Source organism: Onychostruthus taczanowskii, unplaced genomic scaffold (assembly GCF_017590055.1).
Source record: "Onychostruthus taczanowskii isolate IOZ18803 unplaced genomic scaffold, ASM1759005v1 scaffold8, whole genome shotgun sequence".
NCBI lineage: Eukaryota > Metazoa > Chordata > Aves > Passeriformes > Passeridae > Onychostruthus > Onychostruthus taczanowskii.
In genome coordinates, this window is record NW_024505892.1 from 16,759,423 (window position 1) to 16,903,601 (window position 144,179).

The following is a 144,179-nucleotide window of genomic DNA, read 5'->3' on the forward strand; positions in this document are numbered from 1 at the left end:
GATGTCTAGATGTTACCCAGTGTATTAACTTGCTACTTTTGTAAAAAAAAATATGCTCTAAGGGTCAAATAAAGTGATTATTTTATTTTGTTTCCAGTAGAGATCTTACTGGGCAGGTTGAGACCACTCAGCCTTTCCTTCTTACGGGTGGGAGTGGCAGGACTGGTGCTGCTGGAGAGGTGCACAGAAGCAGGGGAGAGGTGCAGGACCTCCTTCGTGTGGAGCGTGGCACCACTGGGCCCATTGATGCCAGCGCCTCAGGTGTCACCAGCCCTGCGTCAGGGACACCATGCTCCTCTGTCATGCAGCACCGTGCTTTTTCTCCAGGTGACGATTTCTGGTGATGCTGTGGAAAGCAATCACTGTGAAAGCCTCAGAATTGTGCTAGACAGGCTGTACTTGTGTGGCTTCTTCTGTCTCTGAAATAATGTCCTCCAAACACTGAAGGGTTGTGCTAATGGATCTGCTGCTTTTTTTTTTTTTTTTCCTTTCATTGCATGACAGCAGCATTTTTTAGTTCCTGATAACCACAATGTTTTGCTGCTAGAAACCACTAGAAATCAGTATTTTATAGAAATATTTATGTTCTTCGTCATTAACAGAAGTGAAAAAGGGGTGAGTGTTGTTAAGAAAGTGTTTATAAACAAGTTAATTCCCATCAAGTTTATTTTTTTTTCTAAAACATAGGTGTACAGTCTTTCTGAAGAGCCTTAGGCCATACTAACATCTGAGAGTGTTGTCAACTGTGGGTTTTCCAAACTGGAAGAAAAAATGAGAGAAAAAGTGCCATGGAACTGAAAAACATACTGAGTTTTTAATGGTGCTGATTAAATTATTTGGTGTGTTGTTGGTACACAAGCAGGGAAATGTGTTTGTAGAAATATGTTTGAATTTGTCTGGTTTACCTGCAGTGGAAACAGACTTTGTGCAAAGCATTTTATAATCACAAACAGATACTCCAGATTACTAGTGGAACATAACACATGAAATTTAGTTTTGAATTCTACAGCTGTGGGTCAGTCTGTGGAGGCAGTTTTCCTTTCTGTGTTGTCTTTTAGATAACTGGCAGAAAATGAAAATTAAGCCAAAGGAGAAAGAAGTGAAAAATAGGAAATCAGAGAGGAGAAAGCAATTTTGTGAGAGGCTTATTTCTGGATGGGCATTTCTCTTACCTTTTTTCATCCTGATTTGTGATCTTTTTCACACTCCTTTCCTTTCAGGATACTTGATGGGGTGGGGCAGGAAGAGCATGGCTTTGCTTCCTGTGTTTTGTGCTTGGAAGGCCACTAAAGGAATTCAGTTCATTAGTGTTCAAAGAACTAAAAAAACCCATGCATTCAGTTCTCTTAGTTTGAACCTGGGGAAAAAAAAAACCAAAACCCCAAAACAAAACAAGAAGCCAAAACACTATAAAATAAAAGATAGACCTATGAAGGTGCTTGACATGACTGGAGAGAATTGCCTGTCCACGCTCTCTTGCTTTAAAGTATTTATTTTTGTCACAGATGGAAGTGTCTGAAAAGTTCTAAGGTAAGCATTCAAGAAAAAAAAAAAAAAAACAAAAAACCAAGAATAAGCATTCAAAAATAAAATAATGCTGACATTCTAGGGACAAGTGAATATAAAAGGGGCTGGATAAGATAATATGATATTAATGGCACAACTTGTTCAAAAGGATATTCATAGTGAGGTAGGGATTGACCTCTTCTCCCAGGTAAAAAATGTCAAGAAGAGAGGAAAAATTGCACCAGGGAAGGTTTAAATTGGATAGTAGGAAAAATTTGTTCACTAAAAAGTTATCAAACATTGAAACAGGCTACCCAGGAAAGTGGCCATGTCACCATCCCTGGAATTGTTAAAAAAATATGCAGATGTGTCATTTACATGGTTTAGCAGTGAACATGGCAATGCTGGGCTGGAAGCTTGGTGATCTTTGAGGCCTTTTCCAACCTCAGTGATTCTATGATTTGTTTCTATGAAATTCTGAGTGCTACACTTTTGATTGCTGCTTCTTCCTTAAACTTAATTTCTGACAGTAAGCTCTCATAGACAGGATAGTCCTGTGAATAATCAGAAGTAAAACCACTGATGGAGCCAAACTCACAGACAAGTTTGACTCTTTCATACCGTCAACAAACAAGAAAGACATTGGCATTTTTCTACCTTTTTAATGAAAAGCTCGTGAAAGTACATTTTCACTGCTGTCAGCCTAGTCATGTATCCCAGAGTCTTCAATGTGGTTTTGCTGTCTTCATCAACACCCAGGCATCTGCAGCATTGATTTATTAGCTGTGCCCATCCTTGCTAGCCATGCCATTGAGAATGGCAGGTTGTCTTTATTACAGAGGACACCTTCCTTAGGCTCCACACTCACATGCCCTTCCTGTTCTGCAGAAGACTGTTGTTACATTTCTCTTCATAGAGAAAAGCAAGGGACAATTCTTCCCAGGAATATTTCTGGGATTCACATTCTCTGAACATCAGAGAAAGAAACCACAATTCTTATCTTTCTTGCTGTGCCTGTGACAAAGTGGAATGCAATATGGAGATTATTTGCCCAAAGTGAGGATGTTTTGTTCCCTTGACCTATCAGGACCAAGAGTGTGTGTGTGGCAGACTGTCATGAGATAGTCACGAGAGAATCAGAGACGAGGGCAGTGCTGTGCAGTTGTGAGCAAGGGTGAGTGCAAGGCAGATTCAGTTTAGATGCAATGAATATAGTGTAGTATAATAAAGTCATTATTTAGCCTTCTAATAAGCTAGAGTCCTCCTTGTCATTTTCTCTCCCTCACCCACATCGGAGTCTCCTTGATTTACAAGAGAAGACCTCATTATCCAAGTGATGAATAGAACTGTTTTGTAATGAAAGTCATGGCATGACATGATTATTTACTAACAGACTGAAATTAAGAAACTTCATTATTAAAAATTCATAGCTGTTTCACTTATGACAGTTTTTGAGAGAGGAGTCAGTGAATAATTTATTTGCCATAAGCATTTAGCTTATCCTTATCTGATGTTTTTGTGCAATATTTGTTCTTGAAAATTTGTGAAAAAAAGCAACAAAAAACAACAACAGAAAAAACCCTCACACAAATAAAATTACTTTCCTAACCAGAATAAGACTGCCCACTCACTTTCTCCAGTTTTCACTACTGGAGCATATATAGTTCATGCCAGTGGAGTCTGTACTAGCAGAAGTAGTTGTGAGTCTGTATTTGGAGGCTTTGCTCCCATAAGAATGCAAGTAAAATCCCTAAAGCATGGATTAAGCAAAGAGTTTTATTTTGGGAATAGTTCTTTCTTGACCATTGTGATATTATTGAATTATCATAAAAATATACTGTCAGGGTTTGTTTGGTTTTCTTTTTTCAAAGTGTTTTCCACTTCAGTTGCATTTCTAAATTTCTAGTCAAGATACTTGTTACAGGTGAGGATCTCTCTGAAGTGAAATGTATGCACTGAAATGCTTATTCTGCCTTCCCTAGACCAAGGGTTATCTCGACTATTCTGTTTTGAAAAGCACATTTTGTCATTGGCAAGCACAAACCAATGAGTCATGAGTTAGTTTTAAGTCCAGCAAAGATCAGGTGCCAGATGCTCCATCTATGCAGAAGCATGCATCAGTTTTATGTAAGATGTTATTTTCTGAGGTCCCACAGTGGTTGCAAAGAGCTGTGTCATCTTTTCTTCCTTTGGCTAAAATGAGGCAGGCAGGATATTCCATTAATATGAAACTACTGAGGCATTATTGGAGATACGTGCTGAATACTTTCACTGGGTATCTAGAAGAACTATTTTGTATAAATTACCTGCGTTGTTTTCCATTAAATGTCTTTTGATCAAGAATCTGCCATGTGTGCAAGATGTGTATTTATCCTGGTCTGCAGAACAATGGACTCATGTCAGTGAGAGACTCTGTCAGCTCTCACGAGGAAGACAAGCACAGAGATTGCTCTCTAAGCTTGTGAAGCCCCCTTAATGAAAGGCCCTGTATTGTTCCGTGGTTTCCTACTAAATATAAACAGGGGTAGTGTATACATAATTAATCTCATCAGGCTTCCTTAGTATTTTCATAATAGAAAAATGAATTACAATTACCCTTCACATCAAGGTGAGTTCATAATTTGTATGTGTACTAGCAGATTTAAGATCTAAGCAAAAAAAAAAAAAAAAAAAAAAAAAACAAAAAAACAAAAAGAAAGAAAAAGAACCTTGTGGCTATAAAGTACAATGCCAATGTCACAGTAATTTCTGGATGCACATGAAATCTCATAATAAGAAATTTTCAAAGAAACAGACATCTGATTTAATATAATTTGGAAACAAGGAACAAACAATTTATACAATTTACTTTGGTGTAACTTTAGGGCATGGGAGCAGGAAAGGACACAGAGAAGTCATCTAATCCATTCTCTGCTCTAACCTTCATCATTCTGGACAGACATTTGTCTACCTTCTCAGTGTGTCCACTACTTCACTGCACTTTCAGCCTACACTTCACTTTTAAAGATTTCTTTTCTGATTTAATCTCACTTCAGTTTAAAATCACTACCACCAGTTCAGATCGGTGTAGGCATGAGGGGTCCCTATTTTACCGTGTTTGCAGTTACCCTTTATATAATTGAAAACTTAATGTCTCTCCTCAGTTTTTTTGTTTATGGTCCCAATTCCAGCATCTTTCTTTTAGATGGGGTGCTCTAAGTGTTCACCTTTCAGACCACTGCAGCTAAAACAATGGGAGATCTGCCCATTGCACCTATGGTTGCTCCTATTGCCAGGTACGAGTTCCTTTCAGGTCATGAGCTCTCTGCTCTGATGCACAAGGTGTTTGCCCAGAGGACCTGAAAGCTGCTCCGCAACCAGTAGCACTAACATCAGTGACAGGGTGGCTGCTGAGATGTGTGTAGCACAGCATGACGGGATCAGAGGCAGCTTCTAGGCGATGGAGACTTAATTTCAGAATTTCAGTATATTTGCTTAAGAAACATTCCTTTTTTTTTTTTTTTTTTTTTTTTTTTTTTTTTTTTTTTTTTTTTGGTGGGCCTTCTCTTTGGGGTGGAGATTTAAGAGTAGAGATGCCGGTTTTATTGAAACCTACTAGAGAAAATTAACACACAAGATCAGACAAATCTGTGTTGGAATGAGATAAGGGATACCAATTTCAGATGGAATAAAAAGCAGTTTACTAGAAGGAAGAATTTAAGTAATGGCAGTTTTTCTGTTAGTATGGATTTGAGCAAGTGTCTGTTTTAAATTGTCTTTAGCAACTCTAACAATCAGAAGCTATTTCTCTAAAGCAGGATTTGAGAATTGTCCAATAAATACTGCATGAAACACAATCACTCCCTATATTCTTGCAGAGAATAGCAATTCTCATCTAGTTATAGAAGCATATCAGTCTTGGTCACAAGAAATACCAGTCAAATTTTTTCTTAACTGTAACTAAGGTAACTAGGGAACAGTTTGGAATGATGAGCCCAGAGGCTGAGCATCAGGCCCTACCCAAGTGAAGGGTAAAGAAGAGATTGTGCTGAAGAACAGCATGACTCATTTCAGAACAGAGTAGATCTCTTAAGATCTCTTAAGGCAAAATATATTCAACTTGATATGACAATGTGTGAGTTTTCAAGCATATCCATACAGTTCCCCTGAAGTTAGTGGAATATACAGACACCAGAGGCAGAAGTGGTTTATCTTTGAACTTCAAACTTTTGCACCTTTCCAATTAGGTATGTTAGCTGGGGCTCTTGTATTTTTCCAGCTTTCCTTAAAAACAACACCATGTACCAAATATTAAGGAAGTAAAGAAAATGCAAGGGGGCATTAGAATATGGTACTTTCAAACACATCAGCAAATACGGGGAACTGTTCCCAGATATGGTCTGAGAACAAAAGTGGCTGATTTGATTTGGAGTTTTCCAAAATATCTGCTTCTTCAGTTTGATGATCCAAATGGAACGTTAGAAAAAGAATTATCTCAAATTTGTAGTTTAAGAAAATAACCCTGTTTTTCTAAATAAAAAAGGCATATTTTTTCCTTGTGGTAAGAGAAATATATGAGTGGGAACATCAGTTTTCATATGGACTGTTTGGTTACTGTGATTGTGTCACTGTTGACATAACACAGAATTCAACCGCCTTGCAGCTCTAAAGTGGCCTTTCTTCTGGAGTACAGTGAGGATTTATTTTTTTTTTCTGTTATTGTGTTGCTGTTTTTGTTGAGTTTTTTTTAAGGAACATGGGTAAAGCAGGACTGGCTGTTATTGACACCTCGTGACAGCTGTAGAAATCACCAAGTGCAAGCCTTTGGGTTTGTAAGTTACACCAAGGCTGCACCAGCTGCTACGACAGTTTCTTCCTTGCAGGTGTCAGCTATTCCACAGTACGGCATTTGTCTGTGGCTTGCCAACATAACTTGTGAGGCTGTCAGGATCTGTAGTAACCACCTTCTGTAACAAGAGCATCTATCAACTTGCTGAAAATGCTATCCTGTAAGAAAGAACTAAAGATGACATACATAATTTTCTGAAAGCTTATGCAGCACACTTGAACAAGCCTCACCCTGCCCTGGGGATGAAGCGGAAGGGATTATAATGCTGTTTTGAAACACAAACCAGGACTTTTTTGGTGCACTTGATTTTATTATTTTTTCCCCAACTCCTTTACACACTGCACCAAGTAAGTCAAATGGTTTATTATTTTAGACTTGGAAAAGAAGTCAACTGAGTAGTCTGGAATGTTGGGACCTTGCAGACCTTGGCAAGCAGCTTGCAGCAACAGAGTGAGTGTGCTCTTGCATGGAGGCTTCCTCACCCAGAACAATCAGGTTCCCTGGTTGCTGCTTGTGCTCATTGTCCAATTGTGATGAAAGACAGCCTTTATTCACAGTGCACATTTGAACCTTTGGGGACAGTTAGTGGAAATTTTGTAGAGGTTATATATTTATGTTTTCCTGAGAGTTGTTGTGATCATTCCAGAGCACTGCAGAATGATGTGATGTAAACACACACAGACTGAGCGACTCAGCTTGTCAAAAACTCATTTAAATATAAATGCATAAAATAGGGAAAAAAACCACCCAAACTGGAATATGTATGTGCTAAAAGCCCTTTTTGTGATTGCTGAATCTATAGCGTTATTGACATTTCACTGTAGCTGAGGGATTACAGAGGAAGAGCTTCCCAGCTTTCCTTAAGTTTAATCCTTGCATGACATGTTTGTTAACTAGAATCCTCATGTTACCAGTCTGGATTGGACTTGGTGCTATACTGTGTGTACACTTGCCACAGATGGAAGGTAGAGAATCCTAGGATGAGGTGAAGAGACGCAGTCCCTGTTACTTCAAGTTTCTTCCTTCATAAATTCATTGGTTTTGTGCCTCATTTGGAATCTTTTCACAAATTTTAAAGGCCATAGCAGTTCTACCTTTGTGCTGCATGCTTCAGCTAAGGTGCTTCTGTAGGAAGTTTATTTGGTGCTGCTGGTCTGCAGCATGCTCTCTTCGTAAGGAGGCACTGGGTCTGGAGAGAGCTCAGTGTGAGCCTCTTCCATGGAAGTCTTCATGGTGGCCTCCTCGTATGACGGAGGCAAACACACAGACAGGAATGTGGCATCGGGGAGCAGCGTTGAGTAGTGGAAGCTCTGTTCGCTGCTCCAGGGCAGCGCAGAAAGGAAATTGGACACATCGTGCTCAGGCAGGGCCTCAGGAAGGTCGATGCTGAAGATCTGCCCCTGCTGAGTGGGGCGCTGGCAACGGTGGTACAGGAAGAGCAGCAGGAATGCCAGGAAGAGCATCATGGTGGCAGGCAATATGATACACAGGAACGGTTCTATGTCATCTTTGGTTGAGCTTGGCTGTTGTCTGCTCTGTAACCAAAGCAAACAGGAAGGGTGTTGGATGCCTGGAGATCTCTTAATCAGTGAGAAAAACCACATTCCCTATATCTGCCTTGTGACATAGCAGTTGCTTTTCCAAATGTCTTTCTCTCTGCGCCAGTATAAATCAAGCAGTATATTTTGCAGACTCATTAATTCTATTTATGGCCAATTAAAGCAAATTACAGCCAGAGACAAAAATCCCCCGAGAAGTTGCAAATATGTTGGATTTTTAGAAAACCCTGTCTCCAGTGGGGAAAAAGCCCTAAAAGCCTGGAAGTATATGCAATTTTGTATGGCATTTTATTACTCTTGGGTTTTAGCAGGACCAGTCAACTTTGCAGGAGACTGGTCGAGCTTTTAAAATTTGGGAGAACATTGAATTGCAGATGAATAAGGCTGATGATCCATCATCTGGTGTTGCTTCTTTGTGTTTGGAAAACTGTTTAAAGAACAAATATTACAACTAGCCCTTTCAAACAGGGGCCATTGCCTACAATACGTGTTCTTTGGGTTGTTCTAACCTCACAGGCCAGTTCCAAATAAAACACAGTGTTTTTATTGGACAGGACAGCTTGGACTGGACCTCTTGAGCTTGCTCTGCCAGTGATCCAAGAATCATTTTTTCTTGTTTAGAACTATAGAAAAAGAACTTCTGGCGTAAGAGAAGTAACAGTTGTGACTGCTGTGTCAGCTTTGTTTTCTGCAAAATGTAGCACAAAAGACCTCTGTCCCACAGCTTTTGAATTGTGATGTAACTGGAGGCATAAGCTATAAGAAAAACAAACAAAGCCATTTGTGTTCTTGTGTTGTATCAGCTTTAGTTTTAAAATTCAGTATATCTTGTTTCCAGTCTGACTCCATCTTCTAATAATTGGGTCTCATTCAGAGTTTAGCCTAGGGCTAAATGCTACAATGATGTTTATCAAGTAATTTCCTTTGTAGGCTCTTGACTAATGCTGTGAGGTGGATTTTTCACATTTGCATGGTGAGACTAAACAGGTCAATGGACCAGATTTCCTTTATTTTGAGTGAAGGTGCCCATTCAGGCTAAGAGAACTTAAGTGATTCTTTCCTCAAAGGGTTTGGAAGCAGGGATGCAAACTGGCTGTTTGCAGCAATCACTTTGTGAAAAGGACAGTAACTCCAATGTCTCCTTTTTAGTCTACAAAAATTTTCTGTTCTTATTCTTCCAGGAATCACAGTCATTCTTCTAGCTACAAAATCACACTGTAATCTACATTCAACTGGTAATCTACCAGTCATTTGTAACCTCTTTGCTTTGTTGTCATATTATGAAATTATTATTATATGGTCATGCCTGAGAAAAATAAAGTAAATAGGCATTGACTCCTAACAAATGATGTAAGGGGAGGTTATGCTTTTCTATTTTTTTCCCTAAGGTATTGTGGGTCTGAAGCTAAATGCATTAAAATAATTTTAAAACACACTGAAATCTTTGCAGATTAGCTATTAAGCTATTTTCCCCAATGGACTTTTATCCCAAAAAATGCATGTTAAAGAACTATTTTATATTTATTGATACTTTTTATTAAAGAATTTCTGACTGTACAAACTGTTGTCGTATCTGACCATTCAATGAGTGACAAGAAAGAGCAGAATTGGAAGAAATTTTTTCAGCCATTCTTCCAATGCAGACATTAAATAATTTCTCTAAAATGAGGGAAATTTTTTTGGAAGTTTGTTAATGATTTTTAGTGTGTCTTATGAAGTGCATGAAACATTTCAAGAGAAAATGAAAAAAAAAGCATTCTGTAGTATTATGTTAGTGCTCTGTGTATGTGGGGACTCATTGATACTGATGTGTTACCGATACTCTTACAGTAAATATTGAGAAAAGCTGAGCTTATAATGGACAGCATTTCTCCTGGCCAGTGAAGAGCTTATTTTTAAAATCCAAGTCTAAGTTTTGGGTTTAATTTGTAGGGAGCAGGCTTTCATCCAGGTTAAGTGTTGGTCTTAGTATCTGAGTTGTGCAGTATTCTGGTGGTTTGTGAGGACAGAGTGTGAGATTGCCAGTGTTTCCTACATGAGATTAGTGTAAGGTATATAAAGCCCCAATGGTCATTTAAACTCAGTGCAGCTTCCCTATAAATTTCACTGCAGTGATATTTGCATGTTAAATGATGGCCAAGGACAGTGTATCCTTCCTGTGCTGGTGGAAGCACAGGCAAGAGTTAGGGCTGTAAGACAAGGCCTTGTACAAATACTGGACTCCAGAAGGGAAGGAAGGTTTAAGCTTGACGGAAGGAATTATCCAATGGTATTGGATCTCAGGGAAATATACTTTGCTCCAAAGCCTTGATTGGAACCCAGAGGTCTTGGGCCTTGCAGTGAAGTACCTATTAAGAGAAATGTGCAAAATGTATTATTGTTGGAGGGCACGGTTCGCATCTAATAGTAAAAAAATGGAAGGAGTGCAACTCTTTGTAGTATGAGCTAGCTCAGATGGCAACGGTCTGTGAAGCAGCCACAAAAGGACACCTTAGGGTATCAGTGGGTTGCTGGCCTGAAAAGTCTTCTTGTTTAAAGGCTCTCCAAGAGTAGCCTATAGCACTGCTTCTAAAATTGCAAAATCAAGCTCTCAAGCCTGAATGACTGCTAGCATTTTTGAAATCTGTAAAATCCTTAATTTGCTCTGCAACACATATAATTTTTAATTACATTATTGTGCACAAATTGCCTCCTCAGGGTCGTGATACATTGCTTAGGGAAGGAGATGAACACAATACCTCAGGGTGTTGCAGGGTGTGTAGAGTATGCAATGACTGAGTCAGAAGACTGTGGGAAGAGAGAGGACTGCCTGCTTGTGTGGTGAAGCAAATGGGGAGCTGTACTCCTCTCTGCTACCAAATGCTCTAGGAAAGAGGCAAGACAGATCAGTGCAGGTGTTTTGTGTGGGTTACTCGTGGTTTGAGTGCCTGGGTTGAGATCCTTGGGTATGGTCTGCAGAAGTTCTGCGTCTCTGTCACTGTCTCTGAAGGTGACAAGGCAGTGCCCTGAACCTGCAAGTACTTTATTGCACTGTGGGATCTGGTCAAAAATTGCAATGTTATTACAAAGCAGCCCATATTCTCTTGTGCTGCCTGAAGTGGTCAGGTGGTTGGACTAGATTTTCACTGCAGATCCCTTCCAACTGAACTACTCCTATTTTATCCTATTCTATTTCAAAATAACCACAGTAACCTGTGCCTGGTGGCTACCTATTCAGTAATGTGTGCAAAAGAAGACATAATAAATTCTTTTAGTTTGTTCTTTTGTTTCACAACTACTGTATAGTTGCTGAAGAACAGTAAATGTGTTTTACTATGATCTGCAAATTAGTGGCATGTAAAGCAGATAGGATTATGAATTAGGCAATATTATAGAATTATAAAATATGCTGAGTTAGAGGGAATTCATCAGGATCATTGAGTCCAACTCCTGGCCCTGTGCAGGACACCCCAAGAGCCACACCATGTGCCTTCGAGAATTGTCCAAATGATTTTTGAACTCTGTCAGGCTTGGTGCTGTGACCGCTGCCCAGAGAAGCCTGTTCCAGTGCCCAACCACCCTCTGAGTGAAAAATGTTTTCCTCATATCAAACCTAAACCTCCCCTGACTCAGCTTCATGCTTTTTCTGTGTGCTAACAGGTGTCAATAAAGACTGATTTTCCTCTGTGTTTCAGAGTGCTCATAGCTGTTTAAACACAGCTAATTTTAAGACTTTCCTATCTGGGTGAAGTAATTTGTAGGCTACTTAGAGTATTATTTGAGCTGAAATAGGTTTTTATAACTACTGCCCCACAGATGCCCTGAACCTGAACAGGGAGTTATGTATCCATTTTGATGCTGCCTCCTGCCAAACATTATATGGACTGGATTTACTTTGAGATGTAGTTCCAAAAGGATGATGATGGACTTCCTGTACGTATATCAGTATAAATATATCAAATTTATTAGGAGATAATCAATCAATCATAGTCCCTCTTTTTCTATTGTGGTTTTGTTTCCATTTCTGCAATGATTGCCTAAATGGTTACTGAAGAATGTTGCAAAGATCTTGACATAAATACTTGGAAAATCTAATAGGCATTAAAAAAATTACACTAAAAATAAGAATAATTTTAATACAATGAATCAAAGGTCACTTAAAAAAAATTCTGAAATTCTAAACTGAGACTAGTTTTAAACTGACCTAAAACTAACTTCTGCAGCTGAAGCTCTAAAACTAGAAAAGTAGCCACTGTGTACAGGTATGATGAATAACTGTCAGAACTGGAAAATAAAATTTTCTAGAAATCAACTCAATTTTCATTAATTGAAACTGATACAACTGCAGAACATATTTAAGGTAAAATACTCTACTTTTTACATGTGAAATGTTTTAAAGTATGCTTTATATCTGAAAGTTTCCACACCAGGCATATGCAGTGACTGATAGAATTATTACTTGACTGGTTTTGTTTGTTGCTGCTTTATTGGAGATCAGCATGCTCTGCCTGTGTCATCACAAGTGTCTAGTGTCAGGTTTGTAAGTGACAAAAATAAGGATCTGGCTTCCAGCATGAAATAAGTTACAGACACATAAATATGGGGAAATATCAATTTTAAAACAGAGAAAGGCAGAAAAGAGCATGGAAGTAAAAGGGATCATATTTCTAAAAAGTCCTGTTTTCCCAGGACTGATTCTTAGTAGGATAGTTTGGACATTGTTTATTCTCCTCCCTTCATTTATATATTTGTAGGGACTGAAGCAGAGGGTCAGTTTCCCCCAGCCACTGAGCACATACTGGAAGGAGTAAAGCCTTTCCTTCTGTCTGCCTATGTTTTTTTAACATGCTGAGCATGTACAGTTGCCAGCTTACAGATTATGTGACCCATATCAGTTAAGATGAGCTTTTACTCGTGCCCGTTGGTGAAGGAATGAAAGGCAGAGTGTGGCTGAGTTGTGTGGAATATCCACGATGAGTAAAGGAATGGGCTTGGAGCTGAGCTCTGTGTCCAGACAAACGAGGGGTAGTACCTGCCTTGGGAGGGAATTGCCTCACAAGGCAAAACATGAGGTTAAGGGAAGCTTTTGTGTGAGGATAGAAAAATGAAAGTTTATTTTGCTTTCTGAAATTCCCATTGAAGTGATTGAGTTTTGCTAAGATTTATTATGTTCTTAAAGATTTGCTAGCATACTTAGAACTCCATTAAAATTATTTTTGCTAATATAGTCAGTATTTATACTAATATCTTTTGAAGTTGAGTCAGGAAACCGATACTTCTGAAATGTTTTAAGTGGATTTGGAACAAAGTCTGCTTTGAAGTCATTAGGGTGTGGTCCCCCTATAGGTTATTTTCCAAGCTCTATCCTGCTTCTTGAAGATGATTCATTACTGCTTGTAAAAAGCAAAAACATGTAACTCTGGAAAACAGAAAAACATTTTTGTGTGGTTTTGTGTCCATTAGTAATGACACGCAATTAGAAGTGAGCCTGGATTTACACAGAATTTTCAAATACTTGTTGGAATGCGACTCTAGTGATGCTGTTTGTTTCTCACTGTCAGATAAAAGCAGTCTTGAGGTGTGAAGACATTGCCATTGCTATTCTAACTCTGGAAATGTTACCAGTGGGGCAGACTTTGTTAAAATTGTGGCAACATTTGAATACTACTTTTTGTCCTGTTTTGGCACTCACACACACTCTTACCCCCATTTATTTTGCAACAGTACACTTCATCTCTATCAGCTGAGTAGCATGGCCACTTCATTTGCTAACGCAACATGCTTCGGGCATTTACTGAGGAGCTACGTGCACCTTAAATTATTATTTTGGATCAGAGAAGCCCTTTCGCTGTATCCCAGACAAAGCCAGAAAGCAGGCTGTGTTTTCATCTCTGGGGGCGACTTCCCTCCCCCCGCCGGGCTGCGTGTGATCCTCTCTGGCAGAAGTAATCAGCGCACAGCTTAGGGAATGAGAGTTCATTGCTGCCCGCCGCTGACTCGCAACATCTGCAGAAAGGCTTCACGGGACAGCTGCAACGCGTAAACACGCTTTAACAGAAAGGAAATCAGCGATGCCTTATGCTTAAAAGAAGTAATTAAACTTCCTTACCTGCCACCCCAGCAAAATTTTTCCACCTAATGTTTTTCTCTTCCACAGATGTGTTTAAAAAGACTTAACAGCAATAAAGAAATGCTCAGACTCCATGTAATTGATCAGTACTGCTTTGATACGTCTCAATACCCAGGGATTTACTCTGTGCTGTACACTGAGGCATTACACAGACATACACACACATGCAAAGTCAAAGGACATGCCACAGAGATGAGCAGGGGGGTACAGACCTGAAGCTCTGTTTCCAGAAGTGGCCCACCTGGTTCACTGTTTAGCCAGTCATAGTTTCCCCTGTCAGCATGTCCAAAATTTTTCAAGCTGCTGCCCAAGAGCCACCTCATGGTTTCATTAACCTGGTCTTCTGTCTTCGTGCCTCCACCTTGCTTCGCTGCTTGCAACTGCGTCTCCGCCTCCCAGCCCTGACCCAGCAAGGCTGCTGGCAGCTAATGATCCCTCTCAAACGACATCCCTTCACAGCAGAAAAGAAAAAAAAGAAGTTAGACACCCCCTCGTCGTCAGGAAGCCAAGCAAATAGATCTCAGAGCCTCTCTTCCACTTCCAACTCAATCTCTCTGGATTTGCTTCGGTGGCCTACATTACCAGCAAAGCTGGCATCAGGTATCTGGGAGCTGGGGCTGATAGCGCTCTGATTGGAGCACTCCCTGCATTAGGATTATTAAAAGGAGAATTTGCATGTGAATCTAAGCCCACATGGTCATGACTCCATGTGGATAAATAACGCTCTATATTTAGTTATCTAATAAACCCTATTTCCAACAAAATAAAAGAAATAAACCCCATGCTTCTATGTTGAGAGTGAAAGGGTACCTGAGGTTCCCCCCTCAGTTACACAGCACAAGGTGGAACCACAATCCAGGCAGGTTTTTGTTCCCTGTTGCTGAAACATACAGAAAAGAAAAGAGTTTTCCGAGTAGAGAGGCAAGGACACAAGGCTAAATGCTGTACTGAATTATTTAGCAGTGTTAAGATGTAGATGTTAATGATAAATCCAGAGAGAGAGCTCTGCCAGGAAAGCTTTGGTCACTGTGGGAGTGTATGATTTCTTCTGGTAAGAACGAGTTGCCAGCTCAGTTAAATCAGGTTAACAGCTTTCTAGGCTACTCGTTAAATGGCACTTGTTTCCAGTGAGAAGACTCTTGTTTATCCACAAAAAGAAACATGAACTTATTCCATTGATGTGTGGTAACTTCTGAAGAGAGGGCTCTTTAACCTGAGTTAAACCTTGATTCAATCTGGAACTTGTGCTGCAAAGCTGCCGGTGTCTTTCACTGCCTTGCTGAGGACAGAGGGAAAGGCTAAATGTCCCTTTCAACACTGCAACTGTTCAACTGCGGTGCACTCTTTATGATTTCTCAAGGCTTATCTGTCCGAGCAAAAGTTTAGGACCATTGGTAGAAATTGGGGTTATAATTTTAACCTCTTATTTCCCGCTTGGACTTTTTTTCATCAACTCTTCTTTTAGTTCATGGCTCCCAGAAAACTGCAGGTGTAGGTGGCACTGGCAGGTCCTACTGCAGCTCCAGCAGTGGCAGCCAGCACTTGCCATTTCTGTCAGGAGAACCCTGCAAGAACCTGTTCCAAAACTGGCTGTGATCCCTGTGTCTGCAGCTTGCAGGAAGAGCCACGGCTGGGGGAAAGAGAGGAGGTAGCTTGATAAATCTAACCTGTTTTGTTACTGAATTTGCCAGGTGAGCAGTGCACAGGGAACAGCAATATTGCAGGAAGGGCTGGTCTTGCTGCTGGAGCAGCCACATCTCTGTTGGAAACTGAACTCTTGCTTCCGCTGAGGCGGTCCTGTGCGAAGCTGGAAATCTCACCTCAGCAAAGCCTTTGCATGCTTCTCCTTGAGGAAGGCTCCTCCTTTCCTCAATGCCTCACTCGCTGGAAAGCACTTTCAGAGGTGGTGAGTGTGTCCAGCTACCAGGACCAGGACAGTTACACTGTGACTTAAAATGTCCACTGAGAAGCCAGGTCCTAAACATGGATTAACGGGTCACAGGTCAAAATAGTAAAATATTTCTCTTGATGTCTCAACAGCTTGTAAAAAAGCAAGAATAATGACCATCTTTCCCAAACCACTGTTAATAAAATTAATTCCTTAAGGAGCCTTCAGACTGTGTAGATTAAATCTATAATCTCACATGCAAGCAGGAAACATTCATATACCATCTTAATTAGGGTCTTAGTGCAGCCCCTAAGATTATTAATGCTATTTTTAAATGCCTGCTATAAATTTGCCTTGGGACTGTGCATGAATAATGGGGAGAGGTAAAAAAATATGTCCCCTTACAGTATAAACACCTGTTTGGCATCCTTAGATTCTAATTGATGAATTTTAGCCAAGAAAAATAAGGTGTGTACTTTTATGACTCACTGACCTGATTTGTCAAGTGCTGCTTTGAATACTTGACCTCAGGAAAATGTATAAGAATGATTTAACTTTGTAGAGCTGAGGCCGAATGGGAATTTGGGGAAATGCAGTGCCTTTTGTCAGGCAGGTAATTAGAATATAAAGTAATGATTGTCCCTCTGGCTTTTTATATCATCAGTGGAGCCAGCAGCAAGATTAGTGAATGTGATTGGGATTGGATTCTGCTGCCAGGGGTCAGGTGTCCATTTGCTGCACTGCCTTTGTACAGCAGATCTGCTCTTGTGCAGACCTGAAACAGAGCCATTCAAGACTGGCTTTGTGATGGCAAACCTGTTGCAGATTTCTGCCAGCCCTGTGGGGCTCACAGACACTTATTTTTCCTTCTCACACGATGTTCATAAATACCATTGTAGCTTGAGGCATGCTGTAATGTGAAAGCTGGGGCAAATAAGCTCATCATTAATTCCAAGCCCTTGGCCAGGTGTCAGGCTTGCCACTTTGAAGTGTGGGTTGGATTCAGAGATCACCAGATCCTGACATGGAGAAAATGTCCTACACCCCTCCTCCACTGACTTTGTTCTTTGAAATAGTTTGATCTGGAAGTTGCCAGGTCAAACAATCTGGAGAAAATAGCTGACATGGAATTTTACCACTGACTTTGATTAAAGTTTGGTAAAGGCTTGTGAAACAATGGCAACATGATGTTTTTAAATGAGGTAATGGTGGTACTCTGATTTCCAGTTCCCCAGCAGAGAAGCAGGGAGAGACTTTCTGAAAAAGCCACTGCAGAAAATAGGCGCCCACTGTCCTCAGTTTGAAGCTCAAACTGCGTCACAAATTATTCATGTCTCTGATTTGCTGAGATGTTTGAGGCTTGCAGTGTAATTCTAGGCTATATTGCCACCAATATTGGCAGGAAACACGATATCCACAGTGCCTTAGACAACCTTTCAATTTTCTTGATATTTTCTTTCCCCAGTTTCTTTTACTGCTGCCCACAGGTGGTGGCGAAACTTCCCTGATTGTGACTGTGATGCTGTGAGGGATGGTATAAGGGTTAATCTGAACAATGAAAAATTAGAATTTTAGTGGGTGAGGTGTACCACTGTTAACAGTCCTGTGTTGGCAGGTGTAGATTCACCAGAGGAAATCTGGATTACTTTTGCCTATAACCAGCTGGCAGGTGCTTCTGTGTCCTTCAGGTGGGAGTGATGTTAGTTTCTGCCCATTCCCTTCTCACTAGGGTAATTAAGCAATTCTGTTTTGTACATTTTTTTGATAAATTTTCATTATATTGAGATTTTAGCTTTACTTTTTTTTTTTTTTTTTTTTTTTTTTTTTTATTATCAATACTTTTTTTCCCCTTTTTTTTCTGAAACAAAGCACCTTCTGGAGAGTGTTCTCCTCTCCCCACCAAACTAAACCCACTGTTACTTCAAAGGATAGACAGAAGCTGGCATAGCTCTGCCACAGTTCTGGAGAGCAGTGTTTGAGGACAGGGTGGACATACTCACAGTTTGTAAAAACAGGGGCAGGGAGACTATGCTGCAAAATGTTTGCACACTGTCACTGTCCCTCGGAGTAGGGAGGAGCAGGAGGTACTGCTGAGGTGTTGATCCAAGGTCCCCGTGCTGCAGATGGATGAAGGCTGCTCCTGCAGAATGTCCCTCGAAGTTCTGTGAGTGAGATAACACCTAAAAAGCTCTGTGGTCGAGATAACACCTGACAAGCTCTGTGGTCATGGCAGAATGTTGGTGGCTGAGCAGTATCCATCTGATGGATATATCTGATATATCTGATGGATAGCTCTGTCTAGAGCTATGGGGTTTTTTTAGGTACTTTTTTTATAATTTCTGTCAATCTAGGCTTGACCCCCTTCATTTACATTTCATCCTTAACCTGAATTCTTGTTTTCTCTTATTTAAGAGAAAAATCTGCCACTCTGTTTAAGAGTGCATATCTGCCAGCACACACTGTATGACCCTTCATTCCTATTTAGCCAAAATATAGCAACTGTCTGCTTTAGTGGGAAGGGAGTGGGGAGGGGTTGTTTTTGTGGTTGGGTTTTTGGTGATTTGGGCTTTTTTCAGCATTTCTGAAGGATCAGCTGACCACATTATGCTTTGGGTTGCATTTGCTTTTAGAAGTGTTGCCATAAGCTTAGTGAGAAATTAAGCATTTTGCTACTTTATAAGGATGATATTCTAAAAAGAAATAATTTGGTGTGGTGTGGCTGCAGTCAGGTCGAGCTCCACACTCTCCCTTTTGTACACTTTCATTATTAATATTGTCGATTTTCTTATCTCATTGCTGTTTCTAGTAAATAGTTCTTAAATAGTAAATAGTAAATCTCAAGCCATGATCTTTGCCTCCTGTGGCCCCAATTCTCCTCTCAAATCCTCTGAGAGGGACGAAGGGGAAAAGGGGGTGGGTCAGGAAATGGTGTGTAATTTGGAGTTTCAGTGGGAAACACTAAACTGGGGAGTACCATTCCTAAACCATTACAGCAATATAAGGAAATAAACTTTTAAGGAGAAATGTGAATGTGTGGTTAACCTTCAGGTGAGCTTTTAAAAGTAAACTTTTAAGATTTACCTCATTGTTCATTGTATTTGATGTTGACCTTGTGTAGTGCTGGGCAGGCCTTAGATATGGAACTCTCAACATATCTACTGCCTTGTGTTCAATTTTTGGTTCAAACTGATGCAATTTTCTGCTAGAATATTGTGAATGCCTGAATGAAGTCTCTTGAGACTGTATCCAAGTACAGTAGTCTCTGTGTCACTACTTGTTGCTAACACAGTAGATTTTATACAAAAGAACAATCATATCTTTATATAGCTTGATTTGGTTGGTATCATCTGCTGCCAAAAATCTCTTTTCTCTATATTTCAAAGGAATTATTCTTTCTGACATTGTTGCTTAGAACCCCTGTCAGGAGAGCACTGTTGGAGAAACTATAGATCTTCTAGCTTCTAAAACTAGCTCAGCTCTTCATCAGAGTGGAAAAAATTCAAATTAATTTATAAGTCCTTGGTCATCCCTTTAAATCCAGGTGGAGCTCCAGAGCAGAACTGGAGTTATCAACATACCCTCTTAATTAAGCTTATTGTCTCTGATTACAGGCTTGGAGAGGCCCTGATATTGCCCATCATTAACAAGGAATCTGTAACGGTTCATTTGCCATTATTAAAATGCTGGAGACTTTTGAAAAATCACAATGCACTTGTTCAGCGTTGTACTCAGTTGTTGAGGCCTTTGGCCTTCTGGATAGAGAAACTGTGTGGACTTCTGAACCCATATGAGCTGTATTGTTTAACAGAACATCAACTGAGAGGCTTTGAGTAATTTTGCACTGTTTTGCTTGAAATAAAAAACAGATTTTGTGTACAGTTCCAATTCAGACCTCACATCCTGAAGTTTAATCTCCTGATTTGATTCTAAAGATTTCTACTTCAAACTTATGGATAAGAGACAGCCTCCTGCAACCTGTAGAATAAAGTTTGCTGTAGAAATGAAAAGTGTTAAGAAAATCTTGTTTATAAAAAAGGCCCCAAATCTGCAGATGTGAGAACAACTTTATTTTCTCAAGTACACTTGTTAATGGTTCACCTGGCCAGCAAAATTGCAGTCAAGGCTAGGTTTTGGGGTATGAGCCTTGTTACACAAAGGCAGGTCAGTTAGCCTGAAATGCGTGACAATAAATGTTAATAATTGCTGCTAAAGCAGAGCTGATGGCATGCACAGACTGCAGCAGTACCTGAAGGGGCAGAGAAAAGGGAAAACTTCTCCCCACCGGCCAGGTGGGAAGTGAGGGGCTCCCAGGCAGGCGCCCTCCCCCTTGGGGTGTCCTGTTGGTGTGACACTGGCACTGCTGAGCGTGGCTCTGTGGCAGCTGCCCAAACTCCCCGCGGCTGGTTCAGCTTTATGGCACCGTCTGCATCAATGGCACCGCACTCGACGTGGTGCCTGTCCTGACAGGCTGCCGTGCCCTGTGCCTGTGTGTTAGTGGGAAATGTCTGCTGGATAAGTAAAAACCCATTGCTCTTGTAGGTGCTGAAGTTACCTGCTAAAAATGGTGAGGGGAAGGCTGAAGAGCTCCCTCAATGGAGCTATAGACTGGAAAATAAAATGTCAGGAGGCAGAGAGGGAAAGGGATGAGTTAAACACAACAGGCAGATGTTTCCAATGTAAAAGCATTTCAGAATTGACCAGTGCACGGCCTTAAGGATAAGAACACTTGTAACAGTGGGGTAAAGGCACTGTCACAGTTTTCTCAGGCTGGGGACATTAAAGCTTACATGGATGCAAGTGGAAAGTATGCCACAGGATTGGAAATGAAAGGGTCTTGGTATTAGAAAAGGCAAGGCACCACGCAATACCCTCCACAGCAAACCACAGATACAAAGGCAAAGGCTTTGAGTGTGGTTTCATAAAACAAGAGGCTTGGCCTGGCAGCAGGGAGTGGCATGGTGTTGTCTGAGGGATGTTTAGAGGGGAATATATGAGCAGTCCTTAATTCAGGAGACTATTATATTGTCATTTGAGAGAGTAGTGAGAAAATATCCACTGCAGTGACCCACTTCTGGATAGGGAATGGGAAGAGGGTGTCTGTCCCTTGGTGCATTCCAGGTCAGCCTGCATGGCTGCTGTGCAAAATGCTGTTCCTGTGTGACGCTTCAGGGTCAGCCAGAGCTGTACAGAGGGGAAAGCCTAAGGCCAGGCTGATTAAACGTGGATTTTCAATTTGGGTAAAAAGTAGATTTTGCTTGGGGCAGTGGTGGACAAAGGGAACCAGTTGTGAAAAGAACATCTGAAGCAGCTATTTCATTCTGCTACAAGATGGGGATCCTCTCACCCCTTTTCCAGGCATATCCTCTTCACACTCTCTGTCAAGTGAGTTGGTGCGTTAACAGCAGGAGGAGCCAGATGGCTGCTGAGGGGCAAGGGGGCCTGTAGGGGTGAGCATTTACAGTGTACATAGGTCATAGGGGCAGCTCTAGGCCTGACTGGTTAGAGGCATTTACATTCTGATGTTGCTCTTCAGGGTTTAGGGTTTTTTTAAAACTTTTTTTGACTCCAACCATTACTCTTTGCTATGTGCAGGGTGTAGCCTCCTTGAGAGGGATGCTTGTCTAGCCAGACTGGCTTGGTTTGGTGGCTCAGGCTCTAAAAGAGACACTTCAAGTGGTGCAGTTTGGCACTTGTGCCCTGCCCCAGGCTCGTCTTTCTCATCCTGTTTTTCTTCTGCAGTCACTGCAGATCTGTGATGTTGTCTAGAGCAACATGGCATACCCTATATATCCCACAATCCCAGCAGACCCTCAATAGTGGTCATCCTTCTTGCCCTAATCTCAGCACAACTCTACCTAAAAAACTGAAATTGTGTGAGAAAAAAATTAGCAAACTACATTAAAATATTTCCCTTTTTTTTTTTTAACCTTCATGCCTGGCTTTGCAAACGAATCATCTTTATTCTCTCGGGTTTGGGGCTGGTCACAAGAGCCAATATCATTGAGATATTCAATTATTTAGTGTCCTTTTAAAAGAAAAGGTAATGTATGCAAGAGAGATGTAAGATCTGCTCTGGTGATCATCCCCGCTGCTGGGATTTTAGAACATTTTTGTCAGGGCCCTTGTGCTTGTGGTGCCAGCATTGCAATTCTACCCAGAAGCCAATGCCTCTGTTTTCCCAAGGGACAATGAATTGTTTTTGCAAGTAAGCAAACCAACCAAGAGCCTTGTCACCTTCCTCTCCTCACCTGAGTTACTGCAATACCTTTTCAAAACCATTTTTCACTTTCTCATTATGTTTGACATTATTGTTTTTCAAGCTTGAAGATTTGTCTTTTTTGACCTCCTAGACAAAATTATTTACAGGGATAGATTTCAGTATAGCATCTTACCCAGTTTTATTTTGATCTCTTCCTCTCCTGTAATTTCTGGAACAAAGAACCTGATTTGAAGTACAAAGCGGTCTGCTGGGAATATAATGCAACATTAAAAAACATAGTAAATAATTTATAAATGTTATGCAGAAAAGTATTCCACATTATTTTAAGTAATTTTGTTTGACTGAGGTAGGGAATGAACATAATAAGAGATCAGAAGTGGTCACACTAACCACAGCGCAGAAAAATATTTCAGGTTGGCCATATTTTCTCAGAGCTGGCAAACTAGAAGTATTGTCTCTCCTTTATGGATATATATTTCCCAGCAATTACAGTGTAGACAAAGGTAAAACTCAAAACCAAAACAACAAACAAAGCAAAAAATCATCCAGATTTATTACTATGAATTTCTATCAGGAGTCATAAAATTGCACATGCAGCCTGGCTAATATGTTGGGTTTTGGTGTTTTGTAGTTTTTTTTTTTTCCCCTTCAGTAAAAGAGTAGGACTTAGCTGACCTGTGCTTACATCTAAATTGTCCTGATTTGTTTTGGATTCTGTTGAGTTTTGAAATCTGGATACTGACTGCACTCTTCTAGGACTCTGTGTCATGCATTTGGATAAAAGACTTCAATTTGTGTTTGTTTACAGTGATATTAGATGTTAAGAGGTTTATCCTGATGCTAGCTTCTTTGCCAGAAGCTCCAAAATCAGAGATCACCCTGCATTTCACATAGCTCTGTGGACAGAATCCTGGCCTCGTTCTACTTCTTCTTTCAACTTCTGTCTTAGCTTTGCTCAGTGAACCAAAAAGTTTCTTCATCTGGAAAACATGATCAGGAAGTATCTGTCCTGGAGAGAGCATGCTTCCAGCAGGCTTACTGAAAACACTGTCCCGTTTTTACCTGAGTGCTTGGGGGTATGGATGTGACAGTGGTCTCCTATGGAACCCTACTGTGCACTACCTGTTACATCCAAAGTGTGTTTCCCTTTTGTCTTGTACCTGAACTACCTGCTGCTGTCTCTAGTTGGACTTTCTGTATCCCTTCTATAAACAGTCTTTGCTGCTGTTTTTTTGTTCTGGGGTTTTTTGTTTTTTTTTTTCTTCTCTTGACAGATTATCTCACAGATCTACTACTTTGGGATAAGCAAGAGGCCAGAGCATATGTTTAGATACTTTGGACCATTTTGAGGTCAAGGACAAATTTTCTACTTGCTTGGTTGGTCATCCCACCTGACACTGGGCTCTCATTTGGCACCCTGTCAAAAAATAAAAATTAGTTATTAAGAAACAATTAGTCTGGCTTAGTGTCAGGGGAGCTTTTAACATTTATTTTAACACAGATTAACACTGTGTAGCCAGTGATAAACCTACAGTGTGAAAACATGAAAGAGTTTAGTGAATCCATTGAAGCAAAGAGGATGCCTGAGATTCAAAGGTGTGCCTGTTTAGTCCCTTTTAAAATTTTCTTTATTGTTTTTTGAAGTATTTGTTGACAGCTGTATTCTTTGGCAAGTGTTCTTAACACTCTGCTCCTCAACAGAAGAACAAGACCAAGTGTCTTCTAGGTAAGTCTAGCGGCAGCAGAAGCCATGCTAGCCTGACCCCAGCATTAGTGGGAAGGCAACTGGGAATTTGTGCATGTAAGGAGTGAGAGGAATAGTGAAGCATTACTTTCTGCATTTACTCTGCTGCTGTTTCACATTACTGAATGCTCTTTAGGAGGAAATGAAAATCTTTCTAAAGGGATCTAAACGAGATGTGTGGAGCAGCAGAAGGTAGCTCCCTGGAATGAAATTAGATCTGACGGCTGGGATTTAACACACTCTCTTTTGCCAGAAGTGTGTAAGATTATTAAAGCATCACAACCTCATTTGCTTGCTTTGTAATCTGTTCTTAACCTTCATGCTGATGAGGCTGTTATGTAACAACCAGTGAAGGCCAGACCTTATGTTGCTTCTGTGTATGGGAGCCTATGCCCAGAGACCCCTGTGTGGCCAGGGGGAAAGCTGGCTGCATTTTCCCTCTTGAGATTATGTGGAAAACTTGCTTTTGGGCTCTGGGTAGCATCCTTGACTGCAGAGAGGTGTATCCTAAGGTTTACTGTATCAGAAGGTTTATTGCTATGTCTTGTCACTGAAACACTCCTGCTTTCAGGAAGCCCATGGCAGTTCTTTTGAAAGGGACACTGGAAAACCCTTTCTCCTTCAGTACCTAAATTTTGGCTGCATACAGAAGTAGGGATAACTGCTGTAAAGAAGGTGTTTATTGTTTTCATTAAATTAAAGGTTTTTCTTCAACAGGAGCAATCTTTGGTTTGACTTTAATCAAAAGAGGGAGGTAGGTGACAGGAAGAACCCTCGCTGAGTTCTCATTTTAGCAGAATGAAACATTGCAGCATCCATGCATCTGTTTACTGGGAACACCTGAGGACTGCTATCTAAACTGTCTGTGGTCAGGGAATGCCTAGCTTAAAAACCCAACAAAAGCCTAGCTGAGAATGAGAGCTCTGAGCAACCCATCTCTAAATCAGAGCCAACAGTATTCTCCTCATTTAAGAGAGAAGGGAGAAATGTTTCACCTGTCTAGGTACATCAAAATTCTGCACAGCACCTTTAACTATCTTAGTAGCTTCATTCTCCTCCACCCCACAAACTCAGACTCTGGCTCGAAGTGCTGTAGGAGTCATTTGTCAGTGTTTAGATCTCAGTTCCCATCAAAAACACACAGCAGTTCAGAGTAACTAAATTCCCAAGGTCATCCATGAAAACTGCAGTTCCTGCTAGTACATACCAAGTATTTCAGGCCATTTCTCTGCTTCATCAGAAACTCTACAATAACTTTCATTAGACAAAACCAAAGCATAATTTATTTTCCATTTGCATCTTTATTCTACAACACAAGCAACATAAATAGTTTATACTTTTTGTTTTAAAATATTTCCATTTCAGAATTCAGTCAGAATAAAATATACACAAAATACAATTTGCAAGCCAGCTGACAGTGACTGCCCAACCACTGGACACCCAAGGACCATACAAAGCTAGCGGCACAACAGGACACGGTGGACATGGGGAAGTGTTCTTCTGAAGAAGAGCAGAAAGGTAGAGGGAGGAAACACAGATGAGACCAAGAAATTGCAGACAGGTATGAACTCAGCAGAAGGTAAACCCAATGTAAGTACTTGTTTGACAAGGTAATTTATAGTCTCTCTTTAAGAAGTACTGTTGGCTCCTCCTGAATATACAGCTAGAGAGATTAAGTCCTTGGAATCATGTTTTGTGGTAAAATGCTTCCTCTGGCAGCCATCATCAAGGAAATAAAATTTGTTTTTGTTTTTCTTTTTTAATTTTCAAACAGAAAAGACTTAGATCTTTGGCGAAATGGAGTGTCCACTCCCTTTGGCTTGCTTTCAGTTCTGGTTGAAGGGCCCATAGAAGTATGTTTGCAGTCTCACAAAAATGACAAAAAGGGGGAGAGGGGAAAGAGGCAGAGAAGAGGAAGCGGGGAGAACTGAAAGAAGGTTCTTGCTGTTGTCATTGTGCACCTTCAATCCCTTGCTCCCATCTGCTCTAGCAAACAGCGTGCACTACAGGGCTCTGTCACCACCATGTTTTGCCCTTCCTGCTGTTCTCCCTTTGGAATTGAGTCCTGTTTTCCTCTGCAGAGTGGGGGGCTCAGGTGTCACAGCCTGATTGTGGAGGAGATATTTGTCCCTTGCTTGATCCTGTGTACCTGTGCCTGTCTGCCAGCTCAGCTCTCTCACTGCAGCTTGCTGCTTGTGGAAGTGTGGCACTTCATCACAGCCCAGATGGACCAAATGCATGGACAGGAAACAGGGCCCTGATGCTCCACGGGAGTCAGACAAAATTTATCAAAGTACATAAACTACCTTTTGAAAAGTGGGATGTTGGGGTAAAAGGTTTCAACAGATCCTGTTGCCATGTTTCTTAACCAAAAATGCTTTCCATAAAATCAGCTCCCTGATTCAATGTGGCAGTGTAGACTATGCAAACATCAACTTGTGATTTTGCCAAAAATTGGAATTTGAGGGATCTGGTTCCACAGGCAAGCTCATTATTACATTAATCCAGGATCATACAGAATAGCTCCACTAATATCCACAGAATTAGGGCATTTCTTCTTCCCTCTGCTTTTAGTTTTCAGCTTGGAGACCTCTGAGCACTAAGTGATAAGACTGATGCACACTTAGGCCATGTGTGTTTTCTTTTTTCTTTTTAAAAAGCTTTTTAAATGTTTGGCCAAAACTATTTGTTTAGTACTGTATTAGTGTCACATATAAAATATGTTTTCTGAGGGGAATTAGTGGAAATGACTTCTTCCTTGCAGTTGTACCATTTCTGGAGTCCCAGGCATGTTGCTGGTGAGGTGAGCTGAGACCCTCTGGTGATATCCCTACAGAAGCTCCGCTCAAATTAGGGAGGCTCAGTGAAGAGGGATTGCTAGCTGCCATATGCTTTTATCTACATTGCATAAAATTCAACATTTGTGCTTCTGTGCAATGGTAAATTGGTCCTTTACACTAAAAGAAGAGAAACTTCTTCTGGTAAATTGATGGTATCATCTTACTTCTTTAACAATTGTGGAATGACCAGCAACTGAAAAAAACCTGTTTCATGTCATGTACCATGATGAGACCTGTACACAGGTTTTCCCATAAATTACTGTGAATGGAGTAATGAGTAAACAGCCTGCTTAGGTACCTTAGACATATCTTAGTATAGGGGGAAGGGGGGAAGGAAGCACTTCATTTCTTTTGTGAATTAAAAACAATTTAGCACTGAGAAATGGCATTTCTAGAATAGATTGCTGAAGGTGACAATAGCCAAATCACATGCACAATTTCTCAAGAGGAATCTATACAGATGAGCTAGGTGAAAAATAAATCACTTTGGCTTGCTGGATCTGTGCAAAAGTGAGAGTTCTAGTTCTGCAGTATGGGGTTGTGTGGGACTGTGTGCTGGTTCCCGTGGATTTTTCAAGCAGGAGGTGTATGGAGGATAGCAGCAGAGAGGGTGACACAAAAATCTTTACAGGACTCTCCGTTTCCTGAGAACTTGTGAACCCGTATGTAGGGACTGAAGAATTCAAGGACTGAGTCCTGAGTATTAAAGATCCCTAGCTACTTAACTTCCATTGAATTTGACAACTTCAGCACTTTGAGTGTGGGCCCAAGCTTGAAGAAAGGTACAAAGTGGAGGCAGAACATGGAGCTGGACTCTGCTTTCTAACTTGTTTGCCACTCAGTTTCATGCCAGTGCTGTGCTGGGCTCTGCAGTGCTGATACCAACACTGAGATGCTGCTATACAAAGTAGAGGTGAAGATTACACATAGTACTTAGAGGTGAGGGTTTTATCTTTGGTGAGTGAGGATTTGTCAGTGAATTTTACATAAAGGTTTAAATTTTAAACAAAACTTGAAGCTTAAACTGAAAGGGAAAACACCTTACAAGTCACAGGTGTAAACTGTCCTTGGCCTTGACATGAACAAGCCACAGTGTAGATGACAAATTTTTCATCTGTGATGAGGCAAAAGCTGTGTTGCCTGTGCTGGGATTTGTACAAGGAAAGTATTGCCCAGGTCTGTGCAAATATTTTTTCAAATATTATTTCTATATGGTAAATTAAGTCAATTATTCTCAAATGAGTGTTTATCCTAGGAAAGTATTACATCTCTATTTTAACATCATAAAGACATGAAGGCATCTCTTGTTAACCAAGAGATAGGGGTGGTCCTTCAGTGGCTGCTGAATGCTCAGAAAAGGTACCAGAATAACTGTGTGAACCATTGCTGGTATGACACAAATACATAACACAGCAGATAAGCATATTACTAATGTGGATAGCTCTCTGAAAATATGCTGAATGTCCAGAATATGGCAGTGATTGGAGCTACAGGTATCTGTACATATAGATGTCAATTATCTCATATGGCTGCATATGTTCACAGTGCAAAATAAAGTGCAAACATATGCAATGACCTGAGACTATGTAAGTTGGGGTCAGACCCTGCCCCTGTTCTGTAGGAAAAGGAAACTTTCCTATGAGTGCTCTGATCTTCTCAGCTTTAAATATTTGCACAGTGATGAGCTATTTCATGTGCTTAAAGGTAGCTGATGCTGGGAAGCAACAACTTTCCCTGTTAGCAACTGCCTACAAGATTTTAAAATGAGATGTCCTTGCCTCTGCTGGCTGCGGTGGCCCAGAGGAGGGCAGTGTGAATTAGGCAAAGGCAGCAGAGGTGCAGCTCTGGTACCTGAGAAGGATGTCAAGCTACCACATCTTCTTTTTTAAAGCATTTCAGTTGAGCAAAATTTACTGGGCAATCATTTTGAAAAACAATGGGCCAGTTCAATAAAAAACCAAACCAAACTCCTACACAAATTTATGTGACAAAAAAAGTAAGGGCAAGAAAAGAGAAGAATGTGGTCATTAACTAAGACAAAATAAAAGAGCAAGCTCTGTATTGCAGAGAGACTGGTTTGCTCAAGGTTCAAATGTTTGGTTCAACAGTAAAGCTGCCAATACTCTGCCAGGCATGAGGTTATAGAGCTAACAGTAAGGGTTTGAATGGGATACACGTGTGAATACACATGTGCATACAAGGACTACTACTGCTACTGACTGAGGTGCTTCCCCACTCACAAGCAGAAAGCAGAAAGGCCCCTGTAACATGGACATGTACCTGGACATGACTGGGGTGTGCAGTGTTGGGAATTCCCCTTCTGAAGCTTAGGACAGGCTGATGCCAGTCCACTTTTCCTGGGACTGTTCTGGCAGACTTCTCCTTTGGGCTAAAAGCTTGCTTTATGAGGCCTGAAGGTATCATGCTGGCAGTCATGAGCCATGAAACAGGCCACACAGGACCTATGAAATGGTGATGTCACACATTTATTATTCTACCTCTTTGGGGCTTACTGATGTCTATAGATAAACTAGTAGAAAAATTGCTGAGAGCTGTTTTTTTAATTTATGCTTTGAAGGTGTATCAGAAAGCTTTAGCTTCTACATCTTATGGTTGCTGTTACTGAAGTGGCCATGGGCCACTCCCCTCCCCTGGCTAGCATTTTATACATACAAGGAAAAGAAAGAGCAGCATATGCTGAACTTTGCTCTGTAAATTGCTCTGTAAATAACTGCTGCTTCAAATATTCCTTCTCCCCTCCTTCTAAATTACATTTCTGGAATTATTCAAAGTTACTTATGACCTTTTAGGGATGGGTCTTAATGAGCAGAGGCACTGAGGGTGACAATGGGCACTTAGTGCATAATTTGAAGGACAAAGCTCAAAGCAGGCCAACAGCAACATAGCAAATTTACTTGTTCTCATTTTCCAATGAGATATTTGTAGCGTAAATAGTTAAAATAAAATGACATTTTAGGTCAAGATGCTGGCTAATCAGGTAACACTAGGTTATACTGTGTTCATGAGCTTGAGGGAGGTGGTGGTAATGGTATTGGCACTCCTAAACCTTTTTTTGACTGATCTGCAGAAGGATTTTGTATTGCAACCACAATGCAACCATGGTGTTTCCTAGATTTTAGGATCTCTTCTGTAGTCCTGAATGATTTCACTGGTACTGCTATCAATTTTATTTCCCCTACATAATTTAGGGCTTTGCTTTAGTTTTAGATCAGTACAGCAAGGATCTGCATCCATTCAATGCATTTACAATTAAAACCATCAGAGTTGGCTGCTTCGAATACGGTTTATTATTCTGATCTTTGTCATTGTCTAATTAATGTACTGCTTTAAAAGCAGCTCTGTATAGATGCCAAATAAAAACTTTAACAAAAAATGTAACCACACTTTCACTCTACCTAAAGATGTATAAGAAAGACATGGCAACAGAAATCAAACTGTGCTACTACTCTCCCAGATACCAAAGCATAATCTAACCTGTCCCTGAGGAATTATTAAAAGTGTTGGGGGAAAATTGACAATTGAAAACATTGTTAAATTAGTAATTCATAAAGTCAGTTTAGGTGGTAGAAAAGAGCTGTTTTAACAGAATTTTTATGTTCTTTAAACAATTTAGCAAAATGAACTTCTTAAAGAAAGAGAAACAGCATGACTGGCACAACAGAAAGTTACGGGACAAATACTCCCTGCACAAGACTAGCAGGTGACAAATGGGAAGTAGGCAATGGAGGGAAAAGGCAGGAGGATAATGTCAGACTCTTTGTAAACAAGCAGCTTGGGAGATGGCTGTTCAGTTGAGCTTCTTGGCTCCCTCTGTTTTTCCAGGTTTAAGATGCTAAAAGCAGTCAGTTTTGCAAAATCCAGGCCTTACATAAAGAGGTGACATTCTTAGGATGCTTTGGAGCAGGGACTGAAGCTGTATATTTAGTTGGCATGCACATTTTAAAAAACCTTGGGAGAATAGCATTAAGGGGTCACCCAAAAGTAAAATCAACTAATTTTCAACAAATTATCAACAAATTATATAGCATGGGAGTATGAGATGAAATGTCCTAAGGGCTGTGACATAACTTGTGCAGCAAGATAATCCTTGCTTTGTATAGTGTGAAAAGCATCACATATGCATTTGACAACACAACAGTCAATCCTCCCCCTTCTCCTCCCTCTTACTAATAACAGCAAATTGCAATAGTCCCAATAGGAGTGCTACATGGAGGGGGGATGTACCTCCATGAGGATCTGTCCTTTTCTATTTACAGCAGCAGACAAGAAATGAGAGAGAAACAGAAAATATACCTCCCTTTCATACCATTTTCCATCTTGCTTCAGCTCCAAGTGGAGTGATAGGCTACATTTAACAAAGGTGATAAGGGTGTTCCTGGCTACAGCAGCTCTACATAAACAAACATAAATTTCCAGTAGAATAACAGCTGCAGTGGTGCTTAAACTGGAACACTTTACTCTGCTTAGTTGAATGCTGGATACTGGCACATTTGCTGTGGTGTGTCTTCCCCACAGCTTGACAGGAAAGAGCAAAACAAACTTCCCTTTTGCCCTTAGAGGGAATTAGGTATGTGGCAAAATGCTCAGCTGTAGGCATAGGTGAAGAGGCAGCCAGGGTGGTGTTGCAGAGAGGGCAGTTTGACAGTGCCATTTCTCTCCATAAGAGCAATGAAAGGATGAATAGTCTGTGCTTGGTTCACCCATTTTAAACCTGGGATTCTTTAGCTACTCCAAATGTGACTACAAAGGCTCCTCCTGAAGCAAAATAAATTTCCACTTTCTCTAGTGAGCAACACATTTACTTACTACAATAACCTTTAGTCGGCTATCCTCTCCCATGCCAATTTTTGAAGGGAAGATGTTGCCCTAAAAAATGTCACCTTCTTACTTGTCCTACAGCCCCACCTTTTCACTGACTTGGATTTATTTATTTATTTTCTAAGTTAAATAGGTTTACTGACCTGGTTTGACACCCCCATGACAGTTGCACTCACAGCTAATTTCAAGTGTGGAAGTTCTGCTGCAGTTTCTAGTGGCTCTCACTGCTGCAAATTTGAATTAAAATGAAGGTTATGAAATGCACCTCTTCTAGTAGGAGACTGGTTTAGGGACAGATTCTGGACCATGCCAGATCCTCTAAACAGACTCATGCTTTTCCTCCTTTGCTAGTGTGAGTGAGGGACACACAGTCTCAGGTGGATAGACAATACAAATTGACAAGCTCGTTGTTTCTTAATTTCTCACCAACAAATAGGCAATAAACCTAGAACCCCAAGTACTTCTTTGCTGTATACCTTGAATGTCTTCTGCCCTTTGCAAGAGAGCACAGCTTGGTTTAAATGATGATATCGTAGACTCGGCCCACTCTTCCCAGCCATTCCCGGACTGCCTGGCGGACACGGATATCTGTCACGTGGCAAGTCAGCTGGCTGATACAGGGAAACACAGCTGGCTGCAGGGCTGTGAAAGTTTGGTCTGGCAGAGCCTGAATCTGGTTAAGAACTGTCAGCACCATGTTGGTCCATGCCTACAAAGAAATTTGATTTAAAAAACCTCTTTAGAAGACCTTTCTAAATAGGTGAGCCCAGTGGTTGAGGCAGAAAATAAGGTATCTTTTGGCTGCAGCCTCATGAAGCAGACTGAGTAATGCTAGCATATTTATTTAATGTTCCTAAATCACTTGACTTTGTATTGCAGATATCCTGCTCACCCTTTCCTTTTTTCTTTGTCCCACAGTGAACAAAATCGGTCAAGTTTGATGTGTTCACTGACTTGTTCACTTGGACATGCAAACAACAAGCTTCTGTTTAGCAAAAGAATCCATTATTTTTCTCTGGAATTAACAAAAAATCCCATTCTTAAGTACAAAAGCAATGTGACAAGCAGCATAGCATTTTCAAAAGCCTTCAGTGGGCTACAGCCCATAGCAGTAAGCAATGAGTTTGCTGTAGGTTGTCAGCTCTCAGGATTAAGTGCAGCTTTGGCCCCAGTCATAGAAGCACTCTTGACAGCTGAACTAGTATATGCCTGATGACACCTCCCTGAAAACTGACTTTCTTTTAATAGGGCAGAATCAGGTTTTTATTAATTCCAGATCCTAAAGATTCAGTCCTCATCACGAGGACTTCATAATATAATACAATATTTAACAAAAAAAATTATAATAATGTAAAAATGTATAGGTATGTTTTTATTTATTGCTATTATTATTAGCCTTCTACAAGAATGTCCTACCTGTATCTGGGCCTCTGCATCCCTAATAGATATATTCAGGGAGCTGACTGTGGATCCTGAACGGGGTCTCTTCTCTTGTCTCAGGATCTCTGGACCAGCACTGAATGAATGCCTCATTTGACCTTGATCTAGAAGATGTTGAGGCCGCTGGAGTACAGGTGAGTCAGGGCCTCTTGAACCCAGGAGTTCCCCTTTCTTTTCCATTTTGACTTCTTTGGTGAAGGATGTCATGGCCTGTTGCTGCTTTCTCTTCTTGTATTCTGTCATAAACTTGGAGATGGTTTTGTCAGTGGCTATGGTGTAGATTTTGTTACCAGCACTCTCCCACCATTCTTTTTTCTTGGTTTGCTCTTTTTTTTCTGGTTTAGGACTCAGGGGAGGGGGTAGCAGCAATATTTCTCCACTCCCTCCTCGAGGTGTCAGGCTGTCTCCCAGCTGGTCCCTGATTTGGCTTCGGTCATCTTCTAATGGTGTGTCCTTTCCAGACAGCCCTCCAGTTGATGGCGTGGAGGTCTCTGAGTGAAAAGATGGTAAAATGAAGAAAGAGTCACCTTTGAACACTGGAGGCTCCTCTACATTGTTCTCCAGGTCCAGGTGCATTTGGATGTAGTTGTTGCACAGTTCCATGCAGAGCTTGTGAAGCCGCTTGATCAGCCACCCCCAGTCTGCATTGCTGACCGGCTGCACACTCAGAGATGGGATTCGAGCCCTCCACTGCCTCTTCTCCTTCCCTCGTGGGGGACTGACCTGGGCAGTTTCTTCAAAAATGTCTTCATCTTCTGAAGAACACTGCTGTGATGAGTCTGTGCTTCTCTCATCATCTTCAAAGAGGATCTTTTTCACTTGCTCTGCAGTGATGTTCTCCTGGTTTGTCAGGATTGCACAAACCAAGGCATGGAAGTAGATGTTGAAGCTCATTGCTGACTGGCGATAAAGATTGGCAGCCCCACCAATGCCAGACACTTTTTTCAACAAACACTTCAGCCCAGGTCTGGTGTCAAACTCTCTGGCTGTTCTGTAGGAGTCCAGGAGTAAGTCAAAGATGACAGCCAGGTTTTGCATGGAGATGTACCTGAGAAAACCAGCCAACTTGTTTTCTGGTACTTGTATTGCCATTTTCTCCTCCAAGTTAGAAGGGCCTTTCACAAATTCTTCCAGTAAGATGTCATATAAATTCTGGAGCAGCACTTGGTGGGACAGCAAGCTTACCACTATTGTCCTGAAAGGAATACTTGGTAAACCAAGCATGGAAGGAAAAAAAATCACAGAATATTAAAATGGTGCATTGTGGTTGTACTAAGAATAAAAGCACACTCAGATATTTCAGCCTGCTATATCTGAGGAATTTATTAACACACAAATTATTCTTCCACCAGCATGTCAGACAACCTTTAATTTGCCATGAAAAATTGGGGCCAAAACTAGTCTACTACTCAGTTTCCATTTCCACTAATGCCCAGGAGTACTTCTTAAAAAGAAACCATGAAGAGGTATCCAACCAATAAAGAAACATGTACAGAAACATCAGCAGTGCAATGCAGCATGCAAAGAAGCTGAAGTCTGGCTGAAGGCACATTTCACTGCTTGCTCTTAAGACTTCAACTTGAACACTGAGAGCCTAGAATGGCCTTATCGATTCCTAACCCTGTTCCTCATGTATGATATTGGGTGATCCTTAGCTGTGCTCCTGTTAGAGAGATGCTGGGAGTTGTTTTAGCCCTCACTGATGTTTGATTTGCACAGGGGACACAGGAATGGCAAATGCCTCTGACCAAAGTTTTCAGGTCTTTCACCAGTAAATAACACCGAGAGGCTTACAGCCAAGCGAGGCTTACAAGCAAGCAAGGCTTGGAAAAAAGACAGGATTGTTGTTTGGTATCTCATGGGTTTCAAATTATAAACCTATCTTAAGGTCTTTTAAAAAGGTCTTTATGTAAGATTACAGGGCAATGTTCTAAATGAAACTGATGCACATAATAATACTTGGTTTGATGTGATGGGTTTTAATTAGCACAGCTATCAAATAAGGAAGAGATTTTTCAGTTTTCTTCCAATACTGAAGTTTTAGGTCTAATTCAAAGCAAATCTTCACATAACATGAGATGTTCAGTTGTAGATCTTTGACTTTTTTGTTGCAAAAAAATTATTCTGCTTTCATTAAACAACTTTCAAAAGTGTTTGGGAATACCAAGACAAAAAGCCAATTTTTTTTTTTTTTGACAAATTCTATCAAAGGCCAGTTTTGAGAATACAACATTTCAAAAAAAGTTCAGGCAAAACTGTTATTCAGTTACATTCCCTGTGTCACTTTGCCTACCATGACACAGCTGATACCTCAGTAAAATGTAGTAGTCTTATTATTTGACAGTGATAAAATGTTAATGATTAGCACATAGAGTTGAGCTCTTTATGGGGAAGTAGTTTTCTGCTGTAAAAATCATTAGAGGCTCTGACTCAAAAAAGCTCTTAAGAGCATGTAAAAAGTTAAATAAGAACTTGCAGTGATTTCAAGCAACTAATCCTATTTCAAAAGCAGGGTCAGGAATGAAGGAGATCTGCTTTCCTTGTAATAGCCAAAAAAGCAATTTACAAGGACAGTGTAAAGTACTGCTCAATCCCAAAAGAAACTGGTAGAGAACTACAGGTGAAAACACAATGCCAAAGCTGGTTAAGGATAGTATTTTCTTACTCTGCCCAAAGTCTCAAACTGAAACATGTGATTACTTTTCAGGAAGAAGAAGAGCTCCCTTACCCCAGCTTCCTGTGAAACGATGCAGCATTAAGGAAACAAAACCAAAAGGGAGAAGTGAAACCCTGCTAAGGTTAAAGCAAAACTTTTGGAAAGGCCACATTTACTATCATGCATGATTGCCATATTACTGCACTGCTGTAGCAAATAATATGAAAACAGTGGCACAGTTAACTTGTGAGCTGTGTTTTGGTGAAAAAACAAGCATTGCTGGGATAACACTTGGCTATGGGCATATACACCTTTAGCAGTAGGTTGGATAAAGCGCAGTGTGAGAGCATTCAGAGTTTGCATAAATTGCAAGATTTATTTATTTGTTTAAAGACAAGCAAGACCCTTGCTACCCTTACAGTCACAGCCTGTTAGATTGCATGGCCTCAGGCGCTATGAGAGGTGACTATTCCAGTCTTTTGCTTTACATTCATAGTAAGAAGAAGAATAACTTGCTAGCCTTTGGATAAAGTAGATATTTTCCCCTATAAAGGAATGATTTAACCTGTGACGTCAAGCTTTCTTTGTCTCTGTGCAAGGCCCTGTTCTATGATGGTGAAGCAACAGAGCACCTGCTATCAGGGGAAAACTTCTGTACAGCAGTGTAAGAATAGAGACACCTTGCATGGTCTTTCTTCCTGTCCATCCAAAGAAGGACCATCACATTCTGGCTCCTTGTTGCAAGCAATAGTTTAGCTTTGAATGGTGTAAACCCATGTTTGGTATCTCGTAAAAGACAATTTCATGCCATTACATACCTTGCAATACAAACACAAACCCTGAATGCAGAATTCTGATTCTTGGCCCAAATGATGGTACAGCAGTTGTTTAAACAACCACGTGCAAGCAAAAGGAAATATTCTTTCACAGAATCAGACTGTAGTGTAAACAGATGAGGTTCTCAGGTGGTAACATAACAGAAAGACTTCCACAAAAATAATGCCAAGCAAAAAAAACCTTCCCTAGCTCAATGTTGACAGCTTTGCAGTTCTGGATGTCATCTCTTCAGTTTATAATGCCCCAGTTCTTTTTTTTACCTTCTTAACTAAGTAATACTGAATTTAAAAGACCCTTAGTGAAGCAGACATTGCATTTGCTAGCTATCACTAAAACTGCAACAGTGTCACAAAACCTAATTTGATCAGTGTATTCGTTTTTGTTCATGAGCCCTATGGAGAGGTATGATTTACCAGGCTCAGTTGACACCTCTTCCTGTTCAGCAATACTTTTATCTTGCTTTTAGTGACACAGTGTCTTCCTTGGAAGATATTTTACCTTCTCTGGTTATGCCCATTTGGTTTCTTTTCTGGTGGCAGGTCAATGATGAGCACACACGACTGGGCATGTTCAAACCCTTCCTTGTTGCTAGGGGTTTTTGGGGAGCACTGAGTCTCCAGCATGAAGACCTAGAACGCAACAAGTTACATAAAACAATCAGTTCAGCACTTGCAGTGGGTCTGGGGTGGGGGAAGGGCTGGGAATAGGATTTCCTGCAGTGTGAAATATCTGTCATTCTGAATAATTTTACAGTGATAGAGAGAATGCAAGGTATCCCCCCAGGCAGACCTTTCCTGGAGTATTCTGCTTTGGTAAAACAGCAACAGGCTGCCTCCAGACATCTAGTGGGGTGCAGGGCAAAGGCCAGACATATTTTTCTTTGAACCTGTATAAGGCATAACACCAAATGCCAAACCAAGCTTTCTGCTGTCTGTATGCTTCTATCTGAAAGTACCACGTACAGTGGAGACAGGGACCTGTTTGCACAGTTAGCCAGTTGCACCTAGAAAGGTTGGTTGTTAGAAGGATTATTTTCAGCCATGAAGATACAACAGACACCTAATACGCAACCCTTTGGGGTGTGCTGTTATTTAACCGCAGACAGCAACTAAATATGTCCAGCCTGTTCCTGAGCAGCCCCCTGCCAGACAACTGCCCTCATTTACACACTGAGCATGACACTCTGTGGTATGGGATATCCCTCTGGCCAGTCTCCATCAGCTGTCCTGGCCATGCTCCCCCCAGGCTTCTCAAGCCCTCATTACTGGCAGAGGATGGAAAATTGAATGGTCCTTGATCTAGTGTAAGCACTATTCAGCAACAACTAGAACATCAGTGTGTTATCAACATTATTCTCATACTAAATTCAAACCACAGCACTGTACTAACTACTAGGAAGAAAATTAACTCCATCCCAACCAAAATCAGTTCAGTGGGAAACAGGGAAACAACTCTCAATTGCTGTGACTTTCTTTTGTATCTTCATTGTTGTAGCAAATCCTCACTGTGGAGGACTCAGGGAGTGCCACTGATAGTGTCTACAAGAAAAGTATTAATGCTACAGTCCCTGCTTTCTTGAGTTCTGCATCTTTAAAACTTAATTTAAAACACATTTTCTATTCAAACAATGTCTGCCACTACCACATTATTTGTGATCACCATTCCTGGTCTGCGTGTCTCAGATTTTCAAGCAGCATCAGAGTATGATTTATCAAGTCAGAAATTGACACCAAACATCTGCTGGCTGTTTTAATCTATCTGCTTTCCCAGGCTGAAACTGTCATATGGTATTTACAGTTTTGTGGTACCCTGCAGGTCATTAAGTTCAGTCTGCAGTATTTCAAAGAACTTGTTTCATAGAACCACTTTCATAGAATGAATAACCTTCACTGCTGTCAAAAGAACCCTAAGAAGGTTCCAAGTTTGCTCTGCTGATTCTGATTAGGAGTTAGTGAATCATTTGTTAAATGTCAGCATTATCCTCTAGTTCCCAGTAACCCTTTTACTTCTTTGCAATCTACACCTTAGGTATTTATAGAGAAAAATGCATGGATAGGTTAATCAAATCTTGTTTTCCTATTTTCATATCACCATCTCTGTTCTAGTGCAATTTTTGTCCTTTCAATTTATCATTCTTTAAAAGAGTATTCAGAAATCTATGTGACATTCTTGAAGTGGATTCACAGTGACACTACTATTTCCCTTTCTCTATCAGAAACATCTCCACTGATGTATGCGATCCTGGCAATTTTAGAAATTACATTACACAGTAGGCTCATTGTCAGTCCTCTCTAGATACCCATGCATTTTTTCCCACCCTAGTAATTTAAAATTCTTGTTTACAGGATGACAGTTCTGATGTTTCCTTTTTTTTTTTTTTCTAGTTTTTGTTAATTTTTCTGAATACTACTATAAGACAATTGACATTAGCCTGGTGATGACAAAGTCTTTGCCTGCAGGGTTTGTGAGGAAGACGGTGGAAAAAATATACCTTCATAAAGAAAAGCTCCAAGTTTAAAAGGTTTTCTGACTTGCCCTGAAACATCTGTCAGTACCTGCTGTGCCATGGCTCTGATCCTCCAGTACTCAGCTTCAGCACTTGGTGAGAGGGAGGGGGCTGCCACCTTCACTTCACAGGCATCTCCACTGAAGCTTTCAGTGCCACTGTGGAAATAGCCCAACAGGTTCTATAGAGAGACACAACATCAGAATTTCACTGTGTGCTTAACAAATGACCATGTCCAGCCTGTTTGTGGGAAATACAAGATTCAGTAACCTTTGCCATTCCCACTAGCTGGTCACCTGCCATCTTGAATTAATATATCCAATGTAAAGGCAGCTTTTTATGAATGCTGGTCTGCAAAGACTTCACAGGATTTTTTGTTTACAAAACAGACAGTGAATTGAAAACAAGTCTATATGGAGCATGCAGCTACAGCAAAACAACATTGTCTTCTACCTAGTTTTTGTAAATCCAGAGGAAGAAATTGGTCAAAAGAGAAATTTTCACCTATTGAACTCGTCTGATTTCATACTGGCAAGGCAATTTAAAATAAGTCTGAACTGAAAGCTACTAGTTTGGTCTGTATACATTTAGAAAAACTGATTTCAATCTCCACTGTTGATCCAACATGTTTAATTGTGAGTTAACAAATTAACAACTTGTCCACAGTTAGTGCATCCACTGTGTGATTACATTTTGACTGACACCAAAATGGCAGTTTTACCTTTACTGGCTCCAGAGTGGCAGAGAATGCATCCTGCAAGGCACAACATGCAAGCCTCCACATCTCTTCACTAAAAACAGGCCCTGCTGTCACCAAGACATACCTGCAAGGACACAGGAAAATATTACCATGTTCAAGGAGGAACTAGACAATTCTTATTCCTAAAGGGAGAAGGTTGAAAATCCCCATCTTTGGAAGTGTCCAAAGCCAAGCTGGATGGGGCTTTGAGCAACTTGGTTTAGTGGAAAGTGTCTCTGTCCATGGCAGGGGAGTTGAAATGAAGTGATCTTTAAGGTCTCTTCCAACCCAAACCATTCTATGAATCAATGAAAACAGAATAAAAGGCTTACTCAGTTGCTAGCTAATGTTATCCAATCTCCTCAGTTGTTACCCTAACCTATTTTTGGAATTACACTATAGTTTTGACTTTTTTTTCTCCTTTGCTTTTCCTCTTCAAGTAGACACCTTTCCTCAAGAACTACACACTATGTAACTGTATAAATGCAGTGCTTATTTTGATTATGACTGTAATGACCTGAAGACTGAAGAAGGTGCTAATTACCTCTAAAGACCTGTGAATGCCAGGAGAAGACCCTTTTTCTTAAGGATCAATTATTGACTGATTATAAGTAATGTGCAAGTGCTTTTTTTGAGAATCGTACACCTAGTAATACCTAAAATCACGGGTTCTGAAGCACACTGAAAAAACAGTAAGAAAAGGTTAGTAAGTCTAAAATCCATTATTCCACTAAAAAGACCTAAGATGTATTGTAGACTTCTTTTGACATGTCAACCAACTTATCCGTCCACAAGTCCTTCAAAGACATAGACATCTTTTTTGAATGAGCTAAAAGTGAACAGATTGGGTTACCTGATACAGGAGCAGCCAACTCTGGAAATGATTTCTGTTGGTTCTGCTACGCAGGCTACCAGTAACTTGAAAAGATCTTTCAACATAGTATTGATCATATTTTCATAACCAATATCTATAAGGAAAAAACACAGACTGGTTTTAACATCATTGCCTTTTCATTATAATTAGAGATAAACAGTCTTGCTACACTTACTGCTATTCAGAGAATTTGCAAGACCAAAAGATTTTTATGCAGCTATTGAAACATGCATTACCTCAAGCTGAAAGAAGAACAGTCCTTTTAAAGTTAACAATATAAAATGTCTGGACTGAAGTGGTACAGGAGAAACTATCTTAGATCCTGTTTCTGATATTCTAGTTCTTTATGATCAAAGTCTTTGTATCTTCTTTTGGGAATATACTAAAGATTATGATCTTTTAATTTTGAAGATAGCCCTGCCCTAAGAAGGAGCCTGGTCTAAATAACTTCCATAAATGTCTTACAATTTTTTCCCCATAATTCTAAACCCTATAAAGAAAAAAAAATCAGAAATTTTTAACTCTCCTCATATTTTATGCTTGAGCAACAAAAAAAGCAATGAAACCACCTCCTCAAGTAGCTATTCAGCAACATGTCACTGATGACAGTAGATATGACACTACAATGACATACCTGAGTGTATGAAATTCTGAATGTGCTCCACTACAAGTTCACTGGAAAGGCCAATGGCATGCTTGAAATTAGAAGATGCCACATCCCAGTAAGAGTGGTCACCATGGCTGCGATGGAGCCAAAGAGACATCGTGGGAAGAAGAAGATGTACAACTGCATAAATGCCAAATCCTGGTCCTTAAAATAAACACAATAATGGTTGTATATACTTGCTTACAAACCTACATGCTCAGTAAATTTGCTAACTTGTTCCAAGCTGAAGCCTGAGGTAATGCTGAAGTAAAGAGGTTCTGAAACTTTTTTGTGAGATGAGAGTGGCAAAATTTGGATGTAGTTATGAGGAACATTTAGCTAACTGTTTACCTGCAGTCTTTCCCAGCAGATCTGCAGGATTATGTAATTTTCTCTTCCATTTGCTAGACATGAAGCAAACATTTCCTGTGCCTAGGACATCGATAGAGTACCACACCTCTTTATTGTGCAATGAATTCAAGCATATGTTCAATATGCTCTTACAAGATGCCTTTTGTCAACAGAATGATGGACTAAGTGGAAAAACTTATCAGCTCTGAGAAAATCCCTTCCTGGCAGAGAATGCCTCTGTGCAGCTTTAACACAAGTAACATACTTTACAGAAATGGCTTAGGAGTCTAAAAGGTTTGGTTAGGACTCCACTAGCTCACATTTTATCAGGCCCTTTCATTACCAGGTGTCTTGGAAACGTCCCTCAGCAACTCAAAGAGCAGATCCAAAGTAGGAGGCTGGTGCTGACGGGGACAGTTGGAAATGGCAGTTGTTAATTCTTCCAGCAGAATAATCCAGACATTGATAAGGCCTACAAAGTAAAGAAAGTAAGATTAAAAACCATGAATAAGTTACTGCTTGACACAGGTGAAACTTGCCCTCAGAAATTATGTAAATTAATAAATTAAGTAACTTAAAGATCATGGTTCTTGCATGGTTACTGTTACTATGTAATGGTTGTGGCCAATTGCCATTTTTGAAAAGATGGTTTCCTTTTCCCTCCCTTTTTATCAAGTTTGTGTTTTGTCCCATCCTTTCTCATCAATACACACGTTGTTCTGGTCATACTTTACTATTCCTACTAGCTCAGTCTCTTTAACCTTGTGTAAAACATCCCACAAAAATATATAAATAAAACCTCATCTCATTACCATTGTAAATGCTGCCCAGAATAGATTGCATTCCCTTAGATTATGTTTTAAAGTAAGGCTCCTGAGAAGACCAGCCATAATTTAACTGGCTCTATTTGGTACTCAGGACTGAAGAGTAAAAATGTCTCATGAGGTATGATCAGGTTGCCTCACATGTCATCTTTAGATGTTGAAGAGGTCACAGAGTTGGACAACTGCCAGAACAGCAGAGAGAATACAGGTGAGCTCTCATCTACACTGGCAAGCAGGTATCCCCTAAAAGATTACAGGATACAACTAGTATTCAATACTATTTTGAAGATGGTTAGGAATCACTGTCCTTTTCACAGTTCCCTTAAGTATCTGCTAGTTCCCCATGATAACATGAACAACTAAAGGGATGTTGCACATTACACTCTTAAGTCACCTTAAAAGGCTATGGGTTTATTAGGGTAAAATGGATTTTATATTGGTTCACTAATAAGTTCCTGCTCTCTGCCAGTGGTAGCTATGCTGATGTAGTCTGTATCTTAATGATGCTTGCCAGCTAATTATATTCTAAAAGCAATACAAAAGGGAACTTTTTTTAAGATTTACTGAGCTTGCAGACTGCAAGAATCTTTGTGAGAAACAAGGAAAAAAAAGTGAAATCATTTCTCTGTAACTAGGTTGAGGATTTATTTATTCACACCACTTTCAGAAGGCAGTGGTGTGCCCTGTTTTGAGTCAGCTAGACTTTAATGACACTTCTGGATAAGGAAACAGCATAAATGACTCAGAGTGAAATACAGATGTTTTCCAGTCTGGGAGAACCGAGTATCTCTGAAACACCCTCTTGAAGAGTCCAGCATAAAATCAAACACAGTATGAAAATATACTGGAAATATGCCAGAGTGGGTTAAAACATTTTGCTTCATCCTGCTACAGACTTTGAGCACTAGAGTGCCAGGTGAAGCTGCTTTGTGTCTTTATGAAGTCAGTTTGCCCAGCAACAATCTAACACCACTGCCATGTAAATAACAAACTGGGTGACAGCCTCTGGGCATGGCTCTGACAAGAACCACTAGAAGTTTATTTGCTGCAAGGCGGTATTTCTGTTTACAGCAGGAGAGTAACAGGCAGAGTCACTTCAGAACTGTAGGCAACTGAGATGGGGAGACCCTAGGTCAAGTTCCAAGTCTGAGTCAAAGCAGAGGCTTCAATGACTTGTGTCTCCTACATCCCAGGTGAATATCCTAAAATCCCCTGAAAGAGAAAAACCAAACCAAACCCAGCACAGAAAGAAGTAAAAGGTTGTTTTGTGAAAAACTACGACTTGTGACTTTCTGGTTTCAGAGAACAGCTTTTCATTCCTTTGTCCAGGGTAGCAGGAACAGGAACTCTTCCATGTGGTGGAAGAGTCTAGATGAACGTGGTACCAAAGGCCAGTCTGGTGAGGCACATGAATGAAATGCATTGGAGTCAACCTGCTTTCTGCCAGACTGCAGCTGACTCTTTACAGAGGCAGCCTGGTTGGAACAGCTCAGCAGTCTACATATTCAGAAGTGACTGTGAAGCAAGGGGTTAAGTTAGAAATGTAGCTAGTAAGATGAAGGCCATATATTTTGATTAAGGGCTTAACAAAGAGATTAGGAAAAGAGTAATTATTACCAGACGGGGATAATTGAAGCAAAGACAATATATCATGTATTTGACTCAGCTGTATTCTTAGAAAGGACAGGGAATATATGAAGTATTGTAAAAGGGTAGGAACCATAAACACACCTGGCTTCTAACAATGACTGGGTCCAGGAGAGGGAGTTTGGAGCATGACCAAGGGGTCACAAAGTCCTGGCAACCAGATAAAGGTGAAGAATTTACCAAGAGGAAGACCTCTTACTTCACTCTCAGAAGCCCACTGACCCATTTCAAAGCCCACTGACCCAATTCAAGAAGATGACTGCGCAGCCGTAATGAACATTCAGCTCATTGTAATACCAAGCGGGAGCAGGTGATGCATATGTATAGGCGTCTCGGTATCTTTATGAATATGTAGAGCTTTCGTAGATATATGGAGAAGCTACAGTTTTGGAAATTTGCACGTCTTTGGAGGACTACCTCCCAATGTGCCCAGCAAGCTGAATAAACATGCCACTTTTCAACTTTAATTAGGTGAAGAGTCTTCTGTCCGTGCATCATACTGGCAACTGCAGCAGGACTCCTCTGTTTACTGCGAGACCAGGCCGGGCTGTGGACACCTCCAGGTTCCTGGAGGGACCTCCACTCCCTGTCTGCTCATTGTCACAGACAAGACCGCTGGCATTACGGACAAAGGGTATGTTTATAATTAGAGAAATTAGTCTCTAAGTTGTACGTACGTGTAGCTGAGGGGGCAGCTGGTAAGTCACAGGGAGGCCCTGTGTGCAACACAGGCCCATAGGTTTGCTTGCAAGCACTGAAGGGTTTGGTTGCCGGCTAAAGGGTAATTTGGAGACCGGCTAGCAGTTCTGGGAGTGAACTGGGCAAATTCCTGTGCATTGCTGTTATTCTTTTATTTGCTGCTATTTTTGACTGTGTCCGGACTGTGTCAGTGTGTGTGCGTTTGATGAAATATATGAGTTGTGATTTTTGTTACCAGAAATTGTAGTTGTCACTATTTTTGAGGGACATTGTGCATTTTTGAGGTAATACTACTATCTTGTGTCAAAAGGTATAGTTGCCATGAGCTGGTAACTCTTTAGTTCATTTTTAAGACAACACTGCTATCTTGTGTCGAAAGTTATAGTTGCAACTAGTGGTTTTTTTACTTGGTGTTTTGGTTTTTGTATTTACTGTGATGTTTGTTTATTTTTAACAAATTGTTAGAGGTGGCTGGCGAAGCTTGGGCTCAAGCTGCAAGGACTTGACTGTCCAGAGAGGCACTCTTTAAGTGGCTTGGGCTTAAACCAGATGAGCTCTTGGCTATAGGAGGAGACTGGGCTGTTATAAATAGGATAGAAAGACAGAAAGGGTGTTTTTAGGGGTTGGATATTCAAGCTGAATGCACTGTTATTTAGCTTTTGATTGGGAGCTACCCCCAGCTGAGGATAATCTCAGAAATCTGTGGAGGTAGAGAAGACCAGGAGTAACTCGTTGCTTTTTGTGTAATCTGACAATTTTCTGTTGGGTACCTGGGGGACACTTGGCTGTGTCCTTCTTCATTGCAAGACCTGCAATAGGAGGTGGTATTGTATATCTTATAGGCAGAGACCCTATAAGATATACAATAAACAATATTTTGCCCCAAATATTTCCTGGAATCAGAATGCCCGCAGTACTACAACTAGGAGGGAGCACATACTGAATGTGAGACAGTGAATTTAGTCTGTGGAAAAGGTTGTCCCGAGAATTTAGATATTTTTAAAGAAGATAGGGAACAGTGCAAAACGAGCTGGAGGACAACCCCTATGGTTTAGTTCTAATATCTGATACAGGGTTGTGTTTGTGGAATTGCTGCCTGTAGTGAGAGCAGTATTTTGTGTAAGATTAATTACAGTGTGGAATTTGTGCAGAAGGCTGTTATTATTTCTGCCGAGGGACAGACAAGGACAATTTATGGACAAAAGATCAAGTGAGACCTAGGGCTAGAGAAGCCTGTGTAGAGTGCTGGTGTGGTTTTGAGATTTGTGTGCAGTTTTGGTACATTTTCCCCCTGAGAAGAGGAAAGGGGAGGTGTGGTGAGTATGCACAGCGAAGTGTGTATGGCTCTCTGGGGATGCTATCTCTGGGCTCTCTGTTTTAACCACGGCTAGGAGAATTAAAGAAATCCCTCTCACACAGTGATTCAGACTTGATCCATGGGAATTTGTTACTCCAGTGAATCACGGAATAGCTAGAAGAAACTAACGGGTTTACCTAGAAGGATTACATAAGACTTCTGGTGGCCATTGACTGTCTTTAGATTGGGAATTTCCTGCAATAGAGAGTTTAGAACTCCATGAAGGAATACATGGAATAGTTTGCCTCTGTGGACATTTCTCTGCAGCCCTGGTTCATTTAGAGGTTGGCATTGTGTGTGGGTGTTAATTCACTCTAATATTTGTGCAGGACGATATTATTGTTATTCTGCAAGACAGCAAAGTGAGTGTGCCCTGTGTCAGTGGAAACAACGCCTTAATCGAGCTGATTTGAACAAGAGATTTTAAAGTTGGTGTGCCCAAAGTCACACTTCGTACCTGAAGACTGGATTGTGTGGGAAGAAAACTGGGAAAAGAATGTGAGATTTTGTGAAGCAAAGTTTAGGTAGAGTGAGTGAGAAATAAGTAGCTGAGGTGTCCTATGAATGGAAATGGAAATCAGAGGAGAATGAGCTTGGTAGAGGTTGCTTGCCTGAAGGGCTGCCCTTGTGAACCCTGGGTTTGCTTCTGCTGTATTTAGTTGAAGAGCTGTAGTACAGACAGACATTTAGGTGGAGGAGACCGAGAGAGTCACTTTGTCATTTGTGTTATTCTAAGGACACAAAGGACACTCAGAGAGCTATAAAGATTTTACAGGCAACCAGTCGTGAGAGCCACAGAAGTAACAGGTTGTTTGAACCATTGGAGAAGGGGGTTTCAGTTAATTTAGGGAAGCCAGCAGAAGTAATTAGAACTAAGTGTGCACAGCCTATTTTTATACCCCAAGACTTTCAAATGAAGGCAAAGAGTTGGGATAAAGTAAAGAAGCACTGGGAAAAGAAAAATGGGAACTAACCAGAGTACAGAAATTTCTAAGGCTAGTCCTTTGGGTTGTATTTTGGCACACTGGAAAGAATTGGTGGGCTATGGAGGAACTGAAAATAAAAGGAATTTAATTTGATTTTGTAACCAATGATGGCCACTTCAAAGGCTAGAAGGAGATGTTAGATGGCCACCATCTGGAACCTTAGACTATGACACTTTATTACAGATGATGTTATTTTTAAGACGGGAACAGAAATGGGAGGAAGCAACATATGCTGATATGTTCTTTACTCTCTGGAATCATTACTGAGACTGAGAATGGGAAATTCAGTCAGGAAAGATGGGCCACTACACAAGAAGGGAATGGAAAGCTTGCAGTCCCCTCCTATTTGTTATTGTCACTAGTAAAAGAGGAGCATCAGAAATAGCTGCTTGGTATAATAATTTAAAAGATAGGATTGTAGCCAGAAATTTACAAGGTACAGTTATTCAAGTGACTTGACAATGTAGTCTTTGCCTCCAAACTAACCCCAAAAATAATCCCAAACCAAAACTTAGACAAATTGGAAGAGCCTATGGGCCTGGGCAACAGTGGCAAACTGATTTTTCAGAACTTCCCAGGAAAGGGGGGTATCAATATTTATTTGTATTGACAGTTCTCTTTTCAGGATAGCTGGAAGCCTTTCCTACCAGAACTGCCAAAGTGTGAAAGATAACTTAAGTACTGCTACAAGAGATAATACCATGCTTTGGGGCCCCAGCCACAGTATCTTCAGATAGAGGGTCACACTTCATTTCAAAAATTGTACAGCAAATTAGCTGCCAATTGGGCATAGACTGGGAGCTTCATATCCCATATCATCCCCAGTCAAGTGGCCAAGTGGAAAAAATTAATCATTTAATCAAGGAACAAATTATAAGGCTAGAGCAAGAAGAAAGATTACATTGTCCCCAGGCTCTTCCATTAGCATTACTGTGAATCCAGACTAAACCAAGGACAAAAGAAAAATCAAAAGTCCTTTTGAGATATTATATGGAAGGCCATATGGGGTACAAGAGGGAACATCAACCCAAGCAGGGGAAGAAACCCCACACAGCTACATGATGGCCCTAAACAAACAACTCACAGAAATTGAGAAGCATGTGTCTGGGTTTCAGAGCAGGGAATTAGATGGACCAGTACATGATATACAGCCTGGAGATTATGTATATGTCTTTTGCAGAGAAAATTCTGGACCCACAGTGGGAAGGACCATTCCAAGTGCTTCTCACCACTTTTACTGCAATCAAGGTCAAGGAACAGAACGTCTGGATCCACCATACGCGAGAGAAAAAGGATCCAAGAGGTGTTTGGAAAGTTACACCAGATGATAATGAACTGAAATTAAAGCTTATGCAGGAAAATAAGTAGATTGTAAGAAGAAATATTAATCTAGTTTGTATTTGTAACGACTTTGTTTCAAAGAATGGCAAGTACAATTTGGAAAGCTGTGACCTTCACTATCATAGCTATGTCCATAACTGAAGTTAATGCAATACCACGTGTGTACAATGCAACTGATATATACACTTGTCGAGGAACAGCTTATGACTCTTACTCCCGTAAATCTCTGTCAAAAATGCTGAGAGTCACAAATGCATCTGTTTGGGAAGGGAGAAATGTCTGGGGATGTGAATATGCATTCGTTCAGGATGGGTTCCACGAATTCGACCAAGAACCTATGGAACTCATCCGGATTAGCCCTGAATGTTGTGACAAATGCTTAAGCAACTGTCCTGAATTCCGACTCAGAATAGAAGGATGTGCAGACAAGAACTCTAGAATTGACTATAATATAACTCAAGTCTGTGTTGTTCCTTGGAAGCATACAATTAGAACAACCAGAACAACCAATTAGCCTCTACCAAGACAGACTGCCCATACTCAGACTACACTCCAAACCCTAAAAGAGACAATTTGGTCTATAGTTACCAAAACTGGAACATATACTATTAAAAAGACTGGAATCTGAAGGCTACTCCTTAATCCAGAATGGTCCCTGAAGCAAGCAGAAATGGCAATGCAGGTAAATGCTTCTGCCATTAGACTGGAGTGTACCCCATTTCTTAAGACCTCTTTTATGGATGACCACTTGGTTAACAGAAGCATATACCATATACACTCAGACAAAAAAGAGATTTGACTGGATTATTAAGAACAGGACTGGGGGTTTTGAATACAATGGATTCAGAGGTATTAATGAACAAATTAACTGCAGCTGGTAGTGACACAATTAAGTTACAACAGCCTTTACAATCTCCTTTATTAGCTTTAGGTACCACCCAGTGGAAATTGTCCAAGATACCACCAGAATGGGAAAATACAGAAGAATGGGACCATGAATTGATAATCAACACCTTGGGTACAGCTACTGAGAATATTTCTTTTGCTCTTAGGTGTGTACAAGCACACTTGTGGATGCAATCAGTGGCTGCCTCAGTTACTAAAGAAAGTGGAGAACACAACTTTCCTGCTGAGATCTGCAAAATTGTTTGGGATAATTCTTCTGACTTAGAAAGAGAACTTTAATCTTGGTGGGTTTTGCTCAATTTTGCCTATGATCCTGTCACAAGTGTAGTGACTGTTTTTGTTTTGACTATACATAATGCATCAGTGGATTTAATATACCCAATAGTCGCTTTAAGGTTGAATCATAAAGGAACTGCACTGTATGCTTCTGAACACAGAACATGGGCACAGAAAGCTGAAGGGAACTGTCAGACTATTAATATAGAGTCTTGTGCCATGAGAAGACAATTAGGGTTTATATGTGAAGGAAATATGAATAATGATCAAGACACTTGTCTGGATACAGAACAAAGCATTTGTCACATTGAGGTTCATTCAGCCAACCAGACAACCCTGCTTGTATATATAAGTCAAGGTCATGCATGCCTCAGAACAGCATGCTCCACTATAGTGGTGGACAAGCTCACCATAAATGAAACACCATTTAATCTGTGCATTTGTAACTTTGCCAGAATTGAAGGATGTGATTTCTCCTATCAGGCACCTGCTGTATCACATCAGTATCTAAAGGCAAATTTGACTGCTGTGCAAGAAATATCATCCGTGCCTATAGGGATGAATTTAACTTTAGTCAAACAGTTATTGAAACATGAGCATCAAAAGGAAATTCTTGAAAAAATTAAAATTATGTGAAAGAAGACCTGAATTACAATACATCATGACACAGAAACCATACTGAAAGTCTTTAAAAGGTTAGAGGAAGATATGTCTCACCATTAGTGGGATGTACTTTTTGGATGGTCACCAAAACCAACGGGCATACTTAATGCTTTAGTTCACCCAATTATTGTTTTATTGATTTCAGCTAGCATAAGTTTGATTTTGTCTGTTGTAATGCTTGTTTAGAATTTGAAGATGCTACGATGAATGGCAATCTTTACTTCATTATCAAAAACATACAGTGTGGTTTTTAAGAGATTCTTATCACATGACTTGGTTAGAGGAAGAAGAATCCGTATATCAGTAAAAGAATTTACTAACTTTGCAGAGAAATGGGGGAATGAATCAAGGGGTTAAGTTAGAAATGTAGCTAGTAAGATGAAGGCCATATATTTTGATTAAGGGCTTAACAAAGAGATTAGGAAAAGAGTAATTATTACCAGACGGGGATAATTGAAGCAAAGACAATATATCATGTATTTGACTCAGCTGTATTCTTAGAAAGGACAGGGAATATATGAAGTATTGTAAAAGGGTAGGAACCATAAACACACCTGGCTTCTAACAATGACTGGGTCCAGGAGAGGGAGTTTGGAGCATGACCAAGGGGTCACAAAGTCCTGGCAACCAGATAAAGGTGAAGAATTTACCAAGAGGAAGACCTCTTACTTCACTCTCAGAAGCCCACTGACCCATTTCAAAGCCCGTTGACCCAATATAAGAAGATGACTGCGCAGCCGTAATGAACATTCAGCTCATTGTAATACCAAGCGGGAGCAGGTGATGCATATGTATAGGCGTCTCGGTATCTTTATGAATATGTAGAGCTTTCGTAGATATATGGAGAAGCTTCAGTTTTGGAAATTTGCACATGTCTTTGGAGGACTACCTCCCAATGTGCCCAGCAAGCTGAATAAACATGCCACTTTTCAACTTTAATTAGGTGAAGAGTCTTCTGTCCATGCCCCAGCTGTACTGCTGTGAAGGTCTCCTGACCCCAGAAGCCATCAGGCTGCATTCCTCTACTGCTTGGCTCTGTATATTCTAGTTCGTCCAACACCTGATTAATCCACAACCCATATAAACCATACAAATAATCAGGAGACAAATGCTGCTTATTTTTTCTGGAGGTCATAGTGCTTTTTATGGACTTCAGAAATTCACTGTTTATTTCAACAGACCACAGGGTCTAAGTTTGGAAATATTTAAACAATTATTCTTTATCTTTGTAAACTGTAACTCAATACTGGTATTTTTTTTCCTGTTAAAGGCAGGCCTGCCAATACCAACTCTAGAAGATTTTCACTCCTTTACTTCAGCTGTGGTCTAGAAAGTGTTAGCTCTCAGAAATACACAATGGTTGTATTATGAATATCAGGATAATCAAAATAATTGTTAATCAAAATATTGTTATCTTGCCCTAAGAGAGGGGTTGTTTTTTTCTTATATATTAATTGTATCTTTTACATAAAGAAGGTGACAGGAACTGAACTTCCAAGCTCTGTGTGCACACGTGGGTGTGTGTAGACAACAAGGAAACAATAAACTATGAAGTTTTCCCCCCGTTTTGCTTTCAGCAGTTGTCAAAATTTGCAGCAACATATAGAAGAAATAATTGATTAGTTCTGAATTTACTATGCACTTACCAGTGTCATCATCAAAGTCAGAAAGGATGCACTCAATTCCATCCTCACTGCTGGCTGACTGCTCCTGCGCTCTTCGGGGCAAGTTAACCAGCCGGCCACTGAGGAAGATGGGTTTCAAGGGCATTTTATAGATTTTGGCTAACAACTTGGAAGTGTGGAGAAGAGGGGAAAGCAAAAAAGAGAAGATAAATATCCTTCGGAAAGTTTGTAAAAGCAATCACATACAACACAGGTACGTAAAATAAAATAAAAGGTATGCAAACACAATTAGAGGCCAGAAGTCTTTGGTTCACTGACAAGTAAAAAGTTGTGGGTAAAGAGAGGGAGAGCAGCAATTGAAATAACACATTTCTGAGATGGGACTGTGCTCTCTCTTCTCATTTGTGAGAGGCAAACGTTACAACTCACTGATTGCATCTACAATCTACAAAGCTCCATTAGCCATACTATTGCACTGATGCTACCAGCATTTAATCAAGTCTTTCTAGGTAAATAATGTATTGCAATATACAGACAAGATTCTTTTTTAGTCATTCCTGTTCTACTTTTATTGGCAAATTAAAAGGTATAACAAGATATAAATGGCTGCTTCTTTTAAAGAGGAGAAAATATTTTCCCCCCACTGTGAACTGGAGTTTGTAAGGACGAGGAATGGCAATGTGGCACTAATAGTGTATAGATAGAACATACATTAGATATATACATAGATATTTACTAATTTTTTTAGATGAACACGATAGCAAGTTGAGTTTGGTATGTCTGCTGTTTTTTATTCTGAGTTGCCTTACTCTTCCCTTCTTTTCTCAGTCTGCATACTGAATCCACCCATTATCTCTGAATTTAGATATTAAGTACTTTCAACAATGATAGTATCCTTTGTTGTGCTTTTGTATTGTACTCAGAAAAACATGGCCTGGGTCCAACAAAAAGACCTGCAGGTGCTACAGAAATACAAATAACATTATAAAATCAGACAAAAATTGTCCAGGTAACCCTGGATAATAATATATGCTGTGTGCAAGAAGATTAGAGGAAACATGCCAGCATTCTAATTATTAGCAATTTAACCTGAGCTTCAGATACAAATAAGCTGCTTCTGCATTTCAGAGGGTGCAGCCTATTGTTTTTAAAATAAAAAGAATTCTAAACTTCTTGGTTTTGTTTTTTTGGGGGGTTTTTTTTGTCTTTCATTCACAACACTGTTTATGGTAACTGTTTAAGTAATAATTAATTTAGCTTTGAATTATTATTATTATTATTATTATTATTATTATTATTATTATTATTGTTACTACGATGTTTTGAATATGCATGTTTCCTTGCTTGCTCCCTGGGTTGAGTGTTTTTACGTCCTTGGTTTTCCCACTGCTAACTGGCCTGGAAGGTATGATATTCTCTGATTACCATCATCCATTTGGCAGTGCAGGGTATTGCTGTCAGGGTCACCACAGACTGCCGGGTTCATGCAAATCATCCAATGACTGATGCAAAGCCTGCAGGTTAGAATTATTTCCCAGGCCAGGTTAGTGACTCTTTAGGATTGTTCATAATACCTGAGAACATCTCCTGAGGTAATCAAGCGCAGGAAGGCACAAGTCTGTAGATGCAGATCCTGATCCTGGCACACAGTCACCCATCTCCTTACAATCTACTTCCCCTGGGGACAGGAAAGGCAGCATTGGGAAGGACAGAAGAAAAGCAATAAATAAAGCATTCATTTTCTTTTCTCATTCAGTTACACCCTAATGTTTGAACAGAATCCAGAAAACATCCTTTGTTTGATCTTCTTAGATGACAACCAGGTGACCCACACACAAACAATACAGTAACACTGGTCATAGTTTGTATACAAATTTTTATAGCCATAAATGCTTTAATAAACATATGTCTATTTAATATCTCTTTAGTACAGTCTTTGGGAGTTCTAATAATCATACATTGTATTATCTGTCATACTGACTCCATTCCACTTTCTTCCATGGGTTTAGGAATTACTTACTCATATTCACCATTGCTCAATTAATGTAGTATTTTTTTCTAGTCATTTGCACCCCACTGCCCTGGAAAATTCTTCTACCAGAAGTTCTTCCTATTAGTTTATTTACTGCTTAAATGCATCATTTTATATTCTGTATACTAAACTTCCTTCTGCTGTCTAATGCAGGCATCAAGGTCTCACAATTTCAACTGTATGACACATAGGGTCAGGTTCTGATGCCACTATTGCTGGTATCCCTGACTTCCATCGGCAGACTGCTCCTTTCAGGCCAGCTTCACTAAAGGAATTCAATAAGCAGAGCAGTTCCAAGGCATCCTGCTGCTGAGCTCCTCTCTGGATAACTCTATTCACTCCATCATTTTCCCTGTCTGCTAGTCTGCCTGTCTCATCTCAGCTGAAGTTCTGTCCACCTTGGAATACTTGGCTCAAAACCATTTTTCCAGTTTAGCCAAATACTTCCCATTCAGTGCCAAATCTGAAGAGTGACTAAATGCCTATTGACATTAACATTTTCTTGCCTTAAAAAGTTATTCCTCTCATAAAGAGCACAAGATAAATATTAAATTATTTTATTAGATCCTACTTTGTTCTCCTTTCACTATATTTATTTGCTTTTGCTATGCTCTTAACTATTAACTAACATAATGTATTTTAAAATTTTGTCTACCACTGAGATCAGCCAAATCAGCCAGTGAAGTTTGAATCCATTAGTTTTACAATGAAATGCACATATTATGGCATTGTACTTGCTGATGTTTCCCATAGTCCTATTACCTTTAATACAAAAAAACACCTTGCTTTTTGATATGTGACCACAATGGCGTCAAAATTATCTCATGAAAGCAAGAAACACAAAGAAATATAAGACAGGCTTTTAAGATCTCCAGAAGAAACATGAGTTCCCTCTATTGGTACTGGACATGTAAGTTTATTTCTCTTTTGCAGTAATAACTACAATTACAATTACCTCACAAGGTGAATTCTTCCCCCATTGAAATCAATGGTGAAATAGCTCAATGAGACAAGAGTAACATTAAAGAGTAGATCTGCTGCAGCTAGGCGCTTCATTTAAATAAAAAGGAGTTGCTTACAGACCTAGAAACCTCTGTGAATTAATATTCATATAGTGACCAAAAGCTCTATTTTATCACTACTTAAAAGTTCTATAATTTACATCCACAAAAACCTCCCAACATTGTCACAGTCCAGTGAAAAGTGTCAAATTCTAACGATCAAGGCAAGCCATGGATCACCAGCACAGGGGCAGAACAGCCCAGCACCATTTGCCTTTGTTCTGAAGGCTGGTGAAGCATGACAATGACTCTGCAGGGTCACCCTGACATGCTAAGCCTGGTCTCTGCTGTCCACAGTGTAAAACAGGCCCTGCTCTGTTGCAAACAGTCCATGCTCTCTCTGCACAATTGCAGGCCATTTCTGCAGTATTCTAGGTTTGGATGGGTTTTTTTTGTTTTATTATTTACATGAATACAAGCAAGTTCTGGTGTAAACGAAGATCAAATTAAGAAGCAGACACTTAATAATGAGATGCATCTTTGCTGCTATAAACACTTGAAGAACTGATAGCATTAAAAATGTTACAGAAATAATCCCTTAGTTTTGATTTTATTTTATTTTTTTAAAACATTCTGGACTCAACATCTTCAGTGCCCCTCTCTTTTCTACCATGCTATGTATTACACAACTGAATTATCCCCTTCTGTGAGACACCATGACTTATTAGGAAAATATTTACCCAGTCCTTTGACAAACTTCATAAGGCACATAATATAACTGGTGGCAGCGTTGGCAAAGACCTGGATGTTGTCTGTGTTTAGAAATGCTTCAAAGACATCAAACACCGGAGCCTGGCGTTTCCCTGTGGAGATAACAAGGTGAGAAGTCTTCCTCAAACCCCCTTAAAAATAATTTTTCAACCATTTTTCAACAATTTAACTGAATCTGTAGAATCTTTTCTCTTCTGGGCAGAGAAAGAAATGATCTTAAAAGTAAAACCTTCTCTTGCTCCTGGGTCAACTTGTGTAGCCTTTCATAGTAAGTGACAGAAACTCCCTCCTTTGCCCAGTCTATGACAAATACCAATTTACGCCTGCTCAAAAGTTAAGAGCAGGTTTGAGCTCTTGAACTCAGGAGCTAATAGTTCTGTTTGGTGGAGGTCTCTGTTTAGCTTCTAGTTTAGTTTTTGATAACTGCCAAGATTACATCAATCATACAGAAAACTATTCAGACTATGGAGTAGCTATTGATTTTCCAAAGTAGATTATCATCTTCAAAAGCTGTGTACACCACCATTCAGACATCAACCATAACAGATCTCAATGATAAAGTTTAGGAGAAAAAACGCACCCCTTATGCATGACTTGCCACATTTAAACATACCTTCTAATGGGGCAAAAATAACAGAAAAAATGTATTTTCCCACATTAACACATTTCCATACCAGCAAACATCTCTGGGAAGGATGCACATTCTTACAGAAATGTGGTCTGTAATAGCACTAGGAGTCTGGAAGCTTTGAGATCAAATGCCTGGACAAGCACTTGCCTAGATTATCATATTAAGTTATCCTGTGGTATAAGAGCAATAGGTTTCATACAGTAGGGAAGACAGTTCACAAGAGACATGCAGCTTGGATACAGTCCTTTCTTCAGTAGGACAGTGACAAAAGCTCAGCCAAGCTCAGTACCTTTGCACTACTGTCTTGCTCAAAAATATTCCAATAGGTTTGACGCCCTTCTTTTTCACTCAAATAATTTGTTAAAATGTAGAGGACAAAAGGTCAGAACAATATGTCTACTTTCCTTCCTACCCCAACTAATAAGTCAGATACTTTGGTACTGTTCTGGAATGTTGTAGTGGCACTGTTCAGTTTGGGCATTTAAATAGATTGAGTTAGTTACTGTGTCCCCCAGGGAACCAAAAGCATATTTGAAACAGTGCAGGAAGTCCTTACCCATAGAGTATTCTCCTACGAGGTACTCTTTGACCTCTGACTTGCTGCTGCTATGCACTGTTTCCAGGGCACTGAACAGGGGTCTCCATCCCGACTGGATCTGGGTAGAACACATTTCCACCAACTCTCCTATAGAGGTGATTACCTGCAGCAGGTGTAGGAAGGGTTAAAAAAAAAGAACCAAAAACCAGAACTGATACACAGATGGATCTTCAGAAGGAATGTCTTTAAATACATTCCTAGACCTCACTATGACAATCTAGATTAATTTATTCTTTTTTTTTTTTTTTTTTAGATAGTAGAAAATCTTTATTTAATTGCTTCAAAGCCAGGTCTACTGTCTCTGTGCTCTGCCACAATGCTGGACTGGTAGGCAGAGCACTCCCAATTCCTTGAAGGTGATTAAGGGGTAGCATTCAAAGGGAATTTGGGAAACACCCTCAGGTGGACTAAGTGCACTCTGGAAACCGTTCTTATGGGCATGGAGACCAGATACAGACACACTGATCAGACTAACTTGCCTGGTCTTGGACGTCCTCATCACACAGCTCCAGCTGCATGATGCGCTCAAAGGGGCGGAAAAGTGCCTCATTGAAGTGAAAGTGAGAAGGCTCGTTCCAGTCCATCAGCACTTCTGTGAGGATGTCATGGATGAAGGAGACAGCCTTCTGAGACACGTGTCTCTCCTTGTGACAGGCAGCCTGCAGGGAAAGGAGAAGGATGAGACTGTGTACAAGCAAAAAATTTGCTTTTAGTAAGACACTTTCAAGGGAGGTAAGCACTACATGTTACTGAACCTTCAAAACAGCTTCACCACTAATGTGACCAGGGACCCCACTGTAACGAAAACAGGAGACTACTGCCCTGGAAACAGATGACTGAGACTCTGAGCTGCCTAGAGGTCCACAGATGTATGAAAGTTGGCTGACAATTAAAAACACATCAAGCTAAATATAAATAAATTAAATACCAAAACCCACAGAACTTGTGTGAAATGTTGTCATTTGTTTGGACTGCATGACCCTTTTTCCCTTCCAAAGGTAACAGCTGAGTTGGCTTTATAAGGGAAAAGAAAACCTGCATCCTTTTATAGGAAGAATTGCAAGGCTGCAGACTTTGACTGGAATATAAGCAGGTGGAGGAGTCACTTAGGGCTCCTTGAGGTGATTTCAGTTTTTCCACCAGGCACAATTTGCATCACATTGAAGAAGTCCAACACCCTGTCCCTGCCCATTTCAGTCACTTACAAACACACTCCTTGGTGGCAGTACGGCAATATATGACACAGTGTATACAACACAGAGCAGACTTGACAAATGCTGAAGGTTGTTATACATTTTAAGAGCTATCAAGCCTTCTTCATCTTTCATCTTTGTTGCTTCAAGCACACAATCCCATTTTTGTCTCCCATTCCTACCTCTACAAGGTGAGGAGCCACCAGGCTCCAGCAGCGCATGAGGTGGAGCAATGGGCGGGATTTACTCCTTACAATTCTGAGCATGGCATCACCAAGTCGGAATAAGTGAAGAGCACTTCTCCTGTCCTGTGTAGACTTTACTTCACCTACAAGAAAGTATAAGAATAAATGGAAGCTAAGCATCAGTTGCTCCTCCACTCCTAAATGTCTGAACTGGAATTAGAAATGATTGACTAAGTAACTGATTATTGATAAGCTTTAGTGGGGGCGAGAAAAAGGCAAAAAAAACCCCTCAAAACCAACGTAAAACATAGCCTGTGCCTGTGCAGGTAGAAGGGCAGGATAGAAGGGCAGGAGATGTACCCAGGTTTAAAGGTTACTAAACATACTTTAAGTGATCACTTTTTTTCCAAACATATGAAAGACAGAGGCTTGGAAAAGTCATGCAGGAAAGTTAAGCAAGGAGTTAAACAGCTGATATTAAGACCCAAAATGGTAGTTATGAAAGGTTTTGCTGACATCTACAGGAAAGTTTATAAACTGCAAATTATTTAGCCTGGGTATTTAATTTTATATTTCTTATTAAGCAAAGGATACAAAGAACAGAATGTAAGAAAATGCTTTTCTGTTCCACAGTCACTAACACTTGTTATTTCCTGTTGAAAGGGATTCATCTTCCATTGCTCTTACAACATTTGAAAAGACACTTCATCCTCTCATTTCAAATACACTGGTTCTTTTATGTCTAACAAAAGACGTAATCAGAGGGCATATCACTTTTAAAATAACAAAATAGCACTTAATTAATCTACCTTAATTTTAATTTCAGTATTAAAATGACAGTTGATTGACCCCTACATAACATGAAAAAATGAAATCTATTTATTAAAATTAGAGTAATGAATGTTGAGGTTTGGAGACAAGCAGGACCAAAAAACCCAAAATCTTGAAGTGTCATACCGAGAAAATGACAAGTAGCACTTCAGGGAGAGAGGAAACCAATTAAATTGGAGACACAGATAAAACGGTGTCTGCCACAGGACAAAATAAAACCTGATGACTAATGTAGCTTCTACAGGCACAGTATAAATTTAAGTAACGTCATCTTCCTTCGTGTCCAATTCTTCTGCTCTCTATTTGAGACAGTGATAGAAACAACAATTTACAGGCTTTGTACTGTGAGGTACAAACTCTGCTCTTGGGGAAAATCAAGCAGGACAAATCCCCCTGCTTAACATTCTTTGTTTGTGTGCTCTGTTCTCCATCACCCATTTCCTGAACACTTCTGAGGTTATCCTACTATCAAGTATCAAACCTAAATCCGCTGTCTTAAGTAGAGATTGACCCAAGTTTCCATACTGGCCTGGGTTCAAAAATAGAGCTGTGATTATATATTGGCACACAATTAACACCCCTCAAAAACCAAGAACCAAATGAATGTCCTGTGATGTGTTTTAAAGCAGGTGTGGATGTGGTCCCTGTCCAAATAAAGTGCTCAATCTTTTCTGAAGACAAAAAATTGTTCCCACAATTGTAGTAAGAAAGATTAGTAAGAAAGATTAGTCGTGTAAGTACAATTGCACATAAAACACTCTGTACAGGATCTTCAGACGATTTACCTGGCATTGCTAGTGAGTAATCAACTGTATCTGTGACTGAATGGAAAAGCTGCGCCTGAGAAGCTTTCTTGAGCTGGTAAAGGAAGCCTGCCAAAGCTGTCAAGTTTAACTTGTCAGCAGCATCTTCAAAAAGCCTGTAGGTAAAGAACAGAATTTAACTGAAAAATTCATGAGATACAGACTTAAATGTGTATGTAAGAGGAAAACTCCTGTCTGTTTGTGGCTTCTATACAGTGGCTTTTGTGACACAGTGGTTATTGAGAGCTTTTCCATTTATACAGTGTTGCAGCAAGACTTTGATCTAGAAGCTTTATTAATTGGAGGGTGGAAAACAGGTTGCTATGGGATCAACCAGAACCCTTTCAAGATTCAACTACAGTGCTAAAACAGAAGTTTTTCAAGTTACCTTAATGCCATAAGGCAGTCATGAACCAGTGATCAAAAAACCAGTTGAAACATGCCTAGTCCTCACAACACATATCATCATAGCTTCACTGTCTCTAGGGTTACACCAGTTTGCTCCATCTGAAGTTACCAACCCTAACTTGAAAAATAAATTAATTCAAGTCTTAAACCTAAGGTTACTGCACCTGAATTGCTAGTTTGGAATATTTTGCTGGTTTTGGCTGGAGTAGAGGTAATTTTTTTAACAGTGGCAAGTATGGGGCTAAGTTTTGGCTAACAGTGACAAATACAAGCAACAGTTGTTATTTTCAGCTGCAATGGGCTCCTAGGATTTAACAGCTAAAATCTGTACCATAAAACAATAAATGTAGTTACACCAGAGGGAAGCTCCACAGAGATTACAGTAAAATTTCATATGGTGCATCCAGAAATTGACAAAAATATTATTTTCTGTCATTGCTTTTCATGAAAAACCTTACTACAGTCCTGAGAAACAAGGGATTAAATCCTAATAAACATCTGCACTTAAGTCAAAGGGTAGAAATGAAACTAGCATTGTTAAAATGACAGTATTGCTATTCTCTAATCCTCTGAACCAAGCTACATTTTCAGCTTTATAAATAAAGGGTACTTTTTTGCCCAGAGTCAAATTTCTACAAGCAGTTTATGCAGTACTTTTGGCTCTGAATTTACACACAACACCTTCCTATGGGCAGAGATCAAGGTGAAAAACGTCAGTTGGATCAAAAACGTAACTGCAAGGATGCAAATCCAGGAATTTTTCAACTGTAGCCTGGGCTGCTTAAAAAATAGAAGAAATAATATCACTTGGCAGACCATGATGAAAGGACATTTAAGACAGCCATTCTGTGACCATACTTGGCTTCCTTGCTCCTCTGGACACACTGGGGAAGCCTGATGAAATGTCCACGCAGCCCTGGCAGAAGCAGCTGCTTTCTGACTGACACTGCTCTTGTCAATCAGTCCCTTCCTGTCAGGACAAGACACCCCTTTACTTTGCTTAACCTAATACAACATACCAATTTACATGCAAGAAATAAATCCACCACTCTCGGATGCATTTGATTTGCTTGGCATATTCACTGCTGTGCACAGACACACTCAGCTCAGTACTTGCAGGTACTGCAAAGATGAAAAAACCCAGGTTTTTAGAAACTGCTGGCTGTGACAATCACTCAGCTCTCTTGTGAAATTCAGCTGGAGCAAGTGGCTGAAATGAACACAGACCCACTGCAGCACAAAAAGGGCCATTTTGGTACTGCTTTGGGAACAAGGATTCTGGTTCCTGACAGCAGTGCTTTTACCTGTCAGCCTGCGTGGAGAGCGTGAGAACAGCCTTGGCAGCACTGGTACCACTCAGCAGACTGCCTCCACGAAAGTCAAAAGCTCTGCCCTTACTGCTGTCCTTGATGAGATCCTGGATAGAAACTGGCTGAATGACAGGGTGGCTGCTGAGGGTGGTCTCTTGCTCGGGGGTCAATGCCTGAGGAGCCTCCCCGGGCTCAGAGTTTGGGTGCTGCCCTCCGGGTGCTTGCTGGGACTGGGTGATGGTAAGGGAGGGCTGGGCAGCACCATCACTGAAGTGGGTGTGCTCCAGCGTGCTGATGTACTCACACACCCTGGGGACACACAGGAGAAGCAAAAATTAAAAAACACCCCAAAACAACTCCTCCCTGCACTAATCACAAGACATTTTCCTCAAACCATAAACAGATGCTTTCTAACTCTCAAACTACACATAGATAACCTTTCTTCTTTGGCCTCCCATGTGCCTAGACAGCAAATAGTTTGGCGGAGGTGCCTGCAAAGCCCATTTAGGTTTCTGAGTCTGCCACAGTTTTCTGGTAACTTTGAACTGTCTTTTCTTTTAGAGGTACATGCAGTTAATTCACTCTGACACTGTTTATGCAGAACATTCATAGAGATTGCAAAGCTCTTTTTCTCAGACCCTTACTTTCAGGCAACATGGCCTGAATTCTGGCTATTTTGAGAAAGCTGGTGAGTACCTGAATACATGAGGCCAACAGTCCTGATTATGGCTTCCCATCTCCAGACCCACATTAAGGACTGCATCCATACACAAAACATGAGCAGTGTGCAGGCAGACTCCCTGCACTTTCCCCATCTGCTCCAGTTTCTGCTCCACTTTCTGTTTCACTGTAGCATAAAAAAAATTAAAATTATCTTCTTCAGCTTTTGAACAAACACTGGTTTGTATACAGGGTGATGGCAAAGGATTACAATCTGAAATCTATAAAAGAACATGAATTTCAGGCAAAAATAAAAAAACCAAAAACGCCAACCAAATCAGAGAAACCCATTTCTTCCTAATAAACCTAAGGTAGCTTTAAAACTAAAATCCTTTTTGACTGATCCTATATACTTGAAAAAATGTATGAAAAGTGAAAATCAGTGCTAGATTGACACCCTCCACCCCCAAATTCACATCCTGTTGCTGACAGAACAGTTGCAGATTGCTAGTCTCTTCAGAGATGGCTGACTGAATATTTATTTTTACCAAAATCTCCTTTGCTATGGAAACAAAAAAACAGCATTTGTGGATTTCATATGTATTTCCATACAAAAAATTTCACCGAAAAAGCTCTTGTCAAAGTAAAACTAATCTTGATCTGAGCTACAACATTTGGATCTATTCATTTTTTCTGAGAATCCCTGAAAAGCTTCATTTTCATGCTGCACTGGAATGGAAACAAGTTTTGAAGCTTTGCAAGCTTTCACAGAACAGATCTGTTTGCCTCTGGCCACTGCTGCTGCCTCCTCTTTGATTCAGCATAGTCTGGCCATCTCACTTCAGCCATGTCCAGCAGAGCAGTCAAAGGCTTGTTTAAGCTCAGGCTTTTTCAGTTTTGTTTTCTCTACCAAGACACCAAATTTAAGTACCCAGCAGGGTCATTTGTGTAACACTGTCTTTTGTCACAGGCTTCTTGCCATTAGAAATCAGATGTAAACAGAGAAATTTTGTGTACTTCTTCAAATAGTCACTGGAAACTACCACTGGGTTTGAAATGGTGGTACAGAGATGCAGAACTTTTTATATGCTAAAAAGGCACATTTTAAATTCCATTTTAATCTAACATGATTCAGAAACAGTTTTAAATATCTGAAGATGATGATAAAAAATAATCAAGGATATATAAACCACACAGGGAGAGTGATGCAAACTCAGCTTACATTACCACCCAACACACAAAAATCCCCAAATAAGCTGTTTCTCTGATACTCTCTGGTTGTACCAGCATCACAAGGTTTAAAAAGCACACGTTGAAAAATGCTGCTGGCTTATGCATTGTTCCACTGATTTAAGTTCCATATAGAATATAATTAGTGGGACATAAGGTTAAGAACTTAGGACAGCAGGCATGTACTGAAGACACACATCCCACGTGCCTACAATCAAGTGGTGTACAGCAGAACAACAGAGGGAAATGCCACTATGTGTGGCAAAGTGCTTTCCAGTTGCAGCTTCACAGGCAATGTAAGATGAGGTAGGTAATTTAATCATGTAGTTACCTTGAGCTATAGCATCACTGGGTTCTTGGATTTCTTTTTCCTCTTTCTCTTCTTGGACACAGGAGGCCGCAGACATTTGGGCAAGAGCAGATGCACAGTTAGCAGCAACTCCTGTAAGGCAACAACACAATTACTGTATGACCAACATCTCCTCCCAATCCCATACACCCTCAACAAGAGGTAGGGTCAAGAAAAGTTGGCTGGATATGTTTATGCTGTAGGGCACACTATGTGTATTGCCACCATCCCTGTTACTATGCAAAACTGGAGGAGGATGATGCATTTCTTTCTCCCAAATTCCTTCAATGAAAGTTACCATCCTATTCTATGAGTCTGCCATGACATCCCCCATGCAGCATTACCTAGAGCACAGCTCAGCCGGGCTGCCCTCCTTAGTCCATCCAGGCTCACGCAGATGGAGTCCTTCTCCTTCTGGTTCTGCTCTTTGGCTCCTTCTGCTCCCAAGATGAAGGCCAGTCCCTTGGAGCTGCCTGCCATGCGGCCAGTCAGTGGGGTGGACAAAGTGTCAATCAAGTTCTTCCAACAGCCAATTAAAATGTATCGGGCAAAAGCAATTCCTAGAGTGGAAAAAACATTAATACTATTAACTACAAGAAAATGGCACAACAGAAGCTTTATCATTAGTGGTAAAAAGCAAGTCACATTTGTTCTCTGCACGCTGAACTGCCAATTCACATGTACGATGTACTGATATACTTTCTTTTAAAATTGTTATTCTACACTTTTTATCTGCATATCCTTTTGGTACATAACAACCCACTGCTGGATAACAAACTCATAATACAATCTTAATACCTGCAACAACAGAATCATCTGTCTTCCGGTTCTGGGAAAGAGGAGATTGAGCTGAAGCAGCTGCCATCAATTGGCCACCAATTGCACTGCTGCCCAAGCCATCGATGTCTGCCAGAACATTAAAAAACATCAGATTACTATTTGACACACAGATGGCACGAGGAAAGCATGTCTTACTGGCTCTGTGTTCAACTAAGTACTAGCACTCCTGATTTCTCAGGTGTGCTTTTTGTTACTCTTTTTGGCAACCTTCTAAAGCCTTGGTATAAACAGGAGCTGTGGTATCTTAGGCTTTGCCCAGTATAGCCAATGTTTTGTTGAACAGGGGAGACATCCCACTCTCAAAAGCTGCTCTCCCCCCTCTTCAAGTTACACAGTGAACAGAACTTCCAGTAGAGATTTCAAGGTATTTCTTACAGTTCAGAACTTACCACACTTAAATCTCTGCATTTCTTAATACAGTATTTCAAATCTTGCTAAATCCTTTATATAGATGTTTTCAGACCTCAGTCTGAGTCCTCAAGATGCATTGCGATCCTATGTCCTAAATCTGATTTTTAGTAGACCTATGTATGCTCAGTCTCAACAAAAGAAATACAACCCTTTCTCCAACAGAACAAAAGAGCTGTTTCTCACAGGGAGTTTAATATTAGGGACACCAGGTTGATTTCCTTTCTAACAAGCCCCATCTCCACATCTGGGTATAATTTTTTCCAAGCGTTTCTTTCCTCCTACCAGCTCAGTAGCTAAAAGTAACATTGAGCTCAATACAATAACCAAAAACTTTCACAGCAGTGCCCTTTGATCACCATTTACTGTCTCAGCTGAAGCCACTGTTTTCCCTGCATACACTATTTTAATTACGGACACATTAAAGCAGACAGTGCATTTTATATCAATACAGTATCATAGCCACCCTGCTGTCTTTCAGCTGATACAATTTGATTTTTTTTTCCCCTCAAATGAAGCTAAGGATTGCTTCTAAGCATTTGTGCTCCAAGTTTTCAGCTTCTCTCTAGTGCCATTTGGCATATCCCTGGCATAGCTCAAGTCTGAACCAAGAGGAGTCCAACCTGTGGAAGGCTTCCAGGATCAAATGCCACTATTTATATTTGTACTGCATCACAGGCACACTGAAATGGCTTTTTCTATGACATCAAGAAAACAGCAGCCTTACTGTTTATCATTAACAAGTATCAACTCTACCAGAATTGAAGCTGACAGAATTAAGAGATGTTCTGCTTCAGTGAACAAAATTAGTCTCCCTGTCTCCCAGGGACAGTTTTGATTTTTTTTTAAAACCTATGCTTCACAACCACTCTGATGAGCCAAAACAAACACTCAAGTAGTTTGCCACAGCTAGGTCTGGCTCCTTCTCTACTGATAATTCCACAAGACACCACATACTGCATGATGACATGCTGCTCTGTATGTAGTGCAACAAAGCAGTGTGTCATTGTAGCTTGTTTTAGACACAATTGGAAGATAGCCGTGCCACGATAATACTGTACTGACCTGTCAGCATGCTGATAAGTGGAAGGTTGTGCTCCTCAAAGCTTCCCCAGTATCCAGCTTCCCCTAGCATGTTCCTTTCTAGTACCTGGTGGTACAGTTCTTCAACCCATGCCTGGGAAAATACCATCAACACTCCACTGGACTGGACCTGCTTCATGAACTCCTTCTGCAGAGCGCCATAAAAGCCAAATGTAAGACAACAGTGTAAGCCCTACAGCATCAGCCCCCAGATCTACTTCTGAGTAAAGGGTTGCAGAAGTAGAAATTAAGTTATGAGAAGAATTAACAGAGAATCGCAATCTTAGAATTGTTAAGATTGGAAAATATCTTTAAGATCATCAAGTCCAACTGTCAGCACAGCACCATCACCACATTCACCATTAAACCATGCCCTGAAGTGATACACCCAGGTTTTCTGAATGCTTCAATGGGCAGTTTGTTCTTCTCCCTTACAAACCCTTCCATGAAAAGAAATTTCCTAGTATCTAATCTAAACCTCCCCTGGCATAACTTGGGATCATTTCCTCTAGTCCTGTGACTTGTTACCTGGGAGAAGAGGCATACCCCCACCTCACTACACCCTCTCTTCAGGGAGCTGTAGACAATGAGAAGGTCTCCCCTGAGCCTCCTTTCCTCCAGGCTAAACAACGCCAGCTCCCTCAGCCACTCCTCACAGGACTTGGTCTCTAGACCCTTGATCAGCTCTGTTGCCCTTCTCTGGACTCTCTCCAGGACCTCAATGTCCTTCTTGTACTGGGAGTCCAAGACGGAACACAGGATTCAAGGTGCAGCCTCACCAGCAGAGGGACAATCCCTGCTCTGGTCCTGCTGGCCACACTATTCCTGATACAGGCCCAGGATGCCATTGGCATTCTTGGCCACCTGAGCACAGCTGGCTCACGTTCAGTTGGCTCAAAAGCACTCCCAGGTCTTTTTCCCCCAGGCAGCTTTCCAGCCACTCTGCCCCAGCCTGTAGTGCCACAGTGGGTTCTTGTGATGCAAGGGCAGGATCTGACACTTCACCTTATTGAACCTCATACAATTGGCCATGCCCCATCAACCCAGCCTGTCCAGATCCTTCTCTATCTGTCCCTGCAGTGGAGAATGACATGAACAAGAACAGCTCTCCCTTCTCCTACTGCAGTTAATGCAAGATGCAAATCAGAATGACAGTTCTTCCACAGTGACAATGGGACAGTAGCGTGGAAATCTCTCGCTATTTCCACAAGGTAGGAATAGGATCTCAAATCCAATTAAAAGAAGTTGTGGCACCTAATGCAGCCTGCCCAACAACCAGGCCTTTCTGCATTGAACAGTCATCACAGATTAACTGGTCTCCAATTATTTATCAGAATGATCTCTGAGAGTACTTTGGTCATGCTCAGGCCTGTTGTGCACACTGAATCCTTTAAAGAACATCCTGAGCCACAGATCTGCACTTGATCTGCTGCAGAACACACCAGAACTAAGGATGATGCTAAACTCCATTTGTTTTTGACATTATATATAGATTATAAATTCCCTTACACTGGAAGTTCAGCAATAATTATATATTTTGACACCTTTCTTTATTTTTTCCATAAATTTTTTTTTGTTTGTTTTTCAGAAAACTCTGAAAAAATATCTCTTGGGCAACCAAGTTGAAAAACATGGATGAATGTTTTCAAAAGTGTTTTTAAAAAGCCCAAGAAGTGGAGGCATTCCAGGTGTAACAAAAATAATAATTTCACATTACTAAGACCTACTTATTTTTCAGTTTAATTTCTCATGTATTCATCTACAGAAATTCAAATAAAGTATTAGGCAAAATAAACCAGTTACAAGATGAACATATGTTCATGCATATTGTCAAGAGACAATACTTCCTATATCACATGATGCTAATCTATTCTGAAAATAGTTTAACCATCAAAATGACTGCAACCTTAATGACAATCAGTAAGCAGCATTCCTTCCCACCAAATCACAGAGTAATTCAGATGCACGACACTTATCATGCAAGATTCATAAGCAGCTTGGAGAACGCTTCATTTGCAATTACTATTTCTCCACTTCAGGCAAGCAGCCTGAAGGCTTTATGTGTGGGCTGGTTTATGTGAAAGGAAGCAAAATAAATTTTCATTTTTTAAAAACAATGATCCCATATTCCCCAACTCACCAGCACCACAGGGGCTTGGGCAGGCTTCTTCCTGTAGTAATCTGAGTCCGCCAATTTTAGGTTGAGCAGCAAAGTGTAATGTGATACCACGTAGAGACTGTCTGCATTCATCAGAGTCTGGAAGTTGAAATTGAGGTTTCCCTCAAATCCTGGTGAGTGCATCATACCTAACAAAAACACCATGTGAGCTCTCATATTTTACACAGATTTTTCCTGGAAAAAATATCAGAAACTATCCCTAGCATTTTGGCTGCAACAGATTGCTAGAATAGTTAATGAATCATCAGTAGAAATTACTCTACTAAACGTACTAGAATAGGCAATAGAAAAATAAGTAGTTCATCTAGAATGCACGACAAACTGAACACTCCAGTCACAGTCCAGCAAAACAACGTGCTAAATTTGAAATACACAAGGAGCACCAGCATTCACTGGGATGACTGTCATGTATAAAGCAAAGGGCAGGATACATCTGCAATGCTAGTTAGAAAAGTGAGGTGGAAAGGAGCAGACCCAAAGCCTGTGTTCTTAAATGAAAATACACTGCACCAAATGGTGCTAATGAGATTAATGGCCCTTTTAACCCCCCAGTAAACCCGTTCTGGCTAAATCATTTGCTGGATGGGGACTGGAGTGCTCCACACCTTGCAAGATCAGTCTGCAATTGTCATTCTCTCCATGGCCTAGAGGTATGTGGACAAATATCTGGGGCCAAGCTGGCTGGAACTAGTTACAACTCCGAGCCCTATTTATTACATTCAAAGCCTACTTTCTAAACGGCTGAGCACTAGCACTTCTGTCAGACCAAGAAACCACTTGTAAAGTACTCACTAGTCCTGAAAACAGTATTTGTATGAAGCCTACAACCATGCTCAGTGGCACAATCCCTTCTTCCCATGGATGTCAAATAGCTGACCTACTGGTAGAAAAATATCAATCAAGTATGAGCAACACCTAATTGAATCCCCATGATTTGCAGTCTGAATCATGAAAAAAACAGAAATACCAGATTCACCCACATAACTCACAATATTTCATGGTTTTCACATCAACTGTGAAATCCATTCATATAATGTCAATTAGGGAAGATTAAGAAGTCAGCTTTATCCTAAAGGAATGTTTGAAATGGAACAAAAAACAGCTTCCAAGGTTAGTTACATGATGAAGCAAAGCTCTGTCATTTGTTAACGGCTGTATTGGTTTACTGTGAATATATTCCTCCCACCATAAAGCTCATACCTCTTCTTAGACAAAATACAACAAACCACTAACAGTTAAAAAAAAAAAAATTAAAAAAAAATCCACACACAGAAAAGAAGCAAATGTTTTTCTTGCCTCGTGAGGGTTTGAAAGCTCTGTGCTGCTGCCTTCTCGGACTTTCCACTGTCGTCACTTTGGGGGCGTGGATAAGGTGAGTAACTGTTTGAGGGTGGATTTAGAAAGAGAGTAACTGTTCCAGGGTGGGTCTAAAAAGTGAATACCTGTTCAAGGGAGCAACCTTTGTGGAAGAAGGGTGACAGGGTTGGCCACAAACCACACCCACACAGGCTGGCATTGCTTGGGGTAGATTTCTCATGGTGAATGTCAAGAGAGATCCTTTACCTGGTACCAAAACTGCAACCATGTGCTTGAAAGTACCCTGTGAGTAGCTCTAGTGATTTCTTCATCACTGAAAACAAAGATGCATCTTAACACTCTGTGGGATGGAGGATAATGATATTGATGTATATATCTCATCTCCCACTGGTTTTTTGTCTTATCTCTCTTAAATAAGTACCTCAGGGACTAGAACCTGCTACAGTAATAAAAACCTCAAGGCAGAGACATATGTAAAAGTAAAAAAAAAAAAACAAAACCAAAAAACAACCAACCAAACAAAAAACCCCATTTTATTTTGCATTAAAATGTTTTTAAAAATGTGCAACCTCCTATACAAGATTACAATTAAAAAGGAAGGTGTAGAAGTGCACAGAAAAGTGGATACTCCATTGAGGGCATGTATTTGAGCACCAAAAAACGTTGGGGAAAAATATGTTCCTTACCTTCCTCTAAATTATGGGAAAACAAACAATTGCATTTGTGAGATGCTGAGATCACAGAAGCAGAAGATAAGACCATACTTACCAGCATAAAAACCTCCTCTCTAAAAAGTATGGAATCAAAACTGAAGATGGGCTAACTTACTCCTGACTTTAGAGTTAACCAGCTTACTTGCAAGTCTTAATTTCACTACAACTCTGTTTAGCTGACTACACCTTTTCCATGCTTATCTCAGCAGTGCCTTAAATTCCTACCTCCATTCACTACCTTTCAATCCTATGAAAATAGCCTAATTTTGCAATGTTATCTATATAAGGAGCTGGCTTGAAAGAAAGAATACTGAATTGTATTTTTCTTCCAAAGTGTAAGAAAAATCAAAAAAATGAAACAAAGCAGTTAAATAAGGTCTCCTAGAAACACAAAAATACTGCTTCTGTACTGACTGGTCTCAGAACTGCATCCATGTCTTTTCTCAACTCAAATCTTAACCAACTCTCAAATTTCTCCCTGTATTTTTCAAGAATTATACATGAATAAATATTGTCTATACAATGAATGGGATCAATCCCTCTAGCTTCATCACCTAATCTGTGCCTTCACCAGCTGGTGCTAATGAAGGACTCCTAAAGTAAGGACCTACACATTGCTTATAGAGGCAGATCACACTGGTGTCTCAGAAGCTCTCCAGGGAACTTCTTACCCCCTGACATTTGTTTCAACTTTCCTAAGTCTCTCTCTCTCTAAAGGTTTTTAAACTAATGGCTCTCTCACCTACACAGGAGCACAAGCTCTCACCTCGGGAGGACTGATGGACATTTGCTTAAGATCTGAGGTACAAGTTAAGGGACTGTTTCAGCTGGACTGAATCTCATTCCAGGTGTCCAACTGAAACAGGAATCACCCAGATCTTATGAAAGCATAAAAGTACAACTCTGCAACAGCCACAACTTCATGAAAACTCCAGGATACCTCTTCCAGGCTGTCTTAATACAGTGACTTGCTACTCCACTTTTCCATGGTTCCTTACTGAATGGTGTTTTTTTTACAAGCACATTACAAAAATCCATCTGGAAACATGTACATTTTTAAAGTACAGATTTAGCCACAGGGGTGGCTTTCTTAGAAAAGTAAATGACCTCTCTCAACAAGCCCAAGACTAGGTATCTTTTTTAAGATGTACAAACCACAAATAATGGATTTAATGCAAAAATTGAGTTATATTCTTCCATTTTTCTCACTGTATTACTCATACTAAATGCCAAGAAAAGCTATGTTTACCCTTACAATCTAGAATTTTCCTAGGTCCACATCTTCTAAAGCTTTAAAAGCATTCAATAAAGACTTTACAGACCAAAGGGGAAAGAAGTGGCATACTCATTCATGCACAAGGGAACAGGTGCACAAAGGTTTGAACTAGAGGTCTAGCACTGGTTTCATCATAACCTCAAGATTACCCTTTTCCAGGAAAAAAGAAATAACTGTGACAGAAAGGGTGCTCTTGAGCCCCTCAATCAGGAAAGTAGTTAACATTAGTGCCTCTTCTAAGGTATTTCCCTTCTGTGATATAAAATAGCCAATGTTTCTTAAGAATACCATTTATGATCTTCCTGAGTTAAGGTTCATTTGAGTAGCATTTAAACAGGATATCAGGAATATCATCTTATTCACCCAGCTTCATATCTAAATTATGCTGATTGATGATGGGAAGAGTCCCCCCTTCTGCATGAGTATAATGTGTGTGAGAGAGCACAAATGAATGAAGCAATGATTAGGAGACAAGCAATAGGAAAGGCAAATGAAGCAAAGTAAGTTAAATAAACAGATGTATTTTAGCAAACATTTTCATTTTGGCCTCTGTCAGGAAAGCGAAACCCTTCTATAAATATATATTAACACACAAATATGCTATCAACAGGACAAACTAGCCTTTGCATGACTTTTTTATTTGTTTGACAGGTCAAGATCCCAAATGTTCTAATAATGAAAGAACTGAAGATATTTAATCTCTTAGAAGGCAAAATCTTAATTTTTCTCTTGGTCTGGGCTTTGAGCTTTGCACTTCCTGTCATATTAGATACCAGCATTAAGAAAAACAAAAGAGTGAAGACAAACTCTCCTCTTTCCCTATCCTTTCTAGAGCTTACTGCTGTGGAATTGTTACCACCCTCTTTGTGAGGCTGGCATTACTCATAATATCAGTGCAGTGATTACTAAGCTGCTTGTATCTCATTACAAACAGGTGATGGTACTTCCCACACTCCTCTCATGCTAAGGGGCAACCCTGACCTCTCTTTAGTGAGAGCATGTGCAAAGCTTCTCAACAGAGCTTCACAAACCTGCAAAGACGTATCTTGCTACAACAAACTCCATTTCTTTATTGATTCAGGACATAATCCAGAGTCTGTTAACAGTCAATGGATTTACCTCCCTTTGGATCAGTGCCTACATACTCAATTTGTTTTGCCCTAAATGAAGCATGTTCCTGTGGAGGAATGTATGGTGTAAAGCCCAAACCTCCTCATTCTGGGTATGTTCTCTGAAGATGAAATCCTACAAGGGAATCTGTGTACAGTGCAGTCAGAGTGTGCATGCTGGCTAGACAGTAAGTATTTGCTTGCAAACCTGAGCAGAATGTTGAAGAGAAGCTCTGCAGTGCTCCATCCACTTCTTCTATGCTGGGAAGAGCTATAAGCCTAGGAAGAAGCGCTTCAAGTGACTGGATGAAGAGCCGTGCACTGTGTTGGTCTGCTTCTTGGCTCTTCAGCAACTTCAGAGAGAGAGCAGCAGTGCGTAAGGACCTGTGACCTGGGCAATCCCGTGGGGTCTGCTCCTCATCAGCCAGGGAACAATTGTCAGAGCCTATGTCTGAGACATCAGACCTGCCCGAATCCTTTTCTGCTGCCATGGAATACTGATCACATGAATCAAACTCAGTCCTAGAAAGGTCCTGGTCATCTACACTGAAGTTACTTTCACTGTATCTGGATCCATAGGACCGGGTCTTGCAATCAACTGATAAAAAGTTAGTTATATCTGGATAGACTATGGTGTGGCTTCTTTGAACAACATCCGGCTGGTCAATGGTTTCTGACTCTGGTTCTCTGTAATGAATCTCTTTGCTTTCATGTCCAGCTGGAGATGGCAGGGAGTTTTTTTTATTTTCTGTATTATCCTCTGGAGTTGTTTGTCCCATATCCCCTTCCAAAGTAGTCTGACCAGTGTCTGTGGTAACGCTAATGCTGATATCAGGACTTTTCTCATTTCCTGATTCCCAGGCAGGATTTTCCGAGGACAGTATGCGTCTCTGCCACCTGAAGTCAGCATCATTGATCTCCATGGAGTCCCTGCTTGTCTCGGTCCCATCCTTCAATTCTTCCAAGCGCTGGAGCAGCAGCTGGATCTGCTCTTCACTAAGACCCCTCCCTTGGCTCAGCTCATCTAATGCTCCAAGCAGGGCAAAGACGCAGGACACTGAAGCATAGCACGCTTCAATACCACCTTTGATGCACGCTTCCGTCATCCCATCCATGATACTACAATAAACACAGATTTCAATTAAGTGATGCAACATGTATGGTGAGCATGTCATTGTCATTCAACACCATCTTTCCATAACCCGGAAAAGAAGAAGTGAACTTATCCTTTAAGTCTATTCCTGAGAAAGACAATTAGTGTAAGAACAAATTATAAAGTCTCCCATGCAGACATGGTCATTCTGTAAAGGGAATGCCAACAAGGAAAAGTTACCATGCATTCATACCATCATGCACAGCATGTTCTCTCTTACAGTCAAGCACTTAACTAAAAAAATCTCAACACCCAGTTGAACTAAATTTAAAGGCCATCTGTGCCCTGAAAATGATCCTATCTACAAGGTATGATCTTTATAAGAACTGAGAACCCTTCTTGCTCAATGTGACGATGTTAAAATTTTCTATGACCTCCTTTGACTTCATCTTGAAAATATACCTCTAAAGAAACACACATTTATTTTAGTGCAAATTTAAGGACACATACTCAAAAATTTCCAGCTGTAAACCAACATGTTTGGGAATTCTGGAAAACTCAACAAGATAGTTATCTATGTCTTTACAAACAGACCCAGACTGATGACAAACCAAGCAAGAGCTTTTACACCTTTTCCATTCTCAGAGCTTATTTAACCAGGCAGATACCCTGGCTTATACTGGGTATGCTCCTGAACTGCTTAAGTGTTCTGTGTGCACAGGTTTAAGACAGAAGAGGATAAAGGAGGAAACAAAGCGTACAGCTTGAGAAGATCCAGATGGGACTTTCTTTTAGAAATAGACCTCTTCTTGGATTCTGACTCAGAAGAGCAGGGCCCTGCCAAATCACAAAGCTGCCGAGGACTGCCAAGTATCTGAAAGGAAAGGAAACAGAAGTAAGTAGAAGATTATCTAAGCATTATTTAAATACAATAAATAACTCATAATTCTATCAAGTCCAAGGTAGCACTACTGTAATTTCTCACAGCAAATGAAAATGGCACAGCGATGTTCTACTTATTGAAGCTACTTTCCTCTTTTTAGACACAGAAAAGCAAGTAAAGGAGAATATTCAGCAAGAATCCCATTTAGAATGTTCTCCAGTGCTTTACATTTTTAACTGATATTTTTCATCTGATACTGCACACAAGACAATTTTTATGCCTACATAAGTATTTTTTTATTATAGTTTATACCAAAGGAAGCCTCTCTCCTCAGCCACCTAGTTATGCAATTTTGGAGTCATGAAAAGATAGGCAAAGTGACCAGACTCAACCTGCTAGGTGGCACCTTGTTAATGCCCACCAGGAAATACAAACAAGCATGTACTAATAAGCCCAAAGAAGCAACAGGTATGTCCTGCACAAAACAACACTAGACAAAGCTTTTCCTAAAACTTCAGTTATCATCTTGCTATTGTTTAAAATTAGAGAAAGACAGTGACAGAATTACTCCTAGTTTAGATAGGAACCAAGTGGGTGGCTGTGTGGTGTTAAGTGAGATTTTTCAGAAATAGAACAGCCTAGGTATGCACAAGCTAGATGAAAAATTCTCTAGGAGATACCACTGCTCCTATAAATTACACAAATTTCCTTGTTTTCCACAACATTAGAAGAAAGGTGCCCATGAGGAACAGAAAAGTCCATAACTTCAGCTAGTGCTGAAATAAATCTCCCAGTGTTTCACTTCTAGTGCTTTCAGAGACACTGGGAAAGAGGCCAGAATGGACTGGTCTTGAAATGGCTTCTTAAGCCATTGGCAGCTTTCTTGTATCTATTCAAAAAAAGCTCCAAGAAACTGGATTTCAAAAACTGGGCATGTAATCAAAGCATATATTCACCTTCCTGCCTGGAAACCACACTGTGAGGATGTGTCTGGGGAAAGATGCCAAAGAAGCTGTAGACTGGATCGTTATGCTCTATCTCACCCAAAAGAGCAGTTGTGACTCAGCGATAGGATCTGCTCCATGCAGCACCACAGCATGAGCACTGACGGAGCTGCCACAGTAGCTTGGTATTATGGAGACAAATACAGCTATTACAACTGCATCAAACTATTTGTCAGAGTGGTGCTGGTGTACCAGCTGTGCTCAGAAAGGACAATTTCAACACCCCTAGACAGGAAGGTTTGAAATGCATTGGTGTGCACATATCGGCAAAACTTACTGTTAAATAAACACTTTGTTTTACATGCCTGGATTTGCACATGTGATTGTCCTACCTCTTTCATAATTTTGATGGCTTCTACTCGATGTTGAGGTGGTGGGTAAAGCACCATCCGATGATACAGAGACTGTAGCACAGGCTTCATGGATTCCACTGACCCCACCAGTCGAACCAGTTCTGCTGCAATATAATATATGGTCCGTGCAACGGGCCCACTAAGGGCAGGTGCTGTGGAAGAACAACCTGAACCCCGGCCATGATCAGAGATCCCTGAGGAAGGTGAATCAGCCTCAAGGCAGATGCTGCTGTGGGCAGAGGTGATAGTTTTATCATGGATTGGATTTCCCAGGATTACTATTAGGGCTGGACACAGTTGCTTCCTGAGAAAGAGAAAAGCAGCAGATGGCAGTGGAAAAAAAATACTCTTACAAGAACAGATTGAAAATAGCCCATGGTTAAATGAGATACACACTCTTGTTTTAATGGTCAGTCAAACAGCAGTGGTTAGATAGAAAAACAAATTATGCCAGGCTTTTTTCATCTCTCAAGCATCAGCATGCTAGTCCATATGGAAAGACCTCTGTGTACTGTAGAAACATGGCAGTGATTTGCAAGTTCATGTTGCTGCACAGTGCTGTCCCTTTGCAGGATAGTATGCCTGCCTCTTTCACCAGCTGCAGCCCATCACAAAGTAGAAATTCTAGGCTTCCACTGCTCAGTGTCTCTTTTTCAATTCATCTTGGGAGATTTAAAAAAAACTAACAAAACAAGAACTAATTTATGTTAACTAGAAGGCTGAATGTTCAACCACTGAACTGCACATGCATTATTTTAGTAAGCACCCTTAGTGTGAGTCTCTGTTTGGCCATCTTTTAAGAACATCATGCAAACCCTCTGCAATAACTCAAAGTGTGCACTATACTACATATACGCCACTATACAGTAAATACCCATTCTTCCTTCAACTGTCTAACACTCATGTTAAGAGATTCAACACCAGCAGATCACTCTTCTGTGGGACCAAAGCCAGCTCAGCACTTTGATCCATTAGCTGCTCTCTCAGCTTTGCACTCACACACTTGACATTTTACTTCAGTCTGCAAGATCTTAATTTAAGAAGCCAAGTGCTGCATGAGAAGAAGTACCAAATCTGGTTTTCACCCATGTCTCAGAGGTTTAAGCGAGTACTTAGAGCAAGCACCCTATTACAAGTAACAATTCATAAAACACATCCTCATAGGTAACTACATTTTATTTTCTCAAGGTTTTATACAGTCTAGAACTTTCATTGCTTCTCTTAACAAAATATCTGAAACAGCTCAGCTTCCCTAAGTCATGGAAAGAAAGCTTTTAACAGGACATCAGATAATGACTTTGAATCTGCTTATTCCATTTATTTCTCCAATCAAGTACATTTCAAAACATAACAATTCCCTGCTTAAGAAATATGCCTGTCTCAAAGCAGGCATAATCACAGGTTGCAACAAAATATTCCCCACACGTCTTAGTCCTGTCAAAGTATTTCTGTATCAAACTATGGAGAATGCTGTCAGCATGCAGAGCTAAATCTTCTCTGTCCGCTCTCTTCTTTATCTTCTTTGGGAACTGACTACAAAGTGCCCATCAGAGTGAAAGCTGTGTGCATGAAGGGAACAGCTCTTTAAAGAAGAATGACAGCTACCAGTTTGCATCACAACCTCACCAGACAGCTAATGTATTAGTGTGTACAAAATGTTCAAAATGATGTTTGCAGTTTAAACTGCTTTGTATCTTCCTAGTGTTTTAGGGGTTTTTTTCCACCTTAGAACAGGTAGCTGAAACATGCATGTTCATTCCTTGGCAGCAGTGCAGGTTAAGAAGTCCCACTCCTGATGGCTTGCCCTCATGGTACACAGTTACAACACCTGTACACAGATACAAACACCTGCAGATGTGCAGCATAAGCTGGATCGCCAAAAGCATGCAAATTGAAAATAAAACAGGAAGTGTTTTCTTTTAACTGAGATAATTTCTGTGACCTTGCTCACAGAATGGCCCCACAGACTGTTGCATAAGCAGAAAAAAAAAGGGCTGGGTGAAATTCAAAGGCAGAAACTTCTGAAGTGAATCTGCCATGAGAGAGTTCTGCTCTTATGTTATACCTCAGCACTGGGTTCTTGTGCAACACTGCCAAGTGTTACAGTCTGAACACCTCCCAGTCTTGCAGCCACTGATGTTCCTGGGACAGCAGGGGAGTTATGGGTACCTCTACATGTTCCATCCTTAGAACTGGGCCCAAGTCAATCACTTCAGTTACAAAAATTACAGGGTCAAAACACAAAAAACATATTTGTCATTAACTGTCACATATCTTTCCTTAATATAATCACCTGACAAGGTCAAAAGATGGGCACAGACTGCAAGAAACTGCATATTAGTTACATTCTTGCTTTATTACTATGACTCAATTATCCATAGGCTATAAACCCCCCACTATTTCAATCACAAGGAAGGCAGGATTATTTCAGTTGCTTTGATGTGATGGTATCAATTTAGAAGTAGATACAAACACCAAAGACATCAATCCTTCCTGGTGATGTGTATTAAAAAGGAGAATTTCTTGATAAAATAGAAGCAACATTAAGACTATTTAGCCACAAACCTTACACAATGCAGATCCTAATAAGCATTTCTGGTCACCAGCACACATTTGACATTAATTTTGCTTATCTTCCTGTATTATTGTATCAGAACATTAAGAATCTCAACAGTACCCTCCTACAACAAGCAGAGCACCTCTGTGTTCAATGCCACATCCAAATCCAAACTACTGCAGAAAGCATAAGAGGTTTTCTGTTCTGGCTAAATCCGTTAGACCTCATTACAGTGATAATTCACTATCAAGTTTTTAATGTGGCAGCTGAGCAGGCAGTCCTAACCAATTTTATGTGAGGCACAGAAGGAACTGATGGTAGGTTAACAGCATGCTCTGCTCACACCTGGAGACTTTTTACAGGTTTTTTTGCAAGGCTGGGGGGAGCAGGTCCTTTTACATTTACAAACTGAGTATTTGCATTAGTCTTCAGATGTACTCACCATATTAGATCAGTGAATCCTTTGTGCTGGTGCATGCTGGGGGAGGAGCTGTTCAGCATGGAGAGGATACACTCCAAGTAAAGAAGCTGAAGCTGACGATTGTCACTGGCAAAGAAAAGATGCCATTCACATAATATTAAAACAGATTACTTAACTTTCTAAAACAACCACATTAAGTTCACTTTAAAATTATACCACAATTTACAGCAGTGATTAATTTTCCTTCTTGTTATCAATTTACAATGGTATGATCACCTGTATCATCCCATTTATTTTGTACTGATCACATGCAGTGATCTACTACTTAAAAAAAAAAAAAGTGAAAAAATAGGGAGAATAAAACCCAAATAAGTACTCAAATTCAATCTAAAATCTTGGGAAGGAACTTTAAACAGAGGAAAAGGAGACAACAGAACATTTTGGACTATTGATAGTTTCTTCAGGCAATCTGAAGCATGTTTAGACTACTCTCTTCTGGTTATTTTTTTTTTTCTTGGTGACAGCCACAATAATCAAAAGGTAATGTCTCCAAGCAGAAAGTCCCATGGTAACATGACTGCCTTTCAGCGCCTTGCCAGTAACTCTGTCACAACCATAAACTCAAAGAAAGCCTCATGACAAAGAATATTAAAGAACCTGCGGACACCTGAAACTGATTTACAGTACACTTGTAACATGTACCGTGCCTGCCCCTGCCCTTATTATCAGCTGCGGGATCCAGGACACAAGCAAGGCTGAGGTCCACCTTATGAAAGGAGAACTCCATGGCAAGTGTACCCACAATATGGTTTTCACTCCTAAGAAAAACAGGATTTAATAACTCTCTTTTGGTTAGAGACGAGAGCTGGAGGAATGCACTTTCTGATACATGATTGTAGGTCAAGGAAGCTGTAAAGAATGGATTTATCTGAATCTAAATTAAGGAGTGAGAAATATCTGTTTTTCTGTCACTGCCTGAGTTCCTTTTGTTCACATATATGAATTTGTATCAAGTACAATACCCATTTCACATGCTATGGAGAAAACACTGAATCCTGAGGCTCAAAGCTGGATTTCTAACTCTGTGCTACGGAGGGTTGGAAACTGCTGGCTTCTTATATTTTAAAGGTTATAGATTTTTCCTCACAACAGTCCACACCCATCTGGAAAGATACATGTATTCCAGGTACAGATGCCTTCTTTCCCAACAGCTTTTCTTACAATGTGTCTTAACACAGATGATCATCACCTTGCAGTTGACACATGCATGGGCATGCATAGGGTATCCCTGCACTCTTGATTTTATTTTCTCAGATGATGACACTGATTAAATAATGCTAAGTAAGGATTCCTCTGTAATCCTGCTGTTATTAGAGACACTCATGGCAAGAAAGCCTGCAAAAGAACTGCACATAGATGTCTGTGCTATCTTTGTCTCTCGTAGTTTCTGAAAATTGTACAGCATATAACACACTTACTGTCCATAACAACCACATTTTAGAAGTTAAGATCATACATTTTCAAGCAGGTAGAGTGTATGATATTCCTAAACTGGAGGAATTCTTTGATAGCACAAATTACTTCAATTAGATAAAGGCTGACTAAGAAGGACAGATTTATTAATTCTGAATATAGCATCTGTTAGGTCTTTCTATGGCTCTTGTAATTGTTACTCTCTCTATGATGGTTCTTCCAGTCAGAAAAGAAAACTTCTCCTCGGATTATTAGTATTTTGCTGCTGTCTGGAAGTTACCTACAGATTAGATTTACTGGAAGCTTTGTAGAGCTGAACAGTGCACAAAGAAGACAAATTAGCTCCTCATTTCGAGCGAGGATTAAATTAATGCATCATGAACAACACTTTCTCTAGTAAACACTTTATTTAAGCACAGCTTTACTCCATCATTCCAGATCTACAACAGTACAATCACATACATCAGTGAAACTCTCAACCTCCAGGTAATAAATTGAAATTATAAACTTAAACAACTCACTTTATGACAGCCTGGAGCTTCTCACAGAGCACAGTGAGGACAGATACAACATCATCACAAAGAGATTCAGCTGAAGTACCTCCAAAAAGGACAAATATCAGAGGCATTACATATGAGCAGGTTGGACAACAACATCAATTAACTGCATGGATTTTCAGAGCTGGTCAGAGCTTCTAAATAAGGAGCAAGGCTACCAAAATTCATAGATAAGATGTAGCTGGAAAGCGATCGCCACAAAATGCAAAAGCAGCAGTATTAAACCCGGAGAGAGCACTAATTGCTTACATGCATTTACAGAAGGTTAGCTGAAATCAAATTCAGATAATAAAATAAGTATCTAATTAAATAGTAAAAAAGACTGGCCTCAGTTTTCTACTTGGCAGCCAATTTCTGTATCTCTCCCTGCAGTTTCTCTTGCTTACACATTTTCTGATGTCTGACCATCTTCTGATCTTATAAAAGAATGCCTGTACTCTTCAAAGATTTTAGCCTCCATTCACACAAGTTCTACAGAAATCCTGAGTGAAGGTCAAAACTGGTTATTTTTTGATTATTCTCTTGTAAAATAATCACTAGGCAAGTAGTCATTATATGAACAATATATTTGGCCTGAAATACAGTAACAATTGTTTTCAGATTCCACATTCTACTCTGGAAATCAATTTTATTTCAGGAAGTAAAGGCACTTACTAAAACTTTTTCCAGAGCACTGCAATCCCTTAATTACAGAAGTTAGCACCTTGAAACAATAATTTATTACTATGTTGAGAGCAATGCTGTCACCATGGTCCAAATGAAGACACAACTTGAAATATCAGGAGCTACCAGGGCTAGCTCAGTTCTTATCACAAGTAACCAAGAAAGCACCAAACTATAGACAAGTTAGAAAATCCTGAGGGTGCAACTCCCATGACAAACAGTACTGTGGTGATAAAAAGAAAGTTTAGAATAAAAAAGCTGGACTGGAAGGAGTCACTAAAAAAGTATCACAAATACCTTGACTCTTGAATTTCTGCAAGGTGTCAGGGTTTTCAACTATCTGTTGAGGAAAGACAAAGGTGGTGTAATTGGTGCAAGGCGCAGAGGAACGTTATAGAAGCAATACTTTAACAGCAGAACTTTCTTAAATTCATTTCCTCTATCTGTTTTGGGCTTTTTGTTAGGGTTTTTAAGTGAACTTTTTGCAAAATATATTTAAAATTCCTTAAGAACTGTTTTAACAGCCATTTAGATTAAAGGAAATTGCATCTCATTTAGTTGAAAGTTTTGTAAGTCCTTAAGGGATTTCCTACACCTAGAACAACTCAGTAATAATTAGGCATATAAACTGCATTGAAAATAACTGAGAGAAAAGCATAGTTTAGACTTCACAAACTACTTAGAAACCAAAATCAGTTGAGTATTAGAGAGTTTAGAGCATTGACAATGTCAATGTTAACCAACAGAATAAATGGCAGCCAGAAAATGGAAATGACCTCACATGATTTGGTTCAGCTGTGGTACAGGATTCTTCCTATCATGCACAACAGGGTCAACCCAAACTCTCTCAAGCATCAATAACAAAATGTCAGGAACTAAATGCAGTTCTCATATGCTTTTATCTACTCCTCAGCTAAGAAAATAACTAACAAAATTGAATTTGCAGACCCAAAATGTTTCTGTCTATTTGTTTGGGGTTTTTTTTTTCAGTAAATGCTTTGGCTAGCAAAATGAACCTACTTAGCACCAACAGGAGACAAGTTTACTTAAACTGTTTTCATCCTGCTGAGCAACTGCAAAAATAATAAATCAATCTAGTCTACTAATCCAAAATAGAAGTGTTCATCTTAACCCAAAACAGATGTAAGGAAAACAATCTGTACAACTACAGTCCTTAAATTTTCCTAATAAATAGAAACTGACTTTTACAAATAGTATTTCTTTGACAATATGGCATTATACAAAACAGTACAGACAATGTAAGAAGCCAATGTAATTCCACATGTACCCAGAACATCTGCAGTTGAAAATGTGCTGGGATGTCATTCAAACAGCTCTCATGGATTTTAATAATGAAGTAAAAATGTTTAATTTTTTTTTGCTAACAAAGAGAAAAATAATTTAATAAGTTAAACTTTTCTTCTATTAAAAAGTAGAAGAAAAATCTCAATTACACTTTCCTTAGCTGAGAATCTGTTTTCGCTATGTAAATATTTGTCATGCAAAAAGTTTTGGCAGAATTCAATTGGCAGAATTTTGGCAGATTTCAATACACCTTAGAAAAACAAGAAAACAAAATAAAAGAACGGAAAAGGCTGAGGCAGCCTGACATGAGAACAAAGTCTCTTTCATTTAATGCAAAGAAAAAAAACAAACAAACCAGCCAACTAGAGCTGACAATGTGAGAGCTCTGAGGCAGGCATAGTCAGAGCCCAAAAAGGCTTTTAAACAGGATTAATTGAGGAAGTGTCAAATAAAAGTCATAAGGCATTCAGATGAATGAGAACAAAATGCTATGCAGTCATGGACATGGAATCATTTGTTGATGCCAGAAGGCTCACCATGTTTTCCTGCTTTTGTCGTAACTGTAAAGTCAAGTCACTCAACATTTGGCTGAGGGTTGCCCGCACAGCGGTGTTAATGCTCCGCTGGTGACAGCTAGATACATATGTCTCAATGCAAACCTGATGAGGAAACAAGACAGCAGCACAAAGAGATCAACTCCCACTTACCAGGAACACTTTTTAGGAGGATACCAAGGTCTCTCACATGCAGATAGTCAGCCTTCCCAACTATTTCTTGTTGCTTTATTAGCGCATTAGAAATTTTTAGCAGTCTTGGTTGGAAAGCCAAGTCACTCATGAGTCACACAGCTACAGGAATGGTAGGGCAAAACTGGCAAAGTCTCCTGTCAAACCCAAGTGATTTTGGTACTTGCCTCACTTTGTAGAGAACTCATTGAATGCTGCTTTGATTATGCATCTCTTGATACTTATTGTAACTACCTTGCTGCAAGTCTATGCGTGCAATATAAATACCCTCCAATTCTTCAAGCTTGTCGCTTCTGATGTACAGGTATTTGCCACTTATCCTACTATAATCATTACATACTGTAACACATCTGAAAGCCTTTAAGGCCTTTCTCAACACAGAAAATACAATAGCACCTTACCATAACTAACACAAACAATTGCATTTTAATAACTGTCAATCCAGCAGAGGGCTCCTCTTCTCAGAGATCCCATGGGAGCCAAGGCAGCAATATAAGAATATAAGAACACTGATGGATCATCCAGTTCCCAACTCCACACCCAGCTGCTGGCAGATCTCTGACAATGCCCAGAGTTATGCTTGACTTTTGCCTCAGGTGATGTTGCACAAATAGCAGCTAAAGTGTTACACAGCTAGGATCCTGGGGACAGCACACTGCAAAGTGCAGTTTCTATCCTTCATCACATGTTTTGCGGGAGGACAAAGACCTCTGTAAGACCTGTAACTAGAGTAAACAGTGTAAGCACATTGCACAGTAACTACTAAGTAGATGAAAGTCTTGATGGAGCTGAGCAGGTTTGTGACAGAACTGTACAACACAGTCTTCCTTAAAGAAGCAGTTTTGGTCCTTTGTCCTGCACTAAGCTTTATCATTGACAATGACGACAAGAATCCCCCAAATCCAAACCAAGCAACCAAAAAATAAAAGTAAATGACTGTTCACATACTTTTATATTTTTCAGTTTTAGTGGTTTTATTCTGCCATTGTTTAGATATATATAGCAAGTAAGGACTGTAAATATAAATGGAACTAGCTGTGAAAAAGTATTAAAAATATTAATTCTTAAAAATATAAATATGTAGTATAAATTATATGCATAAGGAGTATACATAAAGGCATCTGGTGTACATTTTTGAATGAGAAGGATATAATATAATGTAAAGTCATTTTTACAGTTCCTTAATGAGGATGAGTTTTTAAGAGGGGAAAAATTAAGGTGATCTGTTTACATAGTCGAATCAGTACCGACATGAGCACACAAACAAGACTCTTGATTGTTTCTAACTCTTATTGAAATGAAACCAAGCTGTCAATAGTCATTGATGAAGATGTTCTTGTAAGGTGGCCTGGACCAATTCTGCCCATCATTCAGCTATCACTTGAACCCCAGTGGACAAAATAACTCTAAAAGCTTGTTAACTACATACAGCCCTTCACAGAGGCCAAACCATTCCAGTGCTGCTGAGATAATGCTTTTTGAACTGTAAGCCTTCTTCTAGAGTATCTGAATTAATTAATAAAGTACCATTCTTAGAGGTAGGCTGACTATCTGGAAAGAGCATGGTTGATATCTCCTCCTCCTCTCCCCTCCCCATGCAAGCTAATAAGCAAACAATACTTGAGTTGCAATCTTACAGAAGGCCTGTGTTCTAAATGGCTGGACAAGGTACCTTTTGAAAAGCCACTGATGAAGAAGCAGCAGTAAAAATGCGAGAGCTCAGGGCTCCAAAGAGGTGTGCAATGGACATTTTGATCATTTCATGCATTCGGGGACTTCCAGCTCTATGGCATGCAAAACACAACTAAGAGCAAAATACAGAAGGGTTAGCTAATGAAACACAACAGAGTTACACAAAATAAACCTCCAGAAGGCAACTGGAGCAACAAACACACACATCAAAACAAGCAACAGCATCAACTAAATTTTCCTGCAGGTGTCTAGGCAAGCATGGGAAGGTGCACAGGGCAAGATTTAATCTCTTTTTAATACTACTAATCTATTTTCAATACTATTAATAGCTAGGGCACAAATTATGGTAATCATCATGTTGGATGCTTCCTTAATTTGAAGCTGATAAGGTTCAGAATGATTTCGAGTGCCGTTATCTCGTACACATGAATTGCAAACAATCAGGCAATGCAAAATGGCCAGACTGTAGCTTTGTTTGTCAGAGAGAGTCCTCAGGGAGTTCCACCAATAATGAAGGCCGCACCTTTCCAATCCTGCAGTGGTTCTACTTGCTACAGAGTGCAGGCAAGGAAAACTAAGGGACTGACTTGGAAAGAAATATTAAATAGCATGGACACTGGAACAGAAAGCTCCTTTTTGCCACCTTTCCCTTAGAGCATGTCAGAAGGTTAACCAAATGCTGAACTGAGAAATTATTTTCTATTTCCTATTGCTTGTATATTGGATAATTCAGATACAAAGGCATAGTGATGCCAGCTGTTAAAGTCTTTGCTTTACCTAAAGCCTGGGCAGAAGGAACTTGTGGAAACATGTATGTGCCTGGTAGAATTTGCTATTTAGAAAGACCTAGGCTATTTAGAGAAACCTGAGGCAGTATTTTCTCAAGAAGTGTGGAAAAAATAACTGTATCCCCAAACACTCCAAATAGAGGCAAGTACACTCTGTATTACTGCTTGTTCCAATTCATTGAAGGAAAGGAGTTTTGCTTGCTTTGCTGGCACATCTCACCATGCATTAAGAGTCTTGTTCACCATAAAAGAAAAGAACTAGTATTGTCCTAGTTTGTATCAGTACACTAGCAAAGCTTTTTAAAAACCAGATTGGCCTTCTGAGAAAAAAAAGTGATGTGCAACTACCAAAATCAGCAGAGTTTCACATAAGTCTGTGAAAGATAACTGCCAATTTTCAGAATGTTTTTGAGGAATAACAACCCTATTGTTTACAGAGAGAACAGAAAATACTATTTCTGATTATTTCTACAGTTTGTGCCACATAGACCATGACTGATTGACCATTTTCCCCCAGTCTCAGGTGGTCCTCTTAAAGACTGAAAGCTGAAGGGTTCAGAGTCATTAAATGCTTTTGCCAGCAGGCACTTTGCTTAATCTCAAGCTCTTTACCTACAGCCAAGAGCTGCACTAAGCTGAATTCATCAGCTTTTGCCTCGCATGTTAGGAAGTCTGTGAGAAACGTGAGAAAAACTGCAGTAGGGGAAATAATCTGTATTTTTTTTTCAGTGTGTGACACTGACAAAAAGAGGGTTTAGTAGAAATTTAAAAATTGTGGCTTGCTTTAAGTAGCAATTCAGTTCATCCATGCTGCAGCATCTACAGATGGGGCTTACAAAGACCTCCAAAAATAGCCACACCTTATGGTCTCACCTAGCACAAGAGAAACCAAAATCTAAACTGTGCTAATCTAGAATGATTACTATCTTTTTGATCTGGTATATGTTATATACATGAACTATTCATGTTGTATCCTTGCCTTTTAAAACCCTTTTTTCTTCTACAAAATGGAAGTAATTTTCTCGGGTTCCCTGTTATCCCTACACCTCCTTTCTCAGCTTCTGATAAGGCAATGCCAGTTTTATTCTTGAACTCAGAAAATACTGTAACTTCCAGCTAAAGTAAACTATTTTCACATGGGATTTTTGTTTTTCCAAAAAAACTCACCCCAAATAACAAAAACTGAGAAGTAACACATCGCTAAATGTCTATAGACACTTGGGAGTGTAGGACACGTAAGTAACATTTATATCCCTTCATGGATACTAGCTCTGCCCTTACCATGTTAACAATGTAATTTTATAATAGATTCTGCACGCAGCAGTGTGTGCTGCACAGGAGGATTAAGTGTTCCTATGCATCTTCTCTAAGCTGAACAAACAGCACATAGCTTGCAACACACTACTAAAAATATCACTCACCTGCAAAGGCTCAGGTACTATGCCTGCAAGTATGTTTTTCTACAACCAAAGCTCCTTTACAATTTAATTCAGACTAAAATCTAATTGAATAAAGGGAGTAGAGTGACTAGCAACCCAATGGATCAAGGGGCATTATAAATAATTTACTTGGATGTGTCAGGAAAGAGATGCACACAAGGAACACTGAGGTACTTATGCTAACATGGCACACTATGGCTTATAAACTTGTCTTGAGGAAACCTCATTAGTGTTAGAGTTGCAGCCAGTAGGAAATCAGCACAGTGCTGTTTTATGAAGAACTCAAGAAAAAATTTCTATTGCAAAAAGCAAAATAAATATGAGAAGAAGTAAATGTGCACTGCTGTAATATACAATTATCAGTCGATTTCCAAGACTGCCTTCCCATGCAGGCCCAAACTGCCCAACTTACAACTATTTCTTCACACTAGGCATAAGGTAATACCAGTCCTAATGATGGTAGATGTGTTTTAGACTGGTTCAGTTTCAGGCTACATATGGAAGACACGCTCTAGGTAGGGGGGAAAGGTTAAGTAACACAAGCTGTGGTATAAAAGAGGCACTTACCTCAGCAATCTTCAACACCGAACTCCCATTCAGCTCAAAGGTGGAGGTATATGTTATACAGAGCAAGACCTTGCACCAAAAGAGAGGAAATGAAAAAACTTAAGTTTCAGCCATTATTGACTCTCCTTCCCATGCATGTGCTCCTAGCCACAACTCCTTCCAACTTTGAGAAACAGCATCAGAAACTTCTTAGCACCATGTGTTATTGGGATAGAGGAGATCCTCCTGACAAGCTGCCCAGAGGCACCACCCAATGGATTACTTATTGCGGTCTCCTACATATGACCACCAAAAGGAAGACAATCCAGTGATCAGCTCTGGCCTTGGACCCCTATTCATATTTTAACCACAAGGTTTGCATGATTTATGTCCTTCCTTTTATTTCTATCAATATAACAAAAGAGGAAGGCAAAATGCATACAATGTAAGTTATTACTTAAGTGGCACAGACAGATAAGTATTATGTGAAACAAGCCATTAATTACCGCCTGAGGATTTCCCAGCACAGGATATTTCCACTAAGTGTATTACAGTCGCTTGATAACGAGTAGCTAAAAAACAATCCATAAGCCCCAGTTCATGATGGGAGGCTTGTTCTGTCCTGAATTCAGCAGAAAGAATAAGACACTAAAAGACCAATTCAACATCTTACTTTGAAGAGAAGGAGAGTAAAAACGTGACATGAACCACCAGGGTAAATGGGTCAGTGAGGCAATGTGGTGAAAGGTGCTGTAGTGTGATGCCTTTTGTGTCTGGAGATGTCTTCCTTCTCTCCTGCCTTCCTTCCCAATCTCTTCTGCCTTACAGAAGACAAGAGTCTCAGCTACTGTTCTCTCTCCTTCAAAGCATAAAATCCCTCTAGTACCAGAATTTATGTTTGGCTTGTTCTGAAATAGTATGGGTTTCTTGGGATAACTGTACCAGCAAATATCAAATCACATTAACACTAATGTGTTGGTCCCTACAGCTTCTCAGCCCTACTCAGAACTACTGTACTCTCCTTCACAAGGAAATTTGGGGCATCAGATAAGTCAACATTAATGGCTGTTAACTAGAAGCAAACTACAGAAGAGTCTGTCCACAGGTGAGTGCGACATTTTCCTGAAGGATGACATAAATAAACTGTTTAGCATTTTGAGAGCCATACTGAAAATACACTGAAATGCACTGCACCTTTACAAGTGTTTTTCTTAGCAGAAAACTTGCTAAGTTTCCTATTTCTTAAGTATTTCACGACAGGATGCCACATCTTGCTCTAAGTTTGTAGGATTTTCTATTTGTTTGCATTTTTGTTTTGTAAATAAAATACCAATAAAGGAGCTTGGTCCTGTTTTTATAGAAGATGATTTTACTACAAAACATGTTCCAAGTAAAGCATTGTGTAATGGCAATTTTACAGTTTTCTGTATATGATATCTTGATTTGACTCTCAGTCCTTCATAAATAAAAGCTGAATAATGTGGATAAATACTAGAGGTAGTGACAACAGAAAAGGGCACACTGCTCTTATGAATTACAATAGTCCTGCACCAGAAAGTCTCTTTTAGATATTTAGCATTTATCTTTGGAGCAAAGTTTCTGAGCCAAATTCCTTCTTCAAGGTTTCTCTTTTCTTTGAAATTAACAAAATGAGCCACCTCAATATTACGAGGAAAGATACAAGCTACACAGCACTTGAACTTGCCAGAGAAAGCAAGCTAATTCTAACTACAAACAATTAAGAATGCTGTACTTTGTATTTCTTGACAGGAACGCCACAAATTTCTCTGCAATCCATAAAATTTACTGGTGCATGCACAAGTGCCAGTGAAAAGGAACTGTGGTACCTTTCTTCCTGTCCCCAGAACAAATTCTATAGAACATAAAGAAAGGCAAATAAAATCCTCAATCTCAGGTGGCTAATAAGTACATAACTTATAAGGGCTGTTATTTCCATCTGCTGCTCAGTCCATATGTGAAAAATTTAAAACTTTGAAGCTAAACAATTTTGTTTAGCACTAACTAGATTCTTAACTATTGGCCAGCCTCACATTCAGCTGTGGGGCCTCACTTTCTTAGCTATTAATTACACTGAAATTGTATTGACATTTCTAATGGCTGTGAGAGCTCAGCAGCTGGCTAAAAATATATATTCAGTACTCAAGGAAAAACTGATTTGTATCTTCCAGACACTGCTGTGTAAAACACAGGTGTAGAACACAGTTCCTAAACACAGAGAGACAAGTGTTACCTCCCACTGACAAATCTCTTCTTATCACACTAAGAACCATGATGGACATCCATGACTAATCCTGTTCAGTGGTTTGTGTGTCCTGATTTTCCCTACTTGTAAAACCTTATTTACTTCATGTGATTTTCTGCTCTCTTGTCCCATCTTGGCTTTGTAGGATGTGTTTTCCACAGATCAAAACCTGGATGTCAATACACTACAATTCATGGAAGGACACACCAGTTCAGCCATTCTTTTAAGCCTTTGCTCTTCAAAATCTTGTTCTTCCCTCTTTTTTTTTTTTTTTTTAATTTCCATCTTTTATAGAGCTGAATTGTGAGAAATTAGTACATATGTATATATACACTCACATATACATATATTTCTTTCTGTCACAAATGCCAAAAACCTGCATGCAACATGTGAATGATAGAAACATCAGAGATCAAGCTCAGTAAGGAAGCGATGATCAAAACTTTGCTATGAAGCAAAAGAGAATTTCAGCAAAAAGACTGCTAAGTTTGACTGCTATTCTTTGTAAAAAATAAGATCTGGGAATCCACTAGTTAGAGAAAGGGCATATGATCTGATGGAATCAAATGACAGAAGCACAAGTTATCAGCCAGTATATTCTCGGCTTACTCCACTGCTACCACTTTCCCTCAGAAATCATTTGTAAGTTCTGAAACACATCTCTGACCAATACACAAGACTGCTCTCAGCTATGATTTCCATCAGCACTGCTGCAGGGCTCATTTACAGTCATGGCAATGATCCAAACACTTAACTTGCATGTTTTCCCTTTTATGTGGAACAAACAGGAAGACAGCAGGCTCCTCTTTTAAATTACTGGATGAAAAATGGGACTAAAACAAACCAAAAAAACCCAAACTTAATAATTCCAATCCACTGAAAACACTGAGTCTCCAGATAGGATACCCCCACAGACTGCTTAACTATTCATGATACTAACTCAAGCAATCTGTACTTAAAAAATTAAAGAAGAGAAAGATAGAGGCTTTCTTGGGCAATAACATGTTTTTGCAACCACTGGTATGGAAAGCAAAAACAACTACAAAGCAGTTCCTAATAACTAGAAAGCAATTCCAGTAAAAAACAAAATTGAAAAACAGCTTTTACTCATTGGTATGGACTCTAAACCACATTTTGTTTCTTTTTTTTTTTTTTTTTAAAGAAGGAACTTATATGACTGTAGAGATAGTTTCAAAGTCACACAACTTCCGGAATTTTTTAATTGGCATGCATTATCTTGCAAATGCCCAATGAGATCACATTTCCATAAATGGTTTATTCATAATGGAAGTATTTGTTTTAATAACTGTTGAAGCTCTGACCATCGTGGAACAAGAAATATAATTCCTACTCCCTGGAGTCCCAGGATACAGTCCCAAATGTAGCATAAGAGCATGTACATGGGTGGTTTTCACAATAAGTAGAAACAAAACCAAAAAACTCTGCTTCTGATATGTCAATTGAAACAAAATGCACAGGAAACAAAATGAAGTGCAATCTCATTAAACTGACATCACAATGTCTATCCATCCTGTGCCATGTGCTCTAGGATGACCCTTCTTGAGCAGGGAGATTGGACCAGATGACCACCGTGGTCCTTTACAACTTACCCGTTCTGTGATTCTGTGTGATTCCACACTTTAATGGTCGGATGGGGATTTGAACAACCTGGTCTAGGAGAAGGTGTCCCTGTCCTTGGCAAGGGCATTGGAACTAGATGAACTTTAAGGTTCCTTTCAACTCAAACCATTCTGTGACCTCTTGAAGAGGAAAAAAGTGGGAACATTTTTAGACTGTAAGGCTGCCTAGCATTGTTAGCCAAGTTCCTTAAGTGCTTAGTACATACCTGTAGTACAAAGCAATTCTCACATTGAAGAGCTTATGGTGGAGGCACATGAAATAAGCACAGTGTGTAGGAAAGCAAGCAAGAAAGAGAGAAAAGGTTCAAAACTTTATAACTTACAAAGAAAACTATTTTGGAACCACCTCTAATCCCTTTGTGGGATTTGTAAAAGAAGTATTTCCTTACTTTATTTGCAGGCTAGTAAACTTGGATGCAATGTGTGTCAGGTGATTCTCATATCCTGCCCCTCAGAGGAAATCCCTGATAGGAAGCACTTTACCTCATTCACTAGTTTGACATTTAAAGTCATCCAGTATTTCTGCAGAATAGTTTGGACAGGAAGTGTCCCCCTATTTGTCAGAATAACTGGTAACCTGCTCATGTCACACTCTTTGGCCTTGAAGGAAAACAAGGGCAAGAGAAACAAAGCACATTAATGAAGTAATTTACACCATGTGTCACTGTACCAAACAGCAGATTTTAATTGTGGAGAGAGAGGAGAGTGTGTCTGCTATGAATTAGTAAACCCTTAAATGCTGCTCAGCATTTTGAATGCACCAGGGTTTCAGACATAAGAGAACCTCACACATCATTAGCAATGACATGCTGAGTGCTCCAAGAAGAAAATGCCCATTTAGTTCACTGGATTAAAACAGAACTGCTGCTGTACACTATTTATGGTGGCATGAAACCAAGTAAAACTTCTGCTTATGTAGTACAGTTGTAGAAGGGAAATAAATTATTCAAAGTTTAATAGATACTTAACAGTGTTTGTCAACATTCTGACAGTGGGTTTTATCTTTAGAATTTTAACAATTAAAGACAGGGAAAAATAAAGAAAAAGACTGAACAGCAGTACTAGGATGACATTTTCTCCTTTACAGGTTACAACCTATTCAGGTATACTGCATTACTTTACAAATTACACTATGCAAATCTGAGAAAAAAAAAAGTGAAAAAGGAGAAATACCTAACTGGAAAACACCAACAAATAGTTTAAAGAGTTCTCAAATAAAAATGGAAGCTTCATGCACCAATTACTAAAATGATTCAAAAGGATGTCAACACATGGATGTAAGTAGAGCTAGAGCTGTCAAGGAAAAAAAGAACTGGTGTCTCCCCTGGGCAGAAAATGCTGACATTTATATTCTTGACAATGAGAGAATTTTTTGGACAGGGGAGAGGAAAGATAACTCCCTTGCTCTCACATAATGCAAAACTGTAACAGGGAAATGTTTGGCATGGCAATGTACTTTACAACAGCTGATTTAATATTACTGTTTCAAGTCACTAGATTAATTGGCAAGAAGTTAGCCTCAAGACAACCTAGGAAGTGGTGTCCCACAGGCTGTCTGGCCTCCAGAGGATTTTACCCTATCCCAGACCATATCCTGACCTGCATCCAGGAAAGTGATGTTAAAAAGCCAGATAAGCTGGTTTTGTGGTTGCATCACCAACTGCCATGTCACATACAGTTTCTCTATCTTCTTCCTCCCTTACGTGAGACATGAGGAGCTCCAGGGTAGAAGACCCAAGGAGCTGGCTGGCAGTGTCAGAACAGCTTATTGGGACACAAGTTCTCCCCTCAGCTGCCCCCAGGACCAGATGGTGCTAACAGCTATGGGAGCAGTGGCCCTAATCATGGGATGCTCACAAGCAAGAAGGTCTAAACTGTGTGCATCTGTGCACAGCTGGGGCACACCTGCAGTACGGGTACAATTGCATGCAAAAGCTATGGCAAGTGACCCTTTTCAAGTGACACTGTTGTGTGGCCACTGTGGCTGGCAGAACTTGCCACTGTCACCACCAGTAAGCATTAATGCCTGGCAGCTGGCAAAAGACTAAAAGGCCACATGTCAAAGTTAAAGGGGTTTTTCTGTATTTGGGGTTCTGATCATATAATATCTTTGCAATTCATTTTCGTAATGGTTAAGTGAATTCCAGGTTCCTGGTATATGTGTCAGACTAAAAAAAGTCTAAAAGAACTTGTACTTCCACACTTGATAGGTGTGAAATGACACAGAGCTAGGGACTTGCTGCTTTTTGGTTGATGCCAATGATTTTGATTATGCCACACCAAATGTGACAGCTCCAATGTGACAGAATGAGCATGTTCTCTATATGAAAACACCTTCATAACCTCACAACTCTGAGACAGCTAAAATTTGCACTAGAATTTCTTCAGGAAAGAAATTAAGCCTACTTTTCTATCCTGCAAAACTTTTAAGCTGACCAACAATCTGCTTAGATTTTTGGAATTATACATTTGACCAAACCCACAGAGGTTGTTCAGGGATAAAATTCAAGCCCAGAATGGAAGTGAGGAACAAGGTTGCATTATAGAGATACTGCATTCACTACTGAGTGGTTTAGGCAGTTATCCTCCAGCATCCATTTGGCCACATTCAGGCCATTACCATTATCATTCTTCTGGATTCTTTAAGGAGAAAGCTCTGCTATTTAATTCAAGCCTGGTTTTGGCTACAATGACCAGGTGCCTAAGAACCAGGGGAATGCTTTAATCACAGTACTAGGCATTTACTATAGCTCTAATTAACTCAGGAAAGGATGAGCTTATCTTGAAGTCCACAAGGTAAGTCATTCAATCCATTGGAATTAACCTGGTTACTTATAACTAAGCCATGAATAAAATGACTTTCAAAAATAACCAGAAAGAAGTAAAATGAGACAAACAAACCCAAGAGGGTCTGGATTTGTAATACGCCTACATTGCAAAAATTTAACTTATGAAAAGGCTAAGCACTAAGGACTCTATACAGCATTTCTCAGCAAGACTGATCTTAAAAAAAAATCTTATTTGCATGATACTGTGCAAGTCTTTACAGAATCCCCTCTTTAACAGAGCAGATGCTAACACACCTCCATTTGATTTTACAGTTCAAGACAAAGCAGAACAGTTGTAAATTATATTCAACTAAGCATAACCACATTGTATTTGGAAAAATATATTTCATAAACATTAATCTTAAAACAATGAGAAGATATAATTTATTAATATTCAAGAAAATTGTTTAGAATATCATCATGCAAAGGGACTTGGATTGCACAGTTGTGTTGTGTCAACATTTTGGATCAAACACTTTTGAGTCATTTTTCAAATTGTTCTCTGTCTTGGAGGGCCAAAGACCTGCTCAAGCAGCAACAAAGTTCCTGACAAGTTTTCTGAAATAATTAACTGTAAGTTTTGCTGGTTGGTCAAGCACAGTCCAGTTTCATTCAATATTTGCACCAGATCAGGACTACCTCCGTGAACCTGTAACAACGTGGTTGTACAGACCCTAAAACAGGTCAACTATAACTGTTATAAAAACTGAAAACTAAGGCAAAAAAAAAAAAATTGTCACTAAACTTTCTCACACTCCTTGTAGACTTTCAATATTGACCTTCTCAAGTGACTAATTTGACACTGTAACTGGAGCCCTATCAATTTAATTAGTTACTACAGATATAAATTTAAAAAAACCTAGGAGTTGAGTCTTAGCTCTCAAAGAATCACTTTGCACCTTTAAAGCATTATAGTAGCAATCTTGGGAAGAACAGTTGCAAATACCCAACCTAAAGACAGTCTGTCCTCGCACAAACTAAGTTTTACCACAGAACTCTAAGTCAGATTTCAGTTCCAAATATATCCAAAGTGAAAACTGAAATCACAAAGAGAGCTGTCTACTATTATTACTGGAGAGATCCCAAATGCTGTATTAATGGATCAGTGAAAAGACAAAGAGAAAAGATTGCCTTGACACAGCAGATTTAGCAAGGGTTCATTAAACCTCATTCACAGATAAAATAGACTTCTGGCTGACTCCTCACTGAAAGCCTACAGAGGAAAAATCCTAAAGAATTTGCCCATCTGCAAGAAATACACCTAATCCACAAACAAATGCAAGTTGGAGTCACTGGGAATAAACTAATCTTTCCTAAATGAAACTGCTGTTTGCCATGGACACTAGGTAAATGATGGGAACTAGAAGAGTCTTCCCTCTAGAGCCACTTTGGAAGATTATTTTTTGGTTTCAAAGCAATCCTCAAGTCTACTCAAAAACCATCCCGAGTGAGGTAGCTGCAACTCAACCGTGTAAAGTCTTCTCAGATGTAATAAGAAACAAAGCCTGGAATCTTCACTGGCAGAAACAGTATATATTCACAACATGTCCAGCATATAACCATTAATTAGAACAGTGAAATAAAGAACAAGTATTTGGAAAAACATCAAATCCAAAAGCTGAGTTCCTTTCACAAGAGGTCATTATTCTTTTTCTTGCTTGAAAATCTCTGTCCTGCAATTTCCCAGGAAATCTGGACACAGACCGGACTGAAATGCACTGAATTACATGGCAAGGCTGTCTCTGTGACTGAAGAAAACAAAAGGATGCAGTAGAAAGGGAAATCTTACACTATCAATCACACCTTTGTCCTAAGAGCAACTTTCTTACCTCAGTACCCATTATATTACAGTGTATCTGGTTTATCTGGAGAATGTGTTTCTGTGTATCTGGTTTGTCTGAAGAACTTGTTTCTGTGTGAGGACTCATCTAGTGATTTGCAACTCTTCATTAAACATTTTTTGTTGTTACCTGAGAATAATGTTATCACAGTCAGATAGAAGTACTGCTTTATTAAAAAGGTGGTCAACTCATAAATGAAAGTGACCATAACATGCATGAGAATAAAGGAAAAAGAAAAAAAGAAGAAAAATATCCAAGTGTCTCTGCTGTTTAGGATTCCTTCCATACTTCCCATTCCCTCAATATTTATTTTCAGCTGCCTGGGTGCCACAGCTACATTCAAAGCCTAATTGTAGTCTTTCCCGGCAGGACAGCACTTTAGACTCAGGGCTAGTAATGAAAAATTACCAAAAACTAAAAGAGAGAAATCACAGAATTACTGAGGTTTGAAATGACTGCAATCCAGAGGTTCAGCTATAGATTAGATTCCCCGTTTCCTTTTCCACTGCTGATCTACCAATACTTGACGGTGTTTTTGTCAATACTGTATGTATTCCTCCAAGCAAAGGTTTAACTGCACAAAGTAGAAGCACTTCAGCCATTTTAAAAACATTTTAAGCCAGAATTTAAAAGCATCAAGCCAAGGAGAGGAAAAAATCAGGATCCCCGGACTCCACAACTGAATTCAAAAGCGAGTATTAATCTTCAGTCCACAACATGTCCTCTTTCTGCTGCAGACTATCTACAGCTTGTTTATCTAGTGCTTAACATCAAAAAAAATGTCCCCACCCTTCAATGTGAGAGACACCCTTGCATTTCACTCAATTTATAACATGGCACTGTGTCACACAACAAAATTTTTCCCACTTCTGTGCCAGCCCCACTGCATGATCATGTTCATCCAAGGAAAGTGCTAAATTACTGTCCCCCTGATTTTTTCTATGCATCTGCAGCTGTAGAAATAGAGCAGTGAGTAACTTTGGTATCTCACTGATAAAGCATTGCATTTGATTAGCAATCAATATATCTCTTCCTTCCTACAAGAATATTCTAAAGAAAATATAAAACTATAAATATATAATTATTCTGTTTGAAACTGAAGTTATTGATGTATAACAAAATCATCATCAAGGTACTGTATGATTGTGTGATTTTTCCTTTCCACTGATACAGCCAGTTGAGCATACTAAAACACAAACTGGTTACACACATACTAGAAGGCGTTTCAGTTTCATGGCAACAAAGATGACAACAGCAAAGATGAATACTAAAATGGCCTTGTGTCAGATACACTACTGTCTCTATTTGTCAGACTATTGTCAGACTTTCTGAATTATCCCAGTATCTTTTAATATAAATTAAAGCACCTAAATAACCTCACTTTAGTCCCTGGTGTGAAAATACTAATAAATCTCTACCATAAAATGTGTCAGAGATACAGAGAATACACAGACTGGTAGTAATTGAGATATTCTAAAGAAATATTTGGCTTAGCAGTTAAATAACATACATGTCTGAATACAAAATTTATATACCCAGACAGCTTGCTTTGATATGTGGGAAATCAAAGCTAGTTAGTACACCTGTGTTTGTTATTTGTGCCCATTCATGTCAAAGAGAAACCACAGCCTTTCCCCCTGCCTCACTGAAAAGATCACAGCCTTTTTTAGGCATAAAAGTACTGTTGGCATAAGAATTACTAAGTCATTACCAATTATAGGGGTGTTCTGCAAGAAAAATAAACAAGAACTTCAGAGTATCACTTCTGTTCTGGAAATTCAAGGGAGGAATTTCCCCATATAATGACTACATGAAAAACCTTTCTAAAGAGAAAGGCACAACCCCCAGCAGGTATTCAGAGGAAGCAGAGAGTCAATCCAAGCTTATGCAAAGGTAAGAGGTACCTCACCTAGCACAGAGGAGAGAGATAACGCAAGAGGGGAAGGCTTTAAGTTCATCTTGACAGTTGCATTTGGGCAGTTTATACCTTCCCTGGCTGCCCAGGATGCACTCAGGAGTCACAGTCCCCAGCCCTGGCCTTTAAGCCTGAATGCTATCAGAGTGTTGGTTTTGTGATCCTCCAATCTGGCAATCTGCAGAGCATTCCACGACTCTCACTCTTAAAAATCAGGAAGATTTGGTACCTAGCCATAAATTAGTCAATGTCCTTCCATTTTTAAAACAGAGGCCCCAGCTGTTTGCTTTTTTCAGTTCCAGAAGAGATCCAGCTAGCACTCTTCTCCATTTATTTACAGCAACCATTACAGCTACTCATACCAGTCCTGTCTAAGGATGGCCCTTCACAATACTGGACATGCTCCAAAAGTGTGTGAGGCAAGGCAACTAACTGCCCTTGCACCTCTTTCCTTTCACTGCCAATTCCAACATGCAGACATCTGAATGTAAAAAGCGTCTTTACAGAATGCTCTCCTCAGCAAATCAGATCCCTTCACACTTCCATCTGTAATACAGGTGGGTCACAACAAACCACTAACATAAATATCCAATACTTTTTTTTTTACAGTATGTGAAGGGTGAATTTCTGGTATACTCTCACTGGGAACAGCAGGAGATGTTTTGGATAGGACTTTGAAAAAAACCCCAAACACATTTAAATTATTTAGGAGCTTACACACCAGCAACTTACAGTGAATTCTGTACTCCTGCATGTCTACTTTCACACTGATTTTGAATTACTAAAAGCTTTTGTGTAATCTTTGATGGTTGCATTCTTAATACCTGTGAGACTGGTGCAACTGTGCAGCGAGTCACAAAGAACCAGGCTGGCACCACAGCTGACACAGTTTCACACAAACCTGCTCACACTCAGGAGTGTCTAATGTCTATCTGCACTAGATAAAGATGTATTTTATCCCCTCTAGATGGAATAACACAGTCTAATGCACAATCATAAGCTGTCTTGAGGACACATTTTAGCAGATCCAAGGACATAAACACATTGCTGAAACCAGCTGCTAGGAATCCCTCTCCTCCCCCCCTAACGGCTTTAGCCATTCATCAGGCCTGGGTTAGCTAACAACATTTTCAAGTGTTGCAGTGGCATCTGTAACCTTCACGTTACAATCTGAAGAGATGTCTGCTTGATTTGACTGTCAGGCAAGGCTCAGATCTAATCAGTCTGTGTTCTAACTGTCCTGATTACAATATGTTTTGACCCTCTGGTCTCTTGAAATATTTAAATCAAAATAGAATTTTGCTTTGTTCTCAGAATGGGAAGTTGAAGTTGTAGCCTGATTTTTACCATACACACATTTTGCTCAGGATGTGCACACAAAAATTTCACTTAGTGAAATTAAGGCAATGCACTCTTTTCTCCTTTGTGCTTAAACTGGAACTGAACATGTTTTTCTAATTAAAAAAAAAAAAAGCATACATAAATACAATGTTTTGGCTTGGGTTTTCTGTGGTTTGATGTTTTGAAATTATATTTGCTTCTCACATGTCAAGACAAGTTGAGAAGATGTTTACTCAGAACTGTAGAAAAATACAGTGTTCACATTCTTAGTGTGGGGGCTTTGCCTCGCAGATGTACATTCAGGCTTTCAAAGAAACTGTGCATGCAGATTCTGAATCTGTAACACTCAAGAATGTAAAAAAAGCAACTTGCAAAAAATTACTGCATTCCAAGAGGAGCCTGTTTGCTCAGTAGGGCAAGTACTCAACTCTTCCCCTTTCCCTCTGTAGAGACAAAAGGGGCAGGAAGGAGGTGTGCAGGGTTAGGAATGCAGAACAGTTAAGCAGAAGCTTCCTGCCAGAAAACAGGTAACAGTCCACACAAGTACTACTCCCTTTTTTGCTGCTAGGTTCACCCCTCTTCACCTTCTGACACAGAGTGCATATTCCACCTCCAGTGGTAAAGAGAGTACAGATCATACAGAGCAGTTTCTGAGTGGATAACATACATTCATTAGACCCACGGTGTCACATAGAAGAAACAAAATAACTAATCTATACACTTAGACATAAAGGATGGTCAAGGAATAGATCCAAATATATCAATCAGTACTAGCTATAATGAGCATGCAAAAAGGACCACCAGGTTTGTTCCAAAATGGTTTCACCAATGATCAGCTATAGCACAACAAACCCTGCCACACAAAGTTTACACCCAAACATCTGAAAACTGTCCACCACCACCTTGCTTTGTACAAATAATACAGGTATTGCCAATACTGATATAGAAAAGTGACTTCTAAGTCATACAACCAGCTTGATCACAGGGCAAAGAATTTTGGTATTGCCTCCCCTCCAAAACATTACCTCCTGGCAGCCTGAGCTTCCTAGCCTGCACACAGGAGAGTGCTAGAGTATTCCTAGAAATGGAAGTTCTGTCAGAGTACACAAAACAATAATTTCCCTTATGCACTGGTCCAGGGACATTTTGATGTCTAAACAAATCATGCTCCATCATTAGCATTTTACAAAGAGCAAATACAGCTAACAAATTACACAGCACCTATGCACATACAATACAAAATTACAGGTGTGCACAGCCCACCTCATGACCCCTAAAGCTCAATAACAAACTTCCAGATCTACAAGTTCTTTGTCTGTGCTTTCCCATGGAGGAAATTGACTGTGCTGCTTAAGTTTGCTAAAACTGGAACCACCAGTATTCTGAATCCTAATGTAAACTATCTCCTATTTAATTCAAGGAAACATAAAATAGAAATGAAAACAACTGACATCTGCCAGTAGGAAAAGGGAATCAAAAATGTCCTAAAATGAAGATTTTCAAGGCAACAGCTGATTTATTTGCTAATCACAGCATTCAGTCGTGCAGCCTCTGCTGCAAGCACTGATGTGTATGAAACACTAACCTTCATCACTTCAACCTGCAGGTCTTCATTGAGGGAAGGAGTCACTTTGACAGCATTCAGCATCTGATTAAGCAACTGTTTCTCATCTGAGTCTGTTTCCACGGATACAAACCTCTCATCAGACAGCAGCTTCTGCAGAGAGAAAATGGCAATGTACGTGTTGAGACAAAAACTGCCTCTGCAAAGTACTGCACCTAAACCTATTAGGGCTTGGTACTAGGGTGGTTAGGCTCTCTGTCTAAAATTTTCAAATTAATTCAACAATATAAAATACAAGAAAAACAGCAAAACTGGGAGACCTGTGTCATGTCAGTTGCCATTCCAGTATCATCTCTGCCCATCCCACATCCCCAGTGCCTAGAAGAAAGCAGACACCAGTAACAGATATCACTTCAAATAATGTCCTTAGCAAAACGTCTCAGTATTTTAGAAGCTGGGAGAGACTGGAACCTTTACAGCCCCCCAGATCATCAAAACAACAACAAGAAATAAAAACCCCACTCAGGCTAGCATCCTGGCATTGAACTAGTGCTATCAGATCTCCTGCCCAACAGGAGACAGTCACCTACTGTCCCAATTACTCCAACAGAGTACAAGTGCTGTGGAGGTGGCAGTTTTGATTCCTGGCAAGATGTGTTTTGTGTAATATAGAAGTTGACCACTAATGGATACAATCAAGTCCTCAGACAAAGAGCACAGTTAACAAGTGACAAACACAAACACACATAGAAACCAACCCAAGCTGAGGTGGTATCAAAATTCCTTGTCCTGACATTGGGCTGGCTGAACTGAATTCAATGCAGACTGACTGAACCTCAGACTGAATATTTTATACTGATCAAATTTACTTTGTCCAGTATCTCAGAAACTATCTCCTGACATCGTCAATGGCACTATTTCCTTGGAGTTCTACTAGATATGCCTCTTCCATATAGTCTATAACCATCTTCATGGGTGTCTCCTATTAGTGGCATGCATCCTGCAAGAGATGTATCCACAGAAGTCTTTTCCCAGCTCCTATCTCCTCAGAAGATCCCACAACAGAGCAAAACTAGCTTGTCTTAGAACACAATCTTGCTCTGTCCTAGTAGAGAGAGATTTCTTTGAGCAGCCCACTCCCTCTCTATATTCTGCATCACCTTTGTACTCATGCTCATCCTCAGCTCCAACATTGCAGCACATTTCACTGGTTCATTCCTACTTCTTATTTCCTATGCTTGTACTGGTTTTGGCTTGGATAGTGTTAATTTTCTTCACAGGAGCTCAAAGAGTGCTGTGTTTTGGATATGTGACCAAAACAGCACTGATAACACCCACGTTTTGCTATTGCTGAGCAGAGCTTACACAGCCTCAAGGCTGCCTGTTTTTCAGACTGGTTCCCCAGCAAGTAGGCTGGGGGTGCAGAAGAGTTTGGCAGGGGACACAGCTGGGACAGCTGAGCCCAACGTGACCACCGGGATATCCCAAACCATATGACACTGTGCTCAGCAACAACAGCTGGGCAAAGAAAGAGGAAGTGAAGGGGACACAGACATTCAGAGTTAAAGTATTTGTCTTCCAACTAACAGTTACCCATGATGGAGCCCTGCTTTCCTAGAGATGGCTGAACACTTGCTGCTCCATGGGAAGTGGTAAACGAATTCCACATACTCTTTTATTTGCACATGCAGCTTTGCTTTCGCTATTAAACTTTGTCTTAGCCCACAATTTTCCTCACTTTTACCTTTTTACACTTTTACCCTCCCCTACCTCTGAGAGGGAAGGAGTGAGTGGGTAAAGCTGAACTGCCAGCCAGGGTTTAACTCAGAATGTTTTACAGCATTTCCCAAATACTAGAATACCAACTGTTTTAGCACTGTACAGCCTGATGAGTTAACTCAATCTGCAATGACAATAATGGGGCTTTCTATACAAAGAAGAATATTTAGTTCAGGATGGGAGATATGGAGCTGCTGGAGTCTAGTGTTAACATGACAAGGGAACTAGAGCATCTCTCTTATGAGGAAAGGCTGAGAGCTGGGACTGTTCAGACTGGAGAGAGAAGGCTCACGGAGGATCTCACCACTACACATAAATATCTGAAGAGTGCAAAAAGAACAGACAGAAACTTTTCAGTGGTGCCCACCGACAAGACAAGAAGCTCTGGGCACAAACTGAAACACAGAAGGATTCCTCTGAACACCAGGAACAAAATTTACAGTAAGGGTGATCAAGCACAGGTTGTCCAGAGAGGTTGTGGTGTCTCCAGCCCTGGAGGCACCTCGTTTCCAGTCTGAACCACCCCTGCTCTCAGCCCTTCCTCATAAGAGAGATGCTCCAGTTCCTTTGTTAACTTAACAGTCCTTCCCTTCTACAACCACACTCTGTCCCAATATTGGGAACTCTCTAACCAAGTGTCTGATACCTCATATGCTGGAAAAAGTGAATTTGAATGATCCACTTACATCCTTATATTCCCAGAACAACTTCTTTCTGGCCCTCCAAGAGAAAAAATTCTTTTTGAAAAATGGATCTTACACCCCAGCAGTGTGCCAGCCTTTTCCACAACTAGCTTCCCCCTAGTAGTAAGTATTTACTGACTTGTACTCATTTGTCCAATTAAAAGAACAGTAAACTCCTTTAGTTTTTATACTATCAAAGCCAGGAGAGCTTTTTTGTTGCTTGTGCTGCACTGCTGTTTTCTTTTGCAGTTTCACAGACTTCCAAATCAGATGCTGTTTCTAGTGTTTTCAGTGTACAAAAAAAACCCAGAGAAGTGCCCACACAAAGAACACAGCTCCCAGATCCCCTATTAACCTCTCCATCTTCCAAGCACTGCTGTCCTCTTTTCTAATCAAAGAAAACATAAAGTCCCAGCCTAATTTCTCAGATGCTTATCAGTGGCAAACTTTTCTGGGAGTAGCATAGGGTCCACAAGGAAGAGTACATCTACATTTCAATGTTAAAATCCAGGACCTCCCACCTATCTGCAAAACATTTTTAGCTTCTTCAAAATCACCAGCCTTTACTTTGCATCCTAACTTTGGAACAGAAATGTGAACTTTGTTGTTAGGTTCACCCGAGGACAGATGCTTTTTATGTAGTATTTTTCAAAAGAAAAGCTCAGATTTTCTCGACACCCACTGCCCACGAACACACTCCCACTCTAAAGTCATACCTGCATCCCTGCTAGAGCCTGTTGGGCCAGCTTCATGCTCTTTGATTCCAGAGCCAGTTGAAGAGGAAGGAGACACTTCTCCCTAAGGAAAATTTTAAAAAATGAGAGGGAAAATTGCAATTAAAATTGGTATTCAAGTAACATTCCAGAAGGGCTGTATCAGTTTCAGAAAGGTCATGCTTGCATACAGCATCCAAAGATAATTCCACAATTCTGTGAAGCACTTTTACCCTCTAAAGAAAGCTGGCATATTTCATCACACACTTCACACATCTCTAATCCAGAAAGTACCTTTAAGTGCTTTTACACTGTGACTTTGTTATATTCCCTCTGTTAAAGTGATGAGAACTTGCATTTGAAATCAGCATACCAACAGGTGCCAAAACAAGGCATTAACTGCTAGCCCAGCAGCCAGACACAAACAGGAAAGAAAGAAGGAAAAAGATTACTACAGTGTATAGTACTAACTGAAGGATGCTAAAAACTGATGGTTATTTGGACCTGTATCTCTTCTAGGCAGAACACCACATTTGTTTTAGACTTTCTAAAAATTTTGCAACAGCATATAAACGTTTTGGGCATTGTTAATACAGAATGAATTTATTCTCACATTAAAGTGGATGAACACTGGGAGGAGAGGGGAAAATGAAGAAAGTTGTAAGCCACTGGAGTGGATCCAGCTCAGTTTCATGATAATGAAGACAGGTGGGAGCTCCTATGGCTTATGTGTAGCTACCTCGCACATCAGCATGTTGCCTGCCATCTGTCATCACATACTGCAATGAGCAGAGAACAATAAGAGCTTTGATAGATGTCCCAAAAAAGAAGAGCAAAAAATGACAAACAGGAGGATGGAAATTAGAACAGATTCAATTAGCTGAACTTCCCATCCTTGCTAAAAATGTTAAACTGAAAATCTAATTAAGGTTGCTGCAGACTGTGTTCCCACTGTATTCATGGAGAAAATGAATTGCCTGTTGTGTCATTTCCTGTTCTTGTTACACACTCAGTCAATTAAGCCTTTAGCATTTCCATGCAACAGCTATGAAACACCTGCAGAGATATCTTACAATGTTTGATTAGCTTGAGCACCCTTCACAGTTCAGTTCAACTTGCCATTTAAATGCATCATCTGATAGCATGAGAACATGAAGGACAGGCAGATAATCCTCAGGCAGAACAGGAGAGAAGGATGTCAATTAACACAGTCCCTTCAAACATCTTAACAATTCAGTTCAATAAGGCTGCAAAATAGGGAATGCAGATTGGAATTACCTCAATGGATTTGAGTGCAGCGAAGTAAGGGAATGAGGTTTGCCCTTATTATCTTGCAGCCCTTTTATAATTCTACTCTGTTTTGAGCAGTTCCCCACCATGGGATTTCATTGCTTACTGCACCGTCTGCAGTTCTGTATGGTTAAGTGACAATTCATGCAGGTTTTGTAGTACTACACATGTAAGACATTTTACATAAGTGAAATAATTCCTTATTCCTCAGAATAAGCTCATGTACAACAATATACTGCTAAACATGTTTAAGAACATTCTCCATTTACATAATGTACATAAAGTAGTTTCACACTGTAACTCTTGAGTATCCACACTGTTGCATGCCAGTGTGGACATACATACACATACAGTTTGAGGCACAAATACCAACTTAACCCTGATTGAAACACATCAAGAGCAACACAGAGGGAGAATGAAAGGAAAGGAACACCTTTGACTTGGAAGAGAGTAAGATATCTGCCAGGGCAAGCAGAAAAGCTCAGCAACAGAACCAAGTGCGTAACCCAGGGCCAGTACCTCCCAGAGCACATGCTGTCCCTCCTGAGCTACCTCACTCCACGACTGTCAACTTTGCCAACTGCAGAATGAGTGATAGGAACACACACAGCCTTTATATTCAGCACACTAGGTTACAATGACCTTTCTAGCTGTCCAAGCTTGCTGTGGCTTGTCAGCCTACCAAGCTACCTCCTTCCCCGCAGGTCTGGAATAAGGGATGCTATGGCAGTCAAAACAGACTGCCAGAAAGGTCAGAGCAAGACAAATTACTATTGTACGGAGAGAGATCATAAAAATCTTTCTATTCTCATTGTAATGACAAAAAAAGCCTTTAGTGAGAAAAGAATAATGGCTCATTAATTCACTCATAATAAAAACTGTAATGAAGATAGGAAATTGCCTAAACTTAACTCTTTGTTGTTAGTGCCTGGAACACAGTCTTAAAGCCCACCTTCCCCTCCTTAACTTAGGAAAAGGGGCATGATAAATGAAGCATTTTTCCCTTCATGCAAGTGGTGATAATCCTATTATTTTAATCCCATTTGTGAAAATTCAAGATTAAAAATAAGACAGCTCTCTGCATTACCTTCCTACTGAAAATTACATAGGAGAAGCAAAATTCAGAACCTCAAGGCCTTATCAGCATCCAGTTTGCATTCCATAGAATAATTCACAGCCCAGTGAAAGAACAGATAAGAATTTGATTCACCACTGTTGCCACTTTCTGATACACTTTATTAGGCAGGATAACAGTCATAGCCAAAGTCTGACATACAGTCAGAGTAACCAAGGACTGAAAAGATTTTCTCCACCTAGGCTGCTTAAAAAGAAGTAGCACAGTGTAATATTATTAGCATCACTTACTCAAGAAGAAGAGTTGGCCCATGATGAGAAAATAATTGGTAGAGACGAATTCTCAGAATTCTGCAAGTACCCACAGCTGCTACCCTTATGTAAAACAAACAGAAGCAAACACTGTCCTTGTACAAATAGGAATGATTTCATTTACATAAAACAAATTCTAGTGTTGTATATATGAACACATGTACATATAAAAATAGAAACATAAATTTTTTTCCTACACTAGTTTAGAGAACATTGATAAAAGATTCCACCAACAAGTTTAGGCATAATGGAAGTATTTAAAACCTGGACGAGTCCTTGCTCACATTGTAGAGAAATGATTAATGCAGAAATATGATCATCCCACTTACAAAGAGAATTACAGTCAAACTCATGTTGGAGAGAGGTTTGGAATCCACAGTATATAAGTACAGGGCAAGTTCTCCCACCTCCAAAAAGCAGGAAGTCAAACAAGATGATTACAACAGACCCCTCCAGCACTAAATTTTCTACCTCTATGCAAGTACAAGTCTGTCAACAGTACTCAGAGAAATAATGGAGCAATAGGATAAAAGACAAATTCTGAAGCCTTCCAGTCAGAACCCTCCTTTTCAAGAAAAAACAAACCAACAAATTATCTTTATGACACTGTGCCACTACAAGATGATTATGCACCGTTAGACAATTTTGGTGCTACCGTGCTGTATAAGAATGAACAAGCACTCAGTGTTGCAGGTCCTGTAAAAAAAAAAGAAAAAAAACAAAAAAACAAATCAGCTGAGAGACTGTTGCCAAACTATGTAGATATAAATGCTGACTTGCACCAACAGGGCCAGGATTTTACTCCAGTTACTCACAAATATAGAGACACTTGTGGGCATGTTTCCTGTGTCATGAGATTTGCCTCATATATTTTCAGACATCAGGTGAGCTTCCACCTTTACTAATAACTAAAGAAATTTTAATTTCTGGCTAAAGGCCTTTTCATTTTTTCTGTCTCACCACTTGCATCTTATTTTTTTAAAAATCTCATTCTTTTCCTTCCTACAGAGCACAAAACTCTTTGTTTTTATCCAGTTACAATGGAAAGGATTTTTCTCCTCTGACTTAAGGTTAATGCTCCTTTTCTTTCCGTATCCAATTTTCTCACCTCAGCTGCTGACATCAGCTCTCTCTCAGAGTTCCATCCAACTCAGTATTTAATTTTTCCTTCCTCTTTTTTCATGTATTCCCTCTTTCCTTCAATCCTTTTGTTTTTCAAACCCAGACACAAAGTCTTCACCCAACAGTTAAATAAGCCTGCCTTTGCAGGGAAGTATGAGCAGCTTATCAGAGGACGTTTAATGACACAGGGGGAAAAAAAGGCAGAATAACGCCTAAATGTAATTTCACACAGTTTCCTAGCTAGAATTAATAATTATTTTTTCAACCTGGAATCATGAATGAGATTGCAATTTAAAACTGCTTGGTATTAAAGAAGTGACATAATGGTATTTATAATCTTTTTTATTTGCATCCTTTCTAAGATAAATGAAGTTACCACTATAGAAGCAGCACAACTCTACTCATGGGAAAGGCAAACATGAGCAATTTAATCTTCCAGCCAACACAGTGCAGCCAAGACCACAGAATTCATACCATCATAATTAAGTAGCTCAGCACAGTCACTCAGCTGGAGAGCGCTTCTGAGGTCATTTGCCTCCTTGCTATACTAGCTAATAACATCTTGATTTTAACAGAAACACAAAGTTCCTAGATAGGAACTTATCAAGATGAGAACAAAATGGAACAAAAAAAACCTATAAGCACAAGACATACTTTTACTTGAAAGGAGAGGAAGAGAGATAGCAAAAGATTCCACACAATATTAAAGTTAGGTGGACAAGGCAAAAACAATAATCAGATGCTTCTAGTCTCCAAAGCTTTAGTGTAATCTCTGACACGTTATCATTGCTCTCTACCTCCACAGATATTTGCCCTTTGTGCACAAGGTGTCAATAGTCACTTGCAAATTCTACTCTTAAAAAGCTTGATGACACATGTAAACCTCACCAGGTCTTGATCATAAAGCAATCCATAGCCTTTATGTGAGTTTGTTGATTATGATTTGGAGTATGAAGATGAGAAGCTGGACTTGTTCAGTCTACAGTTTTGAAAGCTTATCAAACTACTCCATGAAACCTCTCTTCCCTATATTTGGTAACCCTGGAAGGGAAGCTGAAGATTTGTCCAGTGAAAGCATTTTGTTTGAAATTTTAAGTACAAAAAAACAAACAAAGTGTTTTATGAGAATTAAGCTTCCATCAGGAGAAGTTTTGCAATGCTGGAAGAAGGCAGGCTGAGGGAATGGAAAAAGAGACACAGAGGTACCATCACATGGACATTCTGCAAATTACCTTATTTTCTCCACTGCAGCTGTGAGTTACAGAAACCAGATGAAGAAACGGTGAATGAGGTGTATTTCTGGTCATTACTAGCTACACTTTGAAGGTCAGTGCTGTAATCTGCAATGCTATTCAACTTTCACAGCAGTTCAGTGCTAAATCTTGACAGACCTAAGGGATGGTTGCTAAAAATATCCCCATGTTTGCAATGCATTACGTAATTTTATACTCACTGCACTTCAGCACATTCAGTTTCTTAAGCAAACAAACATTGAAGAAAATGAAAGGTAGTGAGTTTCCTGCAGCTTTGTTACTTTTCATGGAATGTAAATAAAGGAAATGTGAGAAAAGACTTTCATTATTCCCACTCACCCCTTCATTTTCAAAACAAAGAAAAGTCATGACTTGCACAGCATCGCACAAAGATCAGAGCAGAGCATTTAGCAGGAAAACAGTCCTCTCAGTTTCAGTGCCACCCCTCTTCCTGCCCCCAACCATATTTCACTCTCTAAGGCAATTATCAAAAGCCTCATGATGTTCTCATTTTCTCCTCTTCTGCAAGCACTGAAAGTTATCAAATGTTTAAAACAAACACACATACTGCTATCCCATTATCATCCTTAGAACCTTAGGTCAATATTTCACTTTCATTTGTTGTTGGAAGTCAGAGAGTTAAAACTATGGCTGCTGTCATCCTCAGCCCCACCCAGCCGCACCCCACTCCCATTCTACCAGCTCCCATGAAGAAAATTATCTTCAGCCTGGCCAAGACTGTGGGCTTTGTCACAAAAGTAGAGTGAATTTTTAGAAGAGTCCATAAAAGGAACAAAGACCCAAGGCAGTGGTGATTATTATGGCTCACTAATACAAAGAACATCAGGAAAGGCAGAAAGTTACCTCCAGAAAGAGCAAGCATCGCTCTTCAAAAAACCCCACTAAAATCAAGGAAAAAAAACCTCATTCAAACTCACAAGTTTGAGTCAGAGTAAGAGAAATGTGTCTTTTTTTATAACAATGCTAAATTTTCCTCAATACATTCAAGAGTCATAACCCCAGCTAACAGGTTTTCAGGGACTCCTGAGGCTGGCCCTACATATCCTTTTCCCTTTCTTCTCCAACACTACCATCTTTTGGGGTTGCAAAACAGATACAAAATTTTGCTGAGACAAAAATACCCGCCCATTGGACAAGAAATAGGGCCACTTACATATCCCATATTAAACATGCAGATTGATTCAAATACCGTATCAGTGGCATATTGCCTTTATAAACACTGATTTCCTTCCCTTGTCTACTCCTCAACATTACAACTGAGAATGCAACATTTTAGATCAAGACCAGTGCATATACACCATCCAAAACGCCAAATGGACTACATAACTGCTCCCAAAAGTCTGGATCCAGGCTGTAAACTGCCAGCATGGGAGACGCAGGTCAGTAATCCACACTGTCTCTAGAATCTCTTCTTGGCCAGCTGCCTGCCAGGGAACTCATAATTCACTTGCTGAATGGCAGATAGTGAGCATGTAATGGTTGAGCAGCATGAGTCACACCCAGCAGTCACATACAGGAAGAAAGCACAGGAGCAGCTAATGCCAGGTGGTTGTGGCAGCAAGAGCAGGAAACAAATTGTTTTAAAAAAAGAGAGATAGTAAAATAGAGAGAGATATGCTAAAACCACCCCCCAGAAAAAAATCCCTCAGAAACACCATTCCTCCCTCCCCTGTTCAAGGGATCTGCTATGTGTGTATCAGCTTTCCTAGCCACTCTCTCCTAGTAGAAAGAAACTAACAGAAAACATGAACAAAATTAAGAGATCCGAGAAGACATAAACGATGAAATCACAAACATTTCTTCACAATAGAGAAGGTGAAATGCATCCCAAGACTCAAGATTCTGTAAGTGGATAAATTACCTGCAAAGTTAAGTGGATTGAAAGTCTCTATAGCATTGTTTGTTTGGTGATGATCACACCACAATTACTGCTTTTATTATTTGTTGAGCACATGTAAGGTAAAATGAGTGAGCATGTTGTTTTAAGAGATTATAAACTGCGTTCTCCTCAGGAAGTATGTCAGATGCTAATCTAGAGATACAAAAAAAAAAAAAAAAAAAAAAAAAAAAAAAAAAAAAGAGCAGAACTACCACTTTCATCCCCAAATGTCCTCCTCTCCACATGTCCATGACTATAGAAAAAATTCACAAACTGCCCTCAAAAGCTAGCACCAACATGATTAGCACTGGGACACAAGCAGGAAGAGACAGAATCGGACATGAACTGGTTATTAGACATGACCCTGCTCCTCACTGACTTCTGACTTTCCAGCTATAATCTCCAGAAATACTGATCACTTTTAAAAGGCTAATGAAAAATATAAGAGGGATTTTACCGGATTGACCCTGACTGGATGACAGGCTCCCACCAAAGCCACTCTGTCACTCTCCTCCCCAACTGGACAGGGGAGAGAAGATATAATGAAGGGTTCATGGTTTGAGATATGGACAGAGAGAGATCACTCTCCAGATACTGCCACAGGCAAAACTGACTCAAATTAGAGATACTAATTGAATTTCTTATTACCAAAACCAGAGTAGGGTAATGAGAAGTAAAATAAGACCTAAACACCTTTCCCCCTACTCCTCCCACCCAGAGACACTGGGAGGCAGGGAATGTGGGTTATGGTCAGCTCATCACACATTGTTCCTGCCGCGGCTTAGGGAAGGGAGTCACATCCTGCTTCAACGTGGGTCCTCCACAAGCATGCAAGTCCTACTAGGAAACCTGCTCCTCTGCTCGTGAGCCCACAGACACCTGCCAGGAACCTGCTCCAGCACAAGCCTCTCACAGGCTCACAGCCTCCTCTCAGGCATCCACCTGCTCCAGTATGAGTGTCCTCCACAGGCTGCAGGTGGATCTCTGCGCCCCCATGGACCTCCATGACTTACAGGGGCATAGGTGCTTCTCTACAGTCTGCACTATGGGTTTCAGGGGAATCTGAGCTCAGGCACCTGGAACACCTCCTCCTTGTCCTTCTTCACTGACCTTGGTGTCTTCAGAGTAGTTTCTCTCACATATTCTCACCCTACTCTTCTCTGGAAGCCATTACATCTGCAAAACCTTTTTTCCTCTTCTTAAATTTGTTATCACAGAGGGTCTGCCACCATTTCTGACTGGCCCAGATTTGGCCAGGGGCACTTCTGTCTGGAAGCCAGTTGGCATTGGCTCTGCTGGACACGGGGGAAGCTTCTGGCAGCTTCTCACAGAAGCCACCACTGTAGCCCCTCCTGCTACCAAAACCTGGCCATGCAAACCCAATTTGCATTTCTTCCAAAAAGAAATGCCCCTTCAGAAGACCCAACCAATCTCTTCTTTCCAGCAAAGTCTGTGCTGACAGCAAGTCATCAAGTTTTACATAGCCTACAAGGCATGACTTAACGACATAATGCATTCCAAGAAACTCTGGCAATCCCAAGTTTTTTCAAAGCAGTATGTGACTGGCAACTGCTGTCTAGCCTCTCATTTTATCCTCTGATATGCAGATAATCCTCATGAGTATTAAACTGCTCCAATCATTTTTTTTCAAAGCTCATTTTCTTGTGTCTGTTCAGTTACCTTTTATAGCGCATATTTCAGCCTCTAAAATCACAACAAGCCAAGAAGAGAGCCTTGTTCAGTGTATAGTGTTGGCCTTAGGGGAGAATTTGCCATCCTGAAAATGCTGAAGTGAATATAGCCCAGCTGAGTAGCAAACAATTGTTTGCTGGCAGACAACATTAAGGTTTCTTAAGCTATTTCCAAGTGATCAATTCACCAATTAAAACACAAGCACATCAATTTCTCTTATCTAATTCATTATTTATAAGTCAGCCACCCAGCCTCCTTAAGCACTTAGTATATATCCAATTTTCACAACTCATGTTCAGCGACAAATACCATCATACTAGACAGATCACAAGAGGCCAGTTACCAATGGGTTATGTGACTCTCCCTTCTCAAGAATTCATCTACAGCAATGCCTTGAACTGACTAAATGCCATTTCCATCTTGATGCACTTTAATCTTTGTTACTATCTCACACCCTTGCCCAATACTCTGATCATAAGTTAAAAGTACTGAAATATCACACACATATTCCTATCTCAAGGCAGAGCTGACAAGACTTTGTGGAAAACTCTGTGTTTGTTGGAGATTTGTATTTCTTCAGGAAGAGAGACATTTAAATAATGACCCTCACTAGAATCAATATGCAAGATCATTAACGGGGATTTTGATTCATAAGTCAAATTAACATCAAAGGAAGTTGAACAGCAAAATAGTCTCATCTAGCTCCCTGAAGATATACCGAACAGATCTCTATCAAACTAATTAAAGAATTACATTCCAGTCTGGATGGTCAGTCACTGGGACTCCCTTGGGGCAAAAGGTGCTCCCAAACATAGCAGGCATGCGCTATCTAATCTGCTAGCAGGTAACTGCTGGAAACTGCTCCCATGCCAATGCTACAGCTGATGTCCCCAGTAAATTGCACAGACATCAGGGAACTCTAATGTGGTCTGCCTCATGTTCAGAAACACAAGTCCAAGATGAAACTATGGATAGGTCAGGAACAAGACAGAATGCAGTCTACCCCAATACTACAGTGGGAGGTAAGTATGTAGCTGATATAATACATGTCAAAAACCTCTTGAACTCAAATGCTCATAGTCTGAGGAAAAGCAGAAACACTTTGTCTTCCCCATTATCACACTAGGACCACAATTTTACAAAAGACAACTTTACGAAGAACCTCTACTCATCTAGAACTGGGGTGTCAGAAGCAGAAAATGGCTTTTTATTTTATAAGTAAGAAAGAAGTGAGTATAGAGTTTACATATTCTCATTCTTGTGAGCAGCCTTCATTCTTCAGTTCTAGAAAGAAAAGAACCTAAGTGTGAAGTGTAGATTAAGATTCCAACTGGATAAGCAGCCAGAGGCTGATCTGTGTTACAGCAGCTGATACAACCTGCATGTGATGTAGATGAAAGCAGAAAAGAGGCATGGCCAGGACATCTCCATCCTGTATCTTGGCTGTGTTTCTGGTCACAGCCATTGCTCTACTTTCCAGGCTATTCTTTTCCAGCATTAGGAACCAAGCCATCACAGTGCTGCTTTTTAACAAATACCAAGCAAAGAACTTTTATCTAATTTGCACATCATGCAGGCAAACTCCAGCCCAAGATACGGTCCAGTTTGCTGATCTGGAGCCTGGCAGTAGCTTGTTATGAGAGAGTGAAGGGTATGTTTAGCAACATCGCCCACACTATCTAAGGCTCTGTGGCTGAGCCTTACCAAGGACCCCACAACAAAAGCTTTTGTCCAAATCCTCTTGTGCATCTTTCATTTTCCAAAACATCCAGTAATAATGTGCATTGCTACTGACAAGTCTAACATTAAGAGCTTATTTAATCATAGCTACACCTGCAAAGGTATTAACTTTATTTTTAAAAAGTGGGATTTACAGTGGAAAAAATACCCCAACTAAAATACATCATTAAGAACACTGGAGGAAGAAGAGAAAAAGGCCTCCCTGTAAAGAGGTAGTAGGCAAGGGGAAAAGGAAGACATGTGGTAACAGCCAGCTAACTAATTCATAGGGAATGACAATAGTACTTAAAGGCACAGACCACACACCATATTAGAGGCTGATACATGGGAAGGTGAAGAGCCAAGTATTCTCCAGCCACACTGACAAATAAACATAATTTTTGTGGACCTATTGAGAATTAGTCATCCAGCTGTTTCCATTCTGTGCTGGAAATGCATTGTGTCTGGCACTGGTCATGTCAGACCTGTGCTACATCATCCCCCATTTGATCTGAGGCCTCTTGTGGACTGAAGCTGACAGGAATTTAGAGCGGCAAAAGAACTGCTCCTATTCTTTCCCCATTTGGTGACTGCTCTGGAATCTCTTCAATCCCTAACTTTCCTTGCAAAGCATATATGAGAGAAGCATCAGGGAATCTTGAGGTGATAAAAACACTCCCAGGAGAGTAATACTGAAGCAAAAAATATGTTCCTCGCTGTCAGCAGCTCACAGTGGATACCTGAGAGGATCACAGGACAGGCCAAACATACAGCAGCATTCCTACATCCTCCTTTATAAACTCGATCACCTCTGGTGATTAATGTACTTCTGAATAAGAACGGTACCTGTGCAACTGATGGATTTCAATGTTGAGGTGGTTTTTGCATGCATGCAATCTTTCAGCATCCATTACATTCTCTAATAAGGCAAGCCTAAGCATTTCACATCTGAACTATTAAGCTGCATGAAAGAACGTGCTTTTGTTTTAAACAGTGCATTGCTAGTTTCTTTTGATGACTCTTAATGGTTCTGTCAAAAAGGACAGTGGATAATTTTGCCTATTTACCTACTCCATAACAAGGACAATTTCCAAAATGAGATTTTAAATAGCTAGACAAATCAGGGCCATGCCACCTCTCCCATTTTATATGTGTACAAATGGAGGTGGGAAGAAGGCTCACTCAAGATAATCTAGCAGGCTAAAGGAAGATGTAGGCATAGAAACTGTATTATTTTAGTTCCTAGTCAGTGTCCTAGCTATATGATGATATAACTTTTTAGTTTCTGGAATATTTATTTTCAGTAACAAAACATGATTTAGATTTAAAAGAACACAAGCACACTGAGAAGAACTAAGAAACATCATTGCTTATTACTGAAAGATGGAATTTAGCAGGGAAATTCTTTAGCCCATAAGAGAGCCCTCCTTTCTAACCAATGTCACCACTATACATACTCATGCCCATTTTAATACATTTCCTTACATTTTGTTCAGGGCCAAAGGCCAAGGGCTCATCAGAAAATTATCCACTACTACCAGCCTAGATATGTATATCTACAAACTACAGAAATCACATAGATGCAGACCACTCCTCTACCTCACTTTTAATTCAAAATTTTTCCTTCAATTTTACAAATTGTAAATTGTAATTCAATTTTATCCACAAGCTCTACAGAACTCAACTTCAATGTTCTTACCTCAGCTGATATGGTGGTATCTTGAGAGCAGCATCAGGAAAATCCAAGGTTTCTGTATAATTAAAGGAAACAACAGGGCTTTTAAAAGAAACTTCTGAGTTCAACCACAGTTAATACATTTGGCTACAGTCTCCGAGCCAATGATCCAAAATTTTACAACTACTCCACCTGACAGAACAACGACTGCTGCTCTGAGTTGCCAAAGCTCTGCACAAATCTGCCAGGACGTTGCATGCCCAATGAGAAGAGACTGAGTACCATCTTTTCCCTTTCACTTATCAGCACTTCAGCAGCACATCCACTAAAACTGGATCAGTGTAGAGGATACTTGCATGGCTGCTGCACAAGACTCACATGCAATTAATGAAGCAACTCATGCACATCAAGATGAAAGGCCAGTACTAAGACAGCAACAGGTCTGATCTACCACAGAATGCTGTAGCTATGCATGGATAAAAACCAAAAATGTAAAGCAATTGAAAGCATCCCAGTTATGCAGATTTAAATTAAGTGTTCCAGGTTGTAAATGTCAAAAAACACTTCAAGACACAAACAATCTCGGAAAATGGGTGGATTTTAAAATGTATCTAAGATTGTACTCCCTTGACAGATTAGCTCATTATACTGATCATTATACTACAAGGATAAAAGAGCTCATGTAACCCATTAGAACAAAACTTCTCGCTTTTAAAATAGATTCCCGAACATAAGCCACCGTTAAAGCTGTATTGCATGTTTTCTATCATGATTTAAAGGCAGGAGGGGGCCTTCAAAGAAAAAGCACCTCCAAAACATACACGGAAACTGACAGCTACTGATACCCATATATCTGCCTCGCAAGAGCCACGAAGCAGATGCAGGCGGTGGTGAAGGCGAGGGCGGGGATGCTCTCCGGGACCGGCAGCAGGTGCCACGGCTCCTTCCAGCAGCGCGGAGCTCCCGGGCATTTTGAACGGCCCAGGTGCTCCGCTCTCTTCCCAGCCGCTGGAGGCTCCGCTAAGGAGGCTCTCCTTATCGCGGAACAAGTTTGTTGAGGTCTCCCTGCCCCCTGCGTTACAAAACCGCTCCATCGGCGGCTCCTGCCCCGCTCCGCCCGCCGCCTTACCGATGGCCCAGGTGCAGCTCTCCTTGATGGCCCTGTGCTTGCTCCCCGACGCCTCCTTCTGCAGCTTTCGCAGGATTTCTTCCATCTTGCGTCCCCCGGGATATTCGCCTAGCCGCGGGGGAGGAGGAGAAGCGGCGAGGAAGAGGAGGGAGGAGGAGGAGGGCGGCACGGGCGGCAGAGCGGTGCCGGGCTGTCCCCGCCGCGGCAGTGCCTAGGCGGGAGCGGAGCGCGGCACCCCGCTGCCGCCCCGCTGCCGCTGATGAATCACGCCGAGCTCCATGGCGGGGACACGTCAGTTGTTGCCGCTGCGGAGTCCCTCCTCCTCCTCCTCCTCTCCCACCCCGGGCAGGGCCCGCTGGCGCAGCGGGGCTGGGGCGGGCCTGGCCCTGCCCGCGGGAGCGCAGGGACTCCCTGCAGGCGCTGGGGTTGGAGGAGGCGCGGAGCGGAGAGGAGCCGGCGCCGCCGGAGCCGGGCCCTGCGGCGGCAGCGGCAGCCCCGCGGGAGGCGGGCAGGCAGGTCGCCATGGCGACCGGCGGCGGGGGGGCTCCGGCCGGGGCTGCTGCTGCCGCCGCTGAGCGCAGCCCGGGCCTGCGGGCAGGTTCCTGCGGCCCGGCGCTCCGCTCCCGGCGGCGCTGCCGCAGCGCAGCCCCGCTGTCCCGCAGCGCCCTGCGGAGCCGCGGGCGCTCCCGCACCGGGCCGGACGCAGGGAGCCAGGCCAGAGCACTGGCGTGAGTGCCGGCGCTGGGTGTACCCTGCAACCGGTGGGGCGGCATAAGTGGCTGTGAGATCTGTGCCTGTCTCCATAGCTGGCAAGTGCAGAAGGTCACGACTTAAGCTACCTGTCTGTGCCTTTGCAGGAACGCACACCTTAATGTCCCCAACAAGCCAGCCTCCAGGAGAAAGAGCAGCCACTCCACTAGCTCAGACCTTCCTCCTCACACCCGGAATGCTTCCTACCCACCAAACCTCCTACCTTCTTCTGTTTGCTGTTTCCCTGCCTTTTCTCTAGTTTATATGCTAGTTGCCCTTTTTGTGACTGCGTCGCTTAATCAAGCGTTCTAACGTCCTCGTCTTCTTGCAGAATCTCTCTTGAAAGAGACAAGAAAACAAGCAGACAATGAAAAGAAAAAGACAGCAGATAAGAAAGGCATTCCAGGTAGCAGCTGGCAGTATTAGCGGTTATGTCTCCTTCTGCTAATTGGAAGAGTACCAATAGTGAATTACCAGGCAGGATATTGGCACCTGGTGAATCAGCCATCGCATTTCCCATAGGATATTGGGCTTTCAAAGGCTCCCTTGTCCAAATACTTACAAGGGCTCATCCTGTGTTCAGACATATAATGAATGCATAATCCATAGTTCCCTTTTAAAGCCAGAATGTAAAAGTCCTGTCAGAAAAGAAAAGGATTTAGAATAATGCCAGAAAGGTCTAGAGGTGCACAGATTATTGCTGGAGGTGGAAAGGTGTAGCCTATTGCTACAATACTAACAATTTAAAAAACCAACCAAACAAATAAACAAAAAGCCCAACAACAACCAACCAACAAACAAAAAAAACCCCACCCTAGCAAAAAAACCCCCAACCTTTAACGGAAATACCATTTAGCTTCCACTTTCAGGCCATAAAACAACCTTTAAGAAACTGAAAGTAGTCTCCCAAAGTTTCTTATCTCTGACCATACTCTGCCACCTTCCTTGGAATGAAAAATCTAGAGATAGCTAGTCGCTGGGATTGTCAGGGCACTACAATGCTGTAAGTCAAGGCTTAAGTTGAAGTGATGCTAAATTGTTTCCCACCCATGTGCTTCTTCTTTATTCTGCATTGTGCTTAGTGGAAACAAGCATGAGGGTCAATTTCTGGTTTTTCAAGCCTTTGTTTTTGTTTTTCGTGGGGTAAAAACAAAAAAACCCCTATGATGGTGATTTAAATATTTTAATCTAGAAATTACATACCAGAGGTCATTTGGGCCTCTGGAACACTCAAAGATAAATATGTATCTGTAAGTAGTAAATAATTAATTGCATGTTTTCAAGGAACCACTGATGAAACTGAATTAATTTTTAATTTCAGATTATTTCTAGCTATATGCATCATGAACTTACTGGTTAATTTCTCTGTAGTCTCTACAGGAAGGCCTTTGCAGCTGGCATCTTCATCAGAGCTATGGTGTTTTTCACAGATGCTCGATGTCACTGAACCAAGATTTGTATTCATTTGTGTTTCACTTGCTGTCTAATGTGTTCAAGCAAAATGGGCTCTGAGTTGCTAAACACTTTCTCTCAATAGTAATGTCATCAGCCTGTGAGAAACAGAGGTCATGTTCAGGCTCCTTAGAGCATCTTAAGGCCTGCCAGTAAGATTATGCAGAAGGAGAAACAAGTAAGCCGTGATGACTCTTCCCAGGCGTGGATGTCAGAACACCATGAGTCAGCATGCTGAAACTTTTCACTTGAGGGCCTCCATTCCCAGATGGACAGGAGTCCATCAGTCCTTGGGTCTGTTGTCTATATACTCACATAAATACACAGTAACCATGTCCTACTGGAAGTCACTCCATGAATAAGTTTTGCTTAGGGAGGAGGTGATATTTAATCATATGCTCTGGATGCTGTTTCAAGGCAAGTGTCCTAAAATGTCACAATATCTGGGAGTCCAGCTACAGAGCTGGAATTCTGCCACTAAGAGAAAATTAAGTCTTCTATGGTCACCCTTACAGCTCATAAATCCTCCTTGCTTTGTCCTGGCTGTGCAAAGCAGCCTTCTACCGTGGTAGAGGATACCTAGGAGTCAGCGCTCTTGATCCCCTGCACAGCTGAAGCCTGGTCCAACTGGGAGCCATAAAACTCCTATCCAGATCTGGTATCTGCACAATGCAGTGGTCATATATCACTAAGAAGCAGTGGCAGATGTGCAGTGTGCTTTTGTAGCTCTCCCCTGGCAGTGCCAGTGCTACTGATCTTTTGCATTATGTGAATACTGATTATATCCCAGGATACAGTCACAGCTCTGAGCACAGCCAAGGAGTGTGTAAGCAAAGCTAAGCTACTCAAGATACCTGGAGTAATAGAGCTGTATCAGTACAATTCTCTGTCCAGGCCAGTAACCAGCATTTGCTTGACTTCAGAGTCTTGGGTTCCCTCTGGTTGAGATGATCCCAAGGGGTGTTGAAAGTCTCTTTTCTCCAACCCAGCCATCAAAGAACTGATCAGGAGTCTTTGGCTCACGTTCTCAAGGTTGTTTATTATTTTTTATCTAAAACATTTTCTGTCTGGCCTGCTGAGGTCTGTTCAGCAGGTCAGTCCGAGGCACACTCCCCGCCTTCGGGGCTGGTGTTGTCTTTCATACTACAAACTATGTATTCAATATTTACAGTTATTTTCCAATACCTATCATCTATGTTAGACAGTGACTTTCTATTCTAAAACAATCCCAAAGTGCTAGCATCACCAAGAAGATGGAGGCTACAAAGAAGAAGGAAGAAGGACAGGACAACGCCCAGATTCCTCTATCTTGTCCCCCTAGACCACCATAAAAAAATTCTTTAAAATTGCACCTTTCACCCTGTGACAATTACTGTTATGCTACTTAAACTTTTGTGACTTGTAATTCTTCATATAAAGTCAGTCATTTGCTCCATGGGTTGAGATCGAATTCCCAAGATTCTTTGACTTCCTGCCAGGGTCACTGAGCCCCTGCCAGGATCTTGAGCCATCCAGGGCATTCAGAGAGATGTCCTGGGTTCTGACACAGAGGTCTCCATGCTAATATGTCTCTGTGCCTTCTAGTAGCCAAGGAAGGCAATGTGGTCCTATTTTTAATGTTTTCTGATTGCATAAGTTGTACTGCCCGTGCACACACCTGCCCTGTAATTCTAGTCTTTGGGAACATAAGAAAGAATTAAAAAGTATAGTGGAAAAGTGTGAGACAGGCATGTTGGGCTGTGAGACAATCACATATATTTTCTATTAGTCATTATCACTGATGTATTACCTGTGCTTTGGCCATTTTAACAATATCCTTGATCTCATTGTATACTTCAGATGCTGGAAAGTCCGGATCAAAGAAATGGGCTGTGTCCCTGAGAACTTCTTACAAATTGAATTACAAAATGCTAAGGAATTCCCTCTAATGACAGGAAAACCATTTGGTTCCATGGTTCAAAAATTATGCCTAGCCAGATTTTTCAAAATTACTCTTCCCAGAAACACTCCTATAACTGGACTGACCAGCAGTAAGAAGCTTGGGCTCTGTTTTGCTGAGGAAGCTCTGTACATGTGACTCCTCTGATGAAGGATAAATTACTAAAAGAATTTGAAGTGAAGGGAGCTGTAGCTGGACCATGGGCTCATCATCACCTTTGTGACACCTCACAGCAGATGGAGGTACTCTTTCTTCTCTCTCCCAGAGGGCATCAAGACCCAGACAAGCAAGACCCTTGTCAGGATTTTGGTTATGGCTGTCTAGACTGTAAGCACACTCCTGATGGTGGGGTGGCATCTGTCACTGTTTGCCTGATTGCACAGCAAGTTACCAGAGGCTAGAGCTGGGGGCTCAGTGAAGTCCTTCCTAAGCTGCTGCTGCTTTCTGCACCCTTCAAAGTATGACCTTTCTGAGCAGAGCAAAGCACCTTAAGCATCAGTGCTGCTCAGTGCAGGATTACAGAGTTAGGGAGAAAAAGCCTCTAGAGTGGTAGCTGTAAATAAAGCCAGTTATATTCAGAACTGTCTTTTCAGTACAGCCTCACAGCATTTATTCTGTGAAGAACAGTTGAAGCAAATGTAAAATCTTCAGATCCATGCCAGGGTAGAAATATGAGACGAGACTTTCTGACTTCATTTAAGATATATTTTCTGCAAAGAGAGACAAAAACCAAAAATCACCATGGCTGTCTTCGATTTACCATAATATTTTCATCCCTGCAGAGTTGCCAAGGCAGTTGAAGAAGGTATCAGGAACACAGAACAGCTATTCTGGGACACATCAAGGTCATTTTTACCTAGTAGTTGTATTTGTGACAGAAGTTAGTTGGGCATTCTTAAAGAAAGGGCAGAAAAAGTATAATGCCCTTCCTTATGCTGAACTCTCCCAGTTTCTGTTAAATTGCAGACTAGGCACTTCCTGAGACACTACTTTTACCTTCATAAATAATACCTGGTGGATTTTTCTTCTGGGAATGTACCTAATTCCTTTTGAAACTTTTTTATGCTTGTGACCTGCACAACCACCCTCTGGCAGTGAGTTCCACAGCCAAGATGTGTGCAAACAAAAGAAAATTCTTTTTTGACCAGTTTTATCTTCTTGTTCTCAAGTTCTTAAATGTACCTATCTTTTGTGCTTTGAGAAGCACTTCATAAGCATCCCCTATTTTCTCCCCATCATTCATGATTCTTTATGCATTGAACATGTTCTCCCTCAGCTGTTTTTATTCCAGTCTACAGTGGACTATTCTATTTAATTTTTCTCCTAAAATGATCTTTGGTCATTCTGGTTGCCCTTCTCTGTACTAATTCTAGTTCTTCTCTACCCTGAAATACAAGAGTTTGTGAAGAAGAGTGAGTACATGGGAAAAGGCAGCCTGAAGATATGTACTATAAAAGCTCTCTTGCTTCCATCAGACTCCACTGAAAAGGCTTCAAGGGGCAAGAAAATTACAAGTAACTGTGGAGTTAACATTAATATCACAAGAGTGTCAAGTCAGGCAGAAAACTAAACTTCAGAGGACTCGTCATGTCCTACTTTTCTCCCCTAATCCAGAGGATTCCCCTAGTATTAATCTGTGGAAAGAACGCTTAAAAATGCAGTCCATTCAAAAGCTGAATACCAAAAGATTGTATCATCTGGCCATCATATGTTTGGAATATGTAAAATGGACAAACCTCAACTCTCTGAAGCTGTCTCTGAAAAGTGACTGAGCTGGTAACTTGTTAGGTAGCTGTATAAAATGTAGGTCACTGAAAATTACAAATGTATTATACATATTTGTGTTCATAACCTGCTTTGAAATCTGTTGTGGCCTTTCCTCATTATGAGGAAACAAGGACATCATCACATCTGCAGCTGTCAGAGGCTTGTGTTACAAAGTCAAGACAGGTCAGCAAGGTCTGACTAAATACATCTCTCCTGGCCAGGAAATGGATTGTGATTTGCACCGCCTGTTTAGTGTTAAGCATATAAATACATGAGTTGAAGTACTAGAAATACTCCTAGAAAAGCTAGGTATTGTACAAGTTTTCAAATTACTACGCTCTTTTTGAAATAAATAAATAGATTTTCCCACCACTATTACAAATTTTACGGTAGGAGCACTCCCTGACAAATCCCTGAATTTGTTAAGCATGGTGCAAAGTAAAGAGAAACACAAAGGGACAGGTTAAGTAGATGTTTAATAGCGTTAATATGTAGATTCTGCTCTGCCACAGATAGATCAATCTGAAATTAATTCCCTGGTTTCAGGGCAATGCTCTCAGGTTTACAATGCAATAGTGGCAGAATTCAATTCAGAGCTGCCTTTTTATGCAGCCATATAATACTCAATATAAACACAAGGAAAAAAAAACCTTCTTCTTCTCCATGCTGCTCCCAAACTCTCTGAGATATAGTTTGACTCTGTTAATCAATGATTCATATTTTTCCAGCTTTAAAGACTAACTTCAAAGATTTAAAACATAAAATGTTCTGAATTAAGAGAGATAGTTAACTTCAGATCATAGTTTAGTTCCTATTTATTATACCTTTTCCTCACAATAATAAGTGGGAACTTCTTTCAAGGGAATTAAGTCCCAGTCTCCAACAGCTCTTTCAAAGGGTATAAGGATATTTTACACCTCATTTGCTCTTGTCCCTGCAGACACTAGTTTTCATCTCAAAGGTATCACAGAATCATGGAATCAATTATGTTGGAAAAGACTATCAATTACTCCTACATCTCCCTCTGCCATCTGACTGGGCACAGGACTGGTTTTCTGAATTTGACACTTAAATTGCATATTAGCAGTAAAGTTGACCTGTAAGTAGACCTGTGGTATAATCACACACTTGGAAGCTTTCTTGGAATGTTCTTCAAGAGACCAGTTTGCTATAAACTGAATGATGAACTTTTATGTTGAGTGATGTCCTTTTATATTTCACTATTAGTATTAATCAACATGAAATCAATGCTCAGATTGTTATTGGCATGTACTTTCCGGAGGTGTAATCAGAGGGAGTAGAGCATTCAGCTTCTACCTTGCTGGGAGTAGACAGTAATTGCCTCTAAGTCATGATCTGAAAATCCAGTGCTAAGTGATATTGAACCACACAAAAGCTCTTATTACAGCAATAGTCACAAGCACCCAGCCTTGTGGACCTGAGGGAGAGCACCACTATCCAAATGTATAATTTTTGAAAACTTTTCTTGCATTAAATGAAAAATCAAGCAGAAATATAGTGTTTCCCAACATGTATTTTGAAAAGAGATTTCAAGGAATGGCATTCTAGAGTTCTGTGTTTAAATGTCAGTCGCTTCCAGATCAAATGTGCTCAGTCTATAAATGAAAAACCTTGGGGGAAAACAGATCTAATTACTATAGGTTTGTCTGGTTTCTAGTAGTCAAACTGGACTGCTGATATCTTCAGTATACTATAGGGCAAGCAGAAAGAAAAATAAAAGATTGAAATTTTTTGGGAGATTATTAAAATGATGGCCCTTTAAAGAACAAAGACTATTTTTAGGGATACAGCACAAATGGATTTTGATGGCTTGATCTTAAATATGCCTACCAGCAGACTTGCTTTCTGTTTTACTGTAAGTCTCACTGATTTCATTAGTACATGGTTGCTCCTGTGCAGCTCTTTCCCCTCATGTTTTATTGAAACAATTGCAACCAGAAGAACTGTGTGATTTTGGGTCTTGCTGATTTGAAAAGAGAACAGCTTTTCTACCACAGCCCTTTAGTTTTGCAGAGTGCTCTCTCACATTTGATCTGCAAGAACTGATAAAAACTAGTCACCTTACTGAATGTGTGTAAGCTGATCTGCTGAAATTTGTACACATTTGGACAAGTTCTTGACATGCAGCAAAAAGCATAATCCAGATACATAAGCCAATCTTACAGTTTGCTTTCATTCTTCATGACTACAAACAGGGACATCTTCTTAAATAAAGGTTATCAGATTGTATTAAAATTGGCAAAACATTATCTGCTCTCTTTTGTCTAGAAATGGTGAAACTGATCTGATTGAAATGCAAAGCAATTACCACTGCTTCCATCCAGATGGAAGATTTCAGCCCCAGTTAGTATTTGATAAAGTGGGTGAGAATGAGATTGTACTGTGGCAGTTGCCAGGTAACCTTGAGGTAGTGCTACCTATAACGCCAGCCAACTTTATAAATGACATATGTATTACAGATACAATATTGATTTTATGTAGTTACATGTAATTAATAATGAGAAAAGTGTTCATTTCATTTACTGTGCCTTTTCTGATCTATGTGGAAGTTGAAAACATTATCTTCTTAAATACCTAAATACCAAAGGGGCTACTTTGAATAATTTCTTCATTTGGGAACAAATTAATCCAATTGTTTCCCAGGCCAAGGGTAAGCTGATCTCTGTGGTGCAGAAGAACAGATCACCATTGACCCATTAATGAATAGTGATGTAGGTATCAGAATAAGAGGATTTAGTCCTGTTGCTTTAGCCATATTTTATAAGTACAAAGTATATGAAATATAATTATTTTTTAATTAAACTCCCAAATTTAATTTGTTTCCATTCAGCCTTGTGTAAGATATTTTAAGCTAATTTGCTGTTATTGGCCATGGAATGAAGACAGACCTTCCTACTAGGACTATAGGGAAAGACTTTCTCTTGAGAGCTGGAAGCAAATCCTGTAGATATCATAACCCTTCCCAATACACAAGTTAACAGACTTCACATATTCCATGCAGCTGTTGGATGCTTCAGTGTATGTACATACACTTGACTCTCTGAGGAGGGCAGCAGCAATTCCTGTAATCTTTTCCTTCCTTCCTTGCTTCTTAAAGGCTCTTCCTGCAAATTGCAGTTAGCTACTGTAGTATTTGTAAAGCTATGGGCACATCCCATTGTACCTTACTGCCTGAGATACCAACAATATAAAAAGTTAGTAAGGACACTCTTTATGTAAAGCTCACATAATTTCATATAAATACATTTGAACACTCTAGTAGAGTCAGGTCTGGTTCAAGAAAATTCCACCTCAGCAGAAAACTTACCATGTTGTGTGTGAACTGTTCTCCTTGTGATTTGTGTCAGAATCATGAGAAAGAACATCTTCAGTGCAAGCTGCATTGTTGGTGGAGTATGTACAGGCAGTTAAATCACTTTTATCTTCTTGGTGTTCTTGTGATTTGTTCTTGTTGTTTGGTTGGTGTGTAGAGATTTTTCCATTTACAATTGGTGGCAGAGCAGATGGCAAAGGCTTAGCTTGGTCTCTAATATGTCCATAAAATAAGCAAAGCTGTCAGTGAGCCTTGTTTCCAGCCGGCCTATTCCTCTTTCAGAAAGATATGATTTTAAGAAGAAATTAGTAGCTCTACTAGGAGCAAAATTTAACAGATCTGATGTTCTCTCTAAGTTCACTGTAGAAATTCTCCTTTAGGGGAGGAAGGCAATACTTTGGGATTCTCTCCTCCACAAGGCAGTGTTTTTTGGTGAAACTTGTAGGAATTCTTCAGTTTTACTGTTCCTGCTCTTCTGTCATTAAAAGGTGTTTTGGGGAAGTAGGGAGTGGCAGGATGCTGGTAAAATCATAGAGCAAGTCACATGATTAAGTGCAGTCTCATTATGTTCTCTTCAAGTTTCAAAAAAAAAAAAAAAAAAAAAACCAGAAACCCAAAAACAACAACAACACAAAAAACCATTAGATTTTTGCACCCATTAAATTTGAGCTCATTCCTAAATATCTTCTGAAGCTGTAACTTCAGAAGTCATTTCTGCTGTTATTTCTGCTGCCAGGTGTGCTCAGTGTGTGCCAACACAAACAACCTCATACAGATAGACAGCAAAGACAGGCTTTACCCCAAAACAATATTTGAACAGGAAACACAGGTAAAACAAACTTTATTGTTGCTTATTTCTTTGCTAAAGAAATTATGAAACAGACTGCTTGAAAGATTTGCCAAAGGCCACACACCAGGTCTGAGGAAGAGCTAGGTCTGAGGCAGAGCTGTGAACAGAAAACTTGTGAGCCACAGTTCAGTGCATTCACCGCAGTTCATCCTTCCTTTCCAGAGGACTACCACGTAGGAACATATTATTCAAAGCTGCTGACAAGTCTGACTAGCTGTTTTTCTAACAAAGGAAGGAGTGGCAGTTGGCAAAAGGTGATAATAGTACTGGGCAGAAAAGATTGTAACTGCCTGTGCCATACAGTGTATTGCACATTTTATCTTTAAATGCTTCCTTAGAGAAGCACAAACAAGAATACAAAGGAAGTGGAAATCTGACACCTGCTTATAATTTATAATAGTCATTATATTTTTGGGACAGCCATCCTTGTCAAGGTAAGTTATTTTATTTATAGGCAGGAGCTGCTCATGATTTGCATGATAATGCATTCACATCTGCAAAGTCTATAAATTAGCCTCCAGCTCATTACAGCAATGCCATTGTCCTACTTGCCAGTATGTAATCTGATCCCAAATGTTTCAGATGTCCACAAAATAAAACCAGCCTGAGGGAAGAGCTTCACCGTTGCAGTATTAGCACACCAAAAAAATCTTCCTCCCCCGCAAAAAAAAAGAAAAAAAAAAAAAAAAAAAGAAAAAAAAAAAAAGAAAAAAGAAAAAGAAAACTGCTAAGTATTTCAAAAAGATGAGCCCCAAAGCCTAATGCTCAAGAAACTGGAAACATGTTGCAATGTTTTAAGGTGCTTACGCCATTTTAGCCAAAAGAATGAATTTATTGCAGCTTTTAAAAGGGTTCCAAATAAAAGAAGCTTCATAGAAGATTAAGTCACTTACTTGGCTGTGCATTCTGATTTTATCCTAATGTGTCATTCTTGAGCACTTGTTTTATTATTACTGTTTCAAGTCTGGTTGTGCACAGCTATCTGAAACAGATGCTGGTGTCCTTTATTTTGGAGAACCTTATAAAGACAGTCCCTACTTCCAGGTAGTCAAGAGTTTACAATTATGTCAAGATTTTGCCTCTCCATTAAGCCAGCAAAAAGATGAAATGCAGCGTAGACAAAGCAGGCTCAGGGAGCACATATCCCCTCCCATCCAGATATTCAGATGCCTCCTATGTTAATTCACTTTGTCAAAGGTCACTGAATGGTGAAAGATTGCTGGTACCCAAGTTCAGCTTCTGAAATATCTCAATTTTGCTATGGTGGATATGAAGAAGAGGGCTCTCCACCAAACTTGGATAAATGCTGGCTCACAATTGTAACTTCCATCTAGCACATGAACATAGCCATCCTTAAAAAAGAGAAAACTGAAACCCTGACAGTCACAAACCCTACCTACATCATTGGAAAGGTCTTTAACAGGGTGACAAAGCCGCTGTCAGCAAGCTCTCACCCACTGCCCAGACTTGCTTCTGCATTACCCTCCTGCTTACCTCCTCTGGCTTTTTCATCTCTCCCTTCCAACCTCTCCACCTACTCTTCCTTGGCTGTAGAGTCCTCAAAAACCTCTCTTTTTTGCTGGCCTACTCTTATAGGTAAATGTCTGCAAATGAGAAGAAGTCCTGAAATAAGGGAGCTTCAACAAAAGCTTCAGAGTGGGAGGGGGCAAGGCACAGGTCATTGCACAAGTGTGATGTTGGATTCAGGACCCTGATGTGCCTGCATGCAGGATGTGCTCCAGTATATTAAATTTCTGTATTGAATTCTGGTTGATAATAATAGCTGGTTATTTATTTATTTACTGTAGCTCTCTTGTTTGTCTCAGTAGGTGGGAGAGCAGCAGAAAACCAGGGCTCTGCATGAGTCATAACCCAGGAAAAGCTCTGCTGAGAATACACTCTTCTGCAATGTAGCCCAGGTGATAAGCATCAGTGTTGCTGTTCTCTCTATGTTATTGGTCTCATATTGCCATGAATTATATTACTCACTGTGATGTAGTCTAATATTCACTGTGATGTATTCAAATGGAGATGTAGGGACAGATATTTAGGGATGTCTCCATTTCATTTTCTTCTTTTCCATGCTAACATGAGAGAAAGGAAATGCAGCATAAAGAAAAATAAATACTTGTTTAGAACAAACACAGAAACATAAAAATAAAAGGCGTTACCTTTAAATCCAGGATTTTGACCTCACTTCTGTTCAGTTGTACTTTTGATCTTGCAAAGAATTGCATAAGGCTAGATCCAGCTATGGGCCCAGAGAGGGTTTATACATTTCTGCTGCATATCCCAGTGCATGAGTGGGCAGTGCCCATGTATGAGCCACAGCCATGCCACCCTTTCAGCTGGCAGCTAGCTGGCAGGTCTTTCTTTTAAAAAAAGCACAGTCCTAGTGAACTCTGTGGGACCTTCCTAGCAAAGAACTGGGCACTCACTGAGGGAACAAGAAGGCCTGGTGTTCTCCCTGAAATCTGCAGTTCCAGCGCAGGTTTAAAGGCAGCCTTCCTGCTCACAGTGGGAGTCAGGCTGCTCAGTGCTGAGCCTGGAGTGAACTTCTCACAGAGGGTCCCTGGAGTGGTCACTGCTTGATGTGGAAGACTGCACATGTCCAGAGTGCTCTGAATGTGCCAAGCTGGGGATGGCAGCAAGCAGTGATCAGGGTACCTCTCATCCTCACATCTGTCTCACCCAGAAACTGAAGATCATTGGGGGCTGCTGAAGTGCCAGCCATATGTGGCCCTGCATGTCCCACAGGGAGAGAGCAAGCTCTGGCTGTCCTTGGAGCTGCCCTCTTAGGCTGAATTTCTGCACTGGTCATTAATTTCACATGCTGGCCTCCTCCTGGCCTTCATCAGACTGCGCAAACAGACTCTGAGTAGTTGAAAGGGATTCCAGTATTTGAGTAGTTTATCAATGCTTCCCATGTTTAATGTGCTTCTATTCCCAGGAGAATGGAGTACAGGATACACTGGGTGTTGCTGTTAGATGCTGCACTAAAAAGTATAGTGTCTGTGGCTGCACAGAGCTCATTCCTGTCCCACTTCTACTTGCATTCACTCTCTAAACATGGCATAATCTCCTTTACAATAGTATGTGTGGGAAAAAAAATCTTAGTAGCATTTTCATTCAGACCACCTGTGATAAAGACTCCTTTTCTTTTTCCTCTGCCTATTGTGCTTTAAACTCTTATTGAACCTATATTTAGTACTTAGTTTCTTCATACTTTGTACTACTGAGATCCAAGAAATTATTTCTTCACAAATGGTATCAAAAAAGCATGCAAAAACTAGAAAGAGGCATGCTGTAAAGAGAGTTTAAAAACATACATTTTCCTCTGTGTGTATTTAGCATTTTCCATCTTTGCCATATGTTCTTTTCCTCATCATTTTGCCTTTTAGATTGTTCTTTAACACTTGCCTGTTTTCTTGCCTCTACAACAGAAGGGGAATTGATCTTTCATTTGTTCCGCAAATAGTCCTTATTGTCCCAGGTTTTATAAACCCATCTGTTATTGAGTGATCAATTAAAGTCTCTTGTGGTCTCACTTTTCCAAAGGATCATGCTATACCACAGACTATATTTCAATGTAATTGCTATCTGCTGTATGATGTGTAAACGAGAGAGAGAGGAACAAAAAGACGAGGGTATTTTTCCCCTGCCTACCATTCCTCTCTTTCTATGTAAGCACATGTCTTCAGTGCTTACTTTTATCAATGACAGCATTTAAACTAAATCACTCATCTCCACTCTTTTCTACATGGGTCCAATGCTTGTACGTCAGTGTTTGCTACTACAAAGCACAAAAGCTTTGAGCTTTTGAGCTTACAAAATAAGCTCACCACCACTTGAGGGAAACAGGTAGATGCTGTCATGCTTCCTTGCAAACATCCCCAAAATAGAAACTTCTCCCCCCAAGCAGTATTTCCCTGTTGTCTCTCTTCCATCTCCCAGCCTTTTCTTACTGCTTTCAGTACTTACTCTTGGTCATGTATGTGTTAACTCTGTGTGTAGTTTTAAAATTACTTCTTCTCCCATATTTTTAGGCATTAACACCATGTTCTGCACAAACCTGTTTCATCTTCCTGCACTCAACTCTCTCTGTCACAGCAAGGAGCTCAAGAAAGACATGCTTTTAAAATTAGAGGTACAGCATGGTTTCTGCAAGGCAGAGCTAAATCCCACAAGTGTGATCAACCTGGTATGAAGAAGGTGAGCTGTCTGCAGCAGGACGAATAGATGGAAATTTCTACTCTCTGTCCATCACAATGGGAAAGAAAACTCAGAATTATAACTATTTCTATGGTTATGCTTTTCTTAATAATAGAACAAAGTGGGTCATTGCCAGGGAGAAACACAGAAGCAGCTTCTGGTGGAACAAGGCTTGGGAGAAATTGCGTCAGAAGCAGCACCCCTGATTTGCCCCTGAAAATAATGACTCAAAGTACTGACGTCCATGCATGCTGTGTTAATCCAGCTTCATGTCCACATGTGCTGCTAATTTAGAGTTGTGATCCCTCATCTGAGGATGTGCTTAAAGACCAGACTGTACCTCAGAAATCAGGCCTCAGTGAACTGAGCTATTGGGTGAGTCATTTATAAAAGCTAAACAGAGACTTTAATGTGGAGCTGTTCAATCAAATGTACTCTGTCTTCTTCTGGATGTGCAGGTGGTGATTACGTTTATCCCAAAAGTTCCTGAAGTCACTCCCGGGAACCAAGATGCTGCTTCACAAGAGCTAACTGTGCTGAGGCTGGAAAGCACAAAAATGGTGATTCTACAATGCCGTGTGGGCAGCTCTGAGATGCATGTTGCTTTTACAGAGAAGGAGGAATGAAGACAGGAAATATAGACTGATGCAAGCAAGTGCAAATGCTGGTGGAAAGAAAAACTGTGTATCTATCATGCCAGTTTTCTCATAAAATTTTGGAATGAAAAACTCTTGGAAATAGGGAGTTAAATACATGCATACATACATACATATATATGTATATACACACACACATACATACATATATATATATATATATATATATATATATATATATATATATATATATATATATATATATATATATATATATACACACACACACACACGTGTGTGTGTGTGTATGTATATGAATGTAAAATCTCAGGGCTGAGAATGGACAGCAGTACAGGGGCTTTCATCACCCTAAATGACTTGAGCCTATGGATGGAAGGCAGTGCCACACTCCCACTGGAAGGCATGCAGGTGCTAGGCTCTGCCTTGCACATACCAGTGGTGCAGGTGTCTGGGTGGAAGCTAGCTCCATGGCCTGGGTGACCCTTCATCATCAATGGTGAGACAATCTCCACTTCAGCCTCAGTCTAAAACATCTGAGTGAGAGTAACTCCACTTTAGGTCCTTGGCCTACAGTTTCAGGGGAGATAAGCACCTAAATTCCAGAGAGTCATAGAATCATTTAGGCTGGAAAAGATGTGTATGAACATTAAGTCCAGCCATAAACTCAGCACGGCCAAGTCCACCAACAAACCATTTCCCCAAGTGCCATATTTACATACCTTTTAAATACCTCCAGGGCTGGTGACTCAGCCACTTTCCTGGGCATCGTGTTCTAGTGATTGACAACCGTTTCCATGAAGAATTTTTTCCTAATAGCCAATCTAAACCTACTCTGATGCAACTTGAGGGCTTTTCCTCTTGTCCTGTCACTCGATACCTGGGAGAAGAGGCCGACCCCCCCCTGCCTACACTCTTCTTTCAGGGACTTGTGAAGAGCAGTAAGGTCATACCTGACCCTCCATTTCTCCAGGCTAAACAGTCCCAGCTCCCTCAGCTGCTCCTGATAGGACTTGTGCTCCATCCAGACCCTTCACCAACCTCACTGCCCTTCTCTGGACTCACTCCAGCACCTCACTGTCCTTCTTGTAGTGAGGGGCCCAGAACTCAACACAGGATTTGAAGAGTGGCCTCACCAGTGCCGAGTACAAGGGGACAATCCCAGCCATGGCCCTGCTGGCCACATTATTCCTGATGCCATTGGCTTTCTAGACCACCTGTCTTGTTGCTAGAAGACCAGAAATCAGGATGGCTGAAAGGGCCCTGCTGAGTGTGGCCAAGCTGCTCAGGAGGTTCCAGGCTGCTGGGTGGAGTGTCCCAGGACACAATAAGCCCCTCTGCAGGCAGGGGATCTTGGTGGGAGGCTGCCATGTCTACTGGATCCCATTTCCAATCCCAGCTTTCTCCAAGTGTCTCTGCCCCAGGATCCATTCCCGATCCCAGCTTTCCCCAGGTGTCTCTGCCCCAGAATCCCATTCCCGATCCCAGCTTTCCCCAGCTGTCTCTGCCCCAGGATCCCATTCCCGATCCCAGCTTTCCCCGGGTGTCTCTGGCCCAGGATCCATCCCCGATCCCAGCTTTCCCAGGGTGTCTCTGGCCCAGGATCCATTCCTGATCCCAGCTTTCCCCAGGTGTCTCCTGCCCCCTGGAGGCAGAGGCGCCGCCGGCCCCGGCCCGCCCCGCTGCCCCAGACGGGCGCGGCGCTGTGTTTAAATAGAACAGTGTCAGCGCAGGAGAAATCTCAGGTATGAAGGGGAATTTAAGTGAAGAAAGATTTCCAGTTTTGAGTCTGATATTGCACAAATGTGATATTTTCCAAGACACATATTCTTTTGATTTATCAGATGTGAATACAAAAGTCAGAAGAAACACAAGCATACTGCTCTGCAAGAATTAATAAATCTTTCCCATTCTTGAATAAACCAAAGTTTATTTTAAAAGAAAACAAAGCTAAAAGCCAGCAAAACCCTCTGGCCCCTCAAGCATAAGTACACACTGTACCTTGGGTTTTCTTGGAGGGATGGTTCAAGTGAATAGCAACTTCAGGAAAAAACATTCACACACTGCACCAAGCTCCCATTCCTACAGGAATAATTCCAGCGTTAACCAGGCAATTGCTAGCATTTTGTAACATCACGGCCAGTTTGCAAACTTGGAAAAGGGCTTATGAACAAAATCAAAATCAATAAGGAGATTAAGGATGACACAGTTCTTTATTTGACGATTTCTTTTAGTATATTTTGGACATTCAAATGAGAGGATGAGGCAAAGGAGGAAAAGTTGCAGCAACAAGTCCATAGAACTTAGGTGTCTGGCGACCCACATTATTCTGTGGGTATGATCTAAGTGAGCCTGAGGTCTTTAGACAGCTTTGCGGTAAAATCCTGTTACCTGGGATTCTGCCATTTCCTTTACTAGAAGTGGGATTTCACCCACTGCAACTTCAGGACAGATCTTTGCACAACCTAAGTGTAGAAGACTTGAGTTGGCAAACACACGTGCACCTTCACTACTGTATGGCAACAATAGGCAATGCATGCACAAAAGGAGGACTCTTTAGTATCCTTTTATTTCTAAGATTTTTAGGTCATCTCAGGCTGATGGAATCACGCAAGTTGTCCCTTGCAGGAATGAGAAAGGGTTAGTCACACCTCTGCAGGCCGAACTGTTGCCCTAGTATTTCCACAAGGCTTTTGAAGTAGGCTCCGCAGCACATCAATTGCAGGCAGCCAGCTTATTTCATCTATGCTGGCCCCAGAGGAGTCTGTAATGTAAACTAAGTTCAGTTAAGGGCTACTAAAAAGAGCTGGCCAGAAAAATTGCTTTCTTATAAATTCACATGATGGCAGCTTTTGAGCACACATGAGGAAATTGAAGTTAGATCTGGAAACACTGATGGAGTGGTTGTTGTGAGTTATACAAAGTACATCCCATGCCTATCCTGTTTTATGGGTTGAGTGACTACCCTGTTTAGGTGATGTTAATTAGGTGGCTGTGATGCCTGAAGAGAGATTAAGTAGAATTGGGGCACTTGGACATGGAGGAAAGTGAGCATAACAAGCTGCTGAAGGATAACACCTGTGAATCACAAAGGAATTGGATTTACAACAGATACTCAGTCTGTGGACATTTTTTTTTGCCTTTTTCTTTCTTTTTTTTTTTTTTTTTTTTTTTAATCTGAGAGGTAAACAGGCTAGAAAAAAACAGCCACATAAAATGGATAAAAGAAAGTACCCTATCCCTGAGGGGACTCTGCAGGGCAGAGGGATGCCCTTGACACTGTGCTACTCACTTTGTGTCCCACCCTCCACTTCACCCCAAAAGCACTCTTAGCAACCAGCCTGCATGTTCCCACTGGTATATTTCAAAGCCCGTGAGAGCCCAGCCATACCTGTCTGAGCTGGAGTTGATCCCTGACCTTCTCTCAGTGCTTCTTGGTTTTCTCTGATAGCTAGGTGAATGATTGCCAGCACCAGTAAATTATTTACTCCATGTAAAGCACTGCCTGCTAGAGAGGCATATCCCTTGTTACACTGCAGAGAAAAAAAATTTCTGTAGAGCCACAAAGATTATGAAATTAATTTATTATTTGCTTAATAAATAAATAAATAAATGTAAGGGTAGTGGTGGTGAAAGAAGCTTATGATGCTATTTAACATGGCCAAAGATAAAACTGGGGAGAGTGTTCTTATTTTCATTACTACAGAAGATGTAGCTGTGTTCACAGTTGAAGATAATGTACATTTGTCAGTGCAGCTTGATCCAGAATGCTCAGCTACATTTAGGAGAGTTTTGTGTTTAGGAAAGCAAACCTCCTGTTTGTCTTGTTATGTATTAGGGCATCTTTTCCGCATAATCAAAGCACTACTTGTTTTTCATGCATGGATCATTGCGGCCCCACAGAGCTGACTCCTACCATCTGGTTTCTGGAAGATGTGGGTTATACAACCCAGAGGTGAGAAAAGCTGCATATGTTGCTGGAGCTGCCTGTTTTGCTGCAGGAGGCACTGGTTTGTTAATTTGCTAGATCTCTTTGCTAATAAATCCAAGTGTCATTGGGACTGAAGGCAGACAACTTCATTGAGTGTGTTATAGGCCCTCACTCATACAGAATGGAATGTTTGGTGTAATATCTTCTAACTTCAGCTGGATTTCCTAGTTGTTGAAAAGCCAAGGATTTAAAAAGAACAGAGAAGATGGCATTTCTTTATTCATGGCGTCACTGGGAGTAGGAGGATAGGCCATAGGCAACACAAACCAGGAATGCCTGGGGAGGGTTTGGAGGCTGCCCTCAGAGCTTCTCATCACACCACTGTAGCATCTGGGCACTGAGGCACTCCAGGTGCAGGACAGCCTTGGGAAACCAAGTAGTGTAATTACTAAAAATCAGAGCGAGCTCTATACTCCTCTCTGAACTGGAGGAACTCTCTTACTTTTGACCTTATAATGAAGACAGCACTTTCCTGAGTGGGGCATTTCATCAGTGGATGAAATTTACTCTCACTTCTCTTCCAACAGCACTCAGTTTCTGAAGAAAATACTTTCTGCATCTCCTTCTGAGGTCACTTGTGTGCTGATAGCGAGACTGCTGGAAAATCACTGCTTGGCACTGCACTGCACAAAGTTCTGTTGTAGTTACAAAAAGAGGGGATCATAGTGCCCAGTTCTGTCATTATTCTCTGCTATGCAAAACCTGTGTGCCGATGACATAGGCTTGCAACTAGTTCTGGCAAATTTTATTTACAGTTCTACTTTATTAGGAATTTGGAATGAAGTCTGAACAGTGGAAATGAACATCAAAAGGATGTTGAGAGAGCTGGTGAAACTCCACGTGACTTGAGGTACCCTGCGTGGGATTTGTGCAACTTGCCTATAGTGATATCATCTTATTCTGATTTTAGCATCTCAATCTGTTCCCTAATATTTGCCAGCAATCAGTACTCAGATGAGGCTGACCATCTCTCCTCACAGGACATCTCCCATGAATATCTTTTGAGGCATTGGGCACAGTTATATGTGACATAGGTATGACAAAATCCCATTTTATACAGTCCAATAAGAACTCATATGCTCCCATTCTCTGTGAAGCACATGTAATCCCCCTCACCCACTATTATTTTCAGTCCTTCAGATCTCAGATATTTTTCTTTCTAATGTCTTCTTTGGTGAGGCCTAGAGGCTGCTCCAGGACTCAATCAAACGTGTCTGAGTTGTGTGCCAAAATACACATTTCTCTAGTCCTGTCATGGGCATGTGTCTGCTCAGACAATGAAGTTGATTTGATGCTGGGCAATGGAGTGACACGAGGGGATATGTAGGTATCTTATTGTGGAGAAGTGCTTCTCACCGTGACCAAAATTCTGGGTGTCCATTCTTGCCATGTGATGGGAAAGCATTCATTTTGGTCACCTGGCATCTTGGGGTACATTTCCAGACATGGAATGGGAAAGGATCAGGGCCCATGGGTCCTGAGTACCTCTTCTGGGCTTTGTCCAGCGCCCAGAACAGCCTGTTTGGGAGCCAGAGCACACCTGCGATGAAACACTCATTAGACACCCATTAGGAAACACGCATTTGTTAAATACTGAGCGTGATGTGAAACAAATGTTGGTTTCCTTGTTAATAATGTCATATTCTCCTCCTCATATGACACCTTTCTTTAAGATGTCTCTTTTTTTGTCAACCTCAAAAGCAACTTTTTGCCAGCTTTTGGTACCTGAAATGGCTAACACCACCAGTATTATCAATGTTGGGCAATGCTGGTCGGTCAATGCAGTGATGAGAGAGGAGGATGATGATCTCCAGCCCCCACGAGGAAGGTAGGGCTCGTGGAACCCCGAGAACCGCAAGTTTTTTCGCTGCGGTTGCGTTTTTGCCGTGTCTGTGCCACGACGGCGGAGCGGGAGCGGGTGCGGGAGGGTGGCGGACAGCGAGCGGAGAAGGGCGAGGGTGAGCCCGGGCGGGCCGAGCGAGGGGCCGGGGCCCAGCGGGGCCGGCGGGCCGAGCGGGGCGGGCTGGGCCCCGCTCCCTCCGCCGCTCTCCGCCGGCCCCACCGGTCGGGGCCGCCGGCGGCGGCAGGCTTAGTCACAGGAATGTGGGTGGGACTCCCTCCTCCCCGGCGCCTTAAAACCCCGCTCGGACCGGCACGCTCGCAGTCTCCCGTCCCGGCGGAGCGTCCCCGCCGCAGCGCACCGCACCCGCCACGCCCGGGCTCGCTGGGCGCGCCGCCGGCCGGGCACGATGGTGGTGTGCGGCCTCGCCTGCTGGAGGTGCAGGTGGCTCCTGCCCCTGCTGCTGGGCCTGGCCATCATCATGGGCATCATCGCCCTGGCGGGCCGGGGCTGGCTGGAGTCCGAGTCGGAGCCCTACGTGCAGCAAGCGTCGCTGTGGGAGAGCTGCACGCGGGGCGAGGAGGACCTCAACTGGAGCTGCGAGTCCCTGATGGACTACGGTGAGTGAGGAGCCTTCCGTGGCATCCGGGCAGAGGTGCCAAGGCTATTGACCTCCCCTAACTCTGCCGTGGAGCGGCTGCTTTCTGGAATGGAGTATCCATGTTGTTTCGGGGCTTAAACCAGCACCGAAACACAGGACTAGACTACTCCAGGGCGATTTTTTTTTTTTTTTTAATCAGTACAACACTGAGAAACCGGGGTGTTGATATTTTTTTGGTTGTAAAATGACTTTCTGAAGTAATTTTACAACCAAAGTAAGATAGCAACTGGCTCCAAGTCTGTGTGCTTGCTTCCCCTGAACTCTCATCGGGCTGCAGTGTATAGCCTTACCTGGCTGCTCCCTCCCTGTGCCGCTGGCTTCCCTGGTCAGACGGCGAGTGTGGAAACCTCCACGCAGGGTGTCCTATGCAGAACCACGCCTGGACCGTAGAAAAATGGCATTTCCCCGACTCTTCAGGGGAAGAGAGCACCTTAATTTAACCCTCCTGGACAAGGGAGTGCAGCTATTTAAATGCCTCCTGGTCCGCAGCTTAAAATGGTCTGATGTGGGTTCTCAGGCAGAAAAAAAAATGCTCTTTCCTTTATACCTCTCTGTTGCACTGGGGCCTAAATCAGGGATAAGTGTGCCTCTGTTTTAACTTGCCTAGCTGCTTCTGTATCTGGCATCGCCACTGTAACATTCTTACTGCACACTCTCAGTTTCTAGGTCTTTTGGGGGACTTTTTGTTTTATTGCTAGGACACGTGGGTCTGGTTACATCTGCTTTTCCCTCAAACAAAATATTTCTGGACAAATAAGCAGACCCGCCTTAAGATCTTGGATGAGGGTTCTTTAGGGACTGGGGGGCTGGAAGGGTGTGTTTCAGCTGGGAGAGCTGGGACTGTTTCCCTGCTCAGATCCCCTGCTGCCTGAGCACGGCAGACTCACTTCCAGAAGCTTTTCATTGCAACACTCATGCTCAAGCTAAATCCTGAATACACTGTAAGAGAAGTGGCTTCGTTTCTTAGCTGGGTGATGACTTCGGGCCTCACTGCAGGTAGAAGAAATCTGGCTAGTGAGATGAAAATATCCATCTCCCCCATCAGACAGAGAAGAAAAGCTAGAGCAGAGCTGCTGAAATTTGCATTGCAGAGGGAAAAAGTGCTAAAACAGTACAACCGCTGGAATTTGTTTTCTCCTGTAGTGACAGGGCTTCACACGTCCCTGAGTGCTGATGGGTGTGTGCTTTGCGTCAGCCCTCAGCACTGTGGGACAAAAGCAATTTTTTGCACCTAGTTAACAGGTTGACACAGAAGAACAAGCATCCTCCACTTCACTGGTTTAAGCCTTGGCTTATTTAAACCAAAACTTATTTACATCCTTGGCTTATTTATATGAATTTGCCTGTTCTCAAATTTTCATAACATCAATGCCACTGTCTACTCAAATAGTATTTTCATCTAGAGACAGGACGTAACACATGAATTCAGGTTTGATTTGTTTTGTTTTCTTTGCTTCTATGTTAGTGCAATTACTGTCAAAATAGGTGAGGGCATTTACAAAGGAAAAAATGCCTAGCAGGCATTTACAGCACTGCTGCAGGAAAATAAAGGTTAACTAATTGAGATGCATAACTTGTGTTTTGCATACAATAATTACTGTGCACTAACCATCCTGCATCTCTTCTGATGAAATGAAGACTTCAGAGTGGATCTCCATTAACAGAATGTGCCATTAGACAAATTCTTAATTGAGCTGTGGCATGTGTATGAGGAAGAGGAAGAAAAAAAGCAGGCGAGTCACTTATTTTAAATGAGGGGAAAGGGGCAGGAAACAACAAACAAAGATTTGCAAATAGGAGTGTCTCCTAAACTGCATAGCTCCTTAATGCACATTTGCAAATACCACATGAGAGGGAAAAAGTGAAAGGGAAAAAGAGTAGGATGTCATGTGGTAGGGAGGATTTTGTTTGGAGTTCTGTACTAGTATGTGTCTGGGAAGTGTCCTGGCTGGCAGTGTCTATGTATTATCAAAATGTTGCAATGCAGAAGCACTGCAGTGCACTAGAATATGACTCAAGATGACTAAGTCTACACCATTGCAGGATTTAACTGTTGACTGTGTGTTTAAAACATATCAGCAAGCCATCAGCTATGACAAAGATTATTTGCACTGTGTAACTTGGAAAGGATGATTGTCTTTATAGTGATGAGATTGTAAGTTTAGAAGCAATATTTATGGGTGGCTGTGCCCTCCTGGTTCTGAATGACTGGTCCCAGCAACTTTGCTTTGAATTAACGCTGTAAAAGATGGGTGTGTACATGTGCAGTAAAACTAACCTCATTAGGTTAACTCCTTCTTAACACTAAGAGCCAGTTGGTATTCATTTGGTACATACCAGCCAACAAAGAAACAGGAGAGCATTTTTCTGGATCCTTAGTAAGTGCCAGAAAAAAAAAAAAAAAAAAAAAAAAGGAGCCCATCCTTTGTGAATCATGTTTCACTGGAGCTGTGCCACTGTACCTGTGTCCCTAGAGGTATGGACTTTGATACCCCAGATTACTGGTGAAACTGAGTGCATGTGGAGACTTCACTAAGAGGCCAGGTAAATAAAGGAGGAATGCTAGGTGTAAGCTTACCTTTTCAATACACCTCTTATCAGGCACACTTTTGTCTGATTTACAAACACCGGGATGCACTTAAGACAAACTAACATTGTGTGTAGTGTTGGGCAAGTGCAGGCACTTGGGAAATGCTGATGGAAAAGGTGTAGCTGTTGATGTCCCTGCCTACACCCAGAAAACACTGTAACTTCCTGGTAAAAGATCCCTGTGAAATGTGAGGCTGGTGTCTCTGCCAGTGCACTTTGCTGGCTCCTGAGCAGGCACACTTCTGCTGCTAACAATCCCGAGACTAAAAGCTGGAAATGTGTAGGATTGTGCCTCTCCTCAGCTCACCTGAAGCCGAGTTTATACTAGAAGGCTTGCATTTAGTATTTTGGTAGTTTAGTAATTGCATTTCCTGCACTCCTAAAGCCAAAACAGATTGTGATTCCCAGTATTAATTTCCAACCTGCCCTCCCAGCAAACCTTGGGTTCTGGGGTCCTCTATGCTCATGGTGGATATGCACATAGCATCTTCTCGCCAGTCATGCTACCATGGAATTTTGCACATTAGCACATTACCTGAGCAAGAAAGTAATGCTGACGCTGCTCTTTTGCTTGCAGTCCACTGCTCCTTTATGACATCAAAAAAGAGAGATATTTTTGGACATTCTGTGTGAGGGGCTATTGCAGCCAAACAAAGATTTGCTACTGCCATTTACATACACAAGGATATTACAGCTACATTGCAAAAACATGCCCAGTCTCTGCAGGTCATGATAAAAATGCCACTTATGAGCTAACAAACTAGCTTCGGCTTCTGAAAGTGAATGAACAAATATGAGAGTCTTGTTAGTTCAAATCCTGTAGCAGTTCATCTTCCTGCTAGACTGTTTTCACAGCCCTTTGATTTCTAAAGAGATGTCTAGATTTAAATATCTTAGCCTGTAGAGATTCCACCTCCTCCCTGGTGAGGCTGAGGCATGGCCAAATGAAGTCAGGAAATACACTTAATGCTAAGGCACTGTTGCTTGCTTTCTTTTAATTTCATCATATTACTGGTGCTCATCATTAACATTTAGTAATCATGACCCCTCCTAGTTATTTGCATGATAACATTTGCAGCTTAGTTCCTTCCCACAGTAATCATTAATGTAATGTAGTGCTATGTAATAAAACTCTTCATCCTTCCTAATAATTACAGACCTTCTGAACAATTGTTTTTTTAATGTTCTTTCAACACCACCTAATAGATAAATACTTTTCTGCTGATTAGATGCAAAGAACTTGACTACACTTTGAGGCCAAGCTGACCTGAAAACACTAATACCCCCAACTATTTCTCTGCTTTTCTGCTCTCCGATTCTTCTGCCTTTCTATTTATGCAGCTCCAAATCACTGTGGTGTTCTTGGTCGATTTCATAAACAGACATAATATTTATGTTTATTTTGCACAAGAATTACTCTCTCTGACAAATGAATGGGTCTGTGAATTTTCTATTTTTATAGAAAAGCTTAAATTCTGGCTAAATTTCTTATGATTACAAGGTACTTTTGAGCATAAACCAGATAGAAACTGGGGCTAATCTGTCATTCTCTGACTGTGAGTAGGTCTCCCCAGATCTTATGGCAGCAAACAGTGAGAGGGTAAACCTGCGCCTCTCCCCTCCTGGCAGCTGGGAGCTGTAGGGGGAGGATCTTTCAGAAAGAAAGGAGAGCTGGGTGCCTGTGGGGACTCTGTCAGCTCTCAGAAGCCTTTAGTAGGAAAAGAAGCTGGGAAAGTGTGACGTGATAGGTGTGGGGATGAGGGAGTTCCTTCATGGAGAAGCAGCAATTTCAGTTTCAGCTCCGCAGCAGCCCCTCTGGTGAAAACTCTTCCTGTCAGTGGGGGTGGCAGCAGGTCATGTGGATAAGGAACATCCCAGGGTTACACCCTTTACTCGGGAAAGGTGCACCCTCCCACCCCAACCTCTCCCATCAGTCATTTATTAAGAGACTTGTATATATACACAATATAAGAAAAAATCTCAAAAATTAACTGTAAGTCCTGTGATTCCTACAGGGGATCAAGAGTCTGGCTGATAGTTCAGTGGCTGACTACACTCATCCAGCCCAGAGCACACCCATCTAGTGCTGTGGGC

At 40.6% G+C, this 144,179-nt stretch overlaps 3 protein-coding genes across 5 annotated transcripts in view; 1 reads left to right on the forward strand and 2 right to left on the reverse strand.

Moving 5' to 3' along the window:
- Positions 1-7,470: 7,470 nt before the first annotated feature.
- SMIM28 (small integral membrane protein 28) lies at positions 7,471-14,325 on the reverse strand. Its single transcript, XM_041423687.1, has 2 exons — positions 14,215-14,325; positions 7,471-7,869 (listed from the first exon to the last, which is right to left on the reverse strand). The coding sequence occupies exons 1-2, from the start codon at positions 14,323-14,325 to the stop codon at positions 7,471-7,473; spliced, it is 510 nt and encodes a 169-aa protein (XP_041279621.1).
- A 10,810-nt stretch (positions 14,326-25,135) lies between these two features.
- Positions 25,136-118,552, reverse strand: ARFGEF3 (ARFGEF family member 3). 3 transcript variants are annotated; one of them, XM_041423684.1, is made up of 35 exons: positions 118,087-118,552; positions 116,982-117,033; positions 104,924-105,005; positions 101,767-101,898; positions 88,375-88,443; positions 85,561-85,692; positions 83,679-83,801; positions 82,135-82,177; positions 81,139-81,217; positions 79,166-79,270; positions 76,146-76,470; positions 74,688-74,800; positions 73,042-73,952; positions 68,380-68,546; positions 66,222-66,387; positions 64,707-64,814; positions 64,253-64,468; positions 63,891-64,001; positions 62,366-62,516; positions 61,664-61,978; positions 59,934-60,067; positions 58,315-58,460; positions 57,419-57,598; positions 56,898-57,042; positions 55,680-55,802; positions 53,481-53,584; positions 51,928-52,072; positions 41,926-42,054; positions 41,220-41,396; positions 40,565-40,679; positions 39,694-39,796; positions 39,022-39,153; positions 36,965-37,095; positions 32,950-34,180; positions 25,136-32,242 (listed from the first exon to the last, which is right to left on the reverse strand). In XM_041423684.1, the coding sequence occupies exons 1-35, from the start codon at positions 118,169-118,171 to the stop codon at positions 32,051-32,053; spliced, it is 6,672 nt and encodes a 2,223-aa protein (XP_041279618.1). In that variant the 5' UTR covers positions 118,172-118,552; the 3' UTR covers positions 25,136-32,050. The 3 variants fall into 3 exon arrangements, with proteins under 3 accessions (XP_041279618.1, XP_041279620.1, XP_041279619.1); XM_041423686.1 differs by lacking the exon at positions 85,561-85,692; XM_041423685.1 differs by lacking the exon at positions 83,679-83,801.
- Positions 118,553-139,143: 20,591 nt separating this feature from the next.
- LOC121346288 (p53 apoptosis effector related to PMP22) overlaps positions 139,144-144,179 on the forward strand; it is a 10,616-nt gene continuing 5,580 nt past the window's right edge. Inside the window, exon 1 of the mRNA XM_041423989.1 lies at positions 139,144-139,455. Coding sequence (XP_041279923.1) covers positions 139,245-139,455 — 211 coding nt within the window. The 5' untranslated portion in view covers positions 139,144-139,244. The remainder of the gene's footprint in view (positions 139,456-144,179) is intronic.

What these genes read in the sequence shown, in the direction of transcription:
- SMIM28 (XM_041423687.1), bottom strand. Translation starts at nt 14,325, where the DNA reads ATGAGGTGGCTCTTGGGCAGCAGCTTGAAAAATTTTGGACATGCTGAC. An exon ending in TTCTGGAAACAGAGCTTCAG is followed by an intron (nt 7,870 to 14,214) that starts GTCTGTACCCCC and finishes CTTTGGTTACAG; the next exon opens with AGCAGACAACAGCCAAGCTC.
- ARFGEF3 (XM_041423684.1), bottom strand. Translation starts at nt 118,171, where the DNA reads ATGGAAGAAATCCTGCGAAAGCTGCAGAAGGAGGCGTCGGGGAGCAAG. An exon ending in GAGCTGCACCTGGGCCATCG is followed by an intron (nt 117,034 to 118,086) that starts GTAAGGCGGCGG and finishes TTAATTATACAG; the next exon opens with AAACCTTGGATTTTCCTGAT. An exon ending in CATCAGTGGCTTTTCAAAAG is followed by an intron (nt 83,802 to 85,560) that starts GTACCTTGTCCA and finishes TTTCCTCATCAG; the next exon opens with GTTTGCATTGAGACATATGT.